Here is a 123,879-nt window from a genome sequence, read left to right as displayed (position 1 = left end):
CCCGTCCTCTCCTGCGGGCAGGACTCTGAGGAGGCAGGGAAGAGCGCTGCTGCCGTGGGAGAGGCAAGCTCCGCTCCAGGCAGTCATACTTCTTCAATTAATCATTCTTTGTTCTTCAACATACTCGTATTCAATATTCATACTTTGGTTTCCCAGGAAGGGGACGCACTCCAGAACGGGGATCTGATCAAATGCAGCCAGCTCTGAGTGGGTAAATGAGGGGAAGGGGGGAATTTTAGCTGCCCGCAGCAGGGGAAAACTCTTGAGTTACAAATACTTGGCAATAGTTGACATCATCAGCGTGACGGACTGTCCCGACAGTCGCGTTCCTGCACCGTGCAGCGCACACAGCATCAATCCTGCAGCTGAAGGCACACCTCCATTTCAGTTGCAAACAACTGCATCTACCAACCAGCTGCAAGAAAGGTACCTCACGCCTGAGGACCACAGCACCTTCAAGGCTTCAGGTGCTCCAGGACCTTCTCAAGCCCAGGACACGCAGAGGTGGAGCAGCTTCTGGAGGCCAGCATCACCACCGCTGCTTCCTCCCGTGGGCTGAAGTCCCAGGCAGGCTTCTCTCCCCTATCCAGCTGAAAGTGGAAGATGGGGAAAAGCAGTCTAACTCATCCTTGATGTCTCCAGGCCTTCCTATCCCACCCTACTGCTGTTCTTCTTCCCCCTCCCACAAGCTGTTGCCCAAGGAAAAGTCTTCTGCTGTAGAGAAAAGCAAGTGCTGGCCCCTGAGGACTGGTCTTACTGCTAAGGAAGGGGACTCACCAACAGCCGTGCAACACAGAAACGATTCACCATTCCCCTAAAGAAATTCAGGTTACCGGGACAGAGCGGTACTCTGGGGCTCAGGAGACCTAGATACTGTCCCTACCTTTGCCAGCGGCCTGCAGGAGAATCTCAGAAAACTTATTTTGTCTCCCTATGCCTTGAGTCTCAGATTTTAAAATGGGGACAAATCCTGATCAGCTTTGAGATCTCTGGATGAGCAGTACTTAAATATACACGCCAGCAGGTTTAAAGCAGTTACAAGCAAGGAAGAAGGGGCTAAAAAATGTCCAGATATCGGGATTTTAATTCTGTTTGTCCTGCTGCCATCATCTTGTTGCACGTTCTTATAGTGTCTTGCCTGCATCTGTCTCAGCCACTCCAGCTGGAAAAACAAAGCTGAGGCTAACCTCTGGAAGGTGGATGGGACTGCATTCACTGGCAACTGCAAAGCTTCGAGATCTCCGAGATAAGACAGCGAGGGAGCGCGGGATGTGGAGCCATGGCCAGCGTGACCACAGCACGCAGTGCTAGCAGGAGAGAGGGGAGCTGCTCCCTGGTAAATCTGCACCAGCGGAGGAGTCTGGATGAGCAGAGTTGCAAACAGTTCACATCATTGACTTGTTTAAGACCAATTACTATTTACAGCTTGACTCACGGAACAGAACGGACACGTTATTCAGCCTGAAGGAATGGAGTTCACTTCACATACAGCCGTCTTCGCCATTCTCTAGTATGCCTCTGCTAGCAGATCAAAATCAACTCAGCGACCAGCATTTGGGTTGAACTCGGGTGAAATTCACTCCTTTGCAGCGATTCCCGGGGGGGAGGAGACAAGACAGGAATGGAGGACCCTGACACAGCAGCAGTTTGCTGCTGGGGTTAGCTGAGCACTGTCCTGCTCCAAACTGCTTCCCTATTCCCCTCCCCACCCCTAAACTCTAGGACGCAACCCAGAAGTGCACAGCGCTTCAGCAAGTGCAGTTTCACTGACCGTTACAACCCTTGCGCATTGCTGACCAGGATTACTTTCCCTAGGGAACTGCTCCCATAGGAAAGCCAGGGAGAGAGAGAAGGATTAAAGAATTTTGTACAAATCTGGCCTCAGTAGCAATAAGAGCCCGAAAACCCAGTGTAAAATCAGGGTGAGACTGCAGAGTCGGCTCCCGCTGGTAGTGCTTGGGCTGGAGCTGTAAACTTGAGTTAGATGCACTATTTTTCTCCTCATTGCCATAAATGGCATACTCAGCATACACATTACAGAGGCTTATATCATCTCCTCCTTTCATAAACTGACTACAGAAACTGGGCGAGAAACGCTGAAAAGCTGCTGACCTTTGAACGACTCTAGAGACAGTCAGGGTACTTGGGGTTATTTCGGCAAGTGAAATGGTTAGAACAAGAACTAGGTGACCAGGTTCCTCTTCCCGATTCTACTGAGGCTGCTCAGTACCTTCAGGTTTCTGAGGAAATCCTGCATGAATTCCAAGGGACAGGAGCTATCTGTGATTTTGTATATATCCAGAGCTTGGAGTTCCGTGGAAACGTCTAAGGAACCACCGTAAATCAAGCGGAGTTTAGATGACGCCAGGTTTAAGAAGTTAACACAGGAGTCCAGAATAAGATTATTTACAGGAACGAGCACTGAAAGGACAAACGTCCACCAGGTGTGGCCCTTCTGTAGGAAGCAAAACGTTAAAGGCTCTTAACACTCAAGTTTTCTCTAACAATGTATTGCAGCAATGTGGTGAATTTCTGTGCGCTCTGTCTCACCTTGCTGGAGCAGCCCGAAGGCTGACTTACGTACTGCACCAAGAAGATGCATTTTCCTAATGGTCAGGTGATGAAACCCAGTTTTGAAAAAAAAAAAACCAAACCCAAACTGGATTAAATCCAGCCGGCACAGATGATCAAGTTACACAAGGCTGAGCAGAGACACTCACCTGGTCTTCCTTGCTTAGAGCGAATGATTTCCAAGCACTTTGGTTATGTTCAGTCTTAAAATAACCTCACTTTTCTTTCCTGGTTTGGGTCCCTGTAAAAGAAAAGTTAATGAGTCCACATCATCAACCCAGTGAAAAAGATTATAGTGGAGCACAGCGCACTGTCCTCTTTGGCTCCGAGTTTTGGCACTTACTTGTATTTTCCCCACACATTTTCACTCAAACGTGAATAATTTCAACCTTAAACCACAAATTTAGCACAGCAAATTGAGCTCTCCTGTAATGAAAGTCTGAAAGAGCCCAAATGGAGCTCACTGAGCCAGCCACTGCTCGGCCTGATTTTTGATCGCTTGTTACTGCTTGGTCCTTCCTTCACTGGGGTGGAAGGATGCTCATCTCGACATCGTCACTGAAGGACAAGCCACACACGATCCTCCTTCGCTAACCAGCATCCGCTTGGCGATAGAAGAGGGCTTCACTCAAGTTGGTATCAATCCTCTGGCTGCCGTGAGCCTCGTTCTGATCCTGGCGGCCAAGACTCATTTATCCATTGCCTGTCACAGAGCATTTTCACTCGTATGGGTATTTTGCACGGGTTAAGGTACCTTTAACAGAACATGGGTGTAAAGTCTCTGAAACGCAGCGATATAACGGCTAATCACAGGGACAGTCAATGGTGGATAACACTGAGACCTCGCTGCATCTCATGACCCTGTACAGAAACAAGTAGGTACATGTTAGAGAAGGATTTGGGAAGTCAAGTTCAGGGTTTTGCTGCTTTTTGAATTGTTTTTCAAAGGGTTCACAAGCTCTTTTTTTTTTGCTGTACACCATTTAATTTCACTATAATTTAAAATATGGAGCATATTCTTAACTTGAGTAAGTTTGGGAGAAGAGCTTGGCATTTGGGGAAGCAAATAGTATGTCTTTCCAGATGCTGCCGTTCCACTTACGCTAGATAAAATTTTGGTCCAAAATCTGGGTATTTTTGGAGAGTAAACCGGATTCCGAAACTTTCTTTCCCAGCTAACTCCACATCCGCCTGGCAAGCTTGTGCCTTCTTCCCTGGCAGATTAAATATTATTCTATCCTGTGTGTAACAGTCTTGCAAATATCAAAGCAATTACTATATAGAGGAATGGATATTTTTGTTATTACAAAACTCGCCTTTTCCAAATTGCTTTGGAGAGTTCACACATGCGATTATTATTTTTTAAATGGAGGGGACACTTTCCAAGCAAACCTGGCGGTGTCAGCGGCAGGACTGGATCTGCGTCAGCAATGGCAGGGCAGGAGGCCACCAGTCCTCCACCCACCGTAAGCATTCCTAAAACCAGTTCAGAAAACTCCATTTCCAGCTTATTTGAAGCTCAGCATTTTGGTGTCCTGGGGCCAAACGCAGTGCAGGTGCCTGACCATTCCATACTGGCTCAGCATCAAACTGGCTTCCTGTCAGCTTCCAGTCGCAACCAACACCAACTAGATTCCAACTACTTTCATTATTTTTACTGCCCCTGCTAAGAAAAGCGAACAAATGAACACGTTGAGATTTCCATAAAACTCAGATTCAATTTTCTAAAGCTGATGGGGTAGAAAAAAAAGACACATCTCAAACTGAAGATCTACCTAGCCAAGGCTGCTACCTCTAATCATGACCAAGGCAAGATGATTAGGGAGACGATTTAAAAAAAGACAGGTAAAAAACAAACTATCCCCCAACCACACCCCCAACAATCTGCAGCATGAAGTTGTTTCAGAAATGATTTTAAAATACGAATTAACCCTTTAATCTCAAGGCTAAAAGAACATTGCACATATCACTCACGCATCCCCTGCTCAAGACCGAGTCATTTACATTGCTTTGATATATTTTTCTTCATAAACCGCTGCCTCAGTTCACACGTGAGCAGGACGCAGCCCCTGCAGCAAGGGCAGCAGCCATCCCACGCCTGATCACCTGAAATTCAGGCGAGCAGCTTTGGCACGACGGTGAGACAGCTCGCTAGGCAAAAGCCTGACTTGCAGCCTGGCTCTGTCAATCCATGTTTTATCAGAGCAGTGTTCCACCTTAGCAGGAATCAAGCTCCTACTTCTTTAAAGGGGCATCTTTATGGCAAGACAGTACCTTGGACACAGCACGGCCAACCTGTCTGCAACAGAAACCAAAAGTGAGGTCTGCAAGAAGTACCGTTTCCGTAAGTCTACCTGAAACTGTGAAGAACAAGAGAAGGGCAAGGTAACAGCAACACACGGCGTTTATTTTGGAACAACTCTGCTGCCTCCTCGGCAGGGGGATGCTTGCTAAGGAAAGCTTTTTGTGGTTTTGTTGGAGGGGGGATAGGGGGGCAAACAGGAGGCAAAAGGATGAGGTTACTTACTTGTAAATGCCAAGATTAAAGCCAGGTACTGGTGCTGTATCAAAAAGGTAAGTTAAAGGAGCAACAAATCATAGAGTATCTCTCAAGTTGGAAGGGACCCATAAGGATCATCAAGTCCAACTCCCTGCTCCTCACAGACTACCTAAAACTGAACCATATGACTAAGAACGTCGTCCAGACACTCCTCGAACTTGATGGGCTTGGTGCCCTGACCGCTTCCCTAGGAGCCTGTTCCAGTGACTGACCACCCTCTCAGGGAAGAAGTGGGTGCATGCAGTAAGTTTAATTGTTAAGAAAAGCTTTCTGTTCCAGACATTGAGGGAGATTTTCACCCCAATGTTTTTGTGAGCAAGAATCAATGCGGATTTTTGTCATCGCTCAATCACCAGGACTCATCCAGGCAGAAGTATCTCGTTACGCCTGACAGTGATAGAAGAGACATGGAGGCAAACTCCTCCTGCTGCTGCTGGGAAAACTTGTATTGCTTTTATTTCCATTATAAGCCTGTACTAGGAATAAAGGACCCCACTATTACCTGCATTGTTTAGGTTTTTATCTAAGATTTGACACAGAAACCAGTGAAACTGCCTGAGAGGGAAGAAATAATATATCAAGGTTTCCTCAAACATGTTTAACTTGAATAGATACAGCAGAGTCCTTGTTGAAGGCTTGCTTCTGTATCATTTAGGTATCCCTGATGTGTGCTGGGACACTGCACCCTCAACAGCCCTAGCGAATACTCTCAATTCTTATGGGCAATATCCTCGCTAATCATCACGAGCCCCATTTCATCTCTTTCCTCATCCACAATAACTCTTGATGTTCTTGTCCTGACCCTCCCCTGAGCATCAGTTTGTCTCCAATGGAGAAAAAAAAAGATTTCATATTAAGTGGACAAATCCCAAACTTACTTTCATGAAGAATTAAAATCTACTTTCTTTGCATGCAAAAGAGACTAGGACTAGTCAGTCTGCTGAGACTATTCAGTTTGCTCACTGACCACAAGCTTGTTATTTTTGTCACTCTCCTTCAACTGCTTGCATGTCATTTGCATTGTTTAAAGTCAAAACAAGATCACCTCAACTTGCAGCTACAGTACTTCTCATTTCATACATCACCAGTCATGCTGGAATCACAACTTTGTATGTTATTTTGTCAATGTGCAAGAAGCAGAAGAGAAACCAGCTTACTCTTCTGAAATTACATTGGCTCTGCAGTGCTGACAGCAGGAAAAAACATCAGTCAAGTTAACAGATATGACTCAGGACAAACAGAATTCCTGTTTCAGTCTCATTTCTGACCATGTAGCCACACTAGCCCTAGGGATACCAACCAATGCGATACTGTTCAAGGGCACGGGACCTCCACTAACTACAAACTTGCCCATTTCTGGTGTGTATCGCTGCCCTGGCTCATCGGCGTTGGCACCAGCAGCATTCGCACAATACTGTTCCCTCTTGCAGAGTCCCTCAACTTCTCAGGTGTTTATTTAATAAAAATTTGCTTTTTCAACAATTATTTTCCTTTTCCTTTACCTTCCAAATTCTGTCCTGGTTAGTTCTTTAGTGCTTGACTACAATCTTTATTAAGATTACACAAGATCTACTTACGATCAGTATGGTACATGTTCATTCAGCTGCCCTAAGAACTAGCACTGATAGCAGAAGAGGAGAAGGCTGAGAATAAGGCTTTCCTTGGGGCTGTTAAAGACACCATCGACAGGTGACCTTCGCTGTTCCCTGAGATTTAGGTCTTTTGAAAGCAGCAACACTCTTTCAGGCTTCAAACAGAACACAAGATCAGGACATGAATTTCACATTGACATTTTTATTAACGCCAACTGTTTTAATTTTTTTTTTTTAAACAATAGCACAAAAATGTTTCAGGGAAGCAGTCTGACAGTTAGTCTGATGACCTTCTGAAATACAGTTAAGCCACACCAAATACGAATTCCTGTTAAAGAAAAAAAAAAAATATATGGAACTCCAACCTTTGTATTAGAGGGTGTTGTGTCTGGTTAGTAGACCACGCTGCTTTGTGAAGTAAATGATGGCACACAGCTTAGACTTCATCATCACGCCAGTCATCACTAATTTAAGGCTTCTGAATCAAATTACCATCAACATCACAGAAAGGAACGAAAAGCTAGTGTTGCTACGGCCATGAGGAGATTGAACAAGCTGGATCTTTTAGACAAGTAACGGTGTCTTGAATGGAAGAGACCTGCCCTAACAGCAGCCAGGAGAACCAGTCACACAGTAGTTATCTCCTCATTTGCATGCATTTTGAGGGTGCAATTTAGTAAGAAAAAAAAATTGCATTAATCTTTCCCTTATTTAATGTGGCTATGAAAGATGTTTCCTTACAATTCCGTTATCTCTAAGAAGGACATCAGCAAGTGGAACGAAGGAGAAAAACCGAAGAGCAACAGAACATTTTTCTTTTTGCCGAGAGGTAACACAAAAGGGAGGGAACCTACTATCCTTGGACTGGGGGGGGTTGCAGGAACATCTCCCCAAAACCTTGCACTTAGAATGATGCACAGACTCTATGTTATACCAGCTACCTGCCTTTCTGAGTGACCTGTTCCACACAATGCTCAGAGGCATTAACCCATTGTTGCCCCAAACTCTCCACAAAATTCCACTGACCTAGAAACCACTGGTTTCCTTTTTTGGGGAGGGCTGGGGGAAGGTGTAAAAAACAGAACATCTGTCAATAAGAGTGTCAGGAGAGGGGTGTTAAATATTTTAACCACTGACAAGGCTTGAGGAAGTTTCACAGTTTTGTTATGCTCTATTTTATTACTATCATATTTACAGATTTTTCTCTCTTTTTTTTTGCTGAATTGCTGATAATTTTAATAGAATTTAAATCTGGAGTGTGAGCAGGAACCAGTTAACTACATTCATTGTCCAATCCCCATTGGTTTGAGAAAAAGACTCCAAATTCTTGGCATATGAATCAGCTGTTGGGTAGCTCCTCCCTCTCCCCATGAGGCGGCAGCAGGACTGCAGCAGTGGCATGCACAGATTCACACCATGGCTGGTGGGGCCTTGCGCTGCAGAAAATATTGGTGGATGTTCTCGGCGTCCCGCTTCAGCCAAGCTGCATTCAGCAGAATATTTTCACAGCACTGCTGGACAGTGCGTTCTGCCGATGGAGCTGGGTGACTCTCAAAGAAGGCCTGTATAAAAAGCACACAACCATCCATAAGGGTATAAACAGGCATAGACAAGATCGTATTTTTAAGTCACCAAATTCCCTAGGTTATATAGAAATGCTTTTGTGAATTATGTTCCTTGTCTGACTACAGTTCATGCTATCTGCTCCCACCAACATCAGAGACTCTGAAAAATTTGCAGGGTGCTTGCCGAGTTTGGGAGACGTGTAATCCTAAGTAGAGAGTGGGAACAGCAAAACGCCTTCATTTCTCTACTAGAGGAAAGCCACGGTAGCATTTCTACGAACTAGCCCAAATGCTGCCTCCGATCCTGTCTTGTCCTTGCTGCCAGGGACAGCAAGCGGCACTTGAAGAGACAAATTCAGTCCCTCATTGGGAGGCAACAAACAGAGCAGCAAATCAAGTGTGTATTTCTGGATACTTGGAAGAAGATACCAACAGAAGCCTAAGGCCATTTTGCAAAAGCATTTGTCTAGGTATCAGATTTCTTAGCATTCTACCTAGGCCTCTTTCCAAGCTGCATAATGACCTCCAAGCACCAGCAGCACTCAAGAGTTTTGCTGTATATTCTCACATTTCTTCCTCCAGAATCAACAGTATCGATCCCCTGCAAAAAGCAGAAGCTGAAGAAAGTGCACCAGAGGCTGCTGTGACTTTGCACTTTACAATTGGTTAAAGGGTAGAATAAGCTGGCATAGCCGGGAGTCATCCCCCATCTTCACACAAGCAGGCTTTTCCCAGTATTTGGCAGATCCCCTCACACTAATGTATGCTACAAGGTGACATCAAGACTCAGATGCATTAAGTACTCCAGCTAAAAGCTAGGTATACTGTCTCAGGAAGTTCTCTTGGAAAGTAGTTATGACTTAGTTATGGATGATGGTTCTGGTAAATGTTTTGCAAAGCGTTCTTTAGGAAAAAAATTAGCTACAGTGCAATATTTCTCTGTAAAATCACTTATGCTACTAAATCTTTTCTAAGAAGGGATCACTAGATGACAAAAAAAAGATAGGGCTCAGCATATCTTTGAAATAATTCTTCTTCCTGAGCGTTTTCCTAAAGTGCTAATTAAGGGCCATATTTTTAAGTTTCTTCTTTCAAGAAGGAGTCCCTGTAAAAGTGCGGGCAAAGAATAAATAATAAAACCTACACACAATTTTAAAACGTTACCAAGACCAGCACCTACACTCCCACGTCAGAGGTGATGCTTGAGTCCAGTAATGAAATCACATCACCTTGAGCCACCAACTTCAAGACGGACTCTCTGCAAACACATTAATCTGCCTTGGGTCAAAGCCTTGGTCTTAGCACACAGCACAAACGACCACATAAAACTTGGACCTGTAGTATGGAAATTAGCCAATTTCTGCCATGTTAATTCCCCCAGGAGTCCCTGGGTGCTAACGCAGTCAGCCCCAAATGTGCCATATCAGTCTGGAACAAAGTGCTGGTGTAAGCCTCAGCTTACTGTGGAAGTTGTAACAATTATGGATTTTGCTAGAATTATCTTTAAAGGTTGTCTTTTGGGGGGTCTCAAAACCACAAACTGTGCTGGATTTTGTAAAAAGTTTAAATGAGTGAAGCTAATGAAATAGAATCACTAGAAGTTGGACACTGCTTTGTGAAAATGCTAATTGAAGACATTTCAGTAAAATAACTCAACCTAAAGCAGTGCAATTCGGGGACTAGGCCACAGTCAAAACAGTGAGAGTCAGAGCCACAGCTGAAAACCAAGGAACACCTAGAAACTCATGGCTCTCATCAGATGCCTACAGTCTAGAGCATGCAATGTTTGTCACAAAGTTAATCACTTCTTTTAATTAAAATTTCTTACCTTAACTTCTGCGGCCATTTTATCATTTGCAAATCCGTCCACTGTTAGCTAAAGGAAAAAAAAAATTAAACCAGGGTAAGCATTTAGCATTTCAGATATAACAGCTTAGTTTTAGTCACATATGTGAAGAGGACTTTTCTCACAGCTGCACATACCTTTATTAGTCTGGATATTAAGAATCCACCTTGGTATCGATTATAAAGTTCCTCCCAATTGTCCCTTACAAATTTCCAAGCAGCTTTCCTCCCCTGCTTGCTGCCTCCAGCTACTCCACCAATAACAGATACCGTGTCCTGGGGACGTACCTCTTCCTGAAGATGAAAATGTAGAGAAGTATTGAAGACTGTTTCAACAAATACAGCACGTTACCTTTATGCATTTCTACGCTAAATCTGTCAATGATAGCTTCCCCCCCCCCAACCTTTAAGATACAACTCAAAGATTTAATCGTTAAGACTATTCCTCCTATTCTAGGGCGTTGTGTGCGCACAGTGCTCTATCACCAAGTGCTCTGAACACACTTGTCATTCTCACGAGGTAAGGAAGTGGCAGCTTTTCCAATAACTTACTGAAAGTGCAAAGGTGAGAACTTTTTGAATCAGTTCTGGTTGAGAGATGGCTCCAAGAACTCGTTCGATTCGGTTCTTCTCCTCCTGCATGTCTGCTTGCTTGTGAAGCTTCAAAGCCAAAGTGAGTAGTATTAGTGCATGGTATTAAATGCTGACTTCTCACCTAGCACTGCTGAACTTGCTGTATACGCTAGAGCTGCTAGATTAGTCTTCAAGCCTAATATGTGACAAATTGTTCATGAATCATCCTGCAGCTATCCACATTACGGACCTCATTACACGTACAGCAGCAGAAAGTATCATTAGTAATAAACTGATCTTCACCACTGTTTATATAAGGTCAAGTAGGACCGTGCCTCCAAGCAGTGAAAAATAATCCCAAAATGAGAGATGCAACAATCCACTAGATGGCAATTTCACACCACACACGGACCGAGGAACACCAGCATGAAGCCCTGGTGCTCACATCATCTCTAAAACATCGGATTGAGCCTGCGTGCAGATGAACTACATCTTAGAGGAACTTCTAGGGTGGAATTTTTAGTTTTCATTGCATAAGCTGGCAGTGTTAACAACAGAGCGTGCACTCACCTTCAGCATAGTGTCTAAAGTAGTACTATCTCCATGCTTCAAAATAGTTACATATACCTAAGATAGAGCATAAACAAGGAAGGTCCTTCAAAACCCACACTTTTACAAATGCAACAATCAATTTCTACATATTGAGGTTAGATTTCAGACAAGTGAACAGATCTGGAAGATACAGGCACTGATCCCTTCTATGTTTTAAGACTGGATTTTAAAGATGCATCAACTCCTTTATCTCTTCCTCAATTTCAGCATAATTTTGGTAATTTCAACCACAGCAAAACACCAGAACAAGAAATCTTTGTAGCATGCAACACCTAGCTAGTAAGTACTTCACAGATATCAATCCATATCCACCATAGTTAGACTTTGTGCTCTGCAGGGCCAAGCTGACACCTGCAGAGCTCTTCCACGATCCCCGCAGTTTACCACAGTGCTTTTAAACCTGGAGGATATAAGCTGGTCACGGATGGATGTAAATGAGTAGAAGTCAGCTCAGGTTCAGCACTGCACTTGAATAGGCTTCAAAACCCAAAACCCAGCACAATCTAGAGACCAGAGTTGTACTGTGGCAGTTCATTTGGGTACAGCTGGGCTTACTAGTTATGACTAAGTATTGGTCATGACAGATTAGGCTTACTTGATTCAAGAAACACAGGGATGCTTGTACCATGTTCCCCAGTATCATTTTCTTCATAACTGGACTTACCCAACCTCCCACCACCTCTGCCAAAACCAGTTGTTCTGAAACTTTGACACTGGTTTCCTCTAGCTTCCCTATTCTTGGAAATACAAGAGTTCAGTACACAGAGTGCTAAGTGAGTGGGGACAGACTTTTGGGAACCAAAATTTACAATAACCTACAGGACTCCTCAGATCAGCTGACAGAATATGTTTTCCTTCCACATGGTCCTTAAATCGGCGTCGGGCTTCTTCTAATGTTGCCTTGTGCCCAGCTTTTCCTAGTTTGCCCAAGACCAGACCTCTCAGAAGGGCATCTAGATGACCTAATGAGTGAGTAGGAGGAAAAAAAAAAATTAATATTTGGAAACACAATTCAGGAATTAAGTGTTCTTCCACCTAGAGTGATCAGGGCAGAGCTGTATAACAATCCTTCCACATGCTTGAGAATATCTAAAGAAACTAGGCCTTTTCTCACTCTCCCTGGTGCCAGCTGGAGAATACATTGATTTTTTTTTTTTTTTTTTTTTTTTTTTTTACAGCAAGAGGGTCAAGAGATGATTCCAGCCCAAATACAACAGGTAGGCCTCTAACCTGAGCTAAGTCAGTAATATTAACCATTTGCGTCTATAACAGGACTGACTAGGACAAGTAAACATGAACGTACATGGCCTTCCATCCCTGCGGTCTAGTAAGTTTCATGCAGTTGAATAGATGCAAAGATACAGCAGGGAATTTTTATCAGTCAGTGACCAGGTAGGGAAAAGTTTTACCATTTTAACTTGCGCCTGATAACAAAGGGTTGTTTTGGAGTTTTGTGTTTGTCTGGTTTTAAGTATGAAAATACCCCTGAATGCTTACTTCAGACACCTCGTCCTCCCTTCTCTCCCCTTTCCCAAAATCTTGATGGCTTAATTACACATGAGTTTTCCAAAACCACTACTGGATTTCACAGCATAAGTTTCCTACCCTCTCCAGGTTTGGGGTCCCATCCCAGTCTCTCCCCTATTGGTGAAAAGACATCTTTCACGAACACCTGGATTTCCTCATAGAAGTCTGTGTGGGACAAGAGAGTTGAGAGGATCCCCAGGTTACAGCTGAGGTCGCTCCACACAGTATAATTGGGCTCATTCACAAAAGCTTCCATGACTTTTAGAACCTCTACAGTGCTAATGATTCCAGCTCGGGCCTGGGAGAGGAAGAGACACAGATTAATCTTACTTCCAAACAGAATTAAGACGTTTAACAGCTCATCACATCATTTTTACAGTTGTTCCTGTTCAGTCTGCACACCCTGCACATAAATTCTATTTTCTGTGTTATGGGGTTCTGCCAAGGTGAGTTAACACTAGTCAAAGCACCTTTGCTGTCTGCTCACGGCACACAATGCTTTTTATACACAGGTAAGCACTTTACAAGGAGACAGCTATGTAATTATAAGCACATTTTGCAAACAAGAAACAGACAAGGAGATTAAGTGACTTAAGAGAATTGCAGCAACGCTGGCAAGAAAAAGCAAACCCCCGGAGTTATTCTCAGCCAGATACTACACCCACCAAAATCTTATTTTAACTACAAACTGTAAAGATTTAGAGATTTAATTTTTGCTCTTCATTAAATTGAGTGTAAAACTGCAGAAGTAATTTTTTCTTCCTGCTTCCCCTGAATTAGTACAAGAAGTATTGCCTTTCCACCTCTGCCATGAAAATTTTCTATTAACGGCTTCACAGCATCATGAAAACACTTCTATGCTTAGTGCAGTTGATAATACCTACAGTAGGCATCTCCAACCAGATTGCTCAGATTTTTGTTAATCTGGAACCAGACCAGTAATTTATGGTACCAGAAAAGAGGTAAAGATCAATTTTTATTATGTAAGTATGTTTACCTATGATAAAAACATGATTAAAACTGAAACCAAAATAGGAGTCTAGCACAATGCTCCTACATGTGTTATTTGCTCAGGTTTTTTGTCCCATTAGTCTTGCAATATTTGGGAAATGACTCAGGCTACAGTTTCAATCCCTTCAACTAAGCCATGACAAGAGTTACAAGCTTTGAAGCTAGAGAGGCAGGGTATCAAACCCACATTTTTAAAAGTTTCCATATACTTGCTGACTAGCAAGAATAAGAAAGTGCAATCTGAAATACAGAGTACGGTAACTAATTGTTCAGAGCTAGCAACACCTCCTTTGGGGGTAATCCCTTGGTTTTCAACAGTAAGAATCCCCAACAGCCACGTCCTCCAGTGGAAGACAGTTTTAACAAGCCCAACTGAATAAAGCACGTGGTGCTGATAGTATTTGATAAAGTCATTGAGGGGATCATTAAAATATCTTTATTTTGATGAGTTAGAAGAAAGCAAGTTCTCAAAACACTTAATTTTGTAAAAAAACCTATAGTATAATACACCCCTACAGAGAACAGCGCAAGAGGAGTTGGGCAGACTGCTTCCATAGGGTTTAAGCCTTATAATACAGGTTAGAACTTGTCAGGCTAATTAATAGCTAGATGTATGCCGTAATCCCAAAGGCACTTTGCCTCCAGAAACTGAGACTGACTCTTCAGACACCGATTTCTGCAGTTACTGTAGCTCTCATTATTAGACAGAATAGTAAAGGGTTGCTTACCAGAGAGAAAAGATCATTCTGCAGGCCAAGCCTGTCCACAGGGGGTAGGGAGAGGTCTTTGATCGCTGGTATTAAACTCTCCAGCATGTCGGGGCTATACTGAGTACGGTAAAACCCTACTGTTCCAAGGTTTAACTGAAATGTACCAGAGGAATAAAAAATTAAAAGTAAGGAACAAATAAGGAAATGCTTTTTTATTTTTGAACCCCTAGAAATTTCTCAAAGCATCACAGTACAGAGAAGTCAGTCACTATCATCTAAATAGAAAGGAAAAACAAATCATAAGTAAGGGAGAAAGACTGAAGATTTCAAAGAAGAGCTGCTCACTAAGGGGTATAGAAGGCAAGAGAGAGCTGACATAAAGAAACAGAGGCTAGAGCTAAAACTAGGAGCAAGGAGAAAAGAGAAACTTGTCTTCTAGGAGTATCTCCTACCTGAAGTAAGGGTAGTCATGCACTGAGAAGATAAAACTGGAGACTGCAGGTGCTAGAATCTTAACTTTCATAACCTCTCTCCCACAACCTGCTCCATTCGATTTTGACAGAGAGAACCATATTCTTAAGAAAGGAGAGCAAGCACCTCTGCCCAGCATAAAAGCAAGTCACGGTCAGTAATCTTGATGAACTACACTGGCTACACGCTGCTACCTACTAGCATTTTAGTGTAGATGGTCAAATATTGTGGTCGGTTGAACAGCAGTACCTGGCATAAACCAAAAAATGTTGCTGAGCTCATCAGAAGTCACCCCCTTTGCTGCTGATTTTGGTCAGTCCAGTTGCCAGTCCTCAGGACTATGGCACTAACTAAAAACCTCACAGACTGACAACCTTTGCAGCCAGCAGTCCCACAAATTCGCCTCAGATGAGCTGGATTGTTGCCTTCTCAGGCAGAAATGTCAAACTTCACCCTCATTTAGACAGGGCATTTTCAGAGTTGTTCATTCATTCCATGTCCCTCTCTGTTACCAGGGAGGACCCAGACAGATATGGTGATTCATGAGAATACGCAGGCCTGACAGCTGGAATGCCCGTGTTAGTTAAATAGGAAGATTTGATTAATATTTAAAAAATGAGACTAACCCTTAATGTTATTCCATGGAGACATCTTTCAGAGTACAGCTCCAGCTTGGAAACAATTACTCTTCAACCTCAGTAGTTCATACAGCAAGTCCCAGCTAGTTGCTGTCTTTCAATTTTTAAATTCAGTTTGACTGGTGTCTGCAGGACACTGCAACAGTGGTTTTTTTCACTTGCAGATTTGTACTTGACTGGCAATAACCAGTAGAAAACCTTCACACTAATGAAAGATAAACAGGACTATATTTGCTCGGGATGGACTTTAACTAAACTGGGGTTGCCATGGGATACCAAAAAAGCCACTACATTTCAGCTCAAAAGCTGCTTCTAATTGCACACTGTTTTTCTGGGCTTGGACTCTTAAAAGGTTCACGTTTACATTGTCTAGACTACTTGTGGAAGGCAAAGAACTACACGAAGCAAGCATTATAGAGAGGAGACAATATTCAATAGCAGCACAGAGAGGCCCCTCCATAAGAAATACAAGATTGCAAGGGGAAAGGAAAAAAAAAAGAGAGAGGAAAATGAAATGCAAGGGAACATTACAGTGACAAACTTATTCCCAGTAATATGTTCTCCTTTGTGACAACTCACCTTCACCCACTGGTCTGGTTTGATGTCTTTCAAAACCAAGGTGAGCTCTGGTTTGTCCATTAGTATTTGCATTTTGGCACAGGTGGGGTCATCACTCGTACAAATACTTATGGGGACCATCCACATGGGGAAATCCTCCCCTAAAAGAAGAAACAATAAAAAGGAAGGCCTAAGGAAAAAAAAGTATGCACACAACACTGAGAAACTCTGCCTGATGTTCAAACAAGTTTCAGCAGCAGTTTAAGCAAAGCTAACTTACATTTAAATCTAAAAAGGCACAAATCTGAAGGAAAACAGCAGTTCTAGAGTTAAAAAACAAGAATCTCTAAATCACCTTTCAAGCCAAACATTTTAATTTCCCTAAGCCTGGAAGATGGGTTGAATCTGTGTCTTAAGATAGAGCTGGCTTCCATACAAGGCATTTTTGTTTCAGCAGTACTATAAAACCAGCAGCTTACAGAGCTCCTCAGATGGCAGCACTGGCCTTAAACTGGACATGAGAAGAGAAGCATCTCAGAATGAAAACTGAACCAAAGACTGCAGATGAATGCTGTTCTCCATGCAAGGAGGACATGGAAACCACATGTGTGAGAGCATTCAACCTTAGATTTTCTGAAGTTTTAACTTAAGCACCTGAACTCAAGCAGAGCACCTGCCTGCTCTGCAGTGCATCTCTCAAAATTGCTGCCATTGCATGAAAAGCAACAAACACTCCACTCCTGCTCTTAACACTCATCTTACCAGTATATGGTCCACTGGCACAGAATTTCTTCTGGACTAACTTCAACACTTTGTCATCTTCTTGCTGAGGAAAAAAAAAAAGAAAAGAAAAAGAGACAGAAAGGAATTATCAGAACATCTAATCTCAACTTCTGTGTATCACAATACATTCATGTGCCCTCTGTTAAACGGAGTAACTTGTATTCTCCTCCTGAAAAAGGAGCTACCTCAAGAATCATTCCAATGCATTAATCACTGTTACTGTTAAAACACACATGCTGTCTTTCTCATTTGAATTTGTTGTCTGTCTTCAGCTTCCAGCCAGTAATCACCACTCAACCCTGCAATCGTGTAGAATAAGGATAATTAAACTGGAGTGAGAAGCAAAACGTGTGGCAAGGGGAGCTAAGTCAGATATTCCCTCCCCCCAACACACATTTCACACAGAAAAAGCAAACAGGCTACGTCAGCAAACTCCAAGCACATGACCTAGAGTGCTTGTGGAATAACTCCAGATTGCTTTGCACTACGTTCCTCAAGTGAGCTGCACTTCCCCTCCCTTCAGAAACGGATCTGTCACTAAACAAAGCAACTCACTGTACTGCCTCCTGATCAAAGGGAAGATTTTAAATAATAGGATACTACTAAATTTGATCCCAAAACACAGTTAAAGGCAGAAGTTTTGATCTGAAGTACTGAAAAACGCACAGTTACATTTACCTGTTCAGCTTCCACATAAATGAGCGGAAATCCCATTTGCTTGGTCCATGTATTCATCACAGCAGCAATAGGTTTACCACTAGCTTTTTCCAGGCTTTCCCAGAGGTCCTCTGCAGAAGAAAAGTCTGACTAAGGACTCCCAGAGTCTTGACATGTCAGACGCTATTAAGGACACTAATGGGCACTGGAGGGTGAGAGGCTGTATTATTACTCCAGTTTGCCCTTCGTGTTTTGGGTTGTGTTTTTATCAAATTGTAACAGATGCTAGGCAATAGAAAGGAAATAGCTTAAACCACTTGTGGGGTAGAGAGGGGAGAAGAAAGCTTCTTTACTACCAAAAAAAATTGCAATCAGTACACATTGTGATAAAGCATAATAAAAACGAGCATTAAATATTCCAAATGGCAAGTAGAAGAATCTTTTCCTTAAGTTTTTCATATATTATGCCAAAAGAGCTGACCGAACAACATGGACTGGTTTTGGCTGATAGAGCATGATGTTCCACTTCCACATTTATGCCTGATACACAAAAAAAGGCTTCAGTAAAGAAAGCGCTATGAGATGTTAGACAAGACTTCAAACTGTTTAATCACACATGCAATCAATACTGCAAAAGGAAGCTTGCAAAAGGCTTACTTGGCAAATCAACATACTCTATTTCTAAATTAGATTACTACGCAGATGTGGTTATCAACGGTAAATGCAGCCCTTTCGGATTACCTCAGCCACATACTCCTGAGATAGAGAACGCCTAGAGATGCTGAACTCTGGCTGTGCAGCGGACACATTGTATGAAACTGGAAACAAGCCAATTATTTCCTTGCATTTCCGTTCTCTCAGGTGGAAAACACAGCTGTTTAAGAATCTGTCACTTTAGCACTAAAAATTCTGTCTCCAGAAAACACTTTTCTGAAGCATATAATAACCACCAGTTACCTGTAGCGGCGTTCTTCTGCTGGAACTTCGTTAAATATAAATTCATTCCTTTCCGAAAGTCCTGGGAACATACAATTGAATTTGTAATGGCACCAGAATGGAGGTCCTTTCTAACCACCCTCTGCACTGCATTTATATTCAAGAATCAGCCAAGTAATCTTAGGATCAGTATGTACATCTGTAACTCCTTCCATATTTTCCTACTATCTTATTTCTCCTAGGTAAGTTTAAATAGAGCCCAAATACAAATTGGAGAAATTTTCAAAATAGATAATACATAGATTTAAATATTTTTTTAAACGGTATTTTTAACTGTAAAAAGATTTGACAATCTACATTTGGCTTTTTAACAACAATCTTTTTACCTCATCACCAATGTAATCATGTAGCATTCGGATTACAGATGCTCCCTTGCTGTAAGAAATAGCATCGAATATTTCATCTACTTCGGATGGATGGCCAACACTAACCTGTGGTAAACAGGATAATTAACAGTGAGAACAATTTTAACTGCCATAAGATTTTGATTTTGCTTGTTCTACTGTTTAAGGAGCTGACTTTTCTCACTGAAGAAAGTGCATGCATATCCATCACTAAATTGTCTTAGTGGAATCTCTGCACCCAGTCAATTAAACTTATTCACAACTGGCTGGGTTAGGATTGGTTTATAGGTTAGACTTACTTTAACTTAGGTTTTGGTATTTGATTAAATAGACTTGGGGATCTTGCTTCAGCCCTTTGGTTCAACACTTACCCAAAAGCAAAAAAAAACCAGTGGAAGTTGTTTCATTCTGGGACAGCAAACAATACATACTCAGGAAATGCACTCAATGAGTAAGTCACTCTAAAATGACCTGTTGTACAAAGCAAGGTCATCTCCCAACATCTCTTACATCAAACATTTCCTAAGCCATCTGAAAACTTGTCCATGGCGATCTCCAGGAATTACAAGGGAGTCTTCTTTCAGCATAGGTCCCAGTTTTGCTGTAATTGAGCTCGCTGCTGCTGCGTTCTCTTCACTGAACTACTGCCGTGTCTCCAAAGCATCAAGCCCAGCTAGATCCTACTTAGATCCTGTCTGCGTCACACTCACAGTTTTGCGAGTACGACACAGAAACATCCGAGGTGGCCTCAGATGGAAACTAGTACAAGCCCAGCAAAGTTTGGTAGCTTGGGCTCTGGGCTATGCTGCACTTTGTTTTATGTTATTGAACACTGAAATAAGTCCGTAGCTACTTCACTGTGCTCAAGGGCCAGAAAACTACCCACTTCGATCAGAAACCAAAACAAAACCACGAACAATGATGAGTTTTCATCACAACTTTACCATTTCAAGTCAGTAGAGCAGAAAAACTCCAGAAGCCGCCATATTCAGACCCTCAAACTTCACCTCTGAAATACTAATTCCAGTAGAGGAAAATCCACAAAGTCTAAATGCAACCTTAGCTTTTCCTTTGCGTCATGAATGACTGCAAAATTCCCTTTTTTCTTAATAGGAAAAAAGCTTACACCCAAGCTGGCAAGAAAAAGAGGGAGACAATCAATAGCAAAGACAGAACTTACTTCAATAGGATGGCTGTTATCTAAGGCATCAAGCTCTTGAGCTCGTGTGTAATCAGCAGAAACAAACTGAGTCCAGATATCGTACTCTGGGAAACAGTGATCTACACATAGGTACTCAATCCAGGAGGCAAATCCTTCATTCAGCCAGAGATGGGTCCACCACTCCTGGAAAGATAAGAAGGCAGAATAAAGAACAATATTCCAAGAGCTTCATTTAATCAACAAGAAGTTTCCAGCAAAGATAAGCTGTTAATGGCCTAGTTTAGTACAAATCAGAGAAACAGGTTAACACTTGTAAGCACAAATTCCTCACTATAAAGAAGTCATTGGCCCAGGAAGAGTAATCAGCACCCTATAACTGTCTTCCCCTCTGTCTTAAGTTTTAGAAACTCTGCAAGGAGAACTGCACCAGGTACAAATGAAATTCCCGGAGACTAGACTAGAGGTCAGAGCAGAGCCACTGAGGGAACAGCCATGAATGTTACCTAGACTAGGGAGAAGGGTCAGCGACATGCAAGGCCCCAGTTCAGTAAAGCAGCAGAATTGTGGGCAACACAACGACAGTGTCTTTTTCAAACTGTATAGCAGCAGCTGCAGAAGACTGATTTTGTTTGGGTTTGTTTTTTTGCTAAAGAGCATGCTTACATAAAGGAGAAAACCTAGAATCTGAAAAAGTGTTCCAGACTATGGAAACCTGAAATCTAGTAAAAAGTTAAAAGCTGTTTCTCACCAGCCAAAGGTGGGCTTTGTTTTTTCAAGATAAGAATGTTACATTGACATTTTAAAATTCTTCCCTTCATTTCTAATATTTAACTGAAGCAGGCAAGATAAGGAAACAAGCTACGGATACTGAGGAAGAAAACACCCTTTTTCATAACTGCACTTACCAACCATTCTTTAAATGTAAATGGGGTTGTTAACTCAGATGAGCATGGCTATGACGATATGGGCCCTTAAGTAAAAGAAACTGAACAGGATGTAGAAGCAGTCCAGTAAGCTGTTCTACAAAGAACTACTGCTTCTACTATGAATGAAACATTTACCCCAGGGAGGGTGGAATTTCAATAAGGAAAGCTGTTACTGAAACTCTACACAGATAAGCCCTGCTTTATTTTTAGAGTGGAGACTATCCAATTTTCTTTTACATTTCTGATCACATCTGTTTCCAAGACAAGGTTCCAATAGATACAGATTGGGGCCAAAGGATTAATGCAACTGCAAAATAGATTCTTGGGCAATTAGGTTGGACTTCTAAATCTTTTCACCTCCCTGTTTTTCTCTCTTATCCCACTAGCAACCTAATTGCTCACGAATCTGTTTCTTCCCCTGCAAGTATTCTGATTTCATTTATCTTTGCTACAGAAGACCTGGCATATTGTGCTGGCCAATAAGATCTGGTACTGGCAAACTAAATCAGTGATGCTACTGAGGCTTTCTGCTGTGCTGTATGCACCTCAGATCGTAGAGGAGAAAAAGCTGATTTTCTGGACATTGAGAATTAACATTGGAATGTCTTTTTGTATTTCACAGTTACATCACAGAATGTAAAATAATAGCCAAAGAGAAAAAATTCTTAAAGGTAATTTTTGGAAGACCTAGAACTTCAAAAGGAAAATAAAAAGCTAATTCAATATAAATTTTAGGAACTCTTGTAAATGAGACTTTCTCAAGCTTACTGCCACAGTTCTCAACGGTCAGAAGGACCACGAGTGCTTCGTGGGTCACTGATGGTCCCCAAGGCACTTGCTGGCATCCTACAGTGTTGTCTAGTCACATGATGCTGGCTCTCCTTGCTTCCAGCTGCTCAACTGTACTAAAAGCTAAAAATACATTACTTTTCCATTTAAATATTGTGTTGCTTTCCCACCTGTGCTACCCCAAACAGGAATGGACACAGTTGACTAGATTTTAAGAGGCACAGCACTGTGGAAAAATTTGAGAACCTCTGCTTACTGTTATAATTAATATTTACGCTGGGGTTTTTCCTCTATTCACTCACACTTCATTTAGGCAACCTAAAAGCCAGAACAATGCAGATTTGGGGCTCCAGAAGCCATGCTCTTTTTGCGAAACACAGTGGTTTCTTACAATATAAGAAACTTCCTACCCTGGGAAATATTTGGATTCAAGCATCTGTTTGCAGGTTTTCGGGAAAAGGAATGTCAGATCTAATTAACAGAGTAAGCTGAAGCCATTTATTAACAGCAGAAGCTCTGACAGATACAGGTTTCAGTTTTTAGCACTAAATGGAATTTACAGATTTCAGTCTTGATGCCTCAGATACGCTTTTATTCCCACCAAAATGGGAATCAACCATCAACCATCAAACCATTCAGCTGGCTCCCCATATATCCAAAGTAATTCATATGAGTGACTATTGAGCAACTTTTCAGCTACTGAACTAGAACAATTTGCAACGCTGAGCTGCTACCGATACACCTGCTTGGTATGAAAGCCTGATGAGTGAATCATGCCTACCTGAAAGGAAAACAGTGGATTATTGCTTCTAAGTAATCTGACTAGCCAAAATAATTTCCATGGAACACCTGCTCAACTCTAACTAGGACTATATTCAAACAACTGAATGTTACTTCACATAGAAAAGATCTAGGAATACTTCTAGAGAGCATGCTAGTAAAGAACAAAATAGTAATAAAGCACTATTTAAATATTTAGATTTTTTATTTTAAAGATAGCATGTCTGCTATTAAGGGGCACTTGAAATAACACATGATATGAAGCACATGTCAAAGAAAACTAGAAAAACTTGTAACTGTTAGATACCATGGTCACAAGGTTTCCAAACCACTGATGGGCAAGTTCATGTCCTACAACCAGAGCAACCCACTGGCGAGATGAAGAACAGGAATTTTTGGGGTCAATGAGCAATGCAGTCTCCCTGTATTTAAGAGAGAAAGATAACTGAACAGAGTGGTACGTGCCTAGGGAAAAAACACACTCAAAAGTAGGTTAAATTACCTAAGCAAGCTAAAAAGTGTTCAGTACAACTGAAAAAAAATGAAAGCTATTTCAGTTTAGACATTAAATTATTTTGGTAAGTTCCACAGCTGTTGGAATGCTTTGGAGCAATAATTCCTTATGGCATGCAAGAAGGCAAGTGCAAAAACCCAGGCAGGAACAAGGAAGTTTATCCTTTATTTATAAAATAGCTCACCTACATATCTAGGAACCTTAACTGTAACTCCCTTTGCACTGCATGATGTATGCACAGCAAGTCTTCTCTGCCTCCCTCATCCCCAAAGGAATTCCAACTCTTCCAAGTGCACAACCAGCCGTGTTACACTCGCCACTGCAGATGCACAAGATTCTCCACACAGGGCACACACGCACGTGCTCCCTAGCTCAGGCACACAACCTTCCACTATAAACACCCCTGTCATAGTCAGGACTTAGTGGGTCAGTCAGAAAGGACTTCTGGACTGCTGCAACTCAAAGGGGAAAAACGTGCATCTCAAAACATAGATGGTGCCTGCAGATTATGCCAACCTTCTGTCCCCAAAGGGATAAAGCAAGCGTGCCAAACTGAGCATAAGGGGGGGAAAAAATTAACAGCACAATTAAGAAAGCTTTCCAAAAATTCTACTCATCCAGGACAAATTTTTTTTTCCCACAGGGAATAAAATACCAGATTTCATCAGAATTGCGATAAGCAGACAAGTAGATTTTAAACCTGGGCTCAAACTTCCATTTCAATTTTTTAAGGCCAAATTAAAAGTTTAGCAGAAGAAATTAAAACCATTTCAGGATTTAAAGTCCAAAGCTTACAAGACCAATGTCGTACAAAATGAAGGAAAAATCATTCTAACAATGAGCACAGATAATGTAATAATATCAAGCAAAAGTATAAAAGCTTGATCAGAGGAACAAAAAAAACTGAAAAGGAAGGCAAGTTAATATTTTTGATTTCCCCATATCCACATGGTTATACTGTGGTTGCTAAATTTACCAACTTGCCTACAACATAAAATAAGAAATTCTTCCAGCTGTGTCAGTAAGTATGTAACTTCTATGGGGAAAAAAAGCAGCCAAGAAAGTTCTCTTGTAGAACAGGCAGTGCTGCCAGACACTTAAAAATCTCACACCCTTGGACAGTAGTTGTAATAGCTCATTCCTAAGATTTGTACAATAATGCACGCTGCTGCAGAAGTTAAAATTATCCAAATCGAAGCAAGAGTTGAAGGTATTTACTCAGTCTTATTTGGGATGATACCAAATAATTACAGCTCCCTAAAACTAATCCAATTACTTCCGAGAATTAGTGAACAAAGAGGGGGAAAGACAGTATTTTAACAGCATACCTATAAGTAACAAGGCCCCAGTTCTCCATGGCACCTTTATAAAATAAATACAAAGGTTTATTGATATTGATACACACCTCTTCCTAAATGTTTAAAATTCAAATAAAATACAGTTCATCAATAAAGTGAGTTACTTTACCAGCGGCAAAGTCTGCAATAGCTATGAGATCAATTTTAGGAAGAGGGTAAGGAACATTGAAGTAGTCCTTATAAAAAGGCAGAGTTTTAGCAGCAACCTGTAAGAAATAAGAGGAGAAATGTTAACTTGGAACAATTAGTAAAACTTGAAAATTTATGACTGAAACTAGCCTAAGAAAGCAGCATACACAAGATTTCTTCCAGAAGACCCATTTCCAGCTTCCAGAGCACAATGGTTTGGAAGACTCCCATCCCCTTTTTCTCCCAGGCTGTAGCTTACCCTTCAGTACTTCTCATCATCTTTGGACCAAAGTCCCCATCACCAAATCAGAACTGAATTAAACTGTATGTTTTCATCATCATAGACATTAGTTGGTCCACAACTGAAATTCTGTTTAATGTCAAGCCCAGTCTCTCCGAGCCATGGAAGCAAAAAACACCCTCATGAGCTTTGCAAGGATTTAGGTGACTGAACAGAAGAGAGAACTATGTCCAGCCTGTCGGAGATCGCTACAGCAATAATGGTGTCACCCTGAGCACATTTACCTCTAATGCAAACTTTCCTTGTTCCGCTTTGCCAACAGGAGTGTAAACACGCACTAAGACACCATCAAGGGACCTGGCCTCTACGAAGTCATATTCTCCCACCACAAACGCTACAAGATACGTCGACATTATAGGCGTGCGAGCAAACTTCACTTCCACCAGATTTTCATCATCTGGGTACGGCTTCCGGTCAATGACATTCTTTCAACATAAAAGGGAATCAGTTAGTTTCATGGAAGTGAAACTGTATTACACAATACATTTGACTAACTATTCCATCATTATGAGTCATGCATTTAAAATGAAAGGACGTCTTTTATGATTTTAAAATACAGATCACAATGCAGTTCCCCTCCTAACTAAAAATGCCCTATCACACACAGAGGTGTACTTTCATAATATATAAGTTATATTCCATTAATGCAAAGGCAGCTGAACACATCAGCTATCAGCTGCTGTCTTTCAAAGAGAGTATTACCCACATGCCAATAAGGCATCAGGCTTTCACTTTAAATTCTGAAACAGAAACTGTAACCATGTGGTCAGTGGGCAAGGCTAGGCTTCACAGGTAACTATGAAAGTTAGCTACTGGAATAAAAAAAGGTCTATTTTTAAACTGATTTGCTCTTCTCCAGCAACACTATCTAGAAATACATGCACCATATTTGAAGTAGCGACCTGAAAATGGCCACTTGTATTTGTGACAGAGGTACTTCTACTTGCACATTTTATCCCAGTTCTGGTCAGAAATTCTCTAGAGCAGATAACAGGCTTATTTATCTCAAGTGCTTAGGTAGCTATAACAGCTACATAAACACACAATGGCTTATTTTTTTTCCAGTCACTCTTAATCAAGCAGCACGTGGCTTGACATATGCTAAGACTTTTTTTTTTTTTAAATCACCACCACTGTGGTTTGTACAACTTGTTCAGGTTTTGTGCTAGCATCTGACATCACAATATCATCATTTTAAAAGCGCTCTCAATTTATTGCAGCTTAGTAATAGCTAGCAAGACAGCCTATACTCCTAATTCTGTCTAATTACCAAGATGCACTATTAACTATTAACTACCAAATAATCATCTGGTGTTATTACAGCTTTATTTAAAACACTGTTTACTTGCACATCAAGAACTTACCATATTTGACAAAGCTACTCTGTCTTTAGGAACCACCAAAGAAATATCAAATGTTGCCTTAATAGCAGGCTCATCCCAGCAAGGGAAAGCTCTACGAGCATCAGTAGCCTGAAGGAAATAAGAGCATTAAACAAATAAATCACAAGAGACCGTGGCAATAAAACACACACAAAAATTTACAGGCAAGAAGTTGGGTGAATGATGGCTAGTCACTGGTGTAGAGTCTCTTCATTGACACTCTTGACCTCCACATTAGAGCATTTTATTCTTACTGTGGTAACTTATTTCACTCTTGGTTTAAAAAAAAAAGTGCAGCTGAAAAGCACTCTCTGCTCTGATGGAATTCTACAGTCTGAGCAAAATTTAGCAGAGTCATGACAAGAGCAAAGCTCAGTCATGTGAAAGCAGAGAGGGCACCCAGGCGTTCACAGACCGTACACACAAGACCACCTATTTATATTGTCAGTAGACTGCACCCAAGAAATGTTCTATTTGTATGAGGTAAATACTCCATGTTTTTATGTAACCAGGCAGACAACTATGAAATTACAGTATGGTATAAAATTCTGTCATTATGTCCAGGGTTTACATAATACTTGAGACAGTATCTGGCTCACATTTTGGATGTCATTAAGACACTGAGATAAAGGCAAAGTGTCCTATTAAAAAAATTAATATACTTCATAAAGGAAAGTTATACAGAGGTATTTGACCACATCTAAATAACGAGCTGTTCTTAAACATTGCAGCAACTGTATATATACGATGCATCACACAGCAGCATAATCCTTGGCTGGGGAATCTGCCAGATCCAGAACTTACTGACCTTGAAGTCACAATGTAAAGGCTGCTTTTAGTATTACCCATCCACACTAAGAGCAAGAAGCAAGTAAATATGGATTTTTGACATTTACCCAGAGGGTATAGCTAAAGCTAGGTAATCGTGTCTTTCCTTCTTCTAAGCATAAATCCTATATTAAGAATGACATTCCCTGAAAACAAAAATATAGCCCATACCTCAAACTGAGTGACAGCAGCATAGCGTGTGTCTCCAGTAGGGGTGGTATATTTACTTCGGTAAAAACCTTTCATTTTATCATTCAGCTCCCCTACAAAGTCTATCTTTAGCGTCCCAGTCCCTGTAACAGAAACAGATGGGACATTATTATTTGCATGTGCCAAACAGAACATTTATTTGGTCTGGGCCTTCAGGACAGGATACTCAGCTGGCCCACTGCCCTTCTGAAATAAGATGTCCCTTCAACTCATGTCCACCCACCACTTTTTTGCCAGCCTCCCTCAAACCCTTCACTCTCCTTACACTAAATAAGCTCCAGCAGAGCAATGCAGGCAAAGCCAGACTCACCACAGCACTTTAGTATTGATCGGAGATCAGAGGCTGCTGCAGTACTCACTCTTGCCTTCTAAACACAATGCAATAACCAGGAGAGACCTACCTTAAGCCATTTGAGAAGTCTGATCCTACAATCCTTACCTTTGAGTAGAGTTTGCAAAAATATAGGGTGGCTACTAAGTAATAAGAGCATCCTATGAAATCTACTACAACAGCCAAGATGGAGCGCTGGCTGCGTTCAAGCTCGTAAGTCAATTAATCTCAGGATTTATTCTGCCCTCGATGTCTCAGTGCAAAAGGGGAAACCTGATCTTGATCAGAGAGGCAGCATGCCAATATCCCACTGAATGAAACACTGAAGTTTTATCACCCTAGAATCTTTATATTTGTATTCGTCAAGATGAAATAAAACTGCTTTATTCAAGTGGAGGAGCTGAGTTTCAACTGACAAACTCCTCAGAGCAAAAACCTGTAGCAGTTTCAAAAGAATTAGTACACTGACACCTAGGAAAATACTGCAGTAATTCAGATTAGCTCATTCTCGGTAAGAGGAAAACAGATTGTCAGTATCTAACATAAACAGCTTCTGAGCCTAACTCCCAATAGCAGGTAAATAATTAGAGTCATCTCAGGTGCTGGAAGCAAACATCACCATTAGTGAAACAATATTTTCAATTCCAGAGGCTCACAAAGTGACTTATAGTGGACAGACTCCCCAGGGAGCACTACATTCGCAGCCAGAAACCTCAGGGAAGACAGAGATGTCCTACTCCGGCTTTTTTAAGTGCAAACGTCTTCAACACATGGTTGAAGCAAGTAGAAAGCATGAAAACAGCTCTTACCTTTCTGAAGAGTACTGGGAAAGGAGAGTGTAACTTTTTCATCCTCATTTTGATAGTTGAACCCTGTGGCATGTACCTCTGAAACAGAAAAACAGACTACTTTGTTCAAAATAAGCCCTAGAGATGTTTTTGTAACTCATGAGCATTTAAAATGAACTAAATCAGCTGAATCCAACATGCTGCAGTTACTGAACAAATCAACGAAGATTTCATATAATCACAAATGATATAAATTCAAGCAACCAAAGAAATGTCAGAGTTCAATGTTATATTATCTTGCTTCAGACAACTAAATCTACCACGTTTACATCAGACTATACAGACTCAAGGCACCACCGCCACACTCCTTCCACCTCTGCCATTCACCCCGTCCATCAGAATGCTTCACTTGTCTATGGCAGGGAAGTCTTCTACTGTGCTGAGTAATGAAAGCTGAACTGTTAAATTGTAAACTTGCAGTAAGAACAGTATCCTCTACAACCCCAGGAATGCTGGTAGCGACTACTACGATCCTGACAAATGGTAAAATATTACAAAAAACTTCCCCTCAATATTAAATGCTTACATCAGTGCAGCAAGATTCTTATTAATTATTCCAAACAGGATGCTTATGATTTAACTAATTTGTGGATCTCACTTTGAAAAGCACACTAATATACACAACAAGGTGGTTTTGTTTGGTTTTAACCACAAAGAAAAACACAATGTTGATTTTATTTAAAAATTGTCTTCAGAATCAAGGACCTACTTTGGAGTTTATATGCCATTCAGCAAGGGCATCCAAAATCGACCAGAATATTAAGCAGTATGGCATTTACACAGCATTGCATCTATTTGTGGATGCAAACATCCAAACTATGAGGCCAAGCTGGATAGATAGGGAGAGGGAATCAGTGCACAGGAATTAAACTGTCCTGTGGCTTAGAGTTAGCAGAGCCCAGAGAGAACACCTGGAGTTGCTTCTTCCTTCCTAATTCATCAAGTCCCACTCGCTACATCCAGGGTGATGTACATTTATGCTCCTTCAACCAAAAAATCTAAAAGAGCTATGTAGGACCTCACTTTGCAAGTTCTGCTACCTGTGTCACTCTATACTCAAGCACTGCAATAACCAGCTATCTTTAAGGAATGCAAATCTGCACCAAAACAAATGAGCAATGCTTTCTACCACACGTCAGCATCTTGAACTACCAAACTTGATAAGCCTGGACACAAGGATACATCTTTCTATGCAAACATACTGATGTATAATTCTAGATTTATAAATACAATAAACATTGTCAGTTCAGTATACTTTTGAAAGGTTCATGAAATGCACAGACAAGTTTAAAGTAACAGCATTCCTAGTACAAGCTGCTTGTCCTATCCCACTTACATCACTCGAATCGAAGACACACCTGGGATACTGAAATGCTAGAAAGTACCTGAAAAGATTGCTAGACCCTTGCTAAATTGACCTAGGAAGAGAGATTCAGTAAATAGCTTCAGTTATCTACTGAAGTAGATACTAGCTTTGAACGGTCACAGAAAAAAGGGCAAAAAGAGTACTGGAAGGTGCTGTGATACATAGAGGTGAACACCCTAAAAGAAAAACGTACTACTATATCAACGTCTTCATTACATGGAATTCTGAATAACAAAGCTTGTTTTAAACAACAATTTAATTTACACAATGACCAGGTTCCATGCTCAAGTATCACTACAAGAATCCAGGTATTCGGTTTCAGAGGCAGCCTCAGCACACTCACAAGATGTTCAGCTAAGTTGTTCCATATGTGACAAAAGTAACTGGAAACATGTTTTTATTTCTATAAAATTTAAAGTGCTATTTATTCCGGAATAGTATGATTTCAGCCTTAAGTCAGAGTTAATACCAACCTCTGCTCACAGAGAACATAAATGTAGAAACTGTATGAATGCATTAGTCTTAACTACTGGTTTCACAGTGCTCTGCTCAGCGTTTAATCGGAATTAACCACCATGCTAGGGTACATAATACATAAATGCTTACAATAAAACAATTCTAGCTGTAAAAAAAAAAATACACTACAGAACCAAATTCAAGAAAAAATTCTTTACAGGATCATGTAGAAGAACTTTAGACTACTAGTCTGCACTGAGGACTTCCAAGATTTTTAAAATCAACTGTAAGAGGGGTGAGATAGACCAGTTAAACAGAATACATGCCAAGGACATCACAATGCCAGCAAGCATTGGGCAACAAGCAACGAAAAATAAAGGTTTAGCTTTTTTTCTTACAACTCTGCGAAATACTGAGGCAGAAAAGGAGACGTTGTAAGAGAGTTGGAGAGAAGATATTCAGGGGAACAACGCTAATGTACATCACACTAGTCTGAAAGTGGGCTTCCCAGCAACAGAGAGGGGAGCTGATTGCTGACTACATCCTTTAGATCCAATGGATTTTGACCCCAGCTATCTTTAGAGTCCAACAGACAACAAACCTGTTGTTCTGCAATAGCATGTTAGTGACCTCGGTCAGAGGGAAGAACGGGCTGAATACCTGTCGGAAATTTATGTCAGCCTGCCTGGGAGGAATCCCGCTGCTGGACAACCTGCAGATGCTGAGCTGTCAGCCTGTGGTCAGAGGCTAAATGAAAACCTGAGAAATGTCTGATAAAAATCAGTACAAGAATGCAGAAACACTCCCCCCGCACGTACTTTAAAATGACCACAGCAAACCAAAAACATTTGTATCTTTTTACAACAATCTGATACTGAAGACAAACAATACCGTGACTTCAGGATCATAGTTCTAACCTACTGAAACTGAGAAATACAGAAGAATGCGTATTATGCAGATCTTCTGCCAAAAGTTGACAATGAATATCAAGTTTCCCCCTCCTCCTCTCCCAAATGTGAAGTCCTCCTAAGTGTATTTGAATTTGTAGCTTCACTACTTTATAACCTTTTTAACCTGTACCAGGAAAGCCATAGGAAAGACACAGGTAAACATTACCAGGGCTAGAAGAAGGTGAAGACCTTCAGTTTTTTCCCCTGCAATAGCCTGCGAAAGCATCTTAACACACTGCAGAAAGCAACCTTGTTTCAAAGAGCTTCTCAACCTTAATTTTACAGTGTTAGATCCCAATTACCCTAAGGTTAGAAACAATGTTTAAACAAGTTATAGTTTAAATGGGCTGGAAGCAGCCATCTCATGACGATGCTGCGCACTCCCAGCACATTCTGATCCCAATCTCCACTAAAGGAGGCCGAGAGTCTTGTGATACCCCAGGACTGCCCCCCTTGCCAGGACAACTAGCCTCTGATGAGCACTTAAAAGCAACGGCCAGAGTACATCTGGAACAGAAGGTAACGCTCATTTGCAGTTTCACAAGACGTGTCCTCATTGAGGAGTCGGTGTCTAGGACGAGAGTCTTTCCACGCTCAGCTCCAGCAATTTTTTGTCATTCTCAAAGCAGCTGCTTATATATCAATTTCTGAAACAGCAGAATACAACTGAAAGATTCAAAGCTACATTTTTTTTTAACTAACTATTCAGTGCTAATAATTTAATCCAGAGCAAAAAAACTATGGAAAACCATCAACAATACTTTTTGTTAGAGTTTAAGAGAACTACTTATAACAAAGATGTGATTGCAGTAAAAGGCTGTCTGAATTCCTAACAGTGTTGAATACAAAATCTCCTGAAGAGACCAACACAATTTTGGCAGCCTAACAACTCTGGAGAGTTTGGCGCTGCAAGGTTGCAAGTTAATCACTAGCACATTAGTACACAGTCTGGACCAAGTCGCATGAGAAAATAAAAAGCTGCTAGTGCTCCATGTCTTTGGAAGAAATACACAAAAATCAGATCTAGCCACCCTCCCAAACTCGGAGCACTGCATATCAAATTTTACAACAGGATTTTAAATAAATTACAATCCTTCTACAGAGTACTTCCTGAAATTACACAGTAACCAGATGGATACATCAATTAATGATCCCAATTTCTGTATTACATGCTTATAAACATGGATCCTAGCCAAAGGTTTTAAGCGATGTCAAATGTGCACGTATTTCAAAGTGAAGATAAAGGCAAGCGCAAGAGATGGGATTTTTTCAAGTAGTCCTCATTCCACAGCACGGAGAAGTCACAGGCAATTAAGGTATGGTGGCTTAATGAACTTGCATTCATCAACTGAGCTGGCAGTGACTGTGTGCACTCTGCCTACTCTACCTGCAAATTAAACATGTTAGCTTAAAACATCTACATGTTGACATAGCATACACTGTCCTCCTTCAGCATTAGCCACTGAGCTATGCCGATGCAATTCCCCAGAATGCTAATGCTTTCAAGCCCTTTTGCATCTTTTCACGTTTTTCAAACCAGTGGTTGTAAAATCCTTCACAGGAGTATTCTCGCGTATCAGATATTCCCAAAGTGTCCATGCCATCGCAGCCCAGGCCTCCTTAAAAAAACTACCATTAAAAATTCTGTCACATCATGTCCTCTCCAGAAGAAAGGATGAAGATGAGCTTTTCTACAACAAAGAAAGGTTTCACAACTGGCTTAAACAAATCTAGTCTGCTACGGGCAGAGACAGTAGTCTTATTTTTCCCACCTGGCCCCAGCTGCATGTTCCCATTCCCCTCCTTCCACTGGCATTCACATACAATCGTCAGGATCAGGAAGATGATCTGTCTCCAAGGTGCCTTTTTTTTTTTCCCCTTGTAGAGGCAGTTTTCAGCTAGTGCAGTTTCCTGATCCACATGGCCGTGCAACAGTACAAACATGAATGCCAACAGAAGGCAGGGAGTGAGGACAAGAGCCATTGCCCCTCTTCACAGCAGCGTGATTTTAGACCGCCTTACGATAATCGTGAAATGGTAGCACTCCCAGGCCAAGGGAAAGCGCTGCTTAGATACACTTGGGTCACATTGCTCAGCTTTCCGTTAGCGCTAGTGATCTTTTGTTGTTTTTAAACATCAGCTGAGGCTCCAGTGTAACCAGCATCTAGTGCTAGCATCCAAGCATGTCCCAACCATACTAGGAAGGAAAAGACTAAAATAATGAGTTCTGGCCTTAAAATCTTCTAAGGGTTGAAGTACAAACCATTCACCCGATTATTTCTGCTAAACAAACATCACTATGGTTGCTTGTAATTTTCTATGTGAAATTGCCAACTACTACCCTCCAGGCATCCCTGAATTTAAGAAGCTGCTTTAGATCCCCCAGTATCTGAAAAGCTTTCCAAGCTAAAGACAATGTAATTCACTGATTATGACTCCATCACAATTTCACAGCTCCTTAAAAGAGAGACTCACAGGAAGCTCAAACTACTCAGCATTCAGTAAGTACGAAATTCAATCCCCAAAAATTTAACTTAAGAATCAACTTGCTTACGAATGCCTTTTCAGTTCTTAATTTAGCTGAGGAAAGTCAACCATTTGGACAAAGGTATTACAGCACATGCGCACCTAAACACCAAGGCTGCGCTATAAACATTTGACTACAAATGCTAAAAACTAGCTTCTGGAAAAAACAAAAACAATTGCTGCTTATGATTAGTGGGAGGAGCCAGTCATAACTTCGGCAACGGAAAACTCAGTCTTTTGAGTAGCTTTGTTCCATTACAGCGTACCTGGCACAAACAGCATATCCACAACCTCCAGTTACAAACACTACACCAGTTTTATGATGAAACAGAGAGTTTTTTGACTCCAAAGTACTGCAAAATCAATCTCTCCTGGTTTATTATTCACTCTCACTCAATTGTAGATTACGCAGCAAAATTTTCTACTTTGACTTTAAAGCTTCAGAGATCCTCCCTCAGCTTCCTGTCAAATATTGGGCAATAATCTGATTTCCCTGCAAATCTGCATTAAAATTCCAAAGACCAAGTTCTACCCTCTGCTGTATCCATCTTTAGAAGAGTGAGTCGGAGGGGAGGGAAAAGACGGCTCACAGTTCTAGCTAAGATTTCTGTTGTTGTATAAGCCACAGTGCAGTAGACACTCAAGATGAACAAGAATTATTAGGAAAAGAATAAACTATTCTGCACAAAAGTCAACAGATCAGCTCCATAAACAAGGGAAAGGTATCTGTTGAACAAGAAGGTCTCTTTTTCACACAGCTACTTTTCGGAACAGAACCACACTTGAAAGAAGATAAGCGGACGATTATCTGTTGTCTCACATTTACAGACAAGTGTGAGACAAATTCTTCCCCACTGAGGTACAGAACTAAAAGAGGTAACGATTCTTCACCAGAGCCTTTAAAGGAGAAAACATCACTAACTTCCCACTCGTTTTCAAACATGCTATATAGGCAATTGGTACGAGGCTCACCTAAGTAACTAAATCCAAATGATCTGGCTGATATTTCTGTTGGTTCGTTGGACTATATTTCATACTCTTGTTTTTGAGACCAGTTATACAATTACCATGCAAAAGCTGTGCACAATAGAAGCATTAGTAAGACTGACTTGATCTGTATCAACAGGTGCCAGCAAATAGTCTGCCAATTTCATGCAATTTTACTTCCAAAGCCATTATACTAGTTGGCAGTTTACCAAACTGAAAGATATGTTTTAACCCCATGAAGCCTGAGTATAATTATAGTAAACAGGCAACAAAACTGCACCTCAAATATTTATGATACGACAATTTGAGAGGTGAGTACCTATACTATAGCCAGAGTGCTGTACTCATATTCCTGTGTGTCCAGGGTGCCACATTCAAGGCTATCTGAAAAACCAGAATGAAGGAATTTAAGCCACAGAAACTCACTTCCAGTGTACTTCACTCTCAGTCTCCATTAAGCTCTACTATTAATACTCTGAAGTTACAAGAAGAGTATAGCACTGTTAAAGAATAGAAAAATAGACCCCTACGAGAAGGAAATCAGCTCCAAAAACAGCAAAGATAATACATTAAAATAGAGATCCTCTCTGTTTCTTGTGTTTTTCCTGATTTGACTGGAAAGAGACTTTATTCCTAGGTACCTTTTCCATTTATTTTCATTTTCTCAATGACAAAATAAAAAATTAATACATGGTTTGGGCCTATGGCACGCTGGTGGGTGGAGCAGACTCCATACACACTCCGCTATTACTACCACTCTCGTTATCGCCTCATTACTCAGTATAAGAAATAGCTCCAGGAGTGCTTAGCAACACAGTGCATCCAATCAACTAAAGATCACTAACGGCAGCGTGTGAAAGGCACGCAGGAATGGAGTGCCCGGGTACAACCCAGGAGCCCGGATCAAGCACGTAGGAAACAGCGGTCTATTCTTTCCCTATCAAAACTCGGTGGCCAGACTCCAAGCTCTTTGGTAATACTCTTCTCTGCCGCCCCCTCTCGCTGCGACAGCACTTCCCGCAGTGAGCTTTACTTTTCCACAACACACCCACCGAACGCTATTTCCTTAGGACAGAGTTCCCCATCCACCTAAGCACTGCTCTGCTGCTCTCAACTGCACTCAAGAAGCCCTCTGATTTCTTTAATACTATATTAAAAACAAAAAAAGTTGAACCAATTTAGATGCAAAGACTCGTTGCAGACATTCCACTCGTCACATACAAATCTATTAGTCCTAGGATAACGTCACTACAAGAATTTAAATTGTCCCTACCAAATCCAGTCCAGAAAATTAAGATTTCTTTTCTTCTTTAGGTATTCAAACACAGCCCTTCTCTCCAACTTCCTTCGACTGTTGCATAAGCATACTAGAGAAGTTTAAACCTAATCACAGGAACACCTTTCTCCTATCCATCATCAAGATCATTCCTTTAATTCACAGTCATGGTTTCAACAAAGTGCTTTATGACATCATTGTAGCATTTTCGTTATAGAAACAGAAGCTCCGTGAAGCCTTTTGTCTTCTGAAGGACTTAAGAAATAGTCATACACAGTGGACCAAATAGCTACTGTGCTTGAAGCAGCAAAGGCTCTGTAAGAAAACCAGAAAGGCTTTGCACACTGTTAGACCATCACTCTGTTTCAAGGAGCTTATTTTCCACACCTCAATCATTTCACGCTTCAATTGTTAAAACATTTTTTGTGTCTGCTACATCTCCTCAAAATATAATTGGGGAAGATGTCAACTGCTGTAACTGTGTTACAAACAGGTACTGCTTCTTTGATTTCTCCAGTAACTTCCAGCCTTTCACTGAACTGGACCCCAACCATTGTCTCCTCCACACAATCACCTTTTTCCCTACACTCAGAACATCTTGCTAAACATCAATTAAGTGTCTTCTGTACTTTTTCAAATCCTTCGCAATGAGTATCTCCTACCACAGGCCATTATTGATGCATTCCTTATCTAAGCCCTTGTCACAGATTTTGTCAATATTGCAAAGTCCATAGGTACAGATCATGTTCTTACACAGTTATCTGGTATAAAGATAAATAATAATGTAAAAACAGTCAAACATCTTTTTGCCTACAACACTTGGGCATGATGATGTAGAACATAGAGTTCATGGAAGCTCGAGGTAACTTTTTCAAGCATAATGCAAATGGTAGTGATGAGATGACAATGAAGATTAGGTAATTAATTTTGTGCTTCTAGGGGTAGGTTAGCTTATCAAGCCGTTACGTAATTCTACAATCAAAGTTGTTAACTGTTAGCAACAGCACCTCCCATCAGAAATGAAATGGATAAACACCTAAAAACTCCAGCAAAAAAGCAATCCTACCTTCGTCTCCTTCTGGCGCATACGAAGCTGTAATAATGTCAATGTCAGCACAGTTCATCACAATTTGGTTGGTTGCATGTTTCACCTGGAAGAGAAATTTTGTGAGCATCAGGAAGAAATGGTGTTCCCTACTCCCTTGAGCTCCCACCTCCCTTTAATCTAAAACACCCTCCATCATCAAGTGTTTGAAATAGAATTTAGTGCTTAAGAGCAGTAAAAACGAAAAAGGTATTCCACTGACTGCTCTGATTTTTTCCGGAACATGCGTACTTGAATCATGTTCAAGCCATCTAGGCCTACTTATCAAGACTGTAAATTATTTAAGGGAATGGACTGCCTATTAAAAATTGGTATGAAAGCTTGACAATAGGGCCCTTGTACATGCCTGGGAATCCAAGACCAACAAAAATAGATAGAGAGCCTGTAAGCTTCCTTTTAGAGATGACCTACAGGAGACTATAGTAAACGTCTTTGAACACAAACTTACAGGTTTCAGAGATGATCAGAAATACAACCTATGGTACTGTGTTCTAAACTGTCAACACTGTAAGAACTTCTTAGGTTAAAAACATCTGCCAAGAAATTCGCCTTTACATTTTCCTGAAAGCTTTCCTTCTGCCAGCTCTTGGCTACACACACTTTGCTTTATTTAACAAGTGGCCAGCTCCCAGCATAGTAATAAACTGCCTCACTGTGCCAGCTTTCTATTTGGATGCAAGAGCTTGAATACAGAGGAATTCAAATTAAATATCAATTAATTACAAAGGGGTAAAATATTTGGGAATTAAAGTAGGAATTATTTAGAAAGTTATGGCTGAAACCACTAGAATCATCACACTGGACCGAGCTGGTAGTCCTGCTAGTCCAGGATACAATTTCTAGCAGAAGACAACGCCAGTTCTTTAAATAAAGGAGCAAGAATTTCTGTAACAGCCAACTAGAGTTTAATATATGCACAAAGGAACTGCTTCCTACCCCAGACAGTAAGTTCCTTAAAGCATAAGGACTTATATCCCTTTCTTGGTTTTTCGGTATTATAACCTTAAAATGCCCTATTAACACCTGTACCCGTCACCCTAGCTATCCATGTTTGAACACAGCAGAAAGCAGCTGGACTTATTTGTGATGGAAACTGGCTCCCATGAATCAAGAGCTCCTTCGCCCCTGTAGCAAAATGAGCAAAGTGCTCTACACGGGCACGCCAGCTCACCATTCAAGCATCTGAATGTGAATGCATTTATTACAAGTAAAGCCAAAATAGTAAGCTGTGAAGTGTCATAGTTGAAGCGGACACTTATCACTCTGCCATAAAGGAGCTGGTATCTACGCAAGATGAGTAAACGGAAGCAGATATTCAGTCTTAAGGTGTTCTACCTAGGCTCGCTGAAGAAATGGTTCCTTAGTCACTGTGTACATAAAAAACAAATTCAAGCCTAGTCAGTGATAAGAAAGGCTTAAGAAATTTAAATGTATAACTTAATAGGTATACCCACATCATAAGAACGGTCCATCTAGTCTATTAATTTGTGAACCAGAGGGCTAATACCAGATACTCCAAGGAAAGGCAGCCCCCACAGTGGATGGTTAACACAAGACAAACCTAACTCAGAAGTTTCTTTCTAACCTCAGTCACCAACTTTGCTTCTGAAGCAAATGTCTATGGCTTATTCCTATTAACAGAATTGTTTGTGTAATAAAAATTACATAAGGGCTTATACTTTTTGACAAGCGTAACTATTAGTGATTCTTTCTAAACCCTGCTTGCCAGTCACCCTGCAGTGGTGTATCGTATGGAACAGTGCAGAAGAGCTGTGTTGTTTTCACCATGTTGCCTGTTTATGGTAATAAAACCAAAACAATGTTACCTAATAAACTTAACCCGCTTCTAAAAACAACATGCTTGCAAAGCATAAAACGAGCAAATGTAACAGCTGAAGTGACACAGGTTAGATTTAATGCTTCTAGTAAAGATTTACAATCTGCAATTTTTTTTTTTAAATTTGGTGTGCATGAAACTAAAGGATTACAACACTTCCCAAAACCTAAGATCAAACCCCAACAATTTTCATCACAATATTAGGGTTTGGGGGTTTTCAAGGTCTTCTGAAACACAGAAAAATCAGAATGAGAAAAGCTTCTCATAGATGTCTAGTAGAGATCTTTATTCAATCTACAAATCCAAATCTCTCTGGATTAAGAATTCAACATGCATAAAGAGCTGTCCAAATTGCAGACAATACTGGGTTTAACAATAGTCTTGATCTTTAAAAAACAACCTCTTCTGAGGACAGAAGAATTCGCAATGTAGTACTGTGCCTGCAAAATGAGAAAGCTTAGGTTTAAGCAGAGACAACTTCAGAGGCTCCTTAGAAAGGCAATTACCCATTTTTAGATCTTTTCTTACCTCCTACAAATATCAAGCCAGTTTTACAAAAGAGTGCAACACACTAGAAAACATTTAAAGGGACAGAGTGAGCCAGTAGCCTAAAAACTGTTTACCCTCCAACTCCTGAAAAACAAAGGGCAAAAGTCAGCGTGCAGATACTAATACCGAGGGTGTACTCTACAGCACACTTCTGAGGCTCTCATAATTTAATTCAGTGGGGAAAAAAAAAGTTTTCACGTTGGCACACAGGCTCTAGCATGAGAGCCTCCTCCCTCTGATCCACTAAAAATAATGAAGTACAGACACACCTGTAAGAACAAAACCAAAACAAAACTATAAACCGCCCAGCATACTTAACTTATGACCATTTTCTCCCACCAGAACCTATAGCCTAATGCTTACAGACACCATGTATATCATGAAGATGAATGAAGGTGTTTTACTGTAAGCGGTACCTTGAAGCTGCTTTTACATTTCTGCTAATACTATGTTCTGGAAGACAGATATTCTGCTCATGCAGTGCTTTTCATGAATGCAATCATATTAGAAGGCAAAAAAGCATCTCACTGCATAAGGTATAACCAATTACAAAGCTGTATATATGCGAACTGTCACCCTGCTTCACCTTGCTCTATAATGTAATAAATGTACTCTTCAACAAGAAGAGGCTAATCAAGGCAATAGCAAGCCACAAATGCCCACGATGAAAGTATGTTTGCCATAAGGCTGACATGCTGAAAAGCAGCAGATGAGCTAAGACCAGTATCTGGAATGAAGGAATGTTTCAAAACTTTAAACCTGTTGCTTTTGATGCAACTCTAGTAACATTAATCACAATTCAAATACTTACTGAGATTAGGCAGACACAGATACCACAAGCAGGTCTGCCCTGCAATAAAACTGCAGACATTTAAGACGTTTTAACTGTGTCGGTAACCTGTCATTAGACTAAGATGACACACACTTCCCAACCCCCTACACATCCACATTCATGCTCAGCACTTGTTTCTGGGAAGGAAAATCTCACCCAATAGGAGATAACAGCTTAAGTTCCCCCAAAAAGCTTTCCAAGGTAACATCATTAGACAGAAGAAAAGCTAAAAAGGCTAATTATTTAGTTTTGAAAATGAAGACATTTTCAAAACTCTGTCAAATAGGACTCGAAGATGCTGTAAAGCTTTTGATTTTCACCGGTTACCAGAGCAGGAAAGGTCTTGATGGAAAAACCTTTTTAAGGACATTAGAAACAAGAATTTGAATGGCTTTAGTAGAATGTCAGCCTACCTGAAATACAGGATGAGGTGCACCAAAAGACACCTTCTATAGTCACAACTAATTCTCTAGAGCCATTCCTAAGACTAGATAATTAAACTCTTGCCACTCAGCTTCAGAGTCCTTTTCTAAAAGTAGCATTATAACAAGTATGTATGCTGTTAGCATTTTATTCCCTAAAAATAGACAACTAAAATTACCTCAGTTCTGTTCTAGGATGTATCTTTTTAAGAATTTCAGACCTCAATGACAAAAGGAATAAAAAGTTTTATTTATCTGCATCTCAAGCAAATTATGGTAGCCAAGTAGTAAAATTACCGATGCCAAAACTAATTGGCCCACTGGAAAAATTCACTTCATTCCAAAGAGCATCCAACTACATTCATCTGTAGCAGTCACACATACTTCAGAAGTGTCAAATTCACACAGACAAGTAAATCCCTTTGTAACTACAATCAATGCAATCATCTTAGCCTCATGAATTACTGAACTGGAAGAGGCCTTTCTGTGGGGGAGAACAGCAAAGGCATTCCTATTTTTGAAGCTGGTGGCATAAGGGTCCACAGAGTTTGAAGCACCAGACTTGAACTCCCAGTACGGTGCCTTTAACACTCAAATTCAGATCTAATTTTATGTGCTGGAAATGTAAGTTACAATGCTGGATAACATGACCATATATTTATACTAGACAACTTCCCCCCCCCCAGCGCCAGGCGATACTGAGCACAAATACTACACCCATTAAGCTTAATTTTTCAAGGTTTACATGCAAGAGTGTCACAATTAACCTTTAACTGGCATGCAGCAGGATCAGAAGACTACATATTCTTTAGTCTAGCAGATACTGCATAATTAACCTATAAAAAGCAACAGATACAGGTTAAACATTGCTAAATGTAACAGAGTATCCTTAAGACATATTAAAGGGACTGCGAAAGATACTTAAAAGAGTCATCTACCTCAGGTTGTAAATTCTTTAAAGTAAAGATAGGTTGCTTTGCAACCAAGAAACACCTCACTGCAGTTTTCTAGTAAAAGAAATGAATCACCACACAACACTCTCCAAAGAAGGTAGTTTGTATAGAGGTAAATACCAGGAAGTTAGAAGACAACCATGCACCTTTCCGAAGCTCTGCACCACTACACCCTGCGCCGGACAGGTGATCGCTTTGGAGCCGTGACAGTGTGAAGAACTTCCATTTAGAAGCTTAAAACAACCGTTGAACTTCGGGAGCCAGATATTTGTTTCTGTTGCTAGTTACTCATGTTTGCCTTTTCAGCACGATGCTGAAGAACAGAACAGCCGCACATCCCCTCTTTGTTCCAGCCCTCCGTTAGGCCTCCCAGGAGTCAAAAGCAGAATGGAAAAAAGTTGACCTAGACACTGAGTAATATGAGTGCGCTGCACTGATAACTAGACCCTGAGAATCAGGATTATAATAATTAAATCTCAAGCTAACAGATGAATAAAGTAGATGAACTATTTCCACCAAAAAAAAAAAAAAAAAATCTTAATTGTGCTCATTCAGAAACATCCCCACACACCCAACAAATCAACAGTTTAAAATGCTAAAAGATGACATAACTGACAGAGTGATCACAGGATTGCGAGCAGGCGACTATTTCAGCTCCAGATCCACTACCAACACGCAGTGTCGGATTCTTCCACAACCACGTTTTGTCCTAGCTGTGATAAGGGTTCCTTGTGAAATAGTTCATTTAAGGATTTTTGGTTTTTTTTAACTGTGATAAATGGCAATTATCTACTGTCAGTTTACACAATTGTTACACAATTCTACAGACTTCAAAAATATGCATATGACCACAAATTACATATTTAAAAATCTCGAGTAACCAGACAAAACTTAAGTATCTGATAACCTATATATTAACAAGTGCAGCTTCAAAGGCTATGAAATTAAACTATCAAGAGACAGATTTCAGTATCGTTCCTTCACCAAGGAACAACAAATACTAAACAGAGGGCCAATTCCCTAACCCAAAAACCAGAAGTGCCACAATAAACTACAAACACATATCATTTCTTTCTAAGGCTTTGAAATCAACCTGGTCACTGCTGACACTGAAGCAACAGCCTTATCTTTTGAATCATAAAAGGTTTTACCCTTCGAAGCTTATTTGAAGGAGCCATATAAGTGTAACATTTATTACTGTGGAATAAAGACAAAATGTTTTGTTAAGTTATGTATATGTGCAAAAGCCAACACAAATGTACTGCCCCAAAGCCAAGACTGGAAGGTTATTTAACATTTCTCAAGGGCTTGGTGCTCAAGTCGGAAGACTTACCAAAATTCTACGCAGAGGGCTGCCAAATCCTATTTAATGGTTGTGAGTGAGAAACACAAACTGACTGATCAAGTGTTCACTTGCAGTGTCTTGACTATCACAGTCTTCACTAATTCCAGTTTGCCATTAAAGAGGCAAAATAACAAAGCAAACAAACACTTTTGATGTACATAATGAAAAGTTTTCCTAATTTTGTGATTAAACATGATTGATTCTGCTGTCAAAGTTTCAGTACTCACCCTGCAGGTCACAAAGCATCACTGGTTTAAATACTTGATGTGGATTATCGCTTGTCCAGCCATTATCATACTGGAATGGAGCAGAGGAACTAATAATTATTCTTGATTGGTTACAAAAAAACGATACCTGGATCTTCAAGAGGAGGCAGTGTATATACTTCCCTACCCAAAATCTGTAAAATTCAAAGTTTGTGTCTTAACATAAAATCACTTTTACCTCGACAGCTGTATAATGTACACCAAAGCTCTCACATATGCTGAGAACAGAATGCCTCTGAAGAGCTCCGCTCCACCTTATTACAAGGTGGTAGTAGGAACGGCCAACAGGTCCGTAACTGAACCAATTAGATCCAAAAGCACACAAATGATTTTTTATTTTCTAGATTCAATCCCAGCTCAATAACAAACAACTAGTAAATGTTAGCATATTCTTAAGTAAGCCATTCCCTTGTAGAAAAAGCATCCTGTCCACCTAGTTCTGTGGGTGAGGTGGTTGTTCTTCTCTCCATTAAGATGCAGAATAGTTACCCTCTAATTTTCTGGAACGTGCCTTTACCGTGCTTTGGATACTGGCAGCCACAGCAAACTTCTCCAGATTTCTAACTCGAGACAAGCACGCAAACACTCACCCTATACACCTTCCTGCACCCCTCCTGTACTTGCTTGCACGCAGCTGGGATGTGGCCTCATGATTCTTCAGTCTATGGTTGTTAAAAGTTATTTAAAAATGAAGATATGTACTTCAGATATGTTTTAAAAACCTCGCCCTATATTTTTTTAATTATCTCTACCGTGGGAACATCAGATCAGCTCACCATGATGTGAACAAGAGTTTTTTACAACCTTGAACCTGCCAGATCAGTGTTCTTCCTTAACACATGCCCTCAGCTGGTAGGGAAGTCAGGATTTCGCATTGTCAGGTGGTATCCATTGCTCTAGGAATTCATTGAGCAATCCCCTGAACAGCAAACAATATTAAAAATATCTCAACTGGACTTAAATCTGCAAACCAATTACCATCTCCACAAGAAGCCTCCAAATCCTTGTTATTCCTGGATTTAAACTAAGTTTCCAAGGCTGCTGCTCAATACTACCCTCTCCTCAGTAGCAATGCCGGCTTAAAAAGCCACTGCTCCCCTCCCCCAAGTGTTATTTTTAACCTGGATGATTTCAGTGATCCCATTTACAGCACAGCCCCACAGCTGTAACCGGACTGAGGAGCAGCAACTTGGGTGCGAAGACAGGAATAGGTGGCTAGGATTAAGACGGAAGAGGTTGGGAATTTCTCAAGCTAGCATTTTCACCCAGGCTGAGACCCCAGAGACAGGAGCGGCCCGAGGACTTGAGCTAGAACACAATCCGCAAGGCAATTTATGTTTTCAGTATTTCTTCCACATGACACAAACTTACTCATCTCTGGTCGTCTTCCTCCAGGTCCAAAAAGTCACAAGATTCCCTATCATTCACAGCCTTCTGCCCTCCCCAACTTCCACAGACACTTGCCCAGTGAGGCACTCGCTCTCCTCTGTACCTGTGCTTCAGATTCAGCAGTTTTATCACCCCAATGCTACCTCATTTTAAAACAAGGTTTTAACCACCTCTTTAGATCAAGATGTCAATCTGTACACATCTCAGTATTTAAAATCTCCCTCAAATATTTCTGAGTGCTCAATACAGCCATCCCATTTTAAGAAAAAGTCCGGTAAGCCCTTACAATTCCGCATCTATTTCAAATCATTGCACAAGGAAAGACATGAAAGCAAATTTAGAAAATCTTGGCACAGCAGCCTGAGAATGACTATGAGACTTCAGGGCTTTCATCAAACATTCTGGCTTTGAAGCATGAACGTGGGGAAGCTTTTGCCTTTCAGAAGAGGCAGAAGACCCGGCGTTTTTAGTTTGCACACCCCTTCCCACTGTTCACCGAGCCTCTCGCTTCACTGACTTCAAGCTTTTCATGACACTGAGGCCTACCAGCTTATCGTACTGCACCGGGGAGTTCTCATTTAATTGCATATGTGATAGTTTGTCTTTCCAGCAAAATCCCGAGCCATCTGAATGGCTGGATATAGATAAAAGCAGCACGCCGGAGGCTGAAAACAGGAACAGGGTGCTCACTACGGATTTGGGGGAAGCCGGAGATACCAGCGAGGCAGATACCCGCGGCTCCGACCGCTCCACGCCTAACCTACATACAGACTTCTGCTAGCGGGGCCCTTCTGGCAGCGGGCAGGCGGGAGAGGAGCCGGGGGGGAGGGAGCGGGCCGGGCACCCCCCGCGCAGCCCGAGGGGGAGCCGCGGGGCCCGCGGCGGCGGGGCGAGGCCCCCAGCCCTTCCCAGGCCGCTCCCGCTCCTCCCGGGGGACGGAGCGGGGCAGGGCGGGGCCGGCGGGCTGCCCTCTCCCCTTCCCCGACGCCTGGCCCCGGGGTGGGGGGGGTATATACATATAGATGTATAGGCTGAATGGAAAGGGAGGGCGGAGACGGCGGGAGGGCGGGGGGGGCAGCCCCGAGCGGCCTCCCTGCACCTGCCTGGCCGGCTCCACCGCGCCGAGGGCCGGGCCCCGGCCGGCTGCCGGCGGGGGGAGGCCCTCAGGGCCCGGCGGCGAGGAGGGGAAGGGGGAAGGGGGGGGGGGATCGGGCCCCCGCTGGCTGTCGGGGCTCCCTCAGGGCCCGGCTGACGGAGGGAGCGGGGAGCCGGGCCCGGCGGGCTGACGGGGCTCCCTCAGGGCCCGGCGGCGGGAGGAGCGGGCTGAGGGAAGGGGTCCCCTCAGGGCCCGGCGGCGGGGGGAGGAGGAGGAGGAGGAGGGGCCGGGCCGGGGCCCTACCTGCACGGCGGCCTCCAGCTTGCCCTCGAAGGTGAAGTCGATGAGGTCGGGCTTGAGGCAGAGTCCGTAGTTAAGGGGGGACACGTCGGCGGGCAGCCGCTCGAAGGGCCGCTTCTCCGGCATGGCGGGGCGGCGGCGGCGGGGGCTGCGGGGCTGCGCCCCCCCGCGGCGGGGCGGCGGGGGAGGGAGCGGCGGCGGGGGGCGGGAGCGGGGAGGCTTCCTGCCGGCGACGCGGCGGCCCCGCACCGACACACCGAGAGAGCGGGCGGGCGAGCGGCGGCAGCGGAGGAGGAGGAGGAGGAGGAGGAGGAGGAGGAGGAGGGAGGGGCGGGAGCGCGCGCGCGCTCCCGGCACGAGGCGGCCGGTGAGGCGCGGGGGGGGGGGGGGGAAGGCAGGAGGAGGAACAGCGCGTGCGCGTGCGCGCGGCGGCGGCGGCGCCACGCGGCCGCGCACGTAGAGCGGCGGGAGCGCGTTGCGTAAGCGGCGGGGGCTGCGTGCGTGCGTGCGTGCGTGCGTGCGTCCCGCCTCGCTCCGGTTCGCGCGCCCGGTGGCGCGGGCTGCGGGGAGCGGGGCTCGCGCTGAGCCCGGCGCGTGCGTCGCAACGGGGCCCGGGGGTGGGTCTGGCACAGTGCACCCCGTTAACGGGGGCTCCCGGTGCAGCCGGTATAGAGGGGTCTGGCACGGTGCACCCCGTTAACGGGTCACCTGCAGCACCCGGTATAGAGGGGGGCTGGCTCGGTGCACCCCGTTAACGGGTCACCCACAGCACCCGGTATAGAGGGGGGCTGGCTCAGTGCACCCCGTTAACGGGTCACCCACAGCACCCGGTATAGAGGGGGGCTGGCTCAGTGCACCCCGTTAACGGGTCACTCACAGCACCCGGTATAGAGGGGGGCTGGCTCGGTGCACCCCGTTAACGGGGGTTCCCACAGCACCCGGTATAGAGGGGGGCTGGCTCGGTGCACCCCGTTAACGGGTCACCTGCAGCACCCGGTATAGAGGGGGGCTGGCTCAGTGCACCCCGTTAACAGGTCACCCACAGCACCCGGTAGAGAGGAGGGCTGGCTCGGTGCACCCCGTTAACGGGTCACCCACAGCACCCGGTAGAGAGGGGGGCTGGCTCGGTGCACCCTGTTAATGGGGGTTCCCACAGCACCCGGTATAGAGGGGGGCTGGCTCGGTGCACCCTGTTAATGGGGGTTCCCACAGCACCCAGTATAGAGGGGGGCTGGCTCAGTGCACCCCGTTAACGGGTCACCCACAGCACCCGGTATAGAGGGGAGCTAGCTCGGTGCACCCCGTTAACGGGTCACCCACAGCACCCGGTATAGAGGGGGGCTGGCTCGGTGCACCCCGTTAATGGGGGCTCTGGCAGCACCCAGTCCGGGGGAGGTCTGGCACAGTGCACCCCGTTAACGGAGGTTCCCACAGCACCCGGTTAAGGGGGCGTTCTGGCATGGTGCACCCCATTAACGGGTCACCCACAGCACCTGGTATAGAGGGGGGCTGGCACGGGGCACCCTTTCAGGGTGCTCTGAGGGTGCTGAGAGGTTGTGTGGGGCCTCCCGGCACAGCCGGGGTGATGTGGTCTGCCAGCGCCGGGGGGGGACCGGGGTTGCGCCGGGGCTCCCAGGGGATTGTGCCCTGCGTGGGGGCTCCAGCACAGTGGAGGGGGCTGGGACAGGTCGCCCATGCTGGGGTGCAGCGGGGCGCGGGGGCCAAGGGCAGGGCGTCGCATGGCAGCTCTGTCCCCCAGCAGCGGGACAGGGCCCGGTCTCCGCGTGGCACCCATGGGTGCAGCCAGGGCTCAGAGGCCATTCCGAGTTCTTTTGGTCCCACGTCTTCCAGGAACGCGTCCTGCCCGGCCTTGCCCCGCCGCAGAGCTTGCCTGGACGTGGGACTTGTCACTGCTGCTCGGTGGCATTGTGCCGGTGGCAGCTCTGAGCCCCGGGCTGGCTGGCGGCAGCAGCCCAGATCCGAGCTGGGACTTGCCTCCGCAAATGATGAGCTCCAGCGTGATGCGTCCTGTGTTTTTCTGTTAGTTCTCCTCTACACAGTACTTTTTTTATTGATTACTTTTCCCCGGCACTGAGCAGCTGGCAGGTCCTACGCCAGCAGCACGCTGTGCACGCCGTGCAGGTTTGGCTTTTTCCCGGGCTGCTCGTCACCCCATCCGATCGTCCCGAGCACCCGCTCGGCACCACGCAGCGTCTGGCCCTTGTATCTGGAGGACACAGGTCCCTTTCTCCCCGGGTTCGGTCATCTCTGTGCTCCCCCAGGTCCAGATAAGGCAGCGCTGCTCATGGAGCTCGGGGTATAACGCTACTGCTAACCTCCAGCGTTAAAAAATCGTGAGATCAGCTTAAAACCCCTCCGTCTTTGCAGAAAAAATACAGCAATGTGCACGTGCGGAGCAGAGAGGAGGTGTCCTGTCCTCCAGGCTTGCTTTACCTGTCCGGACAGCTACGTGGGGTTGCTTTTCTCCCCACCCTCAGCTAACAGCCGCTCTCCTCATCCTCCCTGTTCTTGAACCGCAGCATCAGGTTGAAACCTGGGTGTTGCAGGGCTCCCGGTAAAACCCCAGGGCTGCCACGCACGCACAGCCCTTCGTGGCCAGGCTCACGTCCTCGTAAGTAAAAAAAAAACCTCGAGCAGAAAGGGGCTTCTCCGCCGTTTCCCATGGCCGAGCAGCCGCTGCTGCCCACCCCGGGGTACCGCAGCCCTTCGGGGCTTTCCCTGCTCGGCCGGGGTCAGCAGCGCTGCGGAGCGTCGCCGAGGCTTGTGGAAGATGCTATGTAAGGAATCCGTCTTAAAAAGCTACGTACACAATACAGCGAACAGTATTTACAGGGTAATAAATGTCCCAAGTGGGTGATGTTGGATGGCTGTTTGGGTTTGTGACAAACACCAGCAGGAAGTTTAAAAATTCTTAATAAAGCCTTTATATGGGAAAAAGAAGGGCGAAAAATTGAATTCCTCTGGAAGAGGGGAGTCTGCGCTGGCAGCCACGGAGGCTTTCCCCACCGCAGCCCAGCCCTGCTCTCGGTCCCGGGACTTGCCACGGCAATCTGGGATCCAGCAACTCAGCCGCTGCCTCCCGCCCGGCTCCGTATGGCGTTAAACACGGACCTAAGCCTCAGCCCCCCGAAAGGAAGCGTGCCGTGTCTTTGTGGGTGCCACAACCTCCCTCGTTTTAAGAAGGAAGCGTGGCTCGCAGAGGCAGGAAATCATTAATTGCCTTACACCCCTAGAAACTGCGATTGCTCCTTTTTTTTGTCTCCCCCCTCCCCAAAGAGGTTTATTTTTGCTAAAAGTGGTACCTCGCTGTTTAAAACATAAGGTAGCTCCGAGCGAGAGAGGGAGCGGGGATTCGCTGGGACCTGGAGGAGCCGGCGGCACGAACTGGGGCGCGGAGAAAGTACAGACAGCTCTTCACACATCGTTATGAAAACCAAACGGCTGATGAGTCTGGGTTCATCTGGGGCTTCCGTGGGGCCGCATTGTGCTGCAGAGCCCCGAGGAGAGGAAGGGAGACAAGGAAACAGCTGGAGCCGCGCAGGGGGTTCGGGCAGCTGCCGCCTTCCCCTCGCTCCTGCCCCCGTCCCCTCCCAACGCCTTGGTGGGACGCGAAGTCCCATCGGACACACGGATGGTGTGGGTGGGGGACGTGTCAGCGCTGGGACCGGGGACCAGAGAAAGTTTCATCGTTGTTCTTGCAAGCGAGCTGATGCCTGCGATGCCAGCGGGGTGCTGGGGAGAAAGTCCTGTCTCCCCCGCAGCGAGGGAAGGGCTGGAGCGGTGACCCCGCGGCTCGGCGTGGGTTGGGTGGGGAGCCTCCGTGCGTGATTTGCAGCCGGGCTGGACGGAGGAGCGCTCAGCCCAGCCGTGCCACACTGGGGACACCCCGAGGCCACCGTGGCTGGCCGTCGGGGAGAAGCCCAGCTGTGCCGCAGTCACGCTGAGACCTCGCCAGAGCAGAAATCCCTTCTCTTGCTTCGCCTCCGCTATCGATGCCCCATCACAGCACCCGGCCACAGGTGACTCTCCCCGGGCAGAGCCGTGGCCAGGCAGGCAGCAAGGTCACGGGCAGGATAAACCTATTCCTGGAGCAGAGCCGCTGGCCGCTGCGGGAGGCAGGCGGAGGGGATTGTCTCCTCTGAGCTTTAATTCCTGCCCCGACGGCTACGTGGGTCGCTGGGTGCCCTCCGGGTGTGCGCCCAGCGCTGGGGGCAGTGAGGGGGCTCGGCGGCCGCGCCGGCCACAGGGCTCGTGCTTGGCACAGGGCTCCGGGTGCCTTCTGCGGCTGCTGGTCCGCGCGGGAGATATTGTTAGATGACGGATGCTGCTGTCAGCAAGAATCCCGAGAGAAAGAAAGGAAGAAAGAAAGAGCCTCCGCCGAGAAAGCCGGGGGGAAGCCACCTCCTCTGCTGTGTCCTGACCAAACCGGGTTCTCCTGCAGTGCCAGAGCAGGGAGGGCCTGGGGACAAACGGACGGGGTGGAAGCCAGGAGCTGTAATTAGCCCAGAGACTCTGCAGCCACCAACCGCTGTCAGTGCACCATTTTAATTAGGAAAACAAGGGGGGAAAAAGGGGAAGAAAAGAAGAAGAAAGATCCCAAGAGAGGCTTTTCTTTTCTTCTCTGTTTTGCCGGAGTTTTGGCTGTTCTTGCCGAGAGCGGGAGCAGCCGGAGGGCACCAGCTAATCCTGCCTCGCAGGTCTGGGCCGGCGGCTTAGGGCAGGAATCTCTGGTATTCGGGAGCACGGGGACAACACGGAGAGCTTGAAGCTGCACAGTGGCTCCTGGGGCCTCTTGCTCCGAGGGCTGTTCCCGGGGGGTTGGGAGGCGTTTTACATCGCTTTTCCCTCTTGCTGCGTGGCGATGCATGCGTGCGAGTCTGCCCGTCGCCCTCCTGCCTCGCCGCGTACCTGGGGCGAGTTGCACAAGGACGGAGGCAACTGTGGCCAAGCCCCTGCCTGGAGCTGCCGGGGACAGCTTGGCTTTGGGCGGGTGCTGAGCGCATCCCACTTCTGTTGATGCTCAGGTCCCTCCAAATCCCAGCCCTGCTCCCGCTTTCTGATGGGGCAAACCCCAACGTGGTGGTTTTGCAAAGGGGAAGGTCACATGTGGGCTGGGGGCACCGTCAAGTGGCGTCCCCAGAGGCCACTGCTGCTGGGGCGAGCCCCAGCCCAAACCGCAGCAGGCGGGGATGCTCCTGGGCCGTGCTCCCCAGCAGCGCCCCACGGCGAGGACGTGGCCCCAGGGGGCTGCCAGAGCCCTGAAATGGCTGCCCACGGTGGTAAAACCGGCTGAGATGGCATCATAGGGCAGCTCTGCAGCCGGGAAAGCCAGACAGGCTGGGAAAATCCAGCCCCACGAGTCCCGAGCCGTGGGAAAGCACTGGGGCCGTGGGGCGCTGGGGCCAGTGACTCAGCCCCCGGCTGCTCCGGGACCAGCTCCGTGGCCCCGGGGCTTCAGCCCTGTTTTCCAGAGGGGAAACTGGCTCCAGTTTTCCCACCGAGGGTGCAGCGGGGAGGATCCCCCCTCTCCTATTCTTGAGCCCCCATGAGCATCGTGCCAGACTTTTGGAGCCGCTATGGGGACGCAGATGCAATCCCCCCACCCACAGGTGCCCGGTTCTGTCCGTGGCCCCCCCCAGCACAGCCCCACGGGGCTGCTCCCGGCTCGCCCCGCTCACGCCGGCACAGATAACAGCGTGGGTTGGGATCAACGGTCTCGGGCACAGCGGAGCCGTCACTACACATTAACCAGCTGTCCGATGGAGCAACGCTTCCTCATAGCCAAGATCAACAGTCCCCGGAGCAAACCGGGAGCACGGCCAGGCAGAGGGAGCGCAGCCCGGAGCCTCCCGACGAGCTCCCGCGGGGTTCGCACCCCCATGCCGCGTTTGCCTTTGGCTCTGCAAGATGGACCAGGGCCTCACCCTGCAGCTGTGAGCCGTCTCCCTGCGGGGGGTCCCGGAACTGGAATTTTGGCTAGGTGTGGTTTGCTATAGGCCATGGGTGCTGCACCCCCCCGCACCCCGGCACGCCAGGCTGTCCCGCGGGACATTCGGGGACCCCCGCCCCGGAGCCCCCCTCCGCCGGCAGCCCGGAGCCTTGCTGAGATTTGAAATGCCATAAGCATCAGGCACCGACCGCTGCTGCGCCCGGAGCCCGGCTGAGCTGCTGGGGGGGCCGCACCGGGCCCCGGGGAGGCTGGGGGGCTCCGCAGGCCCGGGGGGTCCCCCACCCCCAGCACCCCCTGCGCGGGGCGGGGCGGGGCGGGGGGGGGCCCTCGCCTGTCGCACGCGGCACGGGGGTGGCCCACCCCCCCTTTCTCGGTGCACCGGGGGCGCCGCTGGAGCACGCTGCGGGCCCCCCCCGCGCACTGCACCACGCACCGGGGTCCCCTCGCCGCGCGCTCGGGGCGGAGCCTCCCCCGGCCCCGCCCACCCCCGCAGCCGATGGAATTTTCCACTCGCCGCCGCGGCGCGGGCTCCCGCCGGCTCCGCCCCCTCCGCGCGCGGCCCTTCTCGGCCCCGCCCAGGTCCCGGCGGGCTGCGCGGCGGGAAGATGGCGGCCGCCATGAAGGCGGGCCTGGGGCGGCTGGGCCTGCGGGTGTGCTGGCAGGTGGGGCCCGGCGGGAGGGACGGGGGAACGGGCTGAGGGGCCATGGGATGTGGGGAGTCGCTGAGGAGCCACGGGGTAAGGGATGTGGGGAGTCGGGGACGCGGGGAGGGCCATGGGACAGGGAGGGCTACAGGTGGTGGCGTTAGGTGTATTTACAGCTGCTCTGCGTTTGGGAGAGGTGAAGGGAAATAAATCAACATGTTGTTGTTATTGTTTCTTGGCCCTTGGGCTAGCTCCACGGCTTTGTTATTTCTCTTCCTTAGGCTGCAGGGTCTGTGTTCTGTCCTGCTGGAGTGGCTCCGGCCTGTCTTTTTGTCCCAGTGAGAACGAGGAAGAGGTATTCTGTCCCCGAATGGGCCAGAGAACTGTCCCCTGAAGAGAAGGAGAAGAGACTCAAGTCTTCGGGGATGGTATTTCCTGAGGAACGTATAGAACGGACCTTCTACTTGGCCTGCACAGGTGGTAGAAAGCCTGCTTTGGTCTCTTTGCAAGGGCAAAACTAATGCAAAGTAGCAGCATGGAGCAACTAGCTTAAGCGATGTGACCATGCTGACAGAGAGTGTCTGTCTGCAACAGACTGAATTACACACTCAGCCTCCTGGGGAGGGATAGCAGCTGCCCTGCTTTACCTCGCAGGTGTGTTGAGCTGTTGGCCCCTTCGTACCTAGGGACAAGGAATAGCACGGGAGGTCACGTTCCCTGCTGCTGAATGTGTCTTATTAATTACAGAATCACAGAATCATTAAGGTTGGAAAAGACCTGCAAGATCATCAAGCCCAACCATCAACCCAAATGTAATTGTAAATGTCTTATCCTCCTACCCTGGGCTGTATGGAAGAGGAGAGCAGGCACCTGTCGCTGCTGACAAGCTGTGTTAGACTAGCAATTCTCTCTGCGCTCGTATTTCGTCTTGCAAACATTATCGGGCGGAATCCTGCTTCTCCAGCCCCTGGCAGCCAGGGTGTTGCCTCTTTGTTTCCTTCGTTTTGCTGTTTTTGAGCCTTCTCCTGACCTTTCTTCTCTCTCATGCAGCTGATATTATAGACCCATACATCCCTCCTGAGGGCGATGCCCGCTTGACTTCCCTATCCAAAGATGGGCTGAAGCAAAAGGTGGAGAAGCTGAAGCATACTGCCGCCTCCCAGCTAGCGTACGTACCTCCTTTTTAGTTAGTCTACGGTGCAAGAGTTTTGCTCGGTTCTGTCTTGCAGTGGTGAGATGGTGTGTTTTGTTTTCTACCCGCTTCTTCCGTTGTTGCTGTTGTACCCCTTAACCAGGATTCCCTGGGGTGAGAATGAACTTAAGGCACCTGTCCTGATGTGAATGGATGCAGCGTGCACTCATTTTCTTGAGGATTCTTTGGGTTTGCAGCACTATGTCTGTGTTACGAGCACCTGGAGGTTATGTCGTAGTGGGGTGTCTCCAGTTCTCAGTTGCTCCCTGGTGAAAGCTAGGCTTGGGCAGGATAAGGTCGCTGTCATCATCTGAAACACGCGGGATGGCTCCAAGTTGTACTTTAGTTACTGTAGAGCTTTTCTTGTCTTTTCAGTCTGCGGAAGGTAAAAGATCATGATCCGGATTTCAGCACTAAAACCTTCCCAGAGAAGGCACAGGAGATATTTATTGAAGCTCACAATTGCCTGGCAAAGTAAGACCCCTTCTCTGACTGATGCGGTTATGTAGGACCTGATTCTCTTTGCTCATATGCTCTCTTTTTCTTCCTTGTCTTTCTAATCCTTGTACCTTCTCTGCAACAAGTACTTTATCTTTTTCTGTGCCCATCTCTGCGAAGAGTAGCACGTTGGAGATTTGGTCAGTACCCTTTTGCTTTTGATAATGAAAAGCAGGTTGCAGAAAATTCACCTTGACCTGACCTCACCTGCAAAGCAGGTGAGCTGTTGCACCACTAGTGTTATCAGCAGATGAGTGGGTGGTTGGTGCTGTTCAGAATCACGCTGCAGGGAATTGTTTGGTTATGAAATGATACTCCACTGGCTTGCTCCACTTTCCAGTAATAGAACAGATTTCAAAACTGCATCATTGTTGGTTACAATTCCAAACATCGATAAAACATTTAGGTCGTAATTGGCTTCCAAGGGATGTTGTGTCTTGTCTTGTCAACCAGCTTGTGTTCCCGTTCTGATTTCGTGCTGAGATCACAGCTGAGAATTTCCCTATTTCTGTTTTGCCAGTAGATTGTGTGTCTTCTGGGGAAGCAGGAATTTGTGAGTAAGTCTTTTTACAGTATGTGTATTCCAGTAACTGTGTGTTTCACTTGCAGTTTTAACAAGCAGAAACTTCACTCCCTGGTGACAGAGCGCTGCTACCCAGTAAGTGCTTATCTGAATGCTAAGTGTGTCCTTGATTTCTTCCATGGTCTTTAAGGCTCTCTGAACCTCATTATCTGTGTCATTTTTTCCTGGATACAATAAAGACAGAGCAGGGAGGGAAAGCACAAGCCTAAGTAATAGCTAATGAGTAAGTGCTTCATTACATGTAGTAGTTTGCTTGTCATTCAATTCACATCCTAATTAAGTTGGTCCTTATTTTTCTTTATAGGAAATGGTCCGTGGGAACAGGTACAAGACCATCCGGTGGAGTTTTGTGGAGTCGCTAGAGCCTCCAAGAGTGGTTCATGTTCGATGCGATAGCATTGTGAATCGAGGCAACCTGTACGGCCAGGTGACGGTGCGGATGCACACGCGGCAGGTACATCCCCTTGTGCCCCTCGCGTTTCCCAACTGATTCCAACTTGCTGCCAGCCCAATGGAAGTTTCTTGCCTCTGTTTACAGATTCTGGCAATCTATGACCGCTTTGGGCGGCTGATGTATGGTGGGGAGCAGGTGCCCAAGGATGTTTTGGAGTATGTCGTGTTTGAGAGGTACTTGGTCAACCCTTATGGCACGTGGAGGATGCACGGCAAGATCGTTCCAGAGTGGGCTCCACCAAAGGACCCCATTGTTAAGGTAATGCCAGGAGAAGGCACCCGCATGGCCGGTGTCTGTGAAACACAGGTCCCTAGTTAATTCTGGACAAAACCAAAGCTGAGCTTCCTGTAATGGGAAGGTGGTCCATTAATGTGCAAGCAGACCTATTTATTAATGTGGGATTATCAGCCTCTAGCACCTGGAAGCTGTAACAGGAGGCTGAGGGCATTTGACATGTATGTGATAACTTAGCTATTAGGGTAATTAGGGTTACTGCTCCCTGTACATAGCCTGGCAAAGTGATGCAGGTGCTCTGTCTTCCTGTGTTACTAAAAACAGGTCTGAGGGAGGAAGGAGGTGGGAACTATAGTGTAGTACAAGGCATGTCATCCCATTCCCCCTCTGCGTCCTCCCCCATGCTGCTGCCATCTGGTCACCTTCCTGTGCAAGGCTGTCGCACTGCCAGAACCCCCTGCCCACCCTTTTTCACGCTCTGTAACATGAACAGTTCCTGTTACGGCAGTTCAGAGCTGCTCTGTGTTGTGCTGATTTTGTTCCTTGCTTTTTCAGACGGTGATGATTCCTGGCCCAACCTTGGATGCCTCACAAGAGTATGGAGAAACGAAGTAGGAGGTTCCAGAGCCTGTACAGAGACAACAGCGCAAACCACTCTGGGGGGGGGAAGAAGTGGAGAATGTCTGCGGAGGTAGTGGGTTGGACATGGCTGTGCCTTTCCAGTGAGCAGTCAACAAACAAAGCGGCTTCAGAAATGGACTCCAGTCACTAATAAGTTGTCTTTAAAGGAGCGAGAGGGGCCTGGGAGGGGGATTTGGATGAGCTCTGAGAAGAGAGGTTTACTCTGTCCGAGTAGACTTGGTGTGCTGCAGCTTAACCCTCTCTGTGTTTCTGTGAAGACGAGAAGTCTGTTCTCTTCAGAACCGCTCTCTAGGCTAACCTCTGTCCTGCACCTGCATTGTGAGAGCCCGTGGCAGCAGAAGTCTGCCCAGACAGGGGATATTTGGCACTTCCATGGGAAGTGTCATAGACCTGGTGGGCTTTCATTAAAACTTGCAGCAGTAGGTGTTGGTACTTTCTTTTCCCATCCTCTTTCCCTCTCTGTACTGACTCCCAGGCTGCTTTCTTTTAACAGAAAACGGAGAAGAGCAGAAAGCACACTTTAAATCAAATTCTCCTGTGTGGGTACTGCAGTTGGACTCTTCTGAGTGGGTGCTTGTTAACGGCCAAGCTTCCCAAAGGGGCTACAGCAGAGCACTGATAATTTAATAAAATTTTTTGACTCCTAAGGTCAGTGTTTTGTGTCAATCAATGCCCTCTGGAAAAGCAGCGTTTCTCATAGCTGATGGGTTTTGGTGCATTTGTTACAGACACTCGTGAATTCAGCGATGGGATGTTGTTAGTGAGTGGCTGGCACCATCCTGTGGACATGATGACATTCGCATCAGGTCCCCTGGTTTTGCAGGCTGTGTGGGTTAGGAAAACACGTACCCAGAGGTTACCTTTTTCCGTGGCTGGGAGTAAACCAGCGCACTCTGCTAATCTGTTCTTGCTGTGTTTTGCTCAGATAAGTTCCATTTACTCCTAGTCACAGCGCAAAATACTCGCTAGTCATCAATCAATGAAACATTTTCTTTTTTAACCTTGTCTTGCTTTTTAACTCTGCCGTTTTCCAGAGCTTGTGAGAGTTAAGTGCGTTTTTTTCTTCTTCCTTGAAAGAGATTTTACAGAGTATGCGGTGGAAGAGTTACGGCTCCTTATGCTTGCAGAGTCGTTCAGTGTTTCTTGTGAATGATGTTCTTTTGAAAGGGCAGAATACCATCATCTTTATGCTCTGTTAGGAGAGGAGCCAGCGATGGAATCCCTTTCGTCTTTTTGGAAATCAGAGGGGTGTCACAATCTGTCTGCCTTTCCTGAAAGAACCTACTATATTGAGCCTTCTGCCTACGCTTCATTCATGAGCTGAAGAGAGATTCAGTGCTCCAGCATATGTGAGATGGGCTAGGAGCTAAAATAAATTAGTGTGAGCTGCCTGGTTTGTGTCTGGTGTGACTCAGGCAGCTCGCAAGCAGGTATGGATGTGACTCCTCAAGCAAGACCAGCAGACAAGGTTCTTCAGCTCTGGCTCTGAATGAAAGGATGTTTTCTGGTGGAGTGGCTGGCTTTTCTGGGAGAATGGCCTTTCCTTCCAGCCTGGCAGCGCGTGGCTCCCCATCTCCTTTGCCAATATTCAAACCTCTGCAACTTAAACCACTTCTGTTCCTGGGTTTCCTTCACAGCCTCACTGCTTTCTGTTGTACCTCTTCCTTGAGCATATTTAGTGTCTTACCCACACCCCATAAATCAGCCACTAAGTGCGTGCTCTGTAGATAATACTTTTTATTCTCTGTATGTACACTTACTTACACAATTGGATGATCGTTTGACATTCAGTGCTGAAGACCGCAGGCAGCACGCTACAGCAACACCACTTTCTAAGGAGAGTGGAAGTAAATGACAAACAGCAGGACGAGCCCTGAGCCCCAGCCTTGCATGGAGACCAGAGGGAGAACAGAAACCTTCACTTTTGCTGTCTCTGTTTTTATTTGCTTCTGTCTAAGTGGAGCAGAGGGACAAACCAGGGGAGACTGGAGGCTTTGTTGCTTCCCAGCTGCTACCTTGCTGACCCGGAGGCTTCTCCCCCACGTCCCTTCCTTTGCGCATTTGTGAGTGGGTGGGCTGGTGTAACGGCAAACCCGGGAGCTCTGTCTGGTGCTCTGGAGGTCGTAGTGCCTCTGTGGTCTCAGCATCTTCTCTGTCATACAGGGGTCTATTGCATCTCTGCCCCAAACAGAATGGGTCTTGCAAATACAGGGAGAAGTTGGAATGTGGGATGACAAAAGGCATCCAGCGCTTCTACAGATGGGCTGTAAAAGTGAAGGCTTGCTAGTGCCAGTGGAAATGTTGATGGAAAAAACCCTCCTGTGGTGGGAAGGTGAGCCCTGGGCATGTTTGTGCACATGGTGAATGTACACACGTGCACACATGGTATGAGTGAAGAAGAAACCAGTAATGACAAAGTGCTTTGAAGAGTTAGTGGCATCGTTAGTTAAGACAAACACCTTTACAGCTGAGTTGCTGCAAGAATTAAAAGTGTAGCAGTGCCGTAAAGCTAGTCGGAGAGGAGGTTGGTAGCGGGAATACCCATCTCAGCCTTCATGGATGCAGAGGTTTCTAAAAGCAGAGCAGTGGGGAGGCCTGAAGGCTGGTTTGTCCCACCCAGGTCAAGTGACGGAACAGAGGTGGTGGTGGGCATTGCCAAAGTGCAGTGTTCACACGCTGGGCTGGCGTCGCTGGACCAAAACACAGCAGAAAGGTTTGCTTGGTGCGCGTGGAAGTCCTGTGGCTGGCTCGGTGACTTCAGAGGATGTTTAAAAATAAATGACTTTGTGTCAAGGAAGCAAAATGTGTCGTGGGGCTGGCTGGAAACGACGTCTCTTTATCCCAGGCTTCAAAACCTGCCTGGTCCTAGCAGTGCGTACAGAAACCACCCTGATTTAAAATGGAGGTGATGGCAGCGCTGGGGGAGATCAGCTGGGCTGCAGAAACCCTGGAAAGCTGTTTTCCTCCCCGGTTGCATCGTTTTGCTGCCCCTGGTTTGACTCTCCCCTTGTTCCATTTGGCTTAGGATGGAGAGCTTGCCGCCTGGTCCTCCAAGCGTCCAGCTTGCTGAGGCTGCGGGACTGCGTATTTCGGGGTGCCAGCCAAGCCGTTCCTCGCTGTGCCAGAGGCGCAAAGCTCCCCAGGCGGTAGGAGAACGTTCAACTGCTGGAGAGCTTGCGGGTGAGCGTCTCTAGCTAGCAAGCCACAGCTCTGTGTCTGCTGTGTTGGTGGAAGCGAGCGAGGCTGGCACCACGGGTCATTTAATGCATTCACGTGCCCCGCTTGGACCAAGGGGCCCTGCGCTGGGCTGGGTACCCGTGGGTAAGTGACGGGTGGCATTTGCAGGCTACCGCCTGGCTTGAGTGCTTCGATGAGGGCAGGAGATGTTAGCTGTCCCCTCGCTGCGTTGATCCCCAAGCCTGGCTGCTTGATGGCCACCACTGGAGCCCGCTGGGAGTGCGGCCATGCCGTTGGCTTTGGTGGACGCTTCTGTCCCTGTCTGGGCTGTGCAGGTAGGCAACAGCCTTCAGGGCAAGACTTTCTGTTCGTGAAAGCCGTGTCTGCATCTAGCCGGTGGCCAGAAGGAGGGAGCTACTCATGGTCCCATGGGCAGACGTCGGGTTTAGTTTCACTCGCACCCCTGCCTCTGTCCTGGGGGCTCGCTCCGGCTCTGCCCTGCCTGCGGAGGGTTGGGGTGGGATCCACGCTCTCCACCTCCCATGGACACACTTCAGAGGTTTTCTCTGTGTCTGTGCCGGTCTTGTTAGATGCTGGCGGAGTATCTTCTGCTTCCCAGGGACAAACCTCGGCTACACTAGCGCCTGGGCTGGGGCTGCTGCCCGCCGTGGGAGCCGCGCTCGCTCCCCGAGGCAGTGGCTCTGCTCTGGGGCCCCTTGGGGGCTGGATGCCCGGCAGGATGCGGCACAGGGGCTTGTGCTCAGCCTCACCGTCAGATCTGCCCTTGGATTTTTTCAGCAGGGCTGTTGGAGACATGGTGCTGGCTTCTGCCACCGGCTTTGACTTCCCTGTCCCCGGGGGGAATGCTCTGTCAGCTCCCTCTGGGTGCACGCCTGGTTTGAAGCTTTCCTTCTCCAAGCCCATGGGCTCTGCTCCTTCCCAGGGGCAAATATCAGATTTCCTGCTCTCCATGCTGTCGGACTTCTTGGACGGCTCTTTCCGCATTGCAGTTTTCAGGGAGGGCTCCTCCGTGCCCAGGCTCTCCTGGGGGCAGATGGCCTCATGCTCACTACTCCTCTTCTCCAGTGCTTTGGAGGCACCCGCTATTTTCGGTGGGAGGCCTGCCATACCCGGGGCTGCTCCTTTCTCTGGCAGAGGTAGAGCTGCCTCCCAGGGGCAGATTTCTGCTTTAAAACCAGCTTCAAACTCCGGAGGCTTCAGGCTCTCCACTCTCTGGGATTTCCTTGAAGGTGATTTGAGCAGCGCTGGGCTCCCGGTGTGGGGTTTTGCTGGGGGCTGCTCCGTGCCCAGGCTCTCCCAGGGACAGATGGACTCACGGTCTCTGCTTGCTTTCTCCTTCTTTGCAGATGTGCTGTCTGCAATCTCTTTCAAGAGACCTTGACCTGTAGAAGGGCTTCTGCTCACTATGGACAGAGCACCTTTGTCCTGTCTTAATTTCTCTTTACCTGATGGTGGAGCAGCCGCATCCCAGGGACAGATTTCTGCTTTATCAGTGGACTCGAGCTCTGGAGCCTCCCAAGGACAGACCTCCGCCTTCAGGCTCTCCACGCTCTGGGATTTCTTTGAAGGCGATTTGGGCAGCGCTGGGCTCCTGGCACGAGGTTTTTCTGGGGGCTGCTCCATGCCCAGGCTCTCCCAGGGACAGACCTCAGCCTTCGTGCTCCCCAAGATGTCTGATTTCTTGGCGGTGGCTTTCAGCAGCTCTGTGCTCTTCGTGCCATACCCCGTGGAGGAGCTCTCCATGTCCGTGCTCTCCCAGGGACAGATGGACTCACGGTCTCCGCTTGCTTTCTCCTTTTTCCTGGACGTGCTGTTGTCTCCAATCTCTTTCAAGAGACCTTGACCTGTAGAAGGGCTTTTGCTCACTATGGACAAAGCACCTTTGTCCTGTCTTGATTTCTCTTTACCTGACGGTGGAGCAGCCGCATCCCAGGGACAGATTTCTGCTTTATCAGTGGGTTCAAGCTCCCAAGGACAGACCTCTGCCTTCAGGCTCTCCACGCTCTGGGATTTTTTTGAAGGCGATTTGGGCAGCGCTGGGCTCCTGGCACAGGGTTTTTCTGGGGGCTGCTCCGTGCCCAGGCTCTCCCAGGGACAGACAGCCTCTCGCTCGCTGCTGCCCTTCTCCAGGGATCTCACCGGGCTGGCTAACGCTGCCTGGCGCGTGATGCGCTTGTCCCCCTTTGAAGCCCCCCCAGGACCCTGCTTTGCCTTTGGTTGATCAGAGGAAGGTGCAGCCACATCCCAGGGGCAGATTTCTGCTTTATCACTGGCTTCAACCTCCGGAGCCTCCCAAGGACAGACCTCCACCTTCAGGCTCTCCACGTTTTGGGATTTTCTTGAAGGCGATTTGGGCAATGCTGGGCTCCTGGCACGAGGTTTTTCTGGGGGCTGCTCCATGCCCAGGCTCTCCCAGGGACAGACCTCAGCCTTCGTGCTCCCCAAGATGTCCGATTTCTTGGCGGTGGCTTTCAGCAGCTCTGTGCTCCTCGTGCTGTACCCCGTGGAGGAGCCCTCCATGTCCATGCTCTCCCAGGGACAGATGGACTCACGGTCTCCACTTGCTTTCTCCTTCTTTGCAGATGTGCTGTCTGCAATCTCTTTCAAGAGACCTTGACCTGTAGAAGGGCTTCTGCTCACTACGGACAGAGCACCTTTGTCCTGTCTTGATTTCTCTTTACCTGATGGTGGAGCAGCCGCATCCCAGGGACAGATTTCTGCTTTATCAGTGACTTTGACCTCCAGAGCCTCCCAAGGACAGACCTCTGCCTTCAGGCTCTCCACGCTCTGGGATTTCTTTGAAGGTGATTTGGGCAGCATGGGGCTCGCAGCGTGGGGTTTTTCTGGGAGCTGCTCCATGCCCAGGCTCTCCCAAGGACAGACCTCTGCCTTCAGGCTCTCCACGCTCTGGGATTTCCTCGAAGGCGATTTGGGCAGCGCTGCCCTCCTGGCACGAGGTTGTTCTGGGGGCTGCTCCGTGCCCAGGCTCTCCCAGGGACAGACCGCCTCCTTTATGCTCACCGTGCTCTGGGATGTCTTGGACTCTGCTTTTGAGCACTCCGGGCTTTTCCTAATGAGCTTTGCAAAGGTCCTGGTGTCCCTGTGGTCTGGCTGATGGCCACCCGTGTCTGCCAGCTTTGCTTTGATATCTTCAAGTCCTCCAGATCCTGGTTTGTTTTCCCCTTTGGAAGTCCCACGTGTGTCCTGACTCGGTCTCTCTGTCCCCGATGGCCCTGCAGGCGCTTCCCAAGGGCAGATTTCTGTTTTAGCAAGCGGCTCATCCTCCACTTCCCATGGACAAATGTTGGCCTTTTTGCTGTCAATGGCTCCTGCTTGCTTAGATGACATTTTGGGCAGAGCCGGGTCTTTTGCCGCGAGCCCTGTGCCAGGCTGCTCCGCACCTTCCCCGGGGCGGGGGGATCCCCGCTGGCTGCTCCCCTTGTCTGCAGCCGGACCCGTCTCTCCCGTGCCCCTCGGGGCTGCTCTCTGCGGGGAAATCCCGATTTTCACTCGGGAAATTTCACCATCATCTAATTTCCCTGCATTGGATAAGGCTGTTCTCCTTTCCCAAGGGCAAACTTCTGCATCGCTATCAGCTCCCACTGCTTCCCAGGGGCAAACTGAAGCCCGTGTACTTGCTGGGCTCCCCGAGGTCACTTTTGGGAGCTCAGAGCTTCTGGGGGCAGGTTTTGGTGGAGGTCCCTCGCTGCCGGTGCTGCCCCAGGGCTGGCCGGGCGCTTGTAGGCTGCTCCCGCTCTCCTGCGCTGTCAGCAAACCCAGTGATTTTGGTCTGATGCTCTGGACCCACTTGGCCCGTGGCCTCCTCTCCCCTTCCTGCCTCTCTTGCTCCGGCTGAGCCCCCTCCACATCCCAGGGGCAGATTTCTGCTCTGACGGTCCTTTTTCCTTCCTCGGTCTCCCACGGACAAACCTCAGCCATCCTGTCCTCCGCTGTGCCCGCTGTCTCCGAAGCTGCTTTGGGCAGCTCTGGGGTTTTTGCTGGTCGTTTTTCCATGCCTGGCTCTTCCCCGGAGCACCCGGGATCCACCTCGCTGCCGCCCTTCCCTGGGGCTCTGCCTGGCCCCCGGTGCTCACCCCCACTCTCCTCCCAGGGGCAAATTTCTGTTTTACTGCTTGCATCTGCCTGGGTTTCCCCAGGACAGACCACTGCCTGCCTGCCCGCTGCGCTCCCGGCTTTCCCAGCTGCAGCCGGGGCTGCCTCCACATCCCGGCTCTTTGCAGGGACCCTCTCGGTGCCCCAGCTCCCCCCGGGACCGAGGGGCTCGGGCTGGCTGCCCCCCTTCTCCAGCACCTTGGCCGGGCTCTCCCCACCCAGCGGGACCCCGCTGTCCTCCTGGGAAGCAATCGCCTCCTGGCGCAGCAAGGCTCCTTTTCCTGCGGGGACAGCCGGGGCTCCCGTCTCCCCGTGCCGCGGGCGGGCGGTGGGCTCGCTGCCGGGCCTCCGCCTGCTCCACTCGGGGCTTTTGGCGGTGGGGTCTCGGCCGATCGCCCCAAGGGACACAGCGGACATGTCTGCCAGGCTGGGCCTCTCCCTCCTGCCCCCCGCTTCCCGCTCGCACCCCCTCCTCCTGAGGCTCCCCTCGCCCTCCCTCTTCCCTCTCAGGATGCTTTTCCCCCTGGAGCGGTTGAAGGCTTTGATGGCGAGTCCCAGGCCCCGCAGGGAGGTCTTCTGGATGGGTGGCTTGAGGCTGGGGGGGGTGGCTGCTGCATCACCGGGGGTCCCCGAGTCTGCTGCTTCGGCAGCTTTTTGCTTCCAGCTCAGGATCTCCTCCTGGACCAGCTCCCAGGGGCAGACCTGTGCCGGGATGGACGCTGCGGTCAGCAGCCTGCCCTTCCCTGCCGGGGGGGACGCACGCCCCGGCTTTTCTTCCGCAGACCCCTCTGGTGTCCTCTCTGGCTCTCCCGCCCGTGCTGGGGGGTCCGTGGGTGGCTCCGCTGGCTCTGGGCTGTCGCCCGCCGGCGCGGCACGCTGCACTAGGCTCTGGTAGCGGACGGGGGGCAGCGGGGGGGTCCTCCTCACCGCCACCCGCACCCGCCCGGGGAGATGGGAGCTGTCAACACTGATGCTCTTGATGGGTGCGTAGGTGACGTGTTTCTGCATCTTGCCATCACCCGGGGGGGACATGTCCTCCTGGGAGCACCCCTCGGCGGGGCTGGAGCTGGCTGGCGGGAGGGCACCAGCTGCACCGGGGCTTTGGGGCTTCCCGGATTCCTTGGGTGCTCCCTGCCCTGTGCAGTGCTCCACGGACAGGGCGGATGGGTGCCAGTTGTGATGCCACTCCTCCCGCGCGGCTCGGCTGGTGGCGAGCAGGGCCTCTTCCCGTGCACCGGCGATGACGCTGAGTGACTTCTGCAAGGGGGCTGCGCGGAGCTGGGGGTGCTGCTCGTGCCCCGCCAGGTTGTGGGCGCTGGCCGACTTGCACACCAGCGGGGCAGCGTCGAGGGACTCGCTGTCGGATTGCTCCGAGGCCATCACCGCCATCGTCTTCCTCCCTGGCACAGGCTCCCCAGGGGGGCCGAGGGCAGGCGAGCCTCCCCAGGGCTCCTGCGTGGGACCCTCGGTGCTGCGGGACTTGCGCAGGGCTGCGGCGCGGCGCCGGGAGCCATCACTCCGTATCCGCAGGCTGGTGCCGCTGGCGTTGGGGAGCCGCTTGGCCGAGGAGCCGTGGCGTGCTGGGGTGCCCACCTGCTCCCCGCCGCTGCTGCGGCGTGCCACGGCCTCGGGCAGCTCAGCGACGCGGCGCACGATGGAGCGGCCCAGGCTGCGGCGGGAGCTGCGCTTCTTGGGGAGGTGGGGGTTGTTGGCTGCCATCCTCCGCGACTTGTGCACCTCCAGCTGCGTGTAAAGCTTCTTCAGCTCCTCCTGCGCGCCGCGGGCGGGGGGACGCGGCAGAGAGAGAGGAGAGCACGTACAATGGGACCGCGCGGGGGGGGCGCGACCCCACAAAGCCCCGGCTTGGCCCCTAGGGCCAGGCTGTCCCCTTGTCCCCAAGCCCCCGTGCTGCCCGTCCCTCCAACCCAGGGGATGCAGCAGGTTTCCACGCCCGTGGACAGTGGCGGTTCACCCTGCACCCCCGTCTTCCCCCCCCTCTGCTTTGCATCAGGAGAAAGATTGCAAAAGGCACCTCTTACTCTGCGCGGGGCTGCATAGCTAGCGTCAAAAGAAGGTCCTGAGTGTGCCACCCACCCGAATGTCATCGGGGTCGAGACTGTGCTCGCTCCAGGCAGACGCGATGCTGCTGTTCAGGCAGGAGCCCGAGCGCCGCATGTCCAGCTCATCCTCGTAGACCTCAGCCGCGATCTCCTCCCGCAGCGGCGAGCCGGCGTGCAGGAACTGGGGGTGGTGAGGGACGAGCTCGCTGAGGGGTCCCTGAAATGCCAGGGGACCCCAGCCCCATCTCCCCAAGTCCCTGGGCCGGGTGTTACCTTGGGGATGAAGAGCAGCGCCAGGGTCATGGTGATGGTGCTGTGGGTGTGAGCGAAGAAGAGCAGCAGGGTCCAGTCGGGGTGCAGTGAGGGGACCATGATGAACCTGGAAGGGGCGAGGAGGGCAGCGCCAGGTCCCGCAGAGGCACCCGCAGCCCCCTCCCCACCTCCAGACCCCGCAGCCTCCACCCTGCCCGGGGACCCATGCAGGGAACCTGCTGGCTTCAGGGATTTGCCACCGGTTCCTCCGCATTGCCGGGGATGGGAATCTCGGTTCCCAGCCCCGTCGCGGCCCCGCACCCTACCTGACCACGTGGAAGGTGGCCGAGATCATGAGCTCGTTGTGGAGCGCGATGCCCATGTAGCGGGGCTCGTGGAAGGCGGAGGGCACGGTGCGCGTGGCGTAGCATAGGAAGCTGCCCCACAGCAGGAACAGCATTTCAGCTGTGGGAGAGAGCCGGGGAGCGATGCTGAACATCCAGCCCCATCACCCTGCGGCTGTCAGCGTGTTTTCCTGGGTGGCACCGATGGGTGCTGAGGGTGGGTGCCACCGATGGTGGCACCGATGGGTGCTGAGCTGCAGGGTGGGTGCTGCTGCCCGCTGGGACCTCCCAGCCTCAGGGTGCATCCAGCCTAGCACGTTCACCCTGGCTGCTGTCGGCACGTGCCGTGGTCGGAGCTGGGTCCGGTGCAGAGCATCCTCCGGCACAGCCTGCCCGAAGGCCACCGGGACTCACTGCTTGCACCGGGTGATTTACCCTGCGCCAGCGCGAGTCCTGGGGATGCTCAGAGGAGAGGGTGGGAGGCAGCTCGGGTGCCCTGGCCCTGCTTGCAGGCTCCAGGCAGATTAAATGGACAAGGAAATTAAAACTCCAGACGCTACATTTACAGGATGGGGTCCTGGGGCAGTGGGGACCCCCGGGACACCGCGGGGGCTGCTCTCACCGATCACCATCATGTAGTCCCAGCGGTCATGGCCACAGATGTAGAAGTGGAGCCCGTGGGCCGTCTGGGTGCGGATCACCAGCGGGATGTTCTTGTCGACGTTCTCCAGCATGCCGATGGTCCAGGCCGCCAGGAACCACAGCACCAGGAGCAGGATCAGCCCCAGCATCCTCAGCACCCGCTCGCTCGACACGTAGGGCACGCGCTGGGCCGTGCGGGACAGGAACACCTTCAGCACCCTGCGAGGCACAGAGGGGTGAGCCCCCAGCCGGTCCCCGCTGCGGGGGTCCCAAGCATCCGGCCCCCCCACCCTGGCTACCTGTGCAGCTTGAGGGTGATGGTGCCGTAGACGATGGCGAAGCCGAGCATGCGCACCCAGCGCAGGACGATGCAGCGGAAGATGCTCGGCTTGAAGTACAGGATAAACACCTGGGGCGGTGGGAGAGAGGGGTCGGCGGGCGGCACGGGGCCGGATCCTGCCTGCCAGGGGGGGTAGCAAATGCCGGAGACTCGGAAACCACGCGCTTTTGGGCCAGCCCCACTGCCACCCTTCCCCCTTGGCTCTACAGCATCCGCCACAGGTCTTGCGGGAGGGAGAGGGGATTTGGGCAGGGATTAATTCCCGCAGCCAGCAGGAGAAAAGGGATTTGGTTTCCTGAGAAGGTTTATACCGCAGCAGCCGGGGGCCGTGCCAGCAAAATTAACAATTAGGTGGAGTTGTGCCCATGACCTGCTTGGGGTCAGCTCGACGCCCTTGCCTGGGGGGCAGCCGGCCAGGCTGAAAATGCTCTTACACCCCAGCCCAGAGGTTTTCAGCCCCGGGGCTGACTAGATACTCACGGGGAAGTAGAGGAGGAGGGACCCGAAGAGGATCGTCTCCAGGAGGACGACTCCTGATGCCCGGATCCTCTGCAGGGACAGAGGCGTGAGGGTGCAGCCGGGAGCCTCGGCTGGTGCCCGGAGGGGATGGAGCCAGGGCAGGGAGATCCCTCCGAGCGTGCCGGGCTGTGACATCCTTCCCACTGCTGTGACATCCACCCCCCGAGAGACCGCGGGGTTTGGGGGTGGGAGGAGAGCAGGGCAGGGGGTGACAAGCAGAGGCGAGGACGCAGGGACGCTTGCCTTGCTCCGTCGGAAGTGGTAGGAGACGAGCATGCTGAGGAAGACGGCCAGCATGCAGAAGGCCTGGCAGGAGAGGACGGCTGCCCGCAGCGCCCGGTCCTCCTGGATCAGGCAGGGTGCGTCGTCCTCGCAGGTGGCGCATCCCCGGCGGCAGGGCCGGCATGCCAGCCGGGACCCCCCGTCCGCCCCCGCCGCGCCTGGGGACAGAGCGACGGCTGGGTGGAATCACTGGATCACGGATGCAGTGCTTTCCTTGCCAGGGCACGTGCTTGGGCTTCCCAAAGCCCCCCCAGCCCTGGACCCCGCTGCTGTAGCCATGTGCCACTGGGTGAAACGGGGACCCCGGGGCCGGGCACGGCACCCACCTGCCCAGGCACTGCTGGCCACTCCGCCGGCCCCGTAAAAGCCCGGCTTGCACCGGCACAGGTACCTCCCGAGGACGAAGCTGCGGCTTTCCTGGGGGACACACTGAAGAAGACAGGCTGAGATGCACGGAAGGGTGAGGGCTCGTCCTGCACCCCGTGTGCTCCCCCCGGCCCCACATCCCCCCCTGCACCAGGGGCTCCAGCAGCCCCCGGCTCGTGGGTACACGACCCCACGCCGTCCTCCCCCACGCCTAGGAGGAATCAGTGGTTAAACATTTAAGAATTAAAAGCCAAAGCTTGGCCCCCAAATCCTTCCCTAAAACCTAAATGGACACCTAATGCAGCAGAGCGCACTAATCCTGCCCGGCCGTGACGGCAGCAGCAGGCAGGGCACTGCTGCCCTAATCCCCCACGGCCGGATCCTGCCCTGAACGGGCCGGGCTGGCAGCTTTTCTGGGTATTGTTGTTTTCTGGAGAGATGCCCGGCAGCAGAGCCCGTCCCTCCGGAGGGCATCGCCCGCGGGGCACTGGCAGGAAGGAGAAGCTGGTGACGCCTTTCCCACTTGGGGACAGTTTATTGCCTTCAGGGTTGGACCCTGATCCGCACTGAGCTGGGGGGGCCGCGGGGTCTGCCCCAGCCAGGGATGCTGCCAGTTGTGCCGAGCCTCGAAACACACTTGGGCATCACCGGCTCGCCGGGGTGGGCACCACCGGAGGGAACTGGGGGCTACTGGTCAGGGTGATTCGCCCACCGGCTGCCAGCCCCTGGAGCCCGGCCGTCCCCGCGGTGCCCGGGCAGGGAGCAGCCAGGTCACACTCTGCTGCTGGCGGTGGGGAAGGAAGATTTGCACAATAAACCCCTCAGCTGCAGCGCCGAGAGCAGCTGAACGAAGCAGATGGATCGGCCGGGAGAGGATAAAGCTCAGCCCGGAGGGAGGGACACACGGCAGGGACAGCCCGGCCGGGGGGACAGGGAAGGGGACGGTTCGGTGCGGGGGAGCCCCAGCCCTGCTGGGTGAGGGGATGGGGTGCAGGGTGCCGGGTGCCAGCGGCCGATACTTGGGTGCTGTTGAGGTCGCAGCGGTGCGTGTCCGCAAACCAGCCCGGCCCGCTGGCGCACTGGTCGATGGCCACATCCCGCAGCTCGATGTCCACCCGCACGACGCCCCTGCGCAGAGGGATGGGGTCAGCCCCGGGGGCCGCGTGGGGCGTCCCCATGCCCTGTGCCCCCCACCCAGCCTGGCCGTGCCCCACCGCTGCCTCTGGGACAGGGGAGGACGCAGCCACGGGGGTGGCTGGTGCTGGTGCATGGACTGGTGGGGCAACGCGAGGTGTTAGCAATGTCCCCGGACCCCCAGCGAGGGTTGTCCCCCCTTGGAGCCATGTCTGGGGGCTGTTGGAGCTGGGGCAGGGGCAGGGGTAAGAGCAGGGGCAGCAGCTCCTGGGTGTGAATTCTGCCTCTTGAGAGGGGCTTTAATGCAACCGATTGGGAAACAGGAGCTGCTGGGGTGGCCCCCACATGCCATCCCTCGCCCTGTGGGACCGACCCTCTTCCCTGGGGTCTCCGAGGGGGACGGGGCTTCCCCCTTGGAAATGGGGCCATGTCTCCTCTCCGCGGCTAAGCCTGGCTGCCCCCTTCCCTCCCCAGCGCCTCCCACCGTGGCTACTCATGCGGGGGGTGCTGGGGTGCAGCAGGGACCCACCAGCCCGGGGGTGACGCCCCAGCTCCCAGGAGGGGCCCCAGCCCAGCTCACCCACCCCCAGTGCGGCTGTGGCAGGGGGCTCTGAGGGTGGCAGCCCGAGGTGGGCAGCATGGGGACCCCCGAGGGGGCAGCTCCGTGCCTGTGGACGTGCAAATACCCACACACACGCATGTGCACGCTCACACGCGCACGGGGACACAGGCAGGGGGCTGGCGCGCTGCCCGGAACCTGGCACACACCCCGCACCATGCTGCCTGCACCCCAGGGTGATGCCTCCAGCTGCACCCCCTCCAGCATGCACACGGGGTACCCCCCAGCCCCCTTATACCCCCTCCAGCCCCTCCGGGTACCACTTACTTGAATTCTGGGCTGAGGTCCGGCTTGAGCCCGTAGAAAGCGGCAGAGAGTGTGACCGCCCAGGCGGGCAGGAACCTGCCATCCCGGCACTCGAGGAACGGCGGGGACCACCGCACGTGGCCCGGCTCCCCCACGTAGCTGTCGCCCCGCTGCCACTTGGGGGTCTCCATGCTGCGCAGGTCATTGCTGAGCACGCGCTTGCGGAGAAGGAGGGTCCGCTGGGACCTGAGGGCGTTGAACCACTCGTTGTCCCAGCTGAGGTTGCCGAGGCTGGGGGCGGCAGAAGAGACGTCCTGCAGCAGGATCTCGCTGTCCCCCTTGGTGGCCTGCAGCATCAGCCGGGGCTTGGTGGCCAGCGGGTGGGCGTCGAGGGCAAGCACCGCCCGGCGCACCCATGGGTGCCCCTCTGCCAGGCTGCGGACCAGCGCCTGGTACCACTCCACGTCCTCGGCCACGCTGGCTTCGCGGATGTCGTTGGTCTGGAAGAGCATGTTGAGGAAGTTGGCGGCCTGGGCCAGCGCCTCGGGGGCGGCACGCAGGGTGGCACGCAGTGCCGGGGGGGGGCCAGGGCCGGGTGCCCCCGCCGCGACGCCCCGGCTGCAGTTGACCCGGGCCAGCTGCTGCGCATCGCCTGTCTGCAGGAAAGCCAGTGCCGCCGCCGAGTCCTGGGGGTCCCCCGCCGCTCCCGGCTCCAGCGTGGGCGCCCAGGAGGACGACGGGGCCGGGGACCATCCCGGCGGCTGGGGGGGTCTCTCCTGTGGGCGCTGGCCCCCCGTGAGGATGGTTGTGCGGACCAGCGCCGCATGCAAGCACCAGAGCAGCGGCCACTGCCACGGCCCCATGGCTGGGGCTCAGCGGAGCCCCCCGGCCCCCTGCGGCCCTGCCGGCCGGCCCGGGGGGGTCATGGTGGGCAGGGTGCCCGAGCCGGCCGGGAGCCTGCTCTGCTCCGTGGGGCCAGACTCATGCTCTGCGCCTGTTTTCCTCCCTCGGTGATGCTGGAGCAGACGTCACCGGCTCCAAAACATGTTCATCTGCTGGCACTGCCCGCCCGGAGCCCCCCCGCCTGTCCACGCGCTCCCGCTCAGGCAGGCCGCGTTGCCAGGGAGCCCCCCGCCCTGAGCCCCATGGGGACCCCCACACCCCGGCCACCTCAGGCTGGCCATGATGCAAGCGCATCCTGATGGGAAGCCATGGCAACGGGGCTGGGAATTTTCCTCCCAGCATCCCCCCTTCCCGCAGCCCCCTCAGCAGCCGGGGGGAGAAGGTCGCCCGCTGGTTCCCCATATGGTCCCGGGCTTCAGTCCGGCAGTGCCCGGCCCCCCCGGCCATGGGATGGAAATGGGGGGGACGGCACACAGGTGGGATGCCCCTGTGGGGCTGAGGGTGGCGAGTGCGGTACGGGGGTGGGCACGAGCACGGTCCCCACGGCAGGGCCTGACACCCCCCCCCCCCCCAAGCTGGGGGATGATGTCTTGGCTCCCACGCAGCACTGCCCTGGGGAAACTGAGGCAGGGGAGGCTGCTCAGCGCCCCACCCGCCTGAAGCAAGGGTGGGGTTCCCTCTTCGCCAGCCTCCAGGCAGGTGTGGGGAGAGCTGCTCCCCATCCCCTCTCCTCCCGTGGGGCGCGCTGCCTGCAAGAGCCGTGCAAGACCTGTGCTGCAGCCGTGCAGCAGCCGTGCAGCGCTCTGCAGAGCCGTGCAGGGGTCGCAATAGGAAGGTGCCGGGCGCCCGTGCCTCAGTTTCCCCTACCACACGCCCCTGTCCCGGGGTGGGGAAGAGTCCCCTGGGTCGCGGCCGGGCCTGCGTCTCCAGGCGCCCCGGCCGCCACCGCTGCCCCACCGGCCGTGTCCCCCCACGCCGGGGCCGGGGCCGCCCGTGGGTACCGGGGGCTCGGGGCGGGTCCCCGCGGCCGCGCTCCACGTGGAGGGGGGGGCGAGGGGCGGGGCCTCAACACCGGGCGTGGCTACAGCCAGCGGGGAGGCGTGGCTGGGGCAGGGGGCGGGGCCGGCGGCGGAAGTGGGGGGGCGTGGCGGCGCGCGGCCGTCGCCGCGGAGGAGGGAGGGAGCCGTGGCGGCGGCGGCGGCCGTGTGAGGGCGGCGGCGGCGGCCCGGCCCGGTCCCGGCGAGCCATGCGGCGGCCGTAGCCATGCAGCGCGCCGAGCTGCGGGAGGGGGAGGCGGCGGCGGCCGCCGCGGCCTCCTACCGGGTGCTCAGCCGCCTGCTGGGCTACGGGGCCGGGCCGGAGGCGGGCGCGGCGGGCGGCGCCGTTACCGGCGCGGCGGGCGCGGGGCCGCTGGGCCCCGGCGGCGGGCGGCTGCCGGCGGCGGCGCTGCCGGGCGGCGGGACGCTGCGGGCCCCGCGGCCGCCGCCGCAGCTGATGGTGTTCCGCAACGCGGCGGAGGGGCGGCCCGGCGAGGAGGGCGGCCCGGCGGCGGGCGGCGGCGGCGGCGGGGGCCCGGCGGGCGGCGGCGAGCTGCTCTGCCCGCGGCACCGCTGCGCCCTGGAGCCCAAGGCGGCGGCCCGGTGGGGGGCCGCGCCGCCGGGCGGGCTGGAGCTGCAGCTGGCGGCGCTGGGGCTGCGGCCGCCCGGGCTGGGCGCGAAGGGGCCGGCGGGCTGCCCCTGCCCCTGCCTCGGCCCGCCGCCGCCCGCCGGGCCCGCCGCCGAGGAGACCAGCGACGCGCTGCTGGTGCTGGAGGCGCTGGAGCCCGACGAGGCCGGGAGCTGCTCCGAGGAGGAGCCGGGTTCCCCCGGCCGCGGGGCCGCCCGCGCCGCCGGGAGAGGAGCCGCCGGCCCCGCGCCGCCGCCCGCGGCCCCCGGGGGAGCCGGAGCCGGCCCCGGCGCCAGGAAGGGCTCGCTGAAGATCCGCCTCAGCCGCCTCTTCCGCACCAAGAGCTGCAGCGGCGGCTCGGCCACCGGGGACGCCGCCGCCACCGAGGGCCGGCGCACCGGGGAGCTGCCCGCCTCGGCCGGCAGCCTGACCGACGTCTGCGGGGCCCGCGGCCGAGAGCAGGAGGCGGGCAGGTACGGGGGCAGGGGGGGCGCGGGCCCCGGCCCGGGGGGCTGAGCGGGGGGCGGGGGCTGCCCCCGGCCCGGGGGTGGCCGGTGGGGTGGGGGGGGGGGCTGCAGGAGGGGGGTTGTGGGGAGCAGCCCCGGCAGACCTCGGGGCTGTCGCCGCTGAGAAAGCCGGGGGTGTGACGGTGTGGCCCCGCGGCACGGGGGGAGAAGGGGTGCCGGTGCCGTCACTCCTTGCTGGAGGTGGAGGACGACTGTGAGGTGCGGGTGCCATCCCGCAGACGGGCACCGTGGCCATCCGTCGGCTCCGAGCTGGGCTCAGGCCTCCTCTGAGCGGCTGTCAAGGCCTCGCCTTCACAGCGGGGTCGGCGAGCACAGCCGGAGCCCGGGAGAGGCCGGCGGAGGAGGAACACGCTGCTCCGGGCCCTGCATCCCCAACGGGGATGGCGGAAAAACGTCCAGGAGCAGGACCGGTAAGGTGGCGGGTGGCTTGGAGGAGCCGCTGGAGCCCCGGGATGCTGCAGGCGCCGGCCGAGCGAGGAAGTGGTGTGCCCTGGCAACGGCCTCCGGTGACACTGCGCTGAGACCCAAGGGGCTGGCGTTTCCTCTCGCCCTCCCGCGTCTTGCAGAACGATTTCCTGAGGCTCGCGAGCGTCGCAGTTGGGCTTCGGCCTCGGCGGTGGGTGCTGCCACGGGGGCTCTGCTCTCCCCGTGTTCTCCTGGTGCTCGGTGGCAGGACGTGGCCGGAGGAAGCGTTGGCAGCCAGAGGTTGCGTTAGGCTGGAGGAGCAAATCCTGGGACCTGTCGGTGTGGGACCCCATGCTCCCCCCGTTGTTCCTCAGCCCGGTTCTGTCGGCTCCGGCACTCCTCGGCGGCTCGCCCTGCTCCAGCCTCGTGTTTCAGCAGAAGACATGAGCTGCTTGATACCAGCTGGGGAGGGTGAAGGGCTGATCTGTGCCCGCTGCCCGGGCTGCGGTCGGGGTGGGCCTCCTGCGCTCCAGAAAACACTTTCTGTAGCATTTCCAGCAGCAGAACTGAAATTCCTCGTGGAGGAGGCAGGGAGAGCCTGCCCAAGGTCTGTGCAGCCAGCCCGGGAGCAGCATTAAATAATTGAATGGACTCTGGGTATTACAGCACAGCCCTTTCCCTGCGGGATTAATTAACCTCACGTTAGGCTTTTGGGGTGTGTTGCCTCCTCAGTGCAGCTGAAGACCTGTTGATGGGTGAGCGGGAAACTTTCTCCAGGCTTGCTCTGAAGATGCTGACCTTGGGTCAGGTGCGACCCGCAGCACTGGCTTGTGGTGCCTGGGCACTTCAGCAGCCCAAAAGGCAGCCAGGCTGTAGCGGAGGCCAAAATTGCTTCGCCTTTGAAGCAGGGGACGGTTTCTGAGATGGGGCAGCGTCAGCTCCCAGCCCTGCAGCTGGTCAGGGTGTTCGAGTCCTCCGTAGAGCTCGTGTGCCCCGCGAGGAGCCTGGCTTTTGCATGTGGGGTGGTGATGCACTTTTATACAGCGGCTTCGTTCCCCATGAATGACTAAATGGGCCTCAAACGGTAGCGAGCCAAGTTGCCTGTAATGACATAATGTTTTGCTAATGGGCTTGTGGTTTATTCGGTCCTTGCGCTTGACGAGAGCGAGGAGTCCTCAGGACCTCCCCGAGCCGGGATTAGGCGGTGGAGTTGGCAGTCGTGTCTTAGCAGGTTGGGAGCAGAGAAGCACCGTATCGCTGCCCAGGCTTTCCCTCTGCTCGGGGAGTTTAACGGTCGCTTCTCGTGCTCCCGTGTCGTGCAACTCCGCCGTGCTAATTAGGTGGTATTTTAACAAAGGTTACTTCAAGGTGCCTGATGCAGCAACTTTTGTGGTTCAGGGACAGCTTTGCTGCTTCCAGTTCCAAGAGTCCCCTTCTGCCGACGAGGGCTGGATTATTTGAACGATGCTTTTTGCTCCTGTGGAGCACAGCTCCCGTGCTGGTGGGATGCGGGATGGGTATGCTGGGTGCCCGCATCTCCTGCACGTTGACGGGACAGTCCTGTCTGGCCCCGCTGTCGTCAGTGAGGACGAGTGGTTTGGGATGCCCGTAGCAGGTTAGACGCAGTTTAACTAAGCTGGGCTTGCTGGGAAGTGAACGTTTGGCCTCAGCAGATGCTGCTTTTCTTTCCCTCTCCTTTCCCAGTTGCCCTGGTCCCTCAGTTCAGAGATAAGTAGCGCAGTAACTTGATTTTCTGCTGTGGTCTTTGCTGGATTTAATGCCACACTAGTGAATGCCGTCTGCTGCTTTGCACCCGTCTTCATTTGTTGACTGGGGAGGGGAAAAAAAGCTTTCCTGGGTTCTGCTAAGAGCTGGAGGTTGTTGCCTCCCAATATGCGGCCCCCATTAATATAGGATGGATCTGGTGTTCACCGTGAGTTGCTGCTGCAGTCGCTCGTGGCTGACGAGGTGGGCTCGGAGCAACTTTTGGGTTAATTCACGGCTCTGCTTGCTATCGGGCTCTTGTTCCTGTCTTGCGAGTCTCTCCGTGGGCTGGCAGTGAAGGGTGCTCCCTTGGTCTGTGGTGGGTGTTATCTAGTCCGGCTCTTTTTTAAACATCCGCAAGAAGCAGAATTCCTGGTATTTGGAGTTGCTGCCCAAGCTTCCCATCGTGCTGCCGGTCCTGGAGACAGCACGGTGCAGCTGGGAAGGAAACAGCCCCATTATCTAAAATAAATAGTTGGGTGCTGCTGAGCTGCAAGAGGCTCAGAAACTAAATGTGGAGATACCAACGTGCGGCTTCTCACCCAGGGCCTGGGAGGTGAGATTTAAAGGTGGCATTAGCGAAACGGCTTTTTTTTTTTGGAAGCGATGTGTGCTGCAGAGGTAGCGGGAGGGAAGGGGACAGGGTTTGGCACCGGTTCTGCAGCTGGGTGGGTGCAGGCATACCTGAGCTGCAGCTGCATCTGCTGCAGATCGCTTGCCAGGTTGGTCCCCAGGTCTTGTAAGTTAGCTGTACGGATGGCCTTGGGTTTTTTAACATGTCTCTGTATTATTACATGCATAAAGTAGCACGTAGCCAGCCTGGGTGGCTGGGTAAGACTTGCCTTAGTGTTAACAGGACAGCGCTTTGGGACGAGTGAAGGCAGTGCCGTGGGAAGTGCCGGCTGCTAAGGCAGTAGCTGCGGCTATTGCAGAACTGGTGGGTAACTGACCCTAAAAATCCTTATGTGCTGGAGCTCAAGGGGTTTTCCAGCTTTGTGTGTGCACGAATCCATGCAGAATCTGCCCACGGCGTCACGGAATGGCAACGTCCACCTTTGGCTTTCTCCAGCTCTGCAGGGCTGTGCTGACCCGATGCAGCAGCGTTCAGGTACCCATCACAGGTAATTACTTCTCCGTGGGTTTCAGCATCGTTTGGGTGCTGCAGAACTCGAGGGCAGGAGGAGGAAGTATGGTGGAGACTGGGCTGGGAAGTGGGGGATTCAGTCCATGTGAATCGTTTCTTGCTCTCGCCCTGCTGCTGATGTGAGCTTGCTAGAAATGAGAAATCTCAGAAGTCGATGGCTGTAAAATGTTGGCATAAAATGTGGCTGTTTTGGTAACAGCAAAATGCCAGCAATTCTCCTTTCCGTCTGGCTTAGTGGGTGGAAACAGAGCTGTTACTATATTATAAGGTTAGTTGATATTAGTCCAGAAGTGTAATTTTGTGTGTGCATGTGTGCCTGATAATTGGCGAATTTTTCTCCTTCGGGGCTGGGGGGGAAGTGCAACCCTCAAACAGGTGCGAGAAGCTTAAAATGAAAACACTTCCAAACATTTTAATGAGATTTTATATATCAGGATGATGAGTGTTCTTGGTATTTTTATTTGCAAACTTTTAGTATTAAACATTTACTCACAGCTGTGTGACCCAGTGACGTGTCGGGACACAAATGAGAGAGGCATTTGGTCTGCCCTGTGAGAAGATGAGGGTGCACCCATCTGCTCCACACGCCCCGGGGCTCTTCAGTGCACGGCAATATGAGCGGAGCTCAGGTTTCTTCTCCCTGTAGGGTGGTTGAGTTGCATCCGCTCGGTGCGATCCTTCCTGAGGGGCGGCAGTCCTTGCTCAGAGCCGGTTTTATCTGCAGCTTTGTCCAGGCTTTGCAGGAGGCGGCGAGCAGAGCTGATCTGAAGCACAGGATAGGGTTAAGGTTCAGGATCAAACGCATGCTGGGAGGAGGTTGGAGAGTGAGGAAGACATCCAAGAGGAACGGTGTAACAGGCTGCTTGCAGTGGAGGTGGGGTGGTGTTCTGGGTGGTGAGTAGCACTGGTCTCTGAGCTCCTGTAGACCTTCGCGGTGCAGATGCTTACCTGGATGCAGTGGGACCAGTTTCTCTGGCCAGCACAGTGAAGTTGCGTTATTTAACTTGGAGTAACCTTGTCTGACCCAGTACAGACCTACGGACTGTCCGGTGCTGGCATGGGCATTGCACGACGTACTGTGGATGCTGGAAAGACCTCTGTCAAGGCTGCGGCACACGAGAGCTGCGCTTGTGCTTGGCTTTGTTCTTGTGCTCCCTTCTGAGGTTGGAGGGAGTTTCTGGCACCAGGGACTCGTTTCTCTACTTGCCTCAACCATAGATTCAAGTCCTCGGGGCGCCATACTCTGTGCCTCAGTTTACCAGCATTTTCTCTGCCTAGATCTGGATAAAGCCCTTTAGCGTTGCAGTAGGGAAGATGCTGGAAGGAGTGGTTTTGTGTGGGGAGAGCGCAGGGCTGGCTGCAGCCTTGTTACAAAACTGCTGGTTTGGAAAGCAAGCTTCACGGGAATTGCTGGTATTCCTAGGTTCTCATCAGAGGTGCGTTTTTAGCTGTTTCCATCCATCTCGATGGCTCTGGGTTTAGCTCGCCTACCCTTCACCTGCATTTTGAAACCCTTTGGGGGATGGTGTCCTCCAAACGCAGCGCGAGGGCATTTGATGCGCTCGCTCTAGGCACAACCCCTAATTGCACAGGGACCCAACCTGTTTGTCAAAGGCGTTTGGCAACGCCTGATCCAGAGAAATAGCGTGACGTCTGTTGTGAAACAGCTTCTTGGCTCCGGTTACCACACTTGCTTGGGGTTTTTCTTTCCAAAGACTTTATTAATTACCTAGTTAGAGATTTGCTTCGTAGTAGGACGGAGACCTAGCTTTACTGGTTGACTGCCCTACTTAAGCCAAAGCACTGCTCTAGGAGTTGAATAAACACGCGGCATTGAGCTGTCTCGAGCTTCTGTAAAGAATGGTGAAAGCTCTCCTGGTTTGAGAAGATCAAACGGTGTGTTCTTCTGTGGGGATGCACTGAGTCTCCCCATCTCCACTAACGATGTTTTTCTTATTTCTAATAGGAAACACAGACTGACAAGAACTCAAAGTGCCTTTTCCCCGGTTGTGTTCAGCCCCCTCTTCACAGGTAAGGATTTGAAAGATCTACAGCATGGCATTTCATTTTGCTGTGAAAAGAGCAGTGTGTGCTTAGTGATCGACACCGAACGTTGCTTCCGCGTGCAAACCGGGATCTCTGTGAAGAGTCCCTCTGTCCTGCTTGGCCTCGAACCCTGAACAAGAGGAGCTGTAAAGAACGTGGCTGTTGCACGTCGGCGGTTTGCAATTCCTCCTGTTGAAACGCAAGTTTGAGTTGTGCTTTCGGAGGCGAAGGGCCCTCCTCTGCGCGGGGCTGTTTGCATCAAAGTAATTTGGAAGATCCCCTGCAGAGCAAGTGCAGTTTGGTGCTCCCCTCCTGTGGCTTGAGAGGGGCTGAGACCAAGCCCCGCGTCCCACCTGGACTGCACGCCGATGTCAGCAGCTCTGCTGCGTGACAGCAGTGGGAATTGAAACCTCTTTTGTGGAGCAGCACATTCTTCTGCGTGTTTCCCCCCTCTCCCCACGTCCTGCTGCTTTCTGACCTTCGCTTTTCTGCTGGGGGCGGGGGGGAAGTTGGCCAGTTTATAAATGGTGCGAGGGGGAAGTCCTGCTCCGCTGGCGGCTGAAAGCTGTAGTACTGAAAAGCTCCTAGTCACGGTCATGTGCCTCTTGCGGTGTGTGCTGATCGTCAGAACAGTCCTAGCCACAGGGCTTGGGGCTTCCTTGGGAGAATCCTGTCTCAAGACTTGCGTGAGTAGGAATCTAAGGTCATAAGTGAGTTTTTTAATCAGTTGCCTGGGGTTTTATGTGGCTTGTTATGAAGGTCAGATTCAAAATGAATTCATGTTGAGGGTCTTATTGCAGAGCAAAGGAGTCAAAATGTGATTGTGTAGCGATAGCTGTGTTAGGAAAAGCCGGTGGGTAGAGCTGAAAGCCTCTCGCTGCTGGTGTAGGTGTTTGATAGCAGTCAGTGGCTGGAGAGCTCGGTGCGGGACCTGGTGCGTGGTTTGTGTTCCCGAGTAGGGCGAAAGCCTCTTTGGAGAGCAGTGGTGATGTTTGAGATTTAAACCAGTTCTTGGGAAGACAAGTGACCTTCAAGGCAGAGCGTTTGCTTGACTTACCTGAAACTGGTAACTGGAAGCTGCTGATCTGCTCCTGCGGTTTCTTGTAGCTCATTCAGCTCTTGCAGAAGCGGGCGGCAATTCAGCGGTGGTGCTTCTTGTCCTCTTCTCCATTCCCACATCCCTTCAGGTGATGTCCTGATAGCTGGGCAGCGTGCGGAGGACATGCTCCTCGTGTGATGCAGCTGGCTTCCTGTAAGCATCATGTACCTTTATTTAGCAAATGAAGGCTGCTGAAAGTGAGGGCTGCTTCTGCTGCTTTGTCAGCTGTTGCTAGGGGAAGTTGTGAGTGTAAAATCTGTAATTCTGTGTGCTGGTGAGGGGGGTACGTGGATGTGTGTGCAGAGCTGCTTTTCTTCAAAAGAAACCACAGAGGAGAACCTGGCGTTGACAAATTTTTGCTTTAAATTTGGGAGGTTGATTTGATTCATTGTTAGTTTATCCCATTAACTGTTTTTGAAATTACTTATGTCAGTTTTTGCCAGTTGGTGGAATACTGGCTGTGCCCTCATAGGAGCTTTTCCTTTGCAGAAGACCGTTGAAGCGTCCCCAAAGTGGATGTCTGGATTTTAATTGCTTTGGTTTGTTGTTGACTTCTCCAGTCTTGGTTTCTTTAATGGCTGCTGCACAGAGGATTTTCTGTGACTGGGACCACCAAAGTGGGACAGAATTCAAATGCCTGGCCCAACTTGCAGAGCTTCTCAGTGATTTGCTTTCAGGTTAGTGTGTGGGGCGAGCGAAGGTTTTTAGGAACGCTGTCCTCACCTTTCCCGACCTCTCCTTGGGTGCCTCTCGGATGTGCTGGCTCCGTAAGTCCACCGCAGCTGGTGTTGGGAAGGATTTGGAAGCTGAGTTACTGCAACCCCTCTTAGTCTGGTTGTCTTGTTTTTGTTTGTACAAGATGATTGCAGCCCAGGCACTTCATTTTCAGGGTGTGGAAATGAAAGAGTGGCTGTGTGCATGCGTGTGCGCTCACACCCATAAGTCCCCCAGGGAGAAGGTACCTCGGATAATAACCAACCCTAAATACTCCTCTTAAGGTGGCTTAATAGATAGGACTTTTAAAAGCAGAAGGAAGCTGAGTCAGTATTGTCCTGTGTAATGCATGGTAAATACATTGTCAGGTACTTACCAAGAGGTGGATGATGCAGTGTGTGGTATCTGGAGCAGAAGAGGAGTTCCCTGCCCACAGGAATTGCAATCTAAGGCAGCCAGCTTTCGTTGTCCTTGAGACCATGGTTCAGGTGTTCGGGATGATTTGGTTTATGTTGGTGGTTCATCAAAGCCTGGTTAGACTGATTTTTTTTTTTTGGAAAAAAAAGCCTTGGCTGTGGTAACACCACTTAGGGTCTCTCTTGGGGATTTAGGTGTTTTCTGTGCTGACTCTGTACCAGTCCAGTACTGAGGCTGATGCTTTGACTTTGATTTGATGGCTTCATTTCTCTCCTGTGATTTTAGACCGATTTTAAGCTTTTCTGGGTTTAAGTTAGACATCTTAGTTTGTGTCATTATTTTCCCAAGCCGTGTCCTGGATCCAAAGCCTTTAGGCTTTGGTGAATTCCAATTATTTAATGTAAAAGCCTGCCCAGCTCCCTCTTATTAATTTTAAGAGCTGGTACCTTCATGGCCTTTGGGGTAAAAGGTATTTCTGTTTGATCATCTGAGGCATTGGTAGGCAAACTCAGACTGGCATTAAGAGGAGCATTATCTCAGAGTCCTGCGCCAGCGGGTCCCACGTGAAACCATTTCCCAAGCACTATACAAAGTGCCAGCCCTGTGCAACCGTTGATGAGCTCTGCTTGATATGTGAACTTGGTGCTGAAAAGGTCTGGCCATGCCTTCCTCATCACGTCCTCCTGGTGCTGGACTAGACGGGGTTCGGGCACGCGTACCGGTGTCATTCCCTTCTGCCTGACCTTTGGGCTGCGGTAGCTGAGCTGATCAATGTCCCCAAAGCGGTGCAGCAGGGAAACTCAATTTGAAAACAGCTAACGAGATCATCTTCCAAACCCTGCAGCGGTTACTGCCCCTTCTCCTCTCTCCTTGCCTCCGCGCGCTCAGCCTCTGCATGCCCCGGAGAAGGTGCGATACTAACAGTCTTGCTCCACCAACCTTCAGGTGAAACAGTGTCACTAGTGGACGTGGACATCTCTCAGCGAGGACTGACCTCCCCTCACCCTCCGACTCCGCCACCTCCACCACGAAGAAGCCTCAGCCTGCTAGGTACCGTCCTGGAGAGCGTCCTTTGCCGTGCGTCCCTACGGGAGTGTAGGAACTGCCCGTCTACCCTTGCAGGGACGGCGGAGGAGCGTCTTGAGGGTCCCTGGCAGCGGGCTCGCTGCCTGCTCATCTGACCCCGTAACACGCCTGCTCACCCTTCCCTGGCGGAGGATTTTTTTTGCTGTTCCTTGAAAGCTTCAGTGTGTCTCTTAGATCAGCCAGGAGTGGAGGGGGGTGGTGGAGCAATGTGAGGTGGGAAGTAACGTGCTGGTTTCGTAGCATTTCTGCTGCTTTTGGAAAGTTCCCCCCCCGCCTTCCTACCCATTGCCCAGCGAGGCCGGTTCCTTTCTGTGCTCTCTAGTCGGTGGAAGTGGAGGCTCCCTGGGAGGCTGCTGCACCGGGAGCCTGGCTTAGCTGCTCTCCATCCTCCTCTGGAGGAGCTTCCTCTGAGCAGGAGCAGCTTAGGATGGGTAAAGTCAGCCTTAGTGAGCGGCACCTTAAACTGCACGTCCCGTGTGCCGGGTCTGTGAAACCTCCTCTAAATGCCTGTCTTGTGCCGCAAGCTGCATGCGAGGAGCTAGCTGGGCTGGAAAAACGGACTCCTTCACTCTAGGAGTGCGTGTGAGCATGCATGTGTGTGTGCGAGGCTCCGAGGTGGTGTGAAGCGGCAGCAGCTGCCCGCACTCGGAAGCGAGAGGAGGATGGTGAGCTGCTGGTGGAAAGCTCCATCTTTGCCTCTCCAGGCAGCGCCGAGTGCCGGTTTGCTTGGGCCGTGTTGTCAGGTGCTCGTTCGCTTTCCTGTTTTCTGAATCTCTTGCCTCTGTTCTCTCCTAGATGATATCAGTGGGACGCTGCCTACATCTGTCCTAGTGGGTCCAATGGGCTCCTCCCTGCAGTCTTTCCCTCTGCCTCCGCCTCCTCCGCCCCATGCCCCAGGTCAGCTTAGCTTTAGCAGCAAGGCTCTGGCTTTCACTTCAGAGATAGGGACTTTGGGGGTTTTCCTGGTAAACTTAAAGGCCGAAGTGCAGCCTTAAAGAGCAACGGTGCTGCCGGCACTGCCCGCTCAGGGACACGTGGTCCTTATGCTGCTGAGCGCTCAGGCACCGTTGTGTCAAGGCTCTGGTTTCCGTGCGGTGTGGCTCTTGTTGCCCACAGTAGTCTTGCTGAAGCTCATGATTGCACCAGCTTTATCCTCAGTTCAGCATCTCTCCTGGTTCCTCTTGGGTTCAGCAGAAGTGCAGCCCACCCCGATTTACGGTGTATCAGATAACGTGTTAATGAGCGTCAGTGATGTTGGAAAAGAGCTGTGGGAGTGGGGTTCAGTGCAGGAGCCCCAGCTTTGACAGCCAGCCTGGTGTGCAGTCCAACTGAACAGCACATGAGGATGTTTCCTGTGCTTGCTTTCTGTTTCCTTCAGGACCCAGAGGGCTTTAACTGCCCCTTTTTCAGGATGTGTGTTCATTCCTGCCAGCCTGTGCCTTCCCTCTGAGCTAGTGTAAGGGAATCGCAGGTGAAGGCACTGAGTTAGTCGCCTGGGAAGAGCCAGGTGGTGATTCCTGCTGTGTCCTTCACAAGGACGTTGTCCTTCCATCGGTCAGCCCAGCTTCCTCCTCCACCCTGCAGCTCTGCCCCTCCTGCCCTGACCTCTAGAGCCGTGCGAGGGGGACGGGGGCGACTTGTCCTTGGGGTGAGCTCCCCGTGGGTGACCGTGGCCTGGGCTGTCTCTCCCTCTGCAGACGCCTTCCCACGGATTGTGCCGCTGAGGCCGACGGAGGCGATGCCCGGCCAGCCCGCCCCGCACCTGCAGTGTCCGCTCTACCGCCCGGACTCCAGCAGCTTTGCAGCCAGCTTGCGAGAGCTGGAGAAGGTAATGGTAACGGGGCGGGGGGGTGGTGGCAGCCAGAAGGAAAAGACTGCAGCTCTAGGCTCTGGTTTTGGGGACTGATCATCCCTTTTACAGACTTGGGAGCATAGGATTAGGATAGGACTGAATAAAAACCTCCTGCCTTTCTCCCAGTGAGGTCTCTGAGTCTAGAAAAGCATTTTGTTGTGTATGGAAGGGGTGTTGTAGTCTCATCTGTTCTTTTGCCACTTCTGGATGGTAAGGGATGTGATGGTGTGCTCTCATCTAGGAGCAACGAGTCCCACCCATCCATAGTCCTGGGTGGATACAACCAGGCACTTCCATTTTGGCATTTAAAGGGAATTAACAAGAGCAAATCGTATTGCATTTGGTTGCTGATAAAATCTTTCTTGCTAGTATCTGCTGACGTTCTAGCTGTCTCTTTTCCTAGTGTGGGTGGTACTGGGGACCGATGAACTGGGAGGACGCAGAGATGAAGCTGAAGGGGAAGCCGGATGGGTCCTTTCTGGTCCGAGACAGTTCTGACCCTCGTTACATCCTGAGCCTCAGCTTTCGGTCGCAGGGCATCACCCATCACACCAGGATGGAGCACTACAGAGGTAAGAGCCACGGGCGGTTCTGGGGATGCTGCTGACAGTGGAGGGCTGTGACTGGGGACCGGTCTGATCGCAAGGTCCCAAAGTGGTGCTCGGGGCACAGAGCTGGCAGAAGAGGGGGAGCAGCAGCAACGTGTCCTCACTCTTATGTTGAGGTTCTGCAAGAGGTCTCGGAAGCTGCATTTGACTTTGCTTCTTGTGCGTCAAGTAGCGACTCTCCTTATAACTCTGAAAAATTGGGGAATACAAGAGTTCCCTGTGCCTGTCCGCAGGCTTTGCTTTGGAAAACGGGACTCGAAGAAAATGATGATGGCAAGGTCTTTGGGATCCTGTGTTGCTGAGATGTGATGTACAGCAAGAGCCACTGTTCGTAGCTGTCAGTGCTTCACGAAATGAAGCTTGTTTCCCTGTCAAATGAGAAGTGATCTTTTGGTGTCGCGGCTCGTCGCCTTGCTTTGTTCTCCCCCTGCCCGAGGGATGCTCGGCAGTGGGACCAGCTGCAACCTGTCCCAGGCTGAGGCTGTAGCTCCACCATGGTGGGTTTTTATTCTGAGAACTTGTGGCATGCTGTTCATGCCCTTTCTTCCTGCTGTGCTCGCCCTCCTGCATGGGCTGCTTCTCACCTCGCCCACGCCCTTTGTCTGCTCATCTTCACGTGTGGTTTTCTGTATCGAACCCTTGTACAGACAGCTGTCCTCAGGCTGAGTGAAATGCCCAAGAGGCTCAATGCATGGGGGGAAGCTGCGCTGTAACCAGTGGGTAAGCTTTAATAACAGCTGCCTGTAGAGCCTTGTCATTAAATGTGCCTGCAAATAATGGGTTCGGAGGCTTCCCAGCCAGCCTGCTGCAGAAAACAGTGGTTTACAACCTTTCAGAGCAAAGCTCATCTTTTTCGCCTTTTTGCCCTTGCCCCAGGGATGCCACTGTTGTCGTCTTCCACCGCTGCTCGCGAAACCTGGCAGCACTTCTGGTCTTGAGCCCCTCTGATGGGAAGATGCCCCGGTGTTAATTCTAGCTCGTCTAGAGCCAGTTCCCCTGTGCTTGACCATTGCGTAAGGACTTTCATCACCCTGGCGTTAGAGAAATTACAAGAAGCTCTTGCAGCTGGAGGAGGTGTGAGGCTGCCTGTACAGTGGATACTTTTCCACAATTGAGTTTTGGAACAAACTTCTCTTGCTGCTGGTCTGGTTTCTTATTTTGGGGATGGGATACGTCCGTTCTCAGAGCTTCCTTAGCCAGGTGTGCTTCCCTTTCCCCAAGCTGTCCTTCTTGCTGTATGGATGGAGGGTGGTGCTGCCACCCTGCCTAGAGCAGCACTCCCAGCCATGGCACTGCATCAAGGGCTTCATTTTTGGGCGCAGCGCTTTGGTCTGCGTCGGCAGCCCTGCGTTCCCCCCAGGACTAGCTGCCTTGTGCTGAATGCGCTGCGGCACCGTGGAAAACTGCAGACCTGAGCACTTTGATAAACCAATGAAGATGACAAATGGTGAGGCTGGGGAAACAGTAAAGAGAGAAATGCTTGACCTTCAGGTTTCAGGTAGATAAGAGGAAGAAACCAGAATTTCTTTGTCTTTTTTCAGGCGAGCGGAGTAGGTGGGCTGGGGAGGCTGATATTTGTGCTTTGTCCTTTGCATCTACTGGCTGCTTTTAAGGGCTCGTTCAGATCCGAGGTTCCCAAGAAGAATTATTTTTGTACTTGCTGATCCTGGACGTTTAGCAGGTGCTAACCCAGCTCATCGCTCCCTTTGGCAGGGGTGAGAGGTATCTTTTCCCAGTAAAGCCTACCAGGCCTAGCTGTGGGGAGAGGAGGTGTGTTTTAATCTTGTGGGCTGTATATACCCTCTGTATTGCTGGTTGCTGTCCACCCTATAGAAAGCCGTGAGTGCTGGACATCCTACAGAGCTACTTCCTCTAGTTTTTCTGTTACAGGTTGGTGCTGCGGAGCCTGTGATGCTGCTGGGAGAGCTGCTCCCCCCAAAAGTCCCTGGCCTGAAAGATGTACTGGGTACCTCTGACTTGGCTACCCCTTCTCCTTAGCACAAGTTCTTTACATGGATGCAGGGTGTTTTCAAAGTCACTCCGCTGCCTTTCTGGCTCTGGGCTACAGTCCTTGCGCAGAGGAGTGGTGTCACACACCTCCCGCTGGAATCCGCCCCGCTGCAGGCGTGAGCCTGGCTCTGGCTCCTGATGGGCTCTGTCTTAAACAGAGCCCTTGTTTTCCCATTTTCCTCTTCCTGGCGAAGCTCCGCTCTTTGGCTCTTGCTGGAGCACTGGCAAATCTGCAGATCGAAAGGGAGATACAGGGGGGACGGAGGGGGATGTAGGCAGTGCTTTGGCAAGTAAGGGGGGATAAATGGCTGTGTTTTGGTGCAAGGAGGGGGTGTCTGGTTGCAGCACAAAGAGATCATGAGACTGGTGTGACTTGAGGCTTAAACTAACCTATTTAGAGACCTGTAAACCGGTTAGAGAGCCTGCTTTTCCTGCGTTGCCCATCTCTAGTTTCGTTGTTTGCCGCTCGAGCGCAATGCATATGTCGTGTCAGGTGGCAGTATGGGGAGGACTGTGTCGGTGTATCTTGACTCTGGTTCTGGCTTGACAGTAATTTGAATTAAGGTGTTTGAAACAGCTGTCGAGAACGTGGAGCTGTTCCCATGCCTGCTTTGAGATAAGTGATCCTTGACAGGCATAGGGCTGGCAGAAGAGGACTTCACCACCTGGATCGCTGTTTTACATACCTCTGTGTGTGGGCTTAACAGCTCTGATGTGCTAGCTTTCTTTGGGAGTGCTGTTGATGGGATACCATGGAGGGGCATCTGCTAACGCTCTGATAAAGTATGTTTTGATAGTTTAAGTTTTAGACCCAGCAGTCGTTGGAGGCTGTTTACAAGTTCAGGCAAGCATGACTTGTGGCCATGCTTGGGTTACAGTGCTCACGTTGTCATGTCTTTTCTGCATATCCTCAGCTCTTGGAGAGCACTGGTTCCAGTGGAACAGCATCCTTGCAAGCTGGTGCCACTGGTGTTTCCTCTTGGTGCCCTGTCTCGTCCTAGCTCCATGAGAAGGAGTCAGCCTGGGGCATTTACCTGGCTTTTGAGAACATCAGACTTGTGACTAAACGTCTCCTTTTGCCACCGGTGCTCCTATAACGTGAAACCTTTTCTGTTCTGTTGGAAGGGACCTTCAGCCTGTGGTGCCATCCCAAGTTTGAAGACCGCTGCCAGTCTGTGGTGGAGTTCATAAAGAGAGCAATCATGCACTCCAAAAATGGGAAATTTCTCTACTTCCTCCGATCCAGGGTTCCAGGTGAGTCTCCCGCTCTGAGTCTGGGGGATGCTTTGCTCTGTGATTAGCTGCTGGTCTGTCCTAGAGAGCCAGTTTAACGTGGCTTTAGTCTGCTGCGCTCAGTGCCCCGGTCTGCATCCTTGCCCAGACTTCTCTGAAGGATCCTGAGGAGCAGATCTCTCACTCAGCAGCTGCACCACTTACTTGTGGTGGTAAGGAGACTTCCCAAACCTTTCTTTCCAGGGGTATGGAAACATGATACTGTCTCACACTATGACAAATGGAGCTGGAGACTGGAAAGCTACTCCCTCAACAAGCAATTATTTGGCTACTAAAACTCCGCTTTCTTCCCTCCCTCAGTCTCAGTACTGCTGTTCTTATGAACCACTCTGTGCTTTGTAGTTTCTCAGTTCTCCCTTAGCTGAGACCCACCTGGGGCTGTCGAGGGGAGAGACGTTAAGTTGAGCGTGTGGGAGCGTTTCCAAGTGTGAGCTCAAAGTGAGCTTCAAGTGATAGATACTGTAGATTCAGAGTCCCTGGGGGGGGACAGTGATGCCAGAGCCCATCAACAGGCAGGTGCTTGCAAGCAAGGAGGGAGTGCTAGTGAAGCTTTGTTGAAGCATGTTTGATTGCATGCTGTTGGGATTGCAGAGTGCTTGTTTCCCCATCCATCGAACTCTGGTTCCTTAAATGGGCTCACATCTCCCTCCTGCTAAATCTGGGCAGGCAACTGGACCAGTATCTTCTGTATCTATTTTTTTTTCTGTTTTTTGCTGGTCTGTCTTGACGTACTAGAAAGCTAGCCAAAAAATCCAATGTGAAGGGAAGCGAAGAGTCTGCCAAATAGGCAATTGTGCTCTTTACTTGCGAGAGAGCAGCAGTGGGGGACGGAATTTGGAGGGCGGGTGAGCAGTGGTGCTTTGAACAAAACAGAGCAGGAATGGGAACGCTGCCGTGGTGAGACGGGTGGCGGCAGTGAAGCAGAGAGGGGCAGGAGCGGGAAGAGCGTCAGGATTGCTGCTGTAAATCTGCAAATGAAATTATAGTAAATTTGCTCCCTATCCGTATTGCCATCATGCCTGCAGGCCCTGATGGTGACAGCAGCCTCTCCGTGGCACTGCAGCACGGAGAGGATTCGGCCCAAAGAGTTTCTGGTCTAGAAGAGGCTGGAGGGGAGGAGGGATGGGATGTTCCCTCTTCAGGGTTCCTAGCAGCGCTGGAGTCGCAGCCCAGATCTGTTCAGTGTTGCCCTCTGCTGCAGGCACCGCCAATAACTGGAAAGCTGATTTATAATGTGGCTGTGCTTTGGGGAGGAGAGGGATACAAAGCTGGTTTTGCAATGTACCCTACCTTCAAAAAATCCTTTCAACTTAAAGATACTTTACCATCCTGATCCTGAGATCTCTTCCCCTTGCGAATAGGGCTTTGAGAGCTTAGGACTCCAGGCAAATACCTTGGAAAGGACTTGGTCTAGAAAAATATAATTGAAAAAGAAAATATTCCCCCCCTCAAACAGCGCTGTGCATCTGCTGAGCAGTCCCTTGCTGCCTGGTCCCTGCTCTGAGCCACCAGCCAGCTGTGCTGCTGGCTCTGCGTCCTGCCCCTCTCCATCTGGGTGCAGCATCGGACCTGGGCGCTTCTTAGGGTCGCTGCGCCTTGATCCTTGAAAAACAAAGTCTCACACTGATGCCTGATCTTTAATGGGAGAACACTTAGGATCTGCATCTCCCCAGTGGGCTCGTTAGTGCTGTTCTGCTGAAATGTTAACTGCTGCTCGGAGGAGGGGGCTGTTTCCAGCTTGCATCTGGCTCCTGGCAGTGAGGCATGTGGCTAGCACAGCGTGCGGAGCTCGTGCTTCGTCCCTGTAGTTGCTGGCTGAGCTCCCAGAGGCTAATTCCTTTTTGGTAGGAGAATAAGGAGGAGGCGGGGGGAGAATCCAGCCTTCAATTGATTGCTGTTCTTTGCTTTCTCAAAAGCTGGCTCACAGCTTCCTGAGCTGCCTGGAGCAGTTTTGAGCCCATCTTAGTGTGAAGAGCTTTCCCTTTTCTCCTTTCACTTCACTGCCCTCAGAGACAAGCCAGCAGGAGGGGGTTAGAGTGTAACTAGCTTTGAATCCTTCTGTAAAGACAGATAAAACCTTGTGCTGTGAATGAACCCAGCTCCCAAAGATCCTTCCTGGTGCTCCTGCTGACCTCTCGGTTCTGTGGGCTCGATTGTTGCTCTTAACTTTGGGGGAGGAGGAGGAGGTTGCGGGGTGGGGGGACAGCTGGATGCAACTCGCTTTCAGCCCTGCGAGGTTGCTCCCTGCATGGGGAGCTGGCTCGAGCGAAGCTGCTGCCGCCTCTGCCTTTGTGCCCAGCCTCGTGACCCCAAGAATGAGCAACTCTGGCACAGCTTGAGCTGACCAAATCCCCCAGCTTTTTAATGCCTCGCTAGAACTACCCAAAGGGTTATGCAGAGCAAAGCCTACGTGCCGGTCATGCTGCCTGCCTTCTGCTTCAGCTTTCTTCTGCATCCTTTCAAAACCCTGTTGCTTCTCAGTATAAAGTGATGCTTCGTCTACTAGTCCTGGGAGAGGGGGGTGGTTAGGAGCTTGCAGTGTCCCGGGATCTGCTTTCCACAGCCACCCCATGGCATCAGACCTGTTGTTGCCTTGTGAGGAAGGCTGGAGATATTTTGCAGCCCAAAGAGTATCACCCCTGGAAGGTTTGGCTCCCCAGCCCCAGGCGATTCTGAAGCAGCGGGCTCTTGGGGATATCTGCTGTCGGACACAGGCTTGCAGAGAGTTCTGGTTCCCAAGAGCCGGCGGTTGCTTTCTGAACCAGTTCTTTTCTTAATATAACACTTGTCTCCAACATTGCCTTTTTCCAAAGGTCTCCCTCCAACACCTGTCCAGCTCCTGTATCCAGTCTCCAGGTTCAGCAATGTCAAATCCCTTCAGCACCTTTGCCGCTTTCGGATCAGGCAGTTGGTCCGAATAGACCACATCCCCGAGCTCCCGCTGCCCAAGTAAGTCTCAAGGGCTGGCCTGGGGACGAGTCTCTCTGGTTTTCTCCCTGACCCTTGCTGCAGCAGGCAGTGAGGAGGCATCTGTATCGGCAGCAAGGACTCTGGGAGGGCGTAGTTGACTTCTTCAGCCTTGGGACAGCAAGATAAATGTCCTGTGGTGTGTAGGGATGCATGTGGGAATGGTGACCGGCTCAGGAGTGAGGTGTTACCTGCCAGTGCCGCAGCCTCCAGGTACAGGCTGCTGTTCCTGCTGGAGGTGACCGTGCTGGGTGGGTTGGAGGAGAGGTTCTGGCTGTCCTTTGTGGAGGTTGACGTGGTTGTGGCTCAGGGTTAAAGTTTCTGCCCATTCCTTTCCCAGGCCCCTGATCTCCTACATCCGCAAGTTCTACTACTACGACCCGCAGGAGGAGGTGTATCTGTCGCTGAAGGAAGCTCAGCTCATCTCCAAACAGAAGCAGGAGACCGAATCCTCCACGTAGCGAGGCTGCCTCGCCCGTCTTGTTGCTGTCATTGATGGTACGTGTGTACTGCTGGTCCGTGCCCCATCCTGTGGGGTCAAACGTAAATCGCTGTTCCCTCTGATTGCAAAGAAAACACAAAACCCTTCCGAAGAAGTTGTGGCTATTCACTCCACGGTCTTTTACCATTGTCCAGCTTTCCTTGGGGAGGGGAACAAGGCTTCTGCTGCTTTCTTGTGCATATTTGTGCCCACACACGCCTATGCTCACACTTGTGCCAAACCAGCTGCAGTCTGGGGCAGATCCTGCCGCATCAGGCGGGCTGTTTGATCCCTCTCCCTTCTCTCTTCCCCACTAGGAATTTGATTGTTGCCATCCTGTAGCCCGAGTCAGGCTGTGGTGGGAAGGAGGCACGCGACGGTGAAGTCTGCTTCTGCGGTGCCGCTTCTGCTCTCAAGCTCTCTTGTACAGAGAAGAGGGTTCAAGACTCCTAAGAAGCACAGCAGAACGGGAATAAGAGCCTTGGCTCCTGACTGAGGGAGAGGGGTCTTGGAGACAGCTGAGCCCAGCTCGTGGACTCGTTGCAGAACAAAGAATGTCATGGCACTATTTACAATTTTTTGAAAGTTTTATTTTTGATGTCGTCTTTTTTTTGTTTATTTTCAGCATGAGAAATACTGTCTTATGATCAGCTGAATTTTATTATCCTCCCTTGGAAACTTCAAGGTGGGGAGAGATAGAGAGAGAAGGGGACTCTTTAGGAAGATCATCTGCTCCAGGCATTATGGCAAGACTGTTCTTTGGCCCTCACCAAGAGGAGATGCAGCCAGAAAGCTGCTTGGAGGCAGCCTGAGACAGAATCACGTGCAGCTACGTGGAATAACCTCTGGGGAGCATGGTGCTCTGAACGGCGGGCAGCTGCACAGCTCCCCTGCTTTCCAGGATTTGGGAGAAGGGGACCGAACCTAGTCTTGGGCAGCTGAGCTTTGCAACTGGATTTGCAGGGTGGTCCTGTATGCTTTTAAGTTGGGTCCAAGGAAGGAAGAACACGTGAGCCATTTGGATGTCCTGGAGCCTTCTGCCAAAGGGAACGGTTGCTGCTGCACTGGGGAGCAAGGGCTGCTCCTCTGAGGAGGCATTGTTCCCTTAGCAAACACTGGAAGATTTCGCTGAACCCCTGTGATAAGTGGAAGGAAGGTGGCAAAGCTGTTGCTGTAACTGTTGCAGCAGTCCGTGGACCAAAGGTACTTGCTGTAGTGATCTCAGTCTTTCAGAGCCGTGGGACATGCACTTTCAGCCTTTCTCTGGCTGTGTCCAGAAGCTGTGAATGAAGTGGCTTTCTGTAGAGCTGTGAAGGATCCTTATCAGGAGTCGCTGGGGCATTAAGAGGCATCTGTGGGGTGACTTGGAGCAAGAAACAGATAACTGAGAGTTCTTTTAGAACGGCATCTGATCTCTTCGAGCTTGCTTGCTGCTTCCTCCTCTTCCTGGGATGTCCATGGAACCACAGCAGTTCAGAAACAGTAAAGCCAAGAGAGGTGGTAGCTCTTGCTGTGTTTCTGGGCTTGGCACGAGCTGAAATACTCACCCACGCCCCTTCAAATCCTCGTTCTGCTGTTTCATCCATTGCAGCAACTGCAAAGAGTTTGCATTTCATGGTGAAGTTTAAAGCTTGCCCGAGGTGATGCTGAGAAGTCTGGAGAAGCATCTTTCCTCCTGTATTTAAACGAGCAAGTGTTCCTGTGCTCTCAACCCGAGTGAAGGAAACGCTCCATCCTCCAACAGTGTGGTCTGAAAATGCGATGGTGTGTGTGGCCCCGGCCTCCGGATCCAAGGTCGGTGCCCTGTGAGCTGGCTGCAGTCACTCAGGAGCTGCTAGGACTTTGGTCTTGCCCTGCAGAATGATCTATGTCCTTGAATTAGACACAGTCGTGTGGATCTTAAAGCAGCCTGGAAAAATTCTGATTGTCTGCCTCTGCCAAGCCGTGCTGTGAAGGGTGCTAACAAATCCTGCCCTCCCTTTCTTCTCCGTCACCTCTGGCCTCAGTTTCAGTCTTGGAGAAAAAGTATGTTATTTAGAACAGATTTGGCTTCCAGATGCAACTAACAACTAAGCTTCAAATTCTGTAGAAATACCTCATTGGACACTACTCACTACTGACTTTGTGTTGCGTTTTCGGGGCAGTGGTTATCAGGAAGGAGCTGCCCCAAGACGTCCTGAACAGCATATCCTGACCCTTGGTGAAATTGGAGCTAATCTAGTCTACAGCTACTGTGTCCCCTCTGTGTGGGGACCAGCATTCACCCCTCCGCAGCCGCCGCTGCGTTCCCTCCCCTCGGCTGTAGACCTGCGTCTCACACCAAGTTATCAGTGGAGCCTGCAAATAAGTGTAACTGCTTCAACTAAAACGCACAGCACGTTGGGTGAATGTCAGAGGGGAGGAAAAAAAAGCATCTGTACTTGTGTAGGTGAAACTCAAGTATCCACGCACCTGGCCCTGCTGCATCTCGGCTGTCCATGTGCTGAAGATTTGAATCTTCCAACTTATCCATATGCTGGAAAGGAAAACCTTCCCGGGAGCCAAGCCTGGTTCGATGCCTGAAGTGTCCCAACTCCTTGCCAGCGAAGAACAGTGTGCCTGGTGCACATGTCTCCTGTCAAGCTTCTCTCCAAAGAGACCCCGGAGGCAAGGATACGATGGGGTGGACCAGTGCATGTGGATAGGTGATGGCCTGTGGGATGCGTGAAATGGGGGAGCTGTGAGTTTCTCTTTGCCAAAGCCAGGGAGAAGCCGGTCCTCTCCCTCGTGTGATGGTGGCGACAGCATTTTCACTCCTTCCTTCCCCGTTCTGGGATGGAGAGGCGCAGGCTGGGTTTGGGAAGGGAAAGCAGCTGACCTGGAGAGCAGACCAGGAAAAACTGCTGGACACTGGGAATCGGTGCAGAGCCCGTCCTGCCGACGCTGAGCTTGCCTGGGGTGAAACGCACAACCCTGCTCCGCGGCAGGTCAGGAGAGCCGTCCTGCACCGCTCCATCCCCTGCCCCTCCAAGGCAGCTCTGGGGGTATGCAGGGAGCTCCCTGTGTACCCCCAGAGCTCCCTGTGTACCCCCAGAGCTCCCTGTAAGGGTGGATGGGGTGGCTCTGCGGCTTTTGGAGCTGTTGAAGAACAGACTTTAGGGGCAATACTTGAATTTACGTGTATTTGATCTGCTGTTGCTGTCCTTGGGAGGACTTCTCCCAACAGTCTGCCGGTGCTTCTGCTGTCACTTGAACCCTGCGCACGGCGGGGGCAGCCCTCCCCAAACTGAGGCCAGCAGCAAGGTTTGGGGTCTGTCTGCAGCAGCTGAAACGACGGAGGAAACGTGCTCTGAGGAGCTGGATGGGTGATGGCGGGACACCAGCCTGGCACGCTGATGTGCTTGGTGTCAGCTGTAGCTGCACAAGACCCCCCCATCGATCCGCACCCACAAGAGCGGTGGGATCAGCTCTGCCGTGAAGGTGGCAGATGCTCTTCAGCCTTCCCAGGGCCCTGCTCCACCTCTCCTTGCTCCAAGACGGGCAGGGGAGCTGGAGCGTGGTCAGCGCCAGCCTGCTGCCTGTGGCTAGTAGTGCTGGATAAGATCCCAAGGTTAACTGTAGTTAACAGCCTTCTCTTGAAATCTGTTTAAAATAAAGCCATTCCTAGAGTTCCTTCACATCTAGGTGGAAGGGGAAGGAGGGATTTGATCTGCTGTTTGGGCGTGGAAAAGGTCCAGAGCTTTTCTTTTGAGGCTGGGTGTGAGTGGAGCAAGCAGAGCGGTCTCTGCCGAGGGGGTGATGGTCTTCACGGACACGGGTGAGATCTCAGAGGTGGCTCGGTCCTGTCTTGCCGGTGAATCCCCATCCCTGTTTGGGGAGAAACACCTGATGTTTGTATCCTGCCCGGAATGCTTTTGTAGGTTGGTTCTGGAGGGTGCCCTTATCCTGCTGATTTGGAAAACATTTTTTATAGCCTCCTTTGTCCAACGTTGAATTCTGCAGAGGTTGATGCTGTCCTCCTCCCTCTATCAGGGGCAGAAGGAGAATGAAACAGACCATAAAAACCACTGAAGCACAGAGTACCCATGGAAAAGCTCCTTTTTCACCTGGAGCTGGTGCTTTTTCCGCTGGATGGGTGCAGCCTTCAGCCGTGTGTTGTACCTGGTTATCAGGTTGGCAAGATCCCATGGCACAGTTTGCTCGAGCCGGCTGCTCCGTGCAGGGCCCCCGCTCCTCTCCCTGCAGCCCGTTTCAAGGTGGGGAATGTTCTGGCTTGCTCCTGCAGCGTGAAATTTTGATAAACCAGGGGAGTTTTCTCACATGGCAGTTTTCAGCTCAGCATTGACCTCCTTGGGGCCAAAAGAAGGGGAAAAAAAATTCATTCTTGGCTTGGTTTGGGTGGGACCCACTGTGGGCAGGGTGGGAACCACCTGAGCTGCTCATGCAAGAGAGAATCGGTGGTTTTGAAAGCACCAGGCACGTGGCGCTTACATATCTGGCCAGGTTTTAAACCCTAAAAGTGTTTTTAATAGGGACCTGTGTTACCGCGCATGTGCCTGAAGGCGCAGGGAGATGTGCAGGGTTGTGCCCTGGCCGGGCAGGCTCTGCTGCGGGTGATGGTCGAGGCTGATACCTTGTCTGGGAGCATTTTGGGGAGGAAAACACTGGAAAGCAGGGTTTGCAAAAGGAAGGATCTTCCTGCTTCCAGTGGGAAGGGAACTGACTGTTGTCCTTTGTTCTTTGCAGTTAAGATCTGCCCTTGGGATGATTTTACCCGTAAAATTGTCCATCAGGTCCGAGCCTGCCCGGTGGAGGGCTCGTCAGGGACCCAGACACCCCCCCCAAGCCCCCTCGGCTGTCAGGGTGGAGGGATTTATGGGCGTGCTGCGAGCAGCGCCCACAGCGCTCCCCTCCCCGGCCCCTCGCTCCTCATCCACAGTCTTCCAGGTGAGACCGGGCAGGCGGGACCCCCCTCCCAGCCATCCCCTGGGATTAACGGGGTCCCGGCAGTGCTGCCTCCGACCGTGCCTCCAGCTGAAAAGCACAACCGGTGCCCAGAAATGCAGTGGCATCCCCGGGCGAGCTCTGGGTGCCCCCCGGGGTGCTCCCCCACCCATCCAGGGCTTTATTCCGAAAATCGCTGATGGGCAGCGAGTGACACTGGATCCGGACTTGCCTTTAGAGAAGGAATGAGCAGATAGCGGCAGCTCCGAGTGCAGGACCTCGCGCTGCTCATCGCCAGGACTGTTGAACCACCCTTTGGTAGAAATGCAGCTTTGCTTAATTTTATCTTTTTTTTTTTTGGTGTGTGCTTAATTTATTAAAATAGTTGCTGTATAATTTATTTTCATAAACTATATTAAAAAGTTACTAAATGGTAAAAACAGACTTGCAGGCCAATCTTTCAGAAGAAAAAAAATGTTTTTGATATAAACACAACAAATGCACTTTTGGGTGTGTTTGGATATTTTTGGGGTGGGGAGGGGGAGCCTGGCTGTACCTGTGGGTTTGTCTGTATATATTGTATTAATAGGCATGTTTGGCCTCTCGTGTGGAGACGTTAGTAACTGCTGCGGGTCCTGGTGGGGAAGCTGGCGTGAAGTTCCTGGTTTGGTTTTTGGTTTTTATTTTTTTTTTTTTGTAAGTTGTCAGGGAGGGAGAGCTGACTTCTGTGTTTGTAACTCATTTCTATCGTCGTTTTGACTGATGGGGTTAGGTTTGGTTTTTTTTTTTTTTTGGTTGGGGTGGGAGGTGGGAAGGGAAGAGAGTGGGGGTTTGAAATAAAATAACTGGAAATTGTTTCATGTGCTGTGTGTTGTCTGAATCCCGAGCCACTGACTCCCCCTGCCCTGGGGTCCACTTTGCCCCCATGCTTGCAGCATCCCTGTGGGGTGGGATGGCGACCCAAGGGATGGAGATGCCCGGGTCCAGCTCCTGCCCCCCAACTTCACCTTGGCCCCTGCCCCAGCCCTGCGGGAGCCACGGGCGGTGCTCCCCCCGCTCTGCGCTCGGGCGCTTTGAACGCCCCCGAGTTTGGCAGATCAAAGGCTGCGGAGCGACAGAATGGGGCTGAGGCGAGCGGCACGCAGCCCCCACCCCGGCTGCTGCCTGCGTGTGCGGGGGGCTCGCAGCCCTGGGGGGGCTGCATCCCCCTTCTCCTCCTCCATCGCTGGGCGTGGGTGTTGGGGTGCAGCGGGGCGGGGGGCTCCGTTCTTCCCGCTATGGTCTTGGCCCCAGGGTTGCTCCCATGGTCCTGGCCCCGCTCTGTGCCCCAGCCCCGGGCACGGTCCCCGGGACAGGGCTCTGTGCGGGGACAAAGGCGCCATTGACGGGGCCAGACGGCCTCTCCAGGCGGGATCCGACATCTGGGGCCTCCTCCTGAATTTTTCCTCGGCTGCTCTGAGCCCAAGGGCTGGAGCCAAGATGCCGACGGCCCCCTCCATCGCCTGCCTACAGCCGGGCAGGGTGCTCCCGGCAAAGGAGGGGAGCGGGGAGGTTTTGGGGTTCACCCAGCCCTGGGGAGGGTTATGCCGCGGGGCAGGGATGGCTGCACCCCAGGATTTGCCCTCGACAGGGAGGCTGTCCCGGGGCTGCGGGGAGCCACGTGCCCAGGGCAGGGATGGGGCACCCCCTCGGTGCCCCCCGCAGCCCCATAAAGCCCCTTTGTCCGGCCGCCTCCGAGCCGCCCTGGAAAAGCCCCAACATGGCTGCGCTGCGCAGAGCTTATTTTTAACATCTCATTAGCATCAGAAAGCAGCAAATTTTCCCCGGTCCCCCGCGAGGTTCGGAGCCCCCAGACAAAAGCCGCTTTCTTCCCACCCGCACTCCCTGCTCGCCTCGCCCCCCCCCCCCCCGGCCCCTGGGGTGCTGCTGCAGCATGGGGCCCCCAGGACCCCCACCCGCCCCCCTCCCTGCCCCATGGGTCCCCAGGGCCAGCGGGGTGCGGTGGCCCCAGTGTGCGGGCTCAGGCGAGGCGGGGGGACCCGGGGGGTCAAGCGTCGCTGGATCCCGGTGCAGCCAGCCCTGCACCAGGTCCCCCGCTGAAAAAAGCCCGTTGGGGTGTCACTGCGCTGCTCCCCCCACCCCTAACCGCGCTCCTCGGCCAGCCCTGACCGAACTGCGAGGCCAGACTGACCCGGAGGTGGGGTACGCGGCATCCTGTCCCCCCAGTGCGGCATCAGCTCGGGGCTGGACCATGTCGAGGGGATGGAGTGGGTGCTCTGGCCCTCCTCATCCTCGCTCGTCCCAATGCGCTAGGGCAGATGCGGAGCCACGGAAGGGAAACTGAGGCACAGCGTGGGGCCATGCAATGGAAACTGAGGCGTGGTACAGGGCCATGCAGGGGAGCCGAGGCAGAGTGTGGGGCCGTGCCCGGGGAGCCGAGGCTGGGCGCGGGGCCGGGTGCTCCTGGCTGAGGCATGCAGGGCGCTGGCAGTGCCCCAGCGGGTCACCGGGCCGCGCTGGGCCTGGCACCGGCGCTGCCTCCGAGCTAATATTTATCCAGGCTGGAGGGCTTGGCCGCCGCGCTGGGAAATGCCGCGGCCGGGCCAGGGGCCACGAAGCCGCCGCTCGCGGGGGGGCTGCCAGTGCCGCCCACCCGCTGCCCCGGTGCCACCCCAACCCTGGGCACAGCCCCGGCACCCCTGGGACCTCTGCAGCCCCCGGGGGCCTCCGGGAGAAGGGAGCTGGGTGAGCGGATGGTTGGGAGAAGGAGGGAGGGTGGGCGGGTGGGTGGTGAGGAGGGGGTGGGATGGAAGGGAGGGTGGACGGACGGACGGACAGGTGGATGGGTGAAGGTTGGGGCGACAGGGGATGGATGGGGAGCGGGATGGACGGAGGATGTGAGGATGGGCAGGAGAAAGGAAGGGTGAATGGGGATGGGTGGAAAGATGGCAGATGGATGGATGGATGGATGGATGGATGGATGGATGGAGGGGAGGATTCATGGAGGGGAGGATGGAAGGATGAAGGCGTGAGGAGGGGTGGAAGGATGGATGGAGGGAAGGAAGGAGGATGAGGAAGGAAGGGGGGTGAGGGAGGTGGGAGGCAGGATGCGGGGCTGTGATGGAAGGATGGAGGGAGGGGGAGATGGAGGGGCACTGGGATGGAGAGGGAGGCCGGGGGGGCCGGGCGGGGGGGCCCCGGGGGGGGCCGGGCGCGGCCCCCTCCCGCCGCCGCTCACATGACGCCGCTCCCGGGATGCGCCGGGCGGGGCCGGGCGTGGGCGGCGGCGGCGAGAGGCGGCGGCGGCGGCGGCGGCAGCAGCGGGGCCGCACCGGGGCGCGCCGGCTCCGCCACCGGCCCCGGGACCGGCCCATGGCCCGCGGCCGGTCCGCCGCGGCGGCGCCTTGAGCGGCCCCATGGAGCAGGTAGGACCGGGACCGGGACCGGGACCGGGACCGGGACCGGGACCGGGACCGCCGCGGCGGGGATGGGTCGGGTCCAGCCCGAGGCTGGGGAAAGCCGCCTACCGGGGCCCCCGGCCGCCCCCCCCGGGAACCCCGCCTGCTGCCGGGGGGACCCCGCCTGCCACCCTCCTGCTCCCCGCCTGCTGCTCGGGGACCCCCTTTTGCCTCCCCGGGTCCCCACCCACCCTCCCTAAGCCCCCCCAGCAGCTGCCCTGGCATCCCCCCCGCCACCTCCGCATCACCCACCTGCTTCCCCGGGATCGCCTGCGCCCCACCCCAGCATCACCCACCAGCTGCCCCCCGATCGCCGCCCTGGGACCCCCAGCATCACCCGCCTGCTTCAACCAGGGCCCCCACCGACGCCTGCCCGCTGCTGGGAGACGCAGCCCTGGGGCTGAGCCCCTGCCCGCCCTGGTTCCCCCACATCCCATCCCTGCCCCACCAACACCAGTGCTCCCACCAGCTGTTGCATGTGCATGAGCACCCATGGGTGCTCACCCTGCCCAGGTGCCTGCCACGGGGACGGTTTCGGGCCCCTCGCCCAGTGTGGAGGGGAGGGGTGGCCGGGAGGGGACGGTTCCCGCTCTGCCACAGGTTTCCGTCGCAGCCTGAGGTGTGTCTTGCCCTGCTTGCTGCGAGCAGCATCGTTTGGGGAAGGGGTTTCTGCTCAGGGAAGGGGCTGGAGCCGCCGTGGGGTGTCTGCTGTGGGGTGTGGGAAAAGCTCGGGGGGGCTCGGATGAGGCTTTTTTGTCTCTCGGTCCTGTTATTCACCAGCCAACGCCTCCAGAAGCCGTCCTGGCCTCTGTGCCCGGGCTGAAGTGTCCCTCCCTGGTGCCCACCCGGAGGTGTGGGTGCTCTCAGTGCCCCCCGCACCATGGCTTTGCGTGGACGGGGCTTTCCCAGCTCGGCTCCCTGGGTTATTCCCCCTTCGGGCATCTCCCCACACCCCACCGCTGTGCACCCAGGCCAGGGGTCCAGCTCCCTTCCCGCAGCCCCTGCGCCCCTCGGGCTCTGCCTCATGTTTTCACCACCTGCCCCATTCCTCTGGCTTGACCCAGCTCTGAGCGCAGGATTTAATGCCTCGTGCGTGCCCCCTGCCCGGGGCAGGAGGGTCTGGGGCTGCACCGGGGACCGGGGCAGAGCCACCGCTTTGGGCGTGACATGTCCCCAGCATGCAGCGAGGTTTCACTGCACGTTGGGGGCCGTGGCCGGGAGAGGCGGCGCAGGGAAGCGTGCGGGTGTGCGCGCAGCGTGGGCGAGCACGCGCCGACGCCTTCGCCAGCCCCGCCGGACCCCCGGGAGCTCGCGCGCATCCGCCCCACTGGAGCGGCAAAAGCTACCGTGGGGGCTGCGCGTGATGTGCTGACATCCCCATTCAGGGGCTGCAGCCCGGGTACAGCATCCTCCCTGGGGCTGTGAGCACCAAGTCCCACCGCATCCAAAGCCCCCCTGCCTGCCCGCTGCTGCCCGGCGTGTCTCTGGGCTTGCTTTCCCGCTGGAAAAATCCCCCCTCGCGCACATCCAGCTGCAATGCAGAGGAGCTCCGGAGCAGCTCGCACGCCTTCCCCGCCGCCCTGATTGGCGGCGACGCCTTTGGAGGAGCCGTGGTAATTTTAGGCCGTGAGCGGCAGCAGGTTGGCATGTGCCTGCCGGCACCCGGGCAGGGCAGGCAGGATCTGGCAGCGGGGGCAGCCCTGGCCAACCGCCCTCCCCTCTCCCGCTGCCGGCTGCGATGGCCCACAGCAGCCGGGGATGCACGGAGCGAGGGGTCCCTGGGGTACCCCAATTCCCAGCAGGATTTCGGCCCCTCCCTGATGTGGGATGAGCATGTAAGTCTGCGCCAGCCCCCCGCACCCCCCCGCCGTGCTGCCCTGCTTTGCTCTGCCTCGCTGCCGGGTTTCCTTGCCGATCCCATCCCAGATCCCATCCCAGATCCCCCTGGCCTTGCTCTTGTTTATCCCCCGACAGACCCGCTGGCAGGCAGGGGAAGGAGGGGTTGGGGCCGTAACCCTTTCGTCTCTCCGCCGCCGGCTCAAAATGGCTTCGTGCCGCGGTGGCTGCCGAGAGGGGAGAGAAGCTCTCGGCCGGGAGGCGTCTGCCTGGGGCCGGGAGGGTGCTGAGTGCCAGGGCATGCACCCGGCTTTGCCACCCGTGCCGTGGCGAGCAGGGTCTGCCTGAGACCCCACCCCGATGGGGCACCCAACGCCCGGTGTCCCAGTCCCCAGCTCCGCTGCCATGGGCAGGGCATGGTCCCGCTCCGGCCTCGGGGAAGCCATGGCCGAGCGGTGCTGCCGCCGTGCCCTGCCCTGACGCCGCTGCCCCTCCGGCCGTGCCAGCCCTGCTCCAGCGCCCTGCTTTTGCTTTTCTTCATTTTAATTCGTCGGATTAGGTTAAAACCCATCGCTCAGCCAGGATTCCCCTCTCGCTCCCTTTGTCTGTGACGCGGAAGCGGCTCCGCAGGGAGCGGCAGCCCGGGCAGGCGGGGGGCTCGTGTTCCCCCAGCTCCGGCTGCCGGCATTTGGGCCAGGGCGGGGGGGGGGGGGGGGGGGGTTGAGATGTGATAGATCTGCTCTGCTAAATCGGGCAGGGTGGGCAGCGAGGGGGGCGGCTGCCTCAGTGGCGGGAGCCAGCACGGTGATTTTTGGGTGGATGGTTATGGAATGGGGTGTGGGGTGAGTGGCGATGGCAGCTCGGGGATGCTCTGCTGGGGCGGTGTGTGCCGTCCCATCCCTGCGCGTGGGGACGGAGGAGCTGGGTGTCCCCGGGGGGCTGCAAACGGGGTCTTGGTGCTGGGGTGGGGCTGGGGGAGACAAAGAGGGCTGGGAGGAGGGACGGAGCATCGGTTGGCTGCGTGCATGGTGGCACCCGGCTCCGTGGGGACCCCTGTGGTAAAGCTGCCTCAGGAGTGGGGCTGGGGGCTCTCCTTGAGCCCCCCCCCCCCCGACTGGACCCCAGAATGGGGGTCACCCCTCACTGGGGGTGGCTGCTTCTCCCTGACCTCGCGCGAGGGTCCATCCCTGTGCACAGAGGGGGGGTCAGGGCCGCTGTGGCCAGCTTGGCTTGTGTCACCTCCCCAGTGAGGGTGGCACTGGGGAGGCCACGTAGGGACCCAGGAGCCCTGGGGTCCGCAGCCGGGTCCTGCCGGCAATGGCTCTTCTGTGCCAGGCTCCTGGCTGGCCCACGGGGGCTGCTGGGAGGGTTGCAGGACGTGACCATGCGTCCCCTCCTGGGGGGGACACAACAAGCAGGACCCCCAGGAGCGGTGCTGCCAGGCGGAGAGTGGGAGCGGGTGGCCAGCGGGCACAGCCGGAGGATGGCTCCACTCCTTCCCGTTGACCAGCCACCGGGAAAGGCTGGACGTTGGTCGGGTCGCTACTCGGTGCCAGACCCGGCTGAAGGGGACGTTTCCTGGAAAGTCTCTCTGGAGCGAGGCCGTGGTGGAGCCAGCCAGGCTGGCAAGTCCTGCCGCGGTTGGGCAGGGTGAGGGCAGGCAGAGGGCAGCCGTCCAGCGCATCCCGGCGGGACCTGGAGCTGCTCCGCTCCACCGCAGGCGGGAGGTGGCCAACGTAGCGGGGCTGGGGACAGAGGGACCCGCCGCGGGGCTGGGAGGTGCTGAGCATGGGCGGAGGGTGGCCGGAGACGGGGTGCGGGCGTCCGGCTGCGCCTTCGCAGGGAGGAAACGTCCCGTCACTCGCATCCGACTGTTTGTTCCCTCCAGCTGCTGGGACGGTTCCCGAGGCCGGGGCAGGGGACTGCGGTGGTGGCAGCGTTCCCGCAGGTCCCCCTCGGATGTTGGCACCCGCACATTTCCAGAGCACAGGATCCCCAATCCCACCCCCTTGTTGCTGCAGGTGCTGTACCCCTGCGTGGCGGGTGCTGTACACCAGGGTGGCGGGTGCTGTACCCACGGGCGGCTGTTTCAGCATCCTGGGATGGCCGACTGTACCGTCCGCCTGTGGCTGTGTGTCTGCAGCTGCGTGTGAAGTGTGCGGAGGGTGAGCCGCGCTGTGAGAGCCGCCAGCCAGGCGGGACGTGCCCGTAAGCAGGATCAGGTCCCGCGGCCTCTCTCCAGCCCCAAGTTCCCGGCGCTTCCGCCGTGGCAGCCGATGCTGGGTCATTTATTTTTTCTGGTGGTGCTGAGGTTTCTCCGGGCGCCCGGAGGAAGTCGTTGTTGACACAGACTTTCTTAATTGTGTCACGGAAAACTTGCGCTCGGCAGCTGGGTCTGCGCTGCGTGGCGCGGGCTGGTATCCCCGGGGCGTGCGGGGCAGCGCGGGCAAAGCTTGGGTGCGGGCAGGGAAATGGCTGCTCAGGAGGGGCTCGGCGAGTGGGTCGGGGGTGGCACTGGTCCTGGGCGCGGGGGCATCGCGTGGATGTGCCGGAGCTTTTGGCATGAGCCCAGGCTGCACCGTGTGTCCGGCACGAGGGAGAGGTCGTGTGGCCCTGGCATCCTCCCTGCACCCCGGGGTGCTCTGCGGATTTACGCCTGCGAGCGGCCAGCCCCCACTGCTCACCCCGTTGCCCCGTGCACAGAGCCCTGTCCCCACTGGGGACCGGGGTGAGGACGGTGACGCCCACCAACAGCGGAGGAGCCATCTCAGGGTGCCACAGTGGGAGACTGGGAGACCATTCTGCTGTGCCCTGGCCCGAGCCCCCGATTGGGTTCAGCCCCCGGTTGGGTTCAGCCCTGTTGGCCCCGGCCAAACCCCGGCTCCAGCCCCGGTGCTGCCATGGCTGTCTGTCCTCCCCACCCTGCATCCGTGTGTCCCCATGGGCTGTGGCCGTCATTCCCCCCTGGTTTCCTGCGTCTCCTCCCGCTTTCCCGTCACATGCGGCTCTGTTTCCCTTCCAGCGTTGCCCCCCACCACCCCAGGGCTGGCGCTGGGTCCCGGCCATGCCCGCCCCATGCCGTGTGCCACGTGCCTCGGCCAAGCCCGTGGTGACTCAGGGCTCGTGCCGCAGCATCGCGGCCACCCGCCGCCACCAAAGCGCCTTTGAGGTGCTGTTTGCACCCCGAGACTCAGGTGTGGGAGTTAATTTACTCGGCGGCTGCTTAATGACGGCTTTGGGATGCTCTTCTGCGGTCCAAGCGGTCTGAGCCGGGCCAGGCCCTGTCCGGCTGTCCCGGTCCCTCTGTCCGCCAGGCCAGCCTCTGTCCGTCTGTCCTGCTGTTTCCCGTCTTCACCGTTTCCTTTCCCCGTGGGTCTGTGTCAGCCTTTGTCCCTCCGTCAGCCCCAACCCGGGTGTTTCCGTCCCTGTGTCTGCCTGTGCCAGTCCCCGTCAGTCCTGTCCCCCTGTCCTGGCGTTTCCTGTCCGTGTGTCCTTCCACACTCCTTCTCCCGCATCGCCTGGCCTCGGCCTTGCCCTGCTGGTCCCCGTCCAGCTGTCCCTGTCCCACTGTCCTGCGATCCCTCTGCCCACTCCCTCTGTGCCCATCCTGATCGGTTCTGCTCCCGGTCCATGTCCCTCTGTCCTGGCTTATCTTGTCCTGGGTGTCCCCTGTCCATCCCTGTCCCAGTCCCTGGGTGTCCCTTGCCTGGTCCCGGTCCCTGGGTGTCCCCTGTCCATCCCTGTCCCAGTCTCTGAATGTCCCTTGCCTGGTCCTGGTCCCCGGGTGTCCTCTGTCCATCCCTGTCCCGGTCCCCGGGTGTCCCTTGTCCCTTGCCTGGTCGCAGTCCCCGGGTGTCCCTTGTCTATCCCTGTCCTGGTCCCCGGGTGTCCCTTGTCCCTTGCCAGGTCCCGGTCCCCGGGTGTCCCCTGCCCATCCCAGTCCCCGGGTGTGCCCTGTCCATCCCGGTCCCCGGGTGTCCCTTGCCCATCCCTGTCCATCCCGGTCCCCGGGTGTCCCTTGCCCGGTCCCGGTCCCCGGGTGTCCCTTGTCCATCCCTGTCCCGGTCCCCGGGTGTCCCCTGCCCGGTCCCGGTCCCCGGGTGTCCCCCGTCTGTGCCCGCTCTGGTCCCCGTCCCGGTGCTCCACCCGTGTCCGTTCCCGTCCCGCTGTCCCGGGGCCGGTGCCCGCCCCGCTCCGGTGGCCGCGGTCCCTCCCGCCGGGGCGGGCCGTGCCGAGCCGCGCCCCGCCCGCCGCCGCGGGCGCCCGGAGGAGGCGGAGCCGCAACCGGGGCCGGGTCCGCCGCCGGCCCAGCCCGAGCCGAGCCGAGCCCAGCCGGACCGGGTCGTGCGGGGCCGGGCCGTACCGGCCGGGACCGCGCCTTCCTGAGCCGAGCCGGGCCGGACCGAGCCGAGCCGGGCCGGGCCGCCGCGCCCCGATGAATGGGATCGCCTTCTGCCTGGTCGGGATCCCGCCGCCCGCCCCGGCGGTGAGTGGGTGGACTGGGGGGGCTGTGGGAGCAGGGACTGGGGGAACTGGGGGGTACTGGGGGTGCGGGGCTGTGCGTGGTCTGGCAGCGGGGCTGGGTGCTGGGCGACGACCGGGGGCCACGGGCACCCCAGGGACGGGAGTGGGAGCGGGGCAGAGCCGGAGGGGTCTGGCCACCCACCCCGGGCTGCGTGCCATGGGCAACGCTGGCTGCGGTGGCTTGTCCCCGGTGCCCAGCCACGGTGGCATCGTGGCAGGGCGGTGGGGCTGAGGCGCCTGGATCCGTCCGCGGGGCTGGAGGCGAGACCCTGGGGCTGCGCTTCCCCTTCTCCGGGACAAGACCCGCAAACGCCCACGCGTGTTTCCTCCGAAACTCCCGGCTGGGCTGTCTCCTTGTGGATCCGGCTGCTCCATCCCTGCCAGCTCCCGGCACTGGGCAGGCGGCAAACTCCCCCCAGTGTGCCCGTAGCCCCTCGAGGTCGTGTCCTGCCCCCGCGTCTGACTCCCCCGGCTCCGAGCAGCCCCCCCGGCCTCGAAACAGCGCGGGTATTTACAGCACTGCTGACCCATGCTGTGGATGCTCCTCCCGTGGCGTGGGCACCGGCATCGGCCGGCGGTGCCGAACCGGAGGGCACTGGGGCGATTCCCGTCTCCCCTGGGAGCAGCGTGGTGCCAAGGAAGGCCGGCCCGGCTGCCAGCTAAAACCCTATTTCCTGCCCGTTTCTTGCCAAATCCCGGCGAAGGCGTTGGGTGGGGATGGGGATGGCGCTGGGGGACCCGGGGCTGGGATCCGGTGGCGGGGGGCACGCCAGGGTAGCGCCCGGGTGGGGATGCGGGCCGCAGTGTCGGACTGGCACAACGCCTGCTAATTTGAGCAGAGGTTGCACGTCCTCTTCCCCGGAGCTGAATTTGGCCTCTGTTCCTCAGTTCCTGGTTATTTGAACTTGGCTTCCCTGGCCCGGCGATGGGGCTAATAACCAGCCTCAAAGGATTAATTGGGGTGTGCGAAATGGTTCAGATATGAGGAGTGCTGCTCGTTGCAGCGGCTGAGCGTTAATCATGGTTTCTCCTCAGATTCCTCCCTGCTTACTCCATGCTGCTGAGCGCCGGCGTTCGGATTTTCAGGGGGGGTTCAGGTCTCAAAATCTGCTTTTCTGCTGCATTTTGGAGTGAAATGTGCCCTCCTGGGGGGCAGCACCTGGAGCGTGGGGGCTTTGCTCGGTGCCCACCTCTCCCCCCCGCTCGCTGGGTGACTTGGGGCACTGGGTGACTTGGGGGGAGTTACTTAACCGCTGCTGCCTCCCCCTGCGTGTCCGGGGAGGACGGCGGTGAGGAAGGCGCTTTGCAATCCTCTGGTGAGGATTTTGTGCTGTGTAAGCAGAAATCCCGCCTGACGGCCACTCCCGGGGCTGCGTGGCAGGGGCTGCGCCCCACTGTCCCCAAGCCTTCGGCCGGCGGCTGCTGCCCTCGTCCCCACACGGCTGCTGCCTCCGTCTCTATTTACCGGTGCTGCTCGGCAAATTGAGTTTCTTAATGCCTTTTTTTTTTTTTTTCCTTTCTTTCTGAACCCTGAACTTGAAAGACAGGAAAAGCCTGTGCTCGGGGCTGCTGCCGCAATCCCGCCTTGCAAGCGTGAAACCTGGCGCCGGGTCGGGGCACACGGTGTGATGCCATGCCGGGGTCCGGCTGGTGGCATCAGGGTTTTCGGAGCCGTGGGTCCCCGGCCACGCGGAGGGCTCCGACCTCGCTGCCACTGCGGTTTTAACCTTGACGTGTATCACGCGCTGTGCCCGGCCGGGAGTTCTGGCACCCATCTCTCATGCCGCAGGGGGACTGCTGGGTGATGTGTAGTGTCCTAAACCCCCCGGGGCTGGCAGCGCTGCCCGCGTGCCGTCAACGGCAGCGTCAAATGCCAGCAAACTACCGCCGGGCATTATTTAGGATTCAGGGACTGTGGTCTTCAGGGGTTTGACGTTGCAAATCTGGCAGGGGAGACGTGGTGACAGCTCTCAGTTTGGGGTCAGAGCGTGGGGGCTGGTTCGCGTGCCCCCCGCGGGGTGTGGGTGCTGCCGGGGTGTGGGTGGGTACTGCATGACCGGCTCCCGGGAGCGCTCAGAGCCGGTGGCGGGGCTTCTCCCTGGATCGTGCGGAGCCGCTCGCTGGCAGAAAACACGGAGGGATGGGGGGGATCGTGCTGGGAAGCTACCGAGCCCCGGGGATGGTCTTTTATTCTCATTAAACGGAAAAAAAAGATTAGGTTTCAAGTCGGTGCCGTCCCATTAATAAACCAAGTTTGTCTTCAGCAGGCAGCAAGACCTGATTTAAAAAGGAATGGAGATAGATGACCTATTTTAAGCTCTCAAGTTGGAAAATATCGACCTGGCTGTGTCTAGGCCGGGAGCGGTGGGGCCGGCTGCGCGAGCTGTGCCGTGCCATGCCACGCCGCCTGCTCCCAAAACCCGTCCGGCTTTCCAGAAGCCGGCCCGGCTTGGGATGCCCCAGGTTGCAAACCACGGCGGCTGCTTTAAACCTGCCGACGACCTCCTGGCCCCATCCCAAACGTCTCCGGCGCTGGCTCAGAGCACCCGAAGCGGCTGACTCCTTTTCCGCGGCTGCTTATCCCCAGGATTTCATTAAGTCTTCCCTAATTGCCTTCTCGGGCCGCGCCGCAGCGCGCACACCTCCGCCGACGCGGCTGTGTGTCGCAAGACCCGCGGCGTCGCGGTCCGGCAGGTCAGTGCCGCCGCCTCGGTGGGAATCAGCCGCGTGCCCGGCAGGTTTGGTCTCTACCGTGTGAAGCCACGGGGTCCTGAGCCCCTGGAGCAAGTTGATTTCCTAGGGTGGGAGGATGCCGGGATGGGGGGGTCGGTCCCGCTCCCCAGCCACGCTGGGAAAAAGGGAGCTGGGAGCTAGAGGGCAAAGCTGGAGCTGGGCTCTCCCCAGGGAAAGGAGGTGGAAACCTGGGTCGAGAGTCATTGCAAAGTGGCCAAAATGAAACACCGGTGTCTGTGGGGACTGATCCTGCTCTTGCCCTGGGACCCAGCGGCGTCCCTTTGCCTGCACCTGCAAGCGCGTTGCTGGCTTGAGACCCCGTTGCGGCAGGAGGGAGCCGGGGCTGCAGAGAGCCGTGCCCGACCCGGCGTAGGGAGTAGGTTCCTCCATGATCCCTGAGTCCAGCTGCTGGCGCAGCCCCGGGGGGGCCGTGTCCCCCCACCACAGGCAGCCAGGCAGGTCCTGGGGCTCTGGGACCCCCCTCTGCCCTGCCACCCACTGCGCAGGACCAGCTCTGCCTTAAAATATCCGCCATCGCTGGCACCCCCAGTGCAGCACCCGCAGACCTGCCACTGCGCACCCGGGGTGCAGGCGTGGGGGTGCCCACAGCAGCCGTGCCCCCCCTCCAGCCCCCCCTCCAGCCACCCTGACGGCAACAGTGGGTCCCTTGATGGGGCCGAGCGCGTGGGGCAGCCCTGGGGCGGGTGGGACGGAGCCCGGTGGCTCCGGGGGACAATTGTGCTATTGTGGCACATAGTAGGCTCTTTTTCTGTCGGGCGAGGCGGGGGGCCGGGCTGCGGTGCCAGCGCTTTCGGGGTGAAGCGTGGTCCCTGCCGGGGCTGGCGGTGACTGGTGTGGCACCAGCGGTGGGACGCTGATGTCCCCGGCTGGGGGGGGCAGCGGAGGGGTGGGGAGGTGATGGATGGGAGACGGGCTGGCCGTTTGGCTTACGGTTGCGTGTGGGCTGCGGAAAAAATGTAAAAAGCCATCGAGTGTTGGTGCTGGGGCTGCAGCGGGGCAAAAGGTGCTGCGGGAGCGCGGCTGACCCCAAAGCCGTGTCCCAAAGCTGCCTCCTGTCCTCGCTGCGGCCGGAGGGAGGCTCAGGACCCCGCTCATTTTTTTATGTTTACCATCCAGCGAGGGATACGGGATTTGGCACTTTTGTGCCTTCCCCCCATCCGAGCATTGCCCACCCCTGCGCTCCCTCCCAGCCCTCGGGCTGCACCCCGTGGAGGTGCGAGGGGTACCCCACGTGTGCGAGGGGTGCACGGCCGCAGCCCCCACCCCGGGCCCCCGGCCTTGAGCGAGGCAGGGGCTGGAAGAAGCAGGCAGCCTTCCCCTGACCTCCCTGGGTAGGATTTTCCGCCGCGGAGAAGCGGGAGCAGAGCGCAAGGTGCCTTTCGGAGCCGCCGGAGGAAATGGCTCATTGTTAGCCTTGCTGAAAAAAAAAGAGACCCAAAAAATTGCAATAATGAGGCCAGCTTCTATTTGAGGGTTTCCATGGGAAAAACAGGAAACGGAATCCTGTTACTTTTCTAGGGCTCGCTGCCGATAACGCCGGTTTTAGGACAGGGCAGAGAATGAGGAGGAGGAGCTGGGGATGAAGGCAGCCCTGGCAGCGAGCCCTCGTCCCCCCTGCTCGATGCTCGGTCTCGCTTCCTCGTGGGCTGGGAGATAAAACTCCTCCTCGGTGTCGCTCTGGGTCGGTGTTTCCCAGCCTCTCCGGTGAGCTGGTGCAGGGACCATCAGGCCCATCCCGGTCCGAACCTGCTGCGGCTCTGGTGTGAGTCCCCAGACCTTGTCCCCTCCTCGGAACCGCCTTCCCTGCCGGCATCGTGTGTTAAGGATGAGGCGTGTGGGCTGGGGACCCACAGCACCCGGGACGGAGGGCACAGGGGAGGCTGGCACAGGGGATGCCCCAGGGAAAGAGGCCATGGGGCTTTGCGGCAGGACGGTGGCACCGTCAGTGCCACAGGGAGCCGCTGAGTTAGTAGGGGACGCAGCATCCCCAAACCTGTCCCAGCTGGCAGAGCTGCCCTGGGATGCGGCACTGGGAAGCCATGGGCATCCCCTGGCTCTGCAGGTCTGTCCCCTGCGGGTACCTCCACTCCGGGGCCGGAGGTGCTACGGTGGGCTCTCGCAGGCAGAGCGTGGCGCTGGGCGTTCGGGAGGGCCGAGCTGGAGCCGCATCCTGCCCTGGCATCGTGACGTGGAGCCGTGAGTGGAGGTGGCACATGAGCTGGTAGCGTGGGCAGGCTCCACGTGTACGCGCTTGCATCGGTGCGGTGGCATCAGCCTGTGTTATGGCTACTGGCACGGCTGTGAACGGGGATGATCCTGCCCCAGGAGCTCGACCAGGGATGCCAGCAGTGGTGGGGACCAGCACAGGCAGAGCCACGTGGCCGGAGAGCTGCGGTGGGCACTGGGGCTGGCAGCCTGGCGAGGAGAGGTCAGGAAAGGGGATGAGGCTCTCTGGCTGCACTCCCAAATTTCTCTCAGTGTGGCCCCAGGGACCCCCGGCTGGGCCAGCCGGAGCCCTCCAGAGCTGCCACTTTGAGACACAGCAGGAACGAGAACCCCGCGGAGCTGGGGCTGGTGTCCCTGGCACAGAGGCTGCCAGGAGGGAGCCTAGTTTGGTCACGATGCAGCCAGGAGGGGACGGAGCCAAGCGGGGACCTGGCGTGGGCTGACAACGGGGCTGCGGAGGAGATGCTGTCAAGATAAAAGTTTGCGTTGGGAAGGAACAAGGCATTTCCTTCCCTGCGTTAACACCCAAACCGGAGCGGGAGGAATGTCAGAGAGCCAGTTTGCGGCTCCTCCGGCCTCCTCGCCGCTCCGCTTCTCTTTGGCACTTGGCTCAGTGTCACCCGGGCAATGTCACCCTCCTCCAGGCTGCTTCGGGTGATGGGGATGTGGGTGGGGGTCCCCAGCCAGGCAGGTGGCTCGGCGTGGGGTGGGATTTGGCAGCGGTCAAGCCGTGCCCTTGGCAGCGCCCATCCAGCCGCTCCGTGCTGCCAGCCCAGCGTCTCCCGCAGGACCCCTGTCCTGTGCCGTCCCCAGAACTGGCTGTGAGGATGGGGAGCTCCATGTCCGTGCTGGAGCCGTGGGTCCCGGTGGTGGTCTCCGGTTCCTCCATGAGGTCCGTGGGGTTTGCCGGGGCACAGCGGTGCTGTGAGCGGCTCGGTGGGTGCTTGGGTGGTGCCGACAGCTGGGCGGTTGGGAGGCCAGTGGGAAAAGAGGAGACTTGGGCATCTTAGTGGATGTTCAGAGCAAACCCTACTGTCATCCCCTGTCCTCACAGCCAAAAGCCGTCCCCAGGATTCCCACCCTGCCTATGGATGGTGTATCCATCCCGGTAAGTCCCTGCCCAGGCTGGGATGCGGCACTGGGGCTGCCGGCAGCCTGGGGGGGTTACTGGGAGGTGCCTGGGGGGTTTCTCTCCATCACCGAGGTGTTGCTGCCTCCTGTTCCCAGTGCTGCTGCTCCCGCCTGGGATGTGCATCCGCTCCCCAGTGGCTCCCAGCCCATCTCCCTCCCGCTCCCTGGGGGATGCAGCCGTGCTGGGGCAGGAGCATCCCAGGGGATGCGGGGGCACGTGCCGGCTGTGTGCAAGCAAGCAAGCACGCCCCCAAATCCCCACTGAGCTGCAAAGCTCCTCAGCCCTGGTTTGAGTTAAAGAGAATTAAAATGCTTTCTCCTGCGGGGCGGTAATCCTGGAGGCTGGGGCACGGCCAGGCGGGCTGCCCGGCTCCTCCCGGTGTGGTCACCTCAGTGCTGTCCCCCTGTTCTCCTGCCACCACGTCCCCTGAGCCAGGTCCCACTGCCAGAGCATCCCAGCTTTGCACGGGGCGTGTGGGTGGGTGCAGCCAGCCCCTGCCCACAGGGGAGCATCCGTCTCGGCTCCCTTCGGGGATGCTGCCTCCGCAAATGCTGCCTGAGCTGGCTGGGACCAAGGGGCGTGGGTGGGACCCCCGTCCCCCCTTCCCCGCCGGGACCCGCTGCAGGTGGGAGCAGGCAGCAGCTTTGCCATATAAGGGCTGGGAATCGGTTATTGTCTCAACATGGCTTTCTCCTCCCTGAAAATCCTATTAAAACCTCATTTTTCTGACCCTAATCTCAGCTCGCTGTTCGGGAGGGATTAGTGTTTGCCCCCCCGCCCCGCCCCGGCCCTCTGAGCTGCCGCCGGAGAAACCTCCTTCCCGGGCGGAAAGTGGTGCCGGAGGATGGAGGTTGGGGCCAAGCCCAGCACGCTGTGGTGGTGGCAGGACCGGCAGCTGCCTGTCCCTCTGTCCTCTGTTCCTGCCCGAAGCGTGACGTTATTCTCGCTGTGTGCCAGGGGCTGCGATGGCCACGCTGGCAGGGACCCACGGCCGCAGCTGGCGGGGCCAGGACACCGGGATTGAGGGTGTCACCAGGGTCCGAGCAGGGTGGGAGAGCAGCAGCCATGGGGCAGGGGGGTTGCATCAGTGCGAAAGAGGGAGAGCCCCCCGATAAAGGCAGGCAAAGCAAAGGCAGCGGTGCCTGGGGTGCTCCCTGCCGCCGGGGCAGAGGCGGGCAGGGGGCTGGGGCAGCGTTGCCTTTGCGTGGCTCCTCCGTGCCTCAGTTTCCCAGCAGCTCGTGGAGCTCTGGGTTTGGCTGGGGGTGCAAGCAGGGAGACGATGCCGGCAGAGGGCCCTGCAGCCCGCCGGCAGCGTGGGCGCGTGCACGCGTGGGTGCGCGTCCCCACGCCTGCGCGCCTGCCCCGGCGTGCTGGCAGCGGCGGCGGTGCATGCCGGGAGCGTGCTGCCTTCCCCCTTGCTCCTGTTTGGCTGCGTATTTAGGACACTCCTGTGCAAAACACAAGTATTTTGGAAGGAGTCCAGACGCGCTCGCATTCCTCGGGGTGGAATCTGCCCCCGCGAACGCCGCCTGACCTTTCCCGCTTTGGGCTGCGGGAACAATCCTGGGGCCCATCCTCCCCTCGATCCCCTCCCTGGGGGCCGGGGACCCCATCTCCAGCCGGCCCCCGCACCCCCAGGCTGCTGGGGCAGCTCCTGCCTGCTTGCTCAGCGCCGCCGGGAAAGGCGTGAGCGGAGGTGGCAGGATCAGACCTGCCGTCCCTGGGGCAGCTGGAGCTGCTCCAGCTGCCCCGGGACCCCCGGCCGGAGCCAGCCCACCATGGCAGGCTGCTCGTTCCCCACTTTCAGCTGGAAAGCGAAGCCCCCTCGGGCGCTGCTCGCACCGACAGCTGTGTCACCCCGTCTCGCTGCCCCGGCCGGGCAGCTCTGCTTGCTGGGACACGCCAGCAGCTCTGCACGCTGCCTGTCCCCGGGGCGGAGGCGTGGGGCAGCCCCCGGGGTGGCTCCCATGGGAGACCCCTGGCACCAGGTGACGTTGGGGTGGCCCGGGGGGTGGCCAGGGGAGGAAAGCGACGGGAGGGATTTGGCTCCCATGTTTCTGCGTCCTGATTTCTCCCTGGGCTGGTGGCACGGAGGCACTGGGATAGTGTCGTGGGGTGCACTGGGGGTGTGCAGCCGGGTCCCTGGGGACGTGGCTGCCAGCAAGCCGGTCGAGCCAGCCCCCTGGCAGGGCTCGGGGCAGGCACTGGGGCTGTTTCGGGGCAGAGCCATGGCACCTTGGCCAGGGTAGACGCTGGGGATGTGCCAAATGCCAAAGCACTGCCGGCATGCAGGGGGTCCATGTGGCATCGCACCCTGGGCACTGTCCCCTTGCTAGTGTCCGGTGCCAGCCTGGCCGGTGGCTGCGGGACGTGGGTGCATGGCATCAGACCGGCGGGCTGGTCACGCTGATGGGGTGGAAGGGGGCAGAGGAGAGGAGGGAGCTGTGGCAAGCAGGAGCGGGCTGGCCGGCCCCGAGGCTGCGGGCTGCAATCCCAGCAATGCCCGGCATTTCCCCGGCGCGGCCGCACGTGCCTCTCCTTGGCCTCCAGCATGGCAGGAATGCGGCGCGGGACCCCCTCGTGCGGGGATGTGGACCAGCAGTATGGGGGGAGGCAGGGGAGGGGGACGCTGCCCACCCACAGCCCCTGCCCGAGTTGGGTGTCTATGGGTGCCAGACTCACCAAGGCGCTGCCGTTTTCCTTATTCCTCCCATGTTTTGGCCACCGCGGTGGAGAGAGGCTCAGGGGGCACGAAGGGGGTGTGGGGTGGGCTGGGGAAGCGTGATTTGTCCCCACCGGAGCAACGGGAGCCCCTGGGTGTTGGTGATGAGGGCAGTTTGCCGTCTCAGCCTGCGGGCTCGACACTGGGGAGCCAGGATTGACCTGGGGGGGGCTGGTGGCTCCGTGCCTGGGGGACAGCAGGGACCTGCCACTCCTGCAGCCCTGGGTATCTCCTGAAATGGGAGATGGGGCTGGGGGGAGACTCTTGGTTCCGCTCCTGGTGGGAAGCGTCCTTGGAGCCACCACCCTGTGCCGCAGACACGGAGCAGGGGGTCGGGGGGGCTGTGCTGGTCCCCGGGGGGCTTTGTTGGTCCCCAAAGGGCTGTGTCGGTCCCTGGGGCGCTGCGCCAGCAGAGCCTGGGGCTGGATACGTGTCTCTGCTGCATGGACTCTGCTGGGTGTTGGGGACAGAGGAGGGACCAGGGGTGTCTCGGAGCCCCCACTGGCTCCCCCCTTGCAGACCCGGTGGTGGCTCGTCTCCTGGCCGAGCAGGGGGGACACTTGCCGCACCCGCAGGCTGTCCCCCTCCCTGTCCCCAGCATCGCCCAGTGCCCTGCGGAGAGCGAGCGGAGGAAGGAAGGAAGGGGCTGGGAGGAGGGAGAGGAGGAAGCGGGGAGGGTGGGATGCTGCCCGGGGTGATGGAGGAAGTAGGGGGCGGATTAAAAAAAAAAAAAAAAGAAGGAGAAAGAAGGAAAAAAGGGAAAGTCTGGGCAAAGCGAGACTGCAGGCGGTGGGGGCTGGCTCGACGCGGGGGGCGGTGGGCTGGGCACGCTGATCCCTGCCAGCAGCTGGAGCCCCAGCCCGCCAGCCCAGCCGGGGCGTGCGGCCGCCCGCCCTCCGTCCATCCCGCCCTCCATCCATCCCACCCTCCGTCCATCCCTCCATCCATCCATCCCACTCTCGTCCATCCCCGCACAGCGCGGGTGGTTGGGTGGGGGCCGGCTGCCGCCCGTCGTGCCGGGGCTGTGTTGCTCGCAGGGGGTGTGAGTGAGCGAGCAAGCGTGCGAGCGTGTGCGTGCAGCATCGCCGGGCCGGGAGCACCGCACGTCGCCCGAGCCATGCGAGACGGCATAGCCGGCCCCACGCCGCCCCTGGCAGCTGGCCCCCACCGCCGTGCTGCCCAGCTCGGGGGCTGAAGCCGGTGAAGGAGACGGTGAGCCCATGGCTGTGCCGGCCGCCGGCTGAGAGCCCACGCTGCTGCACCTCGCCTGCCGAAGCCGCGAAGACTGCGGCCGCATGGTGGAGGAGAGCGCGGGCGGAGGCGAGCGGGGGTCCCGACGGGTGCTGCGGGGCTCCCCCCGGCCCCCGCCAGCCCCCAGCCCCGTGAGGGTGGTGAGCAAGGGGCTGTGGAGCGTGGAACGAGCCAGCAAGGGCTGGCGCTTCGAGCGCGCCGTCGGGGTGGACTGCAGCTCGCCCGAGCCCCGCTGCATCTGGCTGAGCAGCCTGCGCCGGCACGCCGCTGCCCCGGAGCACCGCTGGCCCCCGGCCCCCCGGCCCGGCCGTGTGCCCCCCCGCACCGACAAGTGCCGCCGGGTGAGAACCGCGTGCCGGAGACGCCGGGTGTCGTGCCTCATTTGGGGTGGGGATGCTTTGCAGGGGAGGGCAGGGGATGGGGGGCTCCCCCGGTGCAGGGGGGGCTGGTGGAGCTGGGTGGAGTGTGTCTTGGGACAGTGCTGGGGCTGTCACAGCGCCCGGGCAGTGGTGCGGCCCCTTTGTCCCCTCCCATGCTGGAGGAAGGGCTGGGGTTGGGGTCCGGGTCGGGGGTCTGGGCTCCGGGTCGGGGGTCTGCGCTCCGGCCCTGCCGGTGGCCGCGAAGGCAGGGCTGGCAGCTGCCGGCAAGGGCAGGGCAGTGCCCGGGTGTTTTGCTCCTGCTGCCCTGCTCCCCATGTCCGGGAGGGGGGACAGATCCTGCTCCCCATGTCCGGGAGGGGGGACAGATCCTGCTCCCCATGTCCGGGAGGGGGGACAGATCCTGCCCCCCAGTAGGGCTCTGCAGGATGCAGGGAAACCACTCCTTTGTTCTGCAGGAGTGGGATGCCGGCGGGCGCTACCTGTCCCATCGTGTCCCCATGGGGGGAGCGAGGTGGTACGGTGACACTTGTGCTGGGGGGCAAGGGACCTCGCAGGCATTAGGGCGGTCGGGGCACAGCCGCTTGCAGGAGCCATTCTTGCAAGGAGCAAGGGGCTCCCCCCCGTCCTCGCTGTCCACAGTCCTCACGGGACGGGGCTTTGGGGGAGCCGGGCTAACGAGCAGGACGCAGCTGGTGGGAGCACAGTGGAAACCGCCGGGCTGAGGTTAAAATAAAGCCGAAAAGGCGGGAGGTAACCGGCCCCCTGTGGGGAGGGGGGACAGGGCGCTGAAGACAAATGGCTGAGGTGACAAATCAAGTGTCAACCCCACTGTCGGGGGAGCTGGAGCATCTGCGGGGCTGTGAGCTAGTGGGGGATCTCCAAGCCCATAGCTGGGGGCTTTGCAGCCCAAAAAGGTCCAAGCCAGGGTGGGCGAAGAGGGAAACTGAGGCACAGCGGTCTGGGGTGGTTTGCTCTGCCCACCCCACCACCCTTTGCAGCGTCTCTGGGTCTCTGCAGTGGGTGACTTCCCACGTCAGGCTTTGGGGACAAGGGGGAGCTGGGATCCGGAGGGGGAGAGGTACCGTGTTGAGGCAGTGAAATTCCTAAAGGAGACTTAATCAGGGCAAGGCAAACACCCATCCTTGGCAACGGGGTCAGGGTGCTGGGTCCCTGCGGGATGGGAGCATTCCCAAGTGATCCCTCCTCCGCTGTGAGTTACAGAACCTTGGGATGGAGATGGAAAACAGCCTGGGAAGGTCGTTTGAGATGCAGGTATCTCCTTTTGCTTGGCTGTAAGACTGGATTTAGGCTCAGGGGACCAGGTCCAGGGGACCACGGATGCTGTAACGGGTACACCACAGCTGGGGACGTGTCCCTGTACCACGGGCGTGCCGGAGCCGTGACCACGGCTCCGGCGCGCCCGTGATACAGGGACATGTCCCCATCCCTACGGGTCGGTGCTGCTGTTGGTGTCTCCACCGATCCCTACCCTCTCCGAGGCTTGTCTGTGCCGGTTAAAATCAGCAGGGCACATTCAGCTGTCAGCTTAAAAATAATCCGGCGAGCCGGCGGCCGACACAATGGAGGGCGCAGATGGGGACAGGCGCCGCGCCGGGATGCTCGTGGCCCCAGGGTGAAATGATGGGGGTCCCTGTGGGAGTGTGTGGGGTGTCCCTTGCCATCTGGTTTTGGGTCACCGGTCGGGGCGTGCGCAGTGCAGGGAGGGCTTGGGGGCTCGTGGGGAGCTTTGCCCCCTGTATGGTGCTGGTAGTGGGGTTTTCTGGATCTCCTGCGCTGGCGTTTGGAGCATCGCAGCTCTCTTTTTGTTTTGGGGTATCTGTGGTGTCTGCGAGCACCCAAAGCCCTTGTACCCCTCCGGGTTTGCTCCAGCAGTGATGGAGCAGGTCAGCGGGTGCCGTGCCAGGGCAATGCCTCCTGGGCTGCAGTGCTAGAGCTGTGCCCTCACCACGGGGACCCTGTCCCCAGGGGGACGGGACCCCCAGCCCCACCTGCAGCTGGGCCCCGTGCGGGACGTGCCGGCACAGGGGGTGCAGCCCGGCCCCGCTGAGCTGCCGTCAGATTTCCCCACCGGCAGCGAAAAGGCCCACTCAGCACAGGCACAGACAAAGGCTTTTTGTGCCTTGTCCCTTTGTGTGTCCCTCTCCCTCCCCGCTCCCCATCCATCGCTTCAACCGAGACGGCGCCTGAATTTTAACACCCTCGCCCCGGGATGGGCTGACTCCAGCTGCCGCAGCGGGGAAGGAGTCGGCACTCGGGCAGGACCCCGGCGGACCCCCTCTTGCCGGGCTGCCGCTGCCCTGCCTGTCCCTACCCACTCCCAGGTTGCCGATATCTCCGGTTTTATCGGAGCTCACTGCCAGGGCAGCGAGCAGGGCCCTCTGCTCCCTTCGGCTGTGGGGCTGCTCCCACCCCAGCAGCCAGATGTGCAGCCAGATGTGGAGCCACGGAGAACAGCAACATCCCTCACTGGGGCTGTGCTAAACCCTCCCGCACTCAGCCAAGGTGTCAGGACTCCTGCTATCTCACCAAGCTCTCTGCCCGGGCACCAGGCGAGATGCCCGTGGCTGCTCCGGCTCTGCTGTGGCCCTGTTCCCCCTCCTGGCACCGGCACCAGGGCCTGCGGGACAGAACCACGTCCCTCTTGGCCCCGTCTGCTGCTCCAGGCAGTGTCCCTGCCAGAGCCCAACACCGTGCCAGGTCCCTGCCCCGTCTCGGGAAACATCACTCATCCAGCCACCTCCCGGGCGGCTCTTTCCGGCTTGCCTGAGGTTATTACCGCAGCGTCATCGGAAAGGGACCTTTTGTCCCCAACTCCCCCATCCGCCCCCATCTCTCCTCCCGCCGTGCCGGCTCCTGGGTCCCATCCAGACCCCCAGGCACGGCTCGTTTCCCCCCCCTCCTTTTTTTAATTTCCTTTCCACGCATCTTCTCCCAAAAGGTCCCATGCGAGGAGTCTCGGGGAATGCTGGTGGGGTGGTCTTTGGGGGCTGGAATTTCCCGGGAGTAGGGAGGGCGTTCCGAGGAGCGGAATGGCTTTTTGGGCAGATCTCAGCCTCCAGCGCAGGGTTTTGGGGGGGTGGACGGGGGGGCTGACTTCCTGCACCACTCCCCCCCCCCCCAGAAGTGACATCTTCCTCCTCGTCCCCAACAGCCGACACCGGGCCGGAGAGATGGGGCGTCCCCGAATGCCAACGCACCCCCGGAGGGGCCCTTCCCCTGGGTGGGCCCAAAGACGGTGGTGCTGCGGAAGAGCTCGCAGGGGGGGTTCGGCTTCACCCTCCGCCACTTCATCGTCTACCCCCCGGAGTCGGCGGTGCACTCCACCGCCAAGGTAGGGCTGGGACCTGGGGGGCTGGGCTGGGGGGGGGCACAGGGACCCCCGGGGCTGCCGGAGCGGGGCTCCGAGGTGCCGTGGTTGGATGCAGGATGCTTGTGTCCGGGCTGGAGGTTGGCAGGAGGGGTCTGGGGAACCATGGAGTGGACCATCTGTTGCCTGCCTTCTTGGGGTGCCTGGGGCTGCCCCCACCCATGGGTGGCCCTGGGATGGAGGAGCCCACGGAGCTGCTGGGAGACGTGCTCTGAGCGAGCAGCAAGTCGGCAGCGCCTCCGGAGACGTCCCGGGGCGGGGAAACGGCTGTCTGCAGCGGGGAGAATCCCTTGGCTCCGAATGACGGCTCCGGCATCCCCGGGAACGGCAGGAAAAGGCACTTCAGAGCCCCCGAGGCCAGGGACAGGCTCAGCGCAGCGGGACGTTGCTGGAGCCGAAGTGAACCACGCATGGCCACCGCGAAGCTGAGCCTGCGAGAGGGCGATTTAGAGGATACTGTTTGAGCCCTTCATCGCAACCTTCCTCCTCCTCTGACCAGCATCAGCTCATCCCCTCGAGCACCGGGAAGTGCCGGCAGGCCCTCGCCTCGTGACCCAGTGGCTGCGATCGTGTCTTGGCTCAGCTGCAGCCCGGACCTTTCCCAGCTGCTGCCTTTTGGGGAGAACCAACCCTGGGTTGGGCATCGCCTCCTGCGCCCTCTGAGCCGTCGAAAAGCACCGATCCGGGCAGCACCTTTCCCCTCCGGGATGGAGGGACCCTGCGAAACCACCCATCAGCTTCCAGCGTGGACTGTGCCCTCTGCACCCGAAGATGACGAGCCAGCTCTCCTGCCGTGCCGCTCCAAGCCCCCGGGGTTTGAAATCCCCCTCGCGCCCCGTTTCCTGCAGCTGCAGCTTTGTGCAGATGAAGAGAGAAGCGTCTGGGAGCTGCGTGGTCCATTGCAGCCCTTTCCCTGCTCCAGGGTGGGCAGACCTGGATGCTCCCATCATCCCTAGAGCTTCACAGCTGCCCTCAGCCCCACAGCTCCAGCTGCCCCACGGCTCCGGCTGCCCCATGGCCCGGTGCTTGCTGCGTCCTCCCCGCAGGCAGGGAACTGCGGTGGGAAGTGAGTCACAGGGTGGGGAGAAGCAACTCGCTGGAGTCCCTGCTCAGCATCCTCCGTCACAGCGCTTTTCCCAGGCTCCTGATTCTGCTTTCCCAAATCCTTCCTGCCTGTACTTTCCTGCCGGCACCAGGAACACGGACCTGATCCGTCTCCAACAGCGTGACTATGCAAAGGGGCTTTTGCCGTGGGGATGGCCTGAAGCTGCTCCAAACCAACCCACTCACTTCTACCTCTCCCCTGTCCTCCTAAGGCATCCTCCAAGAGCAAGGGACTGATCCTGCCCCACAGTGCTGGGCACCAGGGCTGAGCCCCGCCAGGGCGGGAGCACACGGGACCGCGTGGGAAGAAGCCAGATTAGCGCCGGGAGGCGGAGGTGCTCTTGGAAAGGGGCTGGGAATAGCTCCCGGCACCCGTCTGAGCCGAAGCCGGCGCTCCCGGGCTGGCGGGGCAGGGTGCGGCATGGCTGGCTCAGCACCCGCGGGTGCCGGCGGGTGGCCAGGTCTGGGGGCTGAGTTTCGGTGGGGTTGACTCAGCAGGGAGGGTGACGGCAGAGCTGCCTTCACCGTGCCATGCTTTGGCACCGCCGCACCCAGCCTTGGCCCCAGCCCTGGGAGCGGGGCTGCCGGGCTGCCCCGGGGGGCCGAGAAGGGCTCCGGGGTGCCGCAGGGCGAGGAGGGGCAGGGAGAGGGATGAGTCCGTGCCTCCAGGGGACCTCGGTGGCCCCACGCTCCTGCCGTGGCACCGCGGCAGCTACTCGGTGTGCGGGCAACGGTGCTGGCTGTGTGCTGAGGCCATGGGACATGGCTTTTCCTTCCCACCATTCAATGGACACCACGGAGAGATGCCTCCAGCCCCCTCCTCCTCCTCACCCCCGTCACGCCGGGATGGAGACCAGTCCCTTCCCAGCACCCTGAAGGGACCTGCCCTCCCTGGGGACATCGGGGCTGTGTCCCCACTGCCCTGCACTGGCTGGGGGCTGGGGAGGGAGCTGCTGCTGGCAAAGCCTTTTGGCTGGAGCCGGGCTTGTGCCCACAGCAGGACAGCAGGATCCGGCACTTGCGGAGTGAGAAATCCCCTTCCAGGTGCCTGGGTCCCTCGTTGGGACCCACGCGTGGGGCTGAGCAGCCCGGGGTGCAGCCGCCTCCGTGGCAGGGCTGGGGGCTCGGCAGTGTGGGTGCAGCCCCATGTGGGTGCCAGCACCCCGTGCCCTGCCCCTGCTTGGGCACCCCCCAGGGCAGTGTGGCTCTGCAGGGGAGTCCCCACGGGAGGATGTGAGAGACAAGGGCAGGAGCCCACGGCCGCAGTTCCCACCCCAAGGGACCAAGGGACAGAGCCACATGGCTCCCAGGGCTGTCCCCTGCCCGTGGCTGGGAAGGGGGGGCTGGGAGCCCTCCGCCATCCCCCCTGCAATGCCCGCTGCAGCTCTGGCAGCCTGCCCCATGCAGCAGGAGGCTGCAGAGACGGCCCCCCCTCTGGACACGCTCCCCGCGCTGAATAATTGCAGGGCTAAATATAGCCCCGCTGGCAGCCGGTGCCCCTCCGAGGACGCCTGCGCAAAGCCATCCCCTTCCCGGGGGTCCCTGTCGCCAGGACCCGCTGCCCAGGTGCTGTGGTGGCATGGCATGGGTGCCAGCTGGCACTGCCATCCCTCCCCGGGACCCTGGTGCGGGGGCTTGGGCTGTCCCCAGCCAGGCTCGGTGTCTCGGCAGAATGGCGAGATGCCACCGTGGGGCTGGCTGGGTCCCTTCCCACTCCCCTGCCCCAAAACCGGCCCCTTCCCCAGCAGCTGGGTACCAGGGGGCTGCGGTGGGTCCCGCTCCCTGCCCGCCGGCGGGGCTGTGCAGGCGGCCCGGCCGGATCCGGTGTCAGGAGGTAATTTTAGCCGGGGGTGGTGGAGGGCAGAGGGACGTGCAGGTCCTGCGAGGGGGTTCTTGGGGCTGGCACCCCTCCGGTCCCCTCCTGGTGCCCCCGCTGCGGCTGTCCTGGCCCAGCCACCAAATAAGTGTTTTTCTCTTCTTTCAGCAGGAGGAGGAGAACGGGAACCGAGCAGGTGAGCACTGGTGCTGTGCCGCTGCGGGGACCCCCCTGCGCAGGGGGACATCACCTCCCAGATTGGTGGGCACAGGGGTCCCGGGGTGCGCGGCTGTCACAGGTCGCAGTGGGTGTTGCAGCCGGGGGACACAGTCCGCCATCTCTGCTGGCTGGCACCGTGGCCTGAAATATCTGCTGGCGGTGAAGCGGTGCAGTGCTTTGGTGGCAGCTCGGTGGCACTTGGCGTGGCAGACGGGCTCGGTGTCCCCAAAGCCCTTGGGAGGTTCGCTGGACCTCGTGCTCAAGGGGGTCTGTCCCAAAGCCAGAGGGGCTGCGGCATGGCCAGCACCGGTCCCTGCACCGGCTGCGGCATGGCCAGCACCGGGTGGTTCGGCTGAATGCGGGGTGTTTGGGGACGGGGACACGGCCCCGCTCTCCTCCCGGAGGCTGACAGTGACGTGAGCGAATGTGAAGGTGTCGGAACGGATCGGTGCTCTGGCGGGGTGACGAGGCACCAGGGCTGCGCTCCCCGGGAAGCCGGTGCAGGCAGCGGTGGCCAGACCTGGCACCCAGCGCGTGTCGGGGCTGGGGGGACACCAGCTTCGCTCCAGGAGGTCCCCGTGGGATTCAGCATCCCTTGTTGGCCCC

At 54.1% G+C, this 123,879-nt stretch overlaps 5 protein-coding genes across 5 annotated transcripts in view; 3 read left to right on the top strand and 2 right to left on the bottom strand.

Annotated features, from left to right (window-relative positions):
• Positions 1-6,905: 6,905 nt before the first annotated feature.
• On the bottom strand, positions 6,906-46,352 carry NPEPPS (aminopeptidase puromycin sensitive). The gene is made up of 24 exons (XM_059830333.1): positions 46,230-46,352; positions 37,199-37,283; positions 28,533-28,610; positions 27,354-27,475; positions 26,337-26,444; positions 25,197-25,397; positions 24,652-24,748; positions 24,513-24,546; positions 22,978-23,092; positions 20,194-20,358; positions 18,996-19,100; positions 18,631-18,691; positions 17,695-17,804; positions 16,996-17,059; positions 16,255-16,394; positions 14,585-14,719; positions 12,924-13,143; positions 12,138-12,280; positions 11,277-11,333; positions 10,686-10,793; positions 10,272-10,427; positions 10,117-10,164; positions 8,139-8,285; positions 6,906-7,051 (listed from the first exon to the last, which is right to left on the bottom strand). Exons 1-24 carry the CDS (start codon positions 46,350-46,352, stop codon positions 7,028-7,030), a joined length of 2,646 nt encoding a protein of 881 aa, XP_059686316.1. The 3' UTR covers positions 6,906-7,027.
• A 6,450-nt stretch (positions 46,353-52,802) lies between these two features.
• Positions 52,803-57,084, top strand: MRPL45 (mitochondrial ribosomal protein L45). Its single transcript, XM_059830348.1, has 8 exons — positions 52,803-52,859; positions 53,123-53,318; positions 53,892-54,009; positions 54,409-54,507; positions 55,141-55,189; positions 55,419-55,568; positions 55,653-55,826; positions 56,358-57,084. The coding sequence occupies exons 1-8, from the start codon at positions 52,803-52,805 to the stop codon at positions 56,415-56,417; spliced, it is 903 nt and encodes a 300-aa protein (XP_059686331.1). The 3' UTR covers positions 56,418-57,084.
• A 2,951-nt stretch (positions 57,085-60,035) lies between these two features.
• On the bottom strand, positions 60,036-71,422 carry GPR179 (G protein-coupled receptor 179). The gene is made up of 15 exons (XM_059830165.1): positions 70,581-71,422; positions 69,580-69,688; positions 68,521-68,623; positions 68,156-68,352; positions 67,874-67,942; positions 67,353-67,462; positions 67,034-67,272; positions 66,394-66,532; positions 66,089-66,194; positions 65,850-65,996; positions 64,908-65,525; positions 63,899-64,862; positions 63,501-63,844; positions 62,208-63,068; positions 60,036-62,072 (listed from the first exon to the last, which is right to left on the bottom strand). The coding sequence occupies exons 1-15, from the start codon at positions 71,420-71,422 to the stop codon at positions 60,036-60,038; spliced, it is 6,885 nt and encodes a 2,294-aa protein (XP_059686148.1).
• A 1,303-nt stretch (positions 71,423-72,725) lies between these two features.
• SOCS7 (suppressor of cytokine signaling 7) lies at positions 72,726-92,117 on the top strand. The gene is made up of 10 exons (XM_009814703.2): positions 72,726-73,600; positions 78,934-78,998; positions 82,189-82,293; positions 83,125-83,226; positions 84,027-84,157; positions 84,585-84,753; positions 87,925-88,053; positions 90,906-91,041; positions 91,400-91,557; positions 91,858-92,117. The coding sequence occupies exons 1-9, from the start codon at positions 72,726-72,728 to the stop codon at positions 91,518-91,520; spliced, it is 1,833 nt and encodes a 610-aa protein (XP_009813005.2). The 3' UTR covers positions 91,521-91,557; positions 91,858-92,117.
• A 25,894-nt stretch (positions 92,118-118,011) lies between these two features.
• The window catches only part of ARHGAP23 (Rho GTPase activating protein 23), an 18,781-nt gene continuing 12,913 nt past the window's right edge, over positions 118,012-123,879 (top strand). The window contains exons 1-3 of the mRNA XM_059830329.1: positions 118,012-118,018; positions 119,919-120,098; positions 123,226-123,250. Coding sequence (XP_059686312.1) covers positions 118,013-118,018; positions 119,919-120,098; positions 123,226-123,250 — 211 coding nt within the window. The 5' untranslated portion in view covers position 118,012. The remainder of the gene's footprint in view (positions 118,019-119,918; positions 120,099-123,225; positions 123,251-123,879) is intronic.

The sequence above is a fragment of the Gavia stellata genome, chromosome 28 (genome assembly GCF_030936135.1).
Source record: "Gavia stellata isolate bGavSte3 chromosome 28, bGavSte3.hap2, whole genome shotgun sequence".
NCBI lineage: Eukaryota > Metazoa > Chordata > Aves > Gaviiformes > Gaviidae > Gavia > Gavia stellata.
The sequence above is the reverse complement of the archived record's forward strand: the minus strand, read 5'-3'. Positions and strand labels throughout refer to the sequence as shown.

Coding starts and splice junctions, on each gene's coding strand:
- MRPL45 (XM_059830348.1), top strand. CDS start 52,803: ATGGCGGCCGCCATGAAGGCGGGCCTGGGGCGGCTGGGCCTGCGGGTG. Junction 53,319..53,891: donor CTTCTACTTGGCCTGCACAG/GTGGTAGAAAGC, acceptor TCTCTCATGCAG/CTGATATTATAGACCCATAC. Junction 54,010..54,408: donor ACTGCCGCCTCCCAGCTAGC/GTACGTACCTCC, acceptor TTGTCTTTTCAG/TCTGCGGAAGGTAAAAGATC.
- GPR179 (XM_059830165.1), bottom strand. CDS start 71,422: ATGGGGCCGTGGCAGTGGCCGCTGCTCTGGTGCTTGCATGCGGCGCTG. Junction 69,689..70,580: donor GACCTCAGCCCAGAATTCAA/GTAAGTGGTACC, acceptor CCCTCTGCGCAG/GGGCGTCGTGCGGGTGGACA. Junction 62,073..62,207: donor CATCTGCAAAGAAGGAGAAA/GCAAGTGGAGAC, acceptor GGGAGCACGAAG/GCTGAGGTCTGTCCCTGGGA.
- SOCS7 (XM_009814703.2), top strand. CDS start 72,726: ATGCAGCGCGCCGAGCTGCGGGAGGGGGAGGCGGCGGCGGCCGCCGCG. Junction 84,158..84,584: donor GCTTGCGAGAGCTGGAGAAG/GTAATGGTAACG, acceptor CTCTTTTCCTAG/TGTGGGTGGTACTGGGGACC. Junction 84,754..87,924: donor CAGGATGGAGCACTACAGAG/GTAAGAGCCACG, acceptor TTCTGTTGGAAG/GGACCTTCAGCCTGTGGTGC.
- NPEPPS (XM_059830333.1), bottom strand. CDS start 46,352: ATGCCGGAGAAGCGGCCCTTCGAGCGGCTGCCCGCCGACGTGTCCCCC. Junction 16,395..16,995: donor TGCCAGTGGACCATATACTG/GTAAGATGAGTG, acceptor TTCTTCTTTTAG/GGGAGGATTTCCCCATGTGG. Junction 13,144..14,584: donor AGAATGATCTTTTCTCTCTG/GTAAGCAACCCT, acceptor TTCCTCTCCCAG/GCCCGAGCTGGAATCATTAG.